The sequence below is a fragment of the Zonotrichia leucophrys genome, chromosome 23 (genome assembly GCF_028769735.1).
Source record: "Zonotrichia leucophrys gambelii isolate GWCS_2022_RI chromosome 23, RI_Zleu_2.0, whole genome shotgun sequence".
In the NCBI taxonomy this organism is placed as follows: domain Eukaryota; kingdom Metazoa; phylum Chordata; class Aves; order Passeriformes; family Passerellidae; genus Zonotrichia; species Zonotrichia leucophrys.
The window spans coordinates 6,565,697-6,708,190 of NC_088192.1; the positions used below are offsets into that span (position 1 = coordinate 6,565,697).

General features: G+C 49.4%; 2 protein-coding genes across 3 annotated transcripts; both read left to right on the plus strand.

Annotated features, from left to right (window-relative positions):
- Positions 1–4,806: 4,806 nt before the first annotated feature.
- LAPTM5 (lysosomal protein transmembrane 5) lies at positions 4,807–32,178 on the plus strand. Of its 2 annotated transcripts, none has more exons than XM_064731509.1 (8): positions 4,807–5,101; positions 10,944–11,037; positions 17,940–18,016; positions 19,325–19,453; positions 22,152–22,274; positions 22,955–23,050; positions 28,004–28,096; positions 30,345–32,178. In XM_064731509.1, the coding sequence occupies exons 1-8, from the start codon at positions 5,015–5,017 to the stop codon at positions 30,417–30,419; spliced, it is 774 nt and encodes a 257-aa protein (XP_064587579.1). In that variant the 5' UTR covers positions 4,807–5,014; the 3' UTR covers positions 30,420–32,178. The 2 variants fall into 2 exon arrangements, with proteins under 2 accessions (XP_064587579.1, XP_064587580.1); XM_064731510.1 differs by having other exon boundaries at positions 4,915–5,101; positions 22,149–22,274; positions 30,345–30,552.
- Positions 32,179–42,069: 9,891 nt separating this feature from the next.
- MATN1 (matrilin 1) lies at positions 42,070–63,834 on the plus strand. The gene is made up of 8 exons (XM_064731626.1): positions 42,070–42,157; positions 45,709–46,055; positions 51,141–51,363; positions 55,085–55,210; positions 55,460–55,873; positions 59,188–59,340; positions 61,559–61,639; positions 63,785–63,834. Exons 1-8 carry the CDS (start codon positions 42,070–42,072, stop codon positions 63,832–63,834), a joined length of 1,482 nt encoding a protein of 493 aa, XP_064587696.1.
- The last annotated feature ends 78,660 nt before the right edge of the window (positions 63,835–142,494 follow it).

The following is a 142,494-nucleotide window of genomic DNA, read 5'->3' on the forward strand; positions in this document are numbered from 1 at the left end:
AAGGAATGTTTGAATATGTATAAACTTTATGAATATGCATGTCGCCCTGAAATGTAACAGCATATAAAGAACATGGATTAAGTTAAGGTGTGCTTCTAGCAAAGAGCCAAGCACCCCAGCGCTAGATTTTGTCCCTTTTACCCCTTAATAAACTTTTATTTATAAAATTTTCAACAGTGAGCTGTGTTTCTCACAGGAAGGACAGAGGAAATGTTTCCCAGGGCTGAGCAGGACTGGGGCTGGTGGGGACTGAAAGCTGGACAGGAGATTTGGGCAGGAGCTGAGCCCAGCTCGGCTCTGGGGCAAACTCAGGAATTTCCTGTGCTCTCTTTGCCCACCTGTGATGGCAGCACAGACCCAAAGCTTTGTGCCCCAACCCCACCTCTCGTCCCTTCCACAGAGCAATGAGTGCCCCAAAACACCTCTGAAATGGGCAGAAAGGGTTCGGCAGGGAAATTTCCTGAGTGCCTGCCAAACCCTGAAATTTCCCCCCAAATCCACCCCCCAAAAATTCCCCAATCCCCCTAAATTTTCCACCAAGCCCACCCAAATCCCATCTAAATATCTCAAATCCCCCTAAACCCCCAATCCCTCCCACATTCCCCCAAACTCCCCAAAACCACCTTAAATCCCCTGTAAACCTCTCAATGCCCCCCAAATCCCCCCTAAATCCCCAATTATTCCCATATCCTCCCCAAATTCCCCAAAATTCCCCCAAAACCCTTTAAATCCCCTCTAAACCTCTCCATGCCCCCCAAATCCCTCCTTAACCCTCCCAGTTTTCCCCAATCCTCCTCAAATCCTCCTAAACCCCCTCAGCCTTCCCAAAACTTCAGAAATCTTCCCAAACTTCCACAAATGCCCCTCAACCCCCGTCGAATCCCCCTGAACCCCCCAATCCACCCCAAATCTCCCTCAAATCTCCCCATGGATTTTATAGTTCTCTACTTTTTTGGCATAGATATTTCTTTGTATTTTTATATTTAGGTATCTTTAAATAATATAATAAATATATCTATCAAAATGCATTATTATGTTGTCTTAGGGTGACTTTATGACACTTGTATCTCCAGTCTGTTCTGTTTATGCTGGACATCAAGTTTAACCTTTAAGCCTGATTCCAAGATCAAAGAGGGGAGAACTAGTTAGAGGAGAGCCAGCTTGAATTTATTTTCTAAAGAAAACCACTTCAAAAGTTTCCTCCTAAATTTGTCCTAAACCAAGACATATATTTATATCTATTTATATTTATTTTATTTGACATATTTATATTTTTATCTATATTTAAATAATATATTTATATATTTATATTATACAAATAGAAAATATTAACATATTTCAATAATATCATATTGCATGTATTATATCTATTATATCCATTATATTTTATTCATTTTTGTATATTTATATAATTATATTGTTATATTGTTATATTTATATAGAAAATATTATATCACATATATTCTCTCATATAATGATATTATATTTATTCTTGTTTATTTTATTTTTATTTATTATTGGCATGTATTTATTTATTTATTTATTTATTTTTGGATTTCTTCCCAATGGTTGCCCCACCCTCCAGCCCAGCTTTCCTTGAAGAGCAGGTAACAGAGGGCTGGAATTCCTCTGTGCTCTGGGGACAAGGGACATGGCCTGGTCCCAGCCTCTCCTGGTGGGAGATGCTCTGATGACCTCTCCAAGGAGAAATTCCAGCTGGAATTGCTTCCAGGAAGGAGTCACAGACAAAGCACCACAAAACACCTCAAATCCATGTCCAGCATTCCATGTCCAGCCAAAGCTGTGTCCCTTTGAGCAGAACAACCTCCTAAAACCTGGAGTCCCCAGAGGTGACACAGGGGTGGGACTGCCAGGCCTCAGTGGCCTCCAGGCTCCAGCAGCACCCCAGGCCCAGCTTTTCACAGTTTTCATCATTCACAAAAACACCTCTGATTCCTGGAGATTGCTCCATGGCCTGAGGAACATCAACGAGATCACAGAGGACATCTCTGCAGCCTGGACTTCCCTCTTTTTCAAAGAGAGATGTGGATGTGACAGGCTGGTCAGAGAGAGAGAAAGCCAGATAAGTTTTCCCAGAATTTGTCTGGGAAGCTTTAGGGAGCTGGAGATAAACAATGATAGCCAAATATTAAAACAACCTGCAAGTGGTGTTTTTCTAATAATCAATTTTCCTGTTATTCTCATAAGATTGTTGACAAATAGGTGTCTTGTTAATTAGCCAATCAGGTGACATGTATTGATTAAATGACCAATCAGATCCACCTGTATCAGACCAGTTTATAAAAGAAGCAGCTTCAGGGAAAACAGCATGCTCATGCAACTCAGCCTTCTGACTAACTCTGTGTCATTCCTGACTTAACAGTGCCAAGAGACTGACCACCTGTTCTCATCAACTTAAAAGATTGTGTTCTCAACATTCCACTGCATCCAGAGGATGCTCCTGGATTTGCCTTTCTGGTCCCAGCCACCAACAGAGGAGAACCGCTGCAAAGGTTTTACCGCGAGGTTTTACCACTGGACAGTTTTGCCACCAGGGATGAAAAATTTGGCTACTATTTGTAAATATTTAATGGCAAAAGCTTTGTCTCCAGCCGGACAAAAACACCCAAGGTCAAGGATTTCACACTACATGGATGACTTGCCCATTGCAGCACCAACTCGAAAAGAAATGGAACAGACTTGTGTCTGTTTGTGTTTGTTTTTCCACAGCCTGAGCTCAGTTTGGGTCTGGAATGCTTGGGCACACAAGGAGAGCTCTGTGTGCCCCTGAGGGACAAGGGGCAGGGTCAGATCATAAACCAGCTTTTCAGATCTGCAGGAAATGCTTCATCCTCCTGCACCTCCTTCCACAAACCGGCTTGGAGGGGAGGCAGCCCCTAAAGAAAACACATTTCATGTGGGGAAGGCAAAGCCAAGCCTGTTATAAAGGAAAGATGCTCAAAATTATCTATTGAAAAAAAAAATGGACCTTATTTTTAGCCCTATTTATCAGGAGTGGAGGCAACCCCTAAAGAAAACACATTTCATGTGGGGAAGGCAAAGCCAAGCCTGTTGTAAAGGAAAGATGCTCAAAATTATCTATTAAAAAAAAATAAACCTTATTTTTAACCATATTTATCATGAGTGGAGGCAGCCTCTAAAGAAAACACATTTCATGTGGGGAAGGCAAAGCCAAGCCCGTGTTTGCATCTGGTTTGTAAAGGAAAGATGTTCAAAATGATCTATTTGTAAAAATAAACCTGATTTTTAAGCCTATTTTTCACAGGTGGATGCAGCTCCAGGAGTGCTGGTGGATGTGGTGCCCTCAGTCTGCACCTGCAGTTTGTGCTTTCCTTGCTGGTGAAGAGATTTCACCTTCCTGCTCCACCAAGGATCCATGCAGGAGCATTTGCAGCTGGATTGTATTTATGAAGCACCCAGGTGGAATCTCTGCATTTAATTCCATAAAAACCACCAAGAAGCCCCTCTGCTGCATCACTGCAGGGATGCTGTGCTGGGAATGCTCCTGGAGGCATCAAACAACAAATCCAGGCAGCGTTTTTGGGATCTGACAACCATAAGAGCTTGTGTGAGCCCAATTCTCATTTATTTACCTGCATTTCCCTCCTGGAGAGCTGTCCCCTGCTGGGACACATCAAACCTTTGTCAGAAAGCCCAAAACTCTGAGCAATCCACTCCACACGGGTCTAAAGAGGGAATTTCTGTCCCATGGGGTGGGGGGAGAGGAAAAGAGAATTAAAAATGGGGTTTTTAGTGAGAACAGTGAAAAAATCTCTGTCAAAGAGCACATTTTGGTTAGTTCAGGCAGGGGGACATCCCAATGTCCTGCACAGTGACAAAGCCACCATGCTCAGATCCTGCTGGTTTCATTTCCAGGAGATGAGGACACAAATCACATCCCCAGGGGCTGGGACCTGAGCTGCAGATTCCCTCAGCCAACACTGATGCCTTAGGATTTTAGCTTTTATATTTTCCATACATTTGTAATCCTGCAGTTCCTTAGTGTGTAACTCTAAACACCATGTACAGTGTGAGCTGCTGCTTCCCCATTTTGGGCAGACACAACAATTCCTCTCCAGGCCTGGCAATCAAGGACACCTCACTGCCTCAGTGAGAGATGGAAACAAAAGTGAGTTGTGGGGAGCATAGCTGAGGTCAATGACTTCATTAGCTGAAGTAATTGGAACAGTTACCCCCAATATGCAAATGGACCAAAATTATTAAAGTATGAAAACCAGTGACCCCTGGTCCCTTTTTGGGTGTAGCCTCTGGGGAGCTTTTTCTGCCCTAAATGTACCTGAAGGCCCTTCAATAAATAGAACTGCTTTTTATTCCCTTAATTTTGTCTGGCCTGTGTTTTTAGGTAGCCCCAAAGAAGCACCAACACCCTCTGCCATCTTCCTCCTTCTCCTCCTTGCCAAGCCTCTGGAGGGCTTTGTCTGCCCAAAAGGTACCTGAAGGCTCTTCCATAAATACAACTGCTTTTATTCCCTTAATTATGTCTGGCCTGTGTTTTTAGGTAGCCCAAAAAGGCACCAACACCCTCTGCCATCCTCCTCCTCCTCGCAGAGCCCAGGGCTGCTCCAGCAGCAGCTCCAGAGAACGGAGCCTTTGCTGGCAGGGAACGCCAGCTCCAAAGGGAGGAACTTGGATGCTTCACTGCAAAAACAGCAGGGTGAGTTTGAGGTGAAATTCCTGGCCCCTGTTTTGTTCCTGAGGATTTCTGTAGGACAAAGCCCAATCCTGCTCCTGATGGTTCTCTCCTGACACCCCGTGCTGGACACAGAGCTGGGGCTCTGATTTCCCAGCTGGATGTGCTGAAAAAGCCCCCCAGTTTTGCTTTCTTTGTGATTGAGAAACCCTCATGTGACTTTGTAGATGACTTCACACATTCAGAGAGCAGGAAGGAAGCCGAGCTGCTCTCACTTCGTGTTCCGTGGGGCAGCTGCAAATCCAACCTCATTATCTCAGGAGCGCCCAGAGGGACCCGAAAATGAGCCCCCAAACCCCCCCTGAGCCCCCCAAATGCTGCTGCTTCAACATCAAGACAGCAACAGTGGCCCTGGGGATCTTCCACATGGTGAGTCCTGCATGGGGGACAGGGAGGCAGGAAAGCAGAGGTGGAACCTCTCCAGGAGGTGCCTTGTTGTGGTTCACAGGGTTCCTGACACTGGATTGTTCTCTGTTCCCAAGAGGAAAACCCAATGAGTTAAGAAGGATGAACAAAAGGTGGTGGGGGAGAGGGAGAAGTGGAATTTGCTGCACTGGGAGGGGTTTTGAACATTTTTTTTCCTGGCTCTGCCAATTGGAGCTCAGGGAAACTCACTCTGCTTCCTGTTTTTCTGCTCAGTGCAGGAGCTCTTACCTGAGCATATCCAGAGCCTGTTGGGTGGGAATGGGCAGCACTGGCAGTGGGAATGTGGGAATGGGGCACTGGAGGGATTTGGGAGCTCGATAAGCAGAGGGTGATGGGCAGAGCTGCCTCCTCTGGGTCTCTTTTGGTTTCCATTGGGATCATGGCCCTGTCTAAAAGCTGTTCAGGGCAGGGATGGCAGAGCAGGACAGCCTGGAGGCCCCTCTCTCCCACGCTCCTGGTGGCACTAAGGAGTTTTAGGTGTTTTCAACCGTCCTGAGGATGTGGTTTCTTGCATGGCTGGGTTATTAAAATAATCCCTGTGCTGCCCTGGTTGTGCACAGTCATGGTTTGGGAGCCCCTGGGGTGGTAACGAGCTGTCACAGGTTCCTGGGACATCTGGGGACCGACAGCCTGCAGGAATCCTGTGGGATCAGCAGCTGTGGCACAGGAAGGACATTCTGTGATCCCCCCACAGCTCTGGCTGTGCACAGTCAGGGTTTTGGGCCCTTGGGGTGATATGGGGCTCTCAGCACTCCTTGCCCAGCACTGGGGAGAGCTGCAGCCTGCAGGAATCCCATGGGAATGGCAGCTGTGGCACAGGAAGGACATTCCAAGGTCCCCCCTCTTCCCTGGAGCAGCAGGAGCTGTGCCATCCCTCTGGCCCTTAGAAAACAGGGCAATTTTTGGATAGATCTTGTTTTGCTTCAAGAGCTGTCACACAATACCCATCATTTCTCCCCCTGCCTCTTCTCTCCCTTTCTGATGGTGCAGCGGGGCAGGGGGGATGGAAAAGGAAAAGGGGATTTATACCTTGGCTGATTTACTCCATCAGCACTGGGGCTCTGGGTCAGGACAAATTCCTGCTGCAGGTGCCAGGGATGAATCCCAGCCATGCTGTGTGACAGCAGTGCCACCAAAGAGCTCTCAGGCTCTGTGGCAAGGTCTTCTCCTCCCGTAAATCAGCTCTGCCTCGCTGCTGATCTCTGCAGAGACAACTGGAATAAATCCTGGGCGTTCTGGAACAGACAGGGAGGGAGAAGGGGAGTGAGGAGAGGATGAGGGTGTGTGATCAGCAAAGCTCCATGGTGTGGGGAGGTGACCGGCAGGTGACTTTCAAAGACAGCACTGGGGAGTTTGTCCTGCTCCTCGGGCCTCGAGGGGTTTGACAGAGATTTGAGGTCAGGGCTGGAAACCTGCTCCAGTGCAGGAACAGAATTCCCTTCCTGCTGCTTCTTGATTGGAGCCAGAGGTGCCTTGGGAAGCAGCATCTGCACCTTGTCTGGCCTCAGCTGCACCCCAGCTCCTCTTTTGGCAGCTCTGCAACTCACAGAGCACAAATTCAGCTCTGGAACCCTCCCAGGCCCTGTCCTCACCTCTGACATGACTCAGCTGAGCTCAGAGGGATTCACTGAGCTCTCACCAGGCTGGGCTGACCCAGGGGCCCCACAGAGCCTGAGCTGCTTCCCCTGGAGCAGCTCAACCAAGGAGGCAGCAGGAGAAGATGAAATGTGAAAGGAAACCAAATGAGAACTCCAAGCTCTCCTCACTTCACCCTCGGCTGCCACAAGAGCCACTCAGAAATTCAAGGGAAAAAAGGAGAAGCTATAACAGGGCAGCATTTTTGGGTGGTGCTCTTTGTGCTGGTGTCCCCAGAACACCCCAGCACCCAGAGCACCCCATCCCTGTCCTTGTCCCTGTCCCTGTCCCTATTCCTGGCCCTGGCCCTGGCCCTGTTCCTTTCCCAAGGGGCTCCTGTTCCTCACAGCTTCAAGCTCCCCTGGCAGAAACCCCTCCTGTGACGCAGCAGAGGAGCAGCCTCGCACCAGGGCCATGTGTACGAAGATAAATCACCTAGAGATCAGTCAAGCTGCAAATATTTCAGAAAAAAGCCTGGCACAAAGTGACCTCTCAGAGCAGTTGAACCCCACTGCAGCTGCAGCAGGATTGTCCCCAGGGAATGGGGGCTCTGTGTGTCAGACTCTGCCTTCAAGACACCCTTATTTATCTCCCTTGATTTAATGACTGGATTTATCTCAATCCTACATTATTTCAGCATATCATGGAATCCCAGAATGTCCTGAGCTGGAAGGAACCCACAGGGATCATCCAGTCCAGCTTCTGTTCCTGTTTTGCCCCCCAACAAACCCATCCTGGGCATCCTGAGCTGGAATATCCACACGGATCACTGATCCAGCTCCTGAACCCAACAACCCCACCCTGGGCATCCCTGGAGCTGTGGCAGCCTCGGGGCCGTGCCCATTGCCTGGGCAGCCTGGGCAGTGCCAGCACCCTCTGGGGGAAGAGCCTTGCCCTGATCTCAGCCTGAGCTGCCCTGGCCCAGCCCCAGCTGTTCACTTCCTGGGGGTTCAAATTTCTTCCACCAAGAAATGTGATGATCCTTTTACAGACAGGCAGCAACACAAGTTCCAGCTCGAGGAGATCAGGGGGGAAGGGTTGGAGAGGAGCTGGGAATGGAGTACCTGGAAGTGAAATCCTCCATTTTAAACCTGAATTTGTCCTGCTGTGGCGTTGCAACGGGAAAGGGAACTGGGTATTTTTTCTGTGTGAAATGAGAAGTTTTTGTTTTCTGCTGAAACTGAGTGGTGGATCTGCAGTGGGAGCAGCTGAGCAAGGAGAGCAGGGCAGGCACCACATCCATCTTTCTCTGCCTTCCCCCAAAAGGCCCCTCTGCACAGGGTTCACCCCTTGGTTGTGCATTCCCTGCAGGAATAAAGAAGGCTCCACATCCCAGCTGCTGGAGAGGTGTCCTGGTCTGACTCTCCATGCCAAGGGAAAGGCCTGGAGGTCTCTGCCTGCTCGCAGCTCAGTGCTTCTTTCTTTCTACACAAAATGGAAAATTTTAAACCAACTCTTGCCTTAAAATTCTCCTGAATCTCTCAGGCTGCACTGGGGTTTCCTGCCATGTCCTTATCTTGTGTGACTGCCTTGGTCTGGGCTGTGTGGCTCACTTCCCCCAGAAAGGAAACCAGGGCCTCGTTTTTCTCTGGCACACATATTAGAGGGTTCCTCACACCCAACTTCAGCCTCCAGATCTGCTGAAGGGGATGGGGGAATTTGGGGTTTGCTGTCCTGCTCTCACTCATTCCTCTTTCAGAGCAAAACTGATATTTAGGGCCCAGCTCATCCCTTTTGCTCAGGCCTCCTTTTAAGTGGAACCTGAAAAAGCAATTTCTGCCCGTATTTCCCAAGCTGGCAATTGAGGGGTTGGACCAACAGCAGAAATAAAGGAAGCAAAATGTGTTTGGGAGCCTGAACACAAAACCTCTCAACCACCTTGCAGTTAGGTGTGATCTCCATGTGTCTTCATTAAGAGATCTCTCTCCTCCCAAGGGGCACCAGCAGCTGCAAAGACACTTTGGATCGATGCAATTTCATCCTTGACAGGGTTCAGAGCTGCCCTGGGAGCTGAAATGCTGTTCCATTAAGCTGAACTCGTGTTAACTTTGTCGTGTCCTCCTGTAATGAGATCTGGATATTCCTCCTTTTCCTGCCAGCTCATGAGCAAATTGCAAAGTTCATTTACTTAATTGGAAAAAAGGGAAGACAGCAGAGTGACTCTTGAACCAGCTGGTATCAGACAGGCCCAGGGAAAGCCTGACACATCCTTCCTTCTCACTCAGACTCTGGACAGGATTTTAAATTGGGAGGGACAGGGTGGACAGAAGCTCCCAGTCCCCTCACAGCCCAGCGTGGCTTGGGGGTGCCACAGCTCTGGGAGCTGCAGCTGGGGGCTCAGAAAGTTGATGAATTCGGTTTGAAATTATTTCTAGGTCTTCTGCATCTGACACAGAGGCAGAGGGAGGGGCTGTGCTCAGCTCCTGTGACCTCCCAGCCTTGCTTCCCCTTTCTGGGCAAGGCAGAGCCTTCCCCCATAGCTCCTTTGCAAGCTCAGCTCCCGAGGCTGGGCATCCAGCTGCCCAAAGTGTGTCTGGATCCCTCTGAACTCCCAGCCCCATCCTCTGCCCAGCCCAGCCCGTGCAGCAGCTGGCTCTGAGCTGCTCCAGCAGTCCCAGTTTGCAAACACAAGCTCAGACCACAGCGGTGCCACTTCCTCCTCGCCCACGGTGCTGCTCAGGCTGTGGTTGAAGCGAAAGGTTGGTGCAGCTCTGGTGGAAAAATTGTTTCATCTCTGCCCGAGCTGGTGCTGATGTGGGTGGCAGATAGGGCCTGGCTCCTGTATCACTGAGGGGCTGAGGGCTTGGGGTCACGGAGAGGGGCAGCTGGAGGGACCCCAGGGTCACTGGTGGCACTCCTTGCTCCAGCAGGGCCATGCCAGAGCTCAGGGCACAGCAGAGTTCCCTGTGCCTCTGCAATGTCCCAGCGAGGAGACTCCAGCCCCTCTCTGGGCTCTGCTCAGGGCGGGCACTGCCCAGGGCAGCTCCTGGGCTCAGGCCCTGCCCGTGGCTCTGGGGGCATCGCTGGGCCTGGAGCAGAGGCTGGGGCTGCTCTGAGCCCTGCACACAGGGACAGACAGGGACAGACAGACAGACAGGGACACACAGGGACAATCAGGGACACACAGGGACAGACAGGGACACACAGGGACACACAGGGACACCTGGCAACACCCATGGGCAGACAGGGATGGACAGAGCAGCTGTGGCTGCCCCTGAGTCCCTGGCAGTGCCCAAGGCCAGGTTGGACAGGCCAAGAGCAGCCTGGACAATGGGAGTTGTCCCTGCCCATGGCAGGGGTGGGATGGGATGAGCTTCCCAATCCCTTCCAACCCAAGGGCAAATCCCTTCCAATGTGGGCAATGGTTCCCAGGTTTCCCATGGAGCAATATTCCCAAATATTCCCATGGATGGGTTGGAGACTGCTCTGCTCAGCTCAGCCCCCAGTGGAGGGTGGAAACCCCTTCCTGCAGAGCTTTCCCAGGAAATGATCCAGCAGGGAATGACCCAGATAGTTCCATCCTTTCTGGGATTCCCTGATTCCAGGGAGATCTCCTAAGCTGGGCTCAGACATCCCTGGCTGAGTGCAGAAGTTGAGGGCCAGGACTGAGCCCACCACTCTGGACCTCCCTCCATTTCCCAGCTCATTAAACTCCACACAGAATGAGGCTGGGGTTTGATGGTCCACTTGCAAAACTTGGGCAAAATCATTCCAGTTCAATGTGAAAAAAGAACATTTGGAGATTTTCCTCAAATAATAAAAGAAGGAAAGTGATGGTTTTGTCAGTGGAGTGGCACAGCTGCACTTACAGGGAGATCTTTCATCTCTTTTGTGTTTCTTTTTACACTTTGGAATACTGGTATTGCATTTTCCTCAACTCTGGAGCAAAAGGCAATTTCAAAACATAAAACCAGGATAAAAACCACTGAAACAAAACTCACTACCTCTGTTATTTCTTCATCTTCCTTCTGCTGGCAGCTAAATTCGAAATATTAACAAACTGATAACTTGTCTCAGAATTTCCTGGGATTTAAACCCTTTGTGTTTGGCTCACTTGGAGACTCATCCATCCAGCACCCCCTGGAAATAAATTCACTGCTGGGAATTTGGGCCAAGGCCCCTGAATTGTGTTTTTTGCTTTGTTCTCCAGGTCATGAGCATCCTGCTGCTGATCGAGTATTCCCTGGAGGTGGCCAACGGGAAGGGCTTCTGCAAAGACCTGGAGAAGGATTACTACAGAATTGGTGGGTCCTGAGAAGCAGCTGTGGGGCAGGGAGGGATCTCTCAGTCCTGCAGTTCTCCCTCTGCCTTTTCCATCAGAGTTTGGAATTCTGGGTCAAAAGCTCAGGAAGGAATTTAGACTCTGTTTGGGATTTGCTTTAGGCCAGGGCTGTGTTAGAGATCAATGTGGAGCCCAGAGAAATTTTTATTTCAGAGCATCAGCCCAAACTCTGTAGCACCCACAGAGTCCTTCAGCTCCCTCTGGAATCTCCTGTGGATTCCCCTGGCAATCCTGGTTTCCCTTCCTCTCCTTTTCCCCCAGCTGTGCATCATTCCAGCCTCACACACACTCCTGACTTCCTTCACATTCTGGACATTTCTAAGGAAACACTGAAGTGTCCCAGAACTCCTCAATGCACAGAGGGGACAAATCCCACCCCACACTGATCCCATGGATGTGTGGGCTGTGGGACAATGCCACCAACACACCAAAACCCCTCTATGCCATGGAGCCATTCCCATAGAGCCATTCCCATGGAACCATTGCCATGGAACCATTCCCATGGGAGCCATTCCCATGGAGCCATTCCCATGGGAGCCATTCCCATGGAGCCATTCCTGTTGAACCATTGCCATGGAATCCTTCCCATAGAGCCATTGCCATGGAACCATTCCTGTAGAACCATTGCCATGGAGCCATTGCCATGGGAGCCATTCCCTTGGAGCCATTGCCATGGAGTCACTCCCATGGAGCCATTCTCATGGAGCCATTGCCATGGGAACATTGCCATGGGAGCCATTGCCATGAAACCATTGCCATGGAACCATTCCCTTGGAGCCATTCCCATGGAAGCCATTGCCATGGAGCCATTGCCATGGAGCTATTCCCGTGGAATCATTCCCGTGGAACCATTGCCATGGGGCCATTGTCATGGGAGGCATTGCCATGGAACCATTCCCATAGAGCCATTCCCATGGAACCATTGCCATGGGAGCCATTGCCATGGAGCCATTCCAATGGAACCATTGCCATGGAGCCATTGCCATGGAGCCATTCCTGTGGAAACATTCCCACTGAGCCATTGCCATGGGAGCCATCCCTCTGGAACCATTGCCACAGAACCAATCCCACAGAACCAATCCCATGGAACCAATCCCATGGAACCAATCCCATGGAGCCATTGCCATGGAGCCATTCCCTTGGAGCTATTTCCGTGGAGCCATTCCCATTGAGCAATTCCCATGGAGCCATTCCTGTGGATCTCCTGCCTCTCAGCTGGACACAGCCCCACCACCCCTCCCTCCTCCTGTGACCCCCATTCCCAGATTTTCCCAGCCCCTGGTGTACTTTTCCTGAACATTGGTGGCTGGAAGAGGCAGCCAAGCTGTCCCATTGCTCACAATTCCTGAAGGATTGAATTCCTCCAGAAGGATCCAGCTCAGATCCTTGCAAAGACCCAGAGCTGCTTCATGAGGTGCCTTCTAAAAAACCAAAGCCCTCAAATATTGCCCAACCAGGATGCTCTGCCGGAGCTGTCTGGAAACAAGTGCAAGAGGGTTTTGCTTTCTTGAGTCATTTTCTGTGAAAAACCACAAGCTGAGGGAACCCTGGGAGCAAAAGCAGGAACCCAGGCCCCCTTCCTGCCCTGTCCATGCCCACGGAGAGAAAACACAACCCCTGGCAGCCAGGAATTGCTGTTCCCTGGTTTTCCAGAGGCTGTTCCGGGGCTGAAAATTCTTTGTACGTGGAGGAAAAGGAGGAATGAGTACAGATCCCTGCACATTCCAAACCTTCCTGTCCACAGGACGGGAGTCAGAAATAGGGAAAAGCGCCACACCAGGAATAGGCACTGCCTGGTGAAGTTATAAAAGCTGGCTTCAGGTTTTTCCAAGGAAAAATGCACCCTGGGATCCCCCAGGGCTGTTTGACATCAGCACTCAAAGGTTTGGTTCAAGAGAATCATGGAGTGTCTGGATTGGAAGGGACAAAAATCACCTCGTTCCAAGGTGAAGGGCATCAGCAGTGAGCAAAAAATGGGAATTTGGGTGAGTCCTGCTGATAGGAACCTGAGCAAGGGGCAGTGCAATGGTTCCCACATTTCCCATGGAGCAATAATCCCAAATATTCCTGTGGATAGGTTGGAGGCTGCTCTGCTCTGCTCAGCCCCCAGTGCAGGGTGGAAATCCCTTCTTGAAGAGCTTTCCCAGGAAATGACCCAGCAAGGAATGACCCAGCAGGCTGCAGAGCTGGGACTGGGAACAGCACAAGGAAACCAGGAGCATCCATCCATCCATCCATCCATCCATCCATCCATCCATCCATCCATCCATCCATCCATCCATCCATCATCCATCCATCATCCATCCGTCCATCCATCATCCATCCGTCCATCCATCATCCATCATCCATCCATCCCTCCATCCATCATCCATCCATCCATCCCTCCATCCATCCATCCATCCATCCATCCATCCATCCATCACATCCATCCATCTCCATCCATCCATCCATCCATCACATCCATCATCCTCCTATCCTCCCATCCATCCATCATCCTCCATCATATCCATTCCATCCATCATCCATCCATCCTCATCCATCCATCCATCCACATCCATCCATCCATCCATCCATCCAATCCCTCATCCATCATCATCATCCATCCATATCCATTCCTATATAATACACATCTTCACCACTCCATATCTTCATCGATGGCATATTGAAGAACTTGATGCAAGTGCAACCTCAAGGGTTTCCTTCCTCTTTCAAGATTTTGTTGTTTTCCTGTTTCATGGGAGGTTTTTGGGTTGGTTTTTGGTTTGGGTTGGTGTTTTCATTTTTTTATGTTTGTGCGCTTGGGAGTTCTGTTTGTTTGGTTGGTTTTCTGGATTTTTTGTTTGTTTTTTTGTTTATTTGGGGTTTTTGTTTGTTTGTGTATTTGAGTTTTTTATTTGCTTGGATTTTTTGTTTCTTGGGGGATTTTTTTGTTTGTTGGTTTGGGGTTTTATTTGTTTACAATTTTTGTTTATTTGGGAATTTTTTTTGCTGTTGTTGTTGGTTTCGATTCTTGTTTGTTTGAGGTTTTTCTTTGTGTTTTTTGTTTGGCTTTTGTTTGTTTGGAGGTTTTTGTTTTGTTTGTTTGGAGGGGGTTGGGGATGTTTTTTTGGTTGCATTTTTTGGGTTTTTGTCCATGGCACCAACTCACCCCTGCTGCCAGCAGGGAGGATGATTCTGTTGCCTGGGAACAAACAGGAGGTAGCCAGCCCATGGAAAGTTGTTTTCCCTTGGTTTTCCTTTTCTTTCCATCCCTTTGTGTTTGTGGGGGTTTTGTTTGGAGGGGTTTGATCCAGGTTCTGCTTGGAAAATCCAGCTGGGCAATTAGCTGGCAATGGCCGCTTCCCAATTAATTAGGGATCCTGCCAGAGAGCTGGAGCAGGAGCCCATGGAGAGAGAGAGAGGCAGGAAAATGTGGCTGTGCTGGACCCCAGAAAATCCTGAGATAAGGAGAGAAATCCTCTCTGGGCAAATTCCTGAGTGCTGGTGCTGGGCAAAACCCAGGGAAAAACCTTGGGAGATTGGGCTTTAATGGGATTGGGATTGGCTCCTTTAGGGAAAAGGCTTTGGGAATTTGGGCTTTAATGGGATTGGGATTGGCTCCTTTAGGGAAAAGGCTTTGGGAGTTTGGGCTTCAATGGGATTGACTCCTTTAGGAAAAGGCTTTTGGAGTTGGTCTTTAATGGGATTGGCTCCTTTAGGGAAAAGGCTTTGGGAGTTTGGGCTTCAATGGGATTGGGATTGGCTTCTTTAAGAAAAAGGCTTTGGCGGATTGGGTTTTAATGGGATTGGGATTAACTCCTTTAGGGAAAAGGCTTTGGGATTTTGGGCTTTAATGGAATTGGGATTGATTCCTTTCGGGAAAAGGCTTTGGGAGCCTGGATTTTAGTGGGATTTGGATTGGCTCCTTTAGGCAAAAGGCTTTGGGAGTTTGGGTTTTAATGGGATTGACTCCTTTAGGGAAAATGTTTTGGCAGATTGGGCTTTAATGGGATTGGTTCCTTTAGGGAAAAGGCTTTGGGAGCCTGGCTCTTAATGGGATTGGAATTGGCTCCTTCAGGGCTGGTCCCACAAAGGCTGAGTCTGGCTCCTTTTTTAAGACCTGTTTTGGGTTTAGGCCGTTCCCTGTTAATCTTTGGCTCTTTGTGCACCACATCCCAGCCTTGGTTCCACTCCCCTGCTCCTCAAAGCTGGGCTTGTTGTTCTGCCTTGGAATTCCAATTGGAATTCTCTTTCCCACACCCGTGGGAGCAGAAGGAAAGCAGCAGTGGCTGCCTTTGGAGGGAGCTGCCCTTTGGGTTCCTGATTTTCTCCAGGACACAGAGCCCTTTCCCCCTCTCCCTCAGGGTTTGCTGGGTTTGGGGTTCTCCCTTCATTGTTTAAGGAGATTTCTTCCTCCTGTGGGTCTCAATTCCCACAGCCTGGTGAGGAGCAGCATCAAAGAGCAGCCATCAAAGCCATGATTTCCTTTCCTACCTGGGCATATTGTGATGTCAGAGGTCTCAATGTTGTGTTTTAATGGATTTTATGTTTAATAATTTTATATTTCTTGGATTGTTCTTCCCAGTCCCATCCCAGCATTGTTCTGAATTCATGAAATTAATCTCTTTATTCAATTTATATTTTTATAAATTTATATTTCTATTAATTAATCACTTTAAATTACTTTTATTTTTCTGAATTCATGGTATCCAGACTTTATAACCTGCTCTGGAAAATGACATCAAGACCACACTTTCCTTTCCTGCTCAGGATATTGTGCTCTCAGAGCTCTCAGCGCTGTGTTTAGTGGGGTTTGTGTTTAATCACTTCATATTTACTGAATTATTGATCCCAGTCCCACCCAGTGCTGTTCTGAATTCATTGGGGTTTTAGCAGGTTACGAGGAAAATCCTTTTCCTTGCTTTGCACCATCGCAGCCCTCCTTTCCTGGTGCAGGGTGGGTGGATAATTTGCATCATTCCCTGTATCCCACCTCTCCAGATGGCTCCATTCCCCCTCCAGAACAGCTTTTTTGGTTCCTGGGGGGTTGCAGCCTCCCCAGAGGGTTTTTCCCCCAAAACTGAGGAAGGAAAAGGCTCCTCGTGCTGGGGGAGGAAGTGCTGGGCAGGGCTTTGCTCACTGAAAGTTTCCCATCAGCAAAGCTCATTTCTGGAGGAGATTTAAAGAGGAGACAGCAGGGGAATTGGAAATCTCTTTGATTGAAATGAATTTAAATTGCATTTAAATGAACTCTGTCAGCAGAGGGAGGATGGGAGGGGTGGCACTGCTGCTGCCACCTGCCCAGATGTGGCTCAGGAAGGTTTTCAACAAACCTGGAATTGTTCCAGAGCTTCTCAGTGACATTTTTAGTCCTTTCTGGAGCTGGGGGTAGATTTGAGTCACTTTACCCTGGGGGGAACCTTTGCATTTCCCCCTAAAGACAGCAAATGTCCAAATTCTGATAAAGATATCTTTGTTAGGGTCACCTGCCTGAAAAACAGGGACAGGTTTCTCTGCCTTGACTTCTTTAAGAATGGTTTTATTGTCTTGGCAAAAAAAACAAAACAAAACAAAACAAAACAAAACAAAACAAAAAAACCAAAAAAATAACCCAAAACAAAACAAAACAAAGAAAAAACTCCCCAAAAAACCAAACAAAACCCCCCAAAAAACAAAAAAAACCCCCAAGCAACCAACAAAAAATAAATATATTTAATTAAGAAATATTCACTGAAATAAAGAATATCCACTTCTAGAAAGGGAATAAAGGATGAATTGGGGTCTGCCTAAGCACTGAAATTTTCCCTCACCAAAGGTCCAGGTGAACACTCAGGGCTGGGGTAGATGGAGATGAATTTTCCTGGGGGAAAAGGGTGACATGGAGCAGTTAAGGATTTCAGAGCAGCTGGAATGTGACAGGGATTCTACAGGCACAATTCCCAGAGTTCTTTATGAAAACAGTGAGGGCATCATGGATAAAACAGAGTTTGGCACTGGATTTATTCATGGTTGTGTGGAATCCTCAGCTGAAAGGGACCCCCAAGAACCATCAGTCCTGTGCACTTATGGGAAGGATCAGCTGCTTTAAAAAAAGACAGAAAAATTAAAAGCTTGGCTCTTTTCTAGCAGAATTAAACCCTTTCTTGAAGCACTTAGGAATTGAAGAACCCAAAACTGGCCAATGCTGATTTAAACTGTAGAATCCCTGTCACATTCCAGCTGCTCTGAAAGGTGAAACAAAAGGAAAGGAGTTGGAGGAACCTCTGGGAATGGTTGTGCAGAGACAGATTTAAAAAAGCAGCAGAGTTTTGCCTCTGGAGAGGTGAATCAGCAGCAGGGCAGGCTGGGATTCCAGGAGGGAAAATTGTTCCCAAGCAAAGGTTGAGCGGGAAATCTGAGGATATAAAACATCACCCTAAACCCCCTCACGTGGCATTTTTGAGGTGTCCCTTGCATCCCAAAGCTGCAGAGTTGGGGGACAGATCCCCCCCAACCCTCTCTGGGGTGAAAATTTCTGTTTTTCTCTGAGAGATCCTTCACTGCTGGTTCCTTTATCTGCCTTTCAGCCTCTAAATAATTTCCAGCTCAGAGCTATGAGCCAAAAGCCCTCTGGGTTTTTTAATTCTTCATTTTGTAGCCTGGGGTATTTAACATTTCAGGCCTTGGTTCCCCCAAGCTCACAACCCACCTGGTGGATACAGGAGCTGCAAAGAGAGATAAAAATGGGTGTAAGAAGGGAAAAGAGAGTTAATTCCAGCTGTGTGCAATAATTCCTGCACAGACACAATTCTTTGTGCCAGGTTGAACCCTCCATTAGGGGTGTGGTGGAGTTGGGACATCTCTTGGTCATGTGGTGATTAATTTTATAATTTTTATCTTTTTCAGCTGATATCACCACCAGTTTCCTGCTGATCCTCATGTTGTTTGTCATCAGCTTCCATCTCCTGTTCGGGGTGCTCAAGGTACGTTCCCCACAAATGACACTCAGGGTTTGGGTGGTGCTCACTGGAATTGTGGTCGAAAAAAGCAGGAAAACCTCCCAGAATCTCAGAATCACACAGGGAAAAAGGCAGATAAAAATACCAGAACCACAGAATCATACAGGGATAAAAGGCAGATAAAAAATTCCAGTATCAAAGAATCACACAGGGAAAAAAAGGTAGATAAAAATCCCAGAATCACACAGGAAAAAAAAAAAGTTGATAGAAATCCCAGAATCACACAGCAAAAAGGGCAGATAAAAATCCCAGAATCACAAAAATCACACAGGGATAAAAGGCAGATAGAAAACTCAGAATCACAGAATCACACAGGAAAAAAAGGCAGATAAAAATTCCAGAATCATATGGGAAAAAAAAGATAAAATTCCCAGAATCACTCAGGGAAAAAAAGGCAGATAAAAATCCCAGAATCACAAAATCACACAGGGAAAAAAGCAGATAAAAATCCCAGAATCATATGGGAAAAAAAGATAAAATTCCCAGAGTCACACAGGGAAAAAAAGACAGATAAAATTCCCAGAATCACACAAGGAATAAGGGCAGATAAAAATCCCAGAATCACAAAATCACACAGGGAAAAAAGCAGATAAAAATTCCAGAACCACACAGGGACAAAAGGCAGATAAAAATATCTCCTTGTTGCAGAGGGGGAGAGGGACTGGTTTGAATCTTCAGGTTCCTGGGAAAAGCTTCGAACACCTAGATTGACCAAATCTGGGCAGCATTTCCATCAGGGCTATGTTTGGTGTCAAATGAAGGAGGTTTTATGATTTAGAAAGGTTTTCTTGCCTCATTTCCTTTCCCTGTTGAAAGTCAGAGAGCACTGTCACTGTGAGAGAGCTGGCACTGCCCTGCTGCAGCAGGGACTCATTTCCCAGGGCAGGACGAGGAATGGCCAGGCCTGGGGCTGGAAACCCCAGGAATCTGATGGCAGAGCTCTAAGCATTAAACAAAACCCAAATAAGCCAGTTCTCCCTCTGCAGAGGTGAATTTCAGGGACAGTGGGATGACAGCTCTGATGGGAAGTGCCAATGCCACAGAATGAGAATTCACAGGAATTTTCCAAAGGGGTGAAGAAAATCAGCTTTGATGATTTTCTCTGAACCAGTTGTCACTGAAATCAGAAATTCCAGGGAAGTGTTAATTCTTGGAGCACCATCTAAGTCCTTCCAGGTGTTGCCAGCTGGTCTCGTTTCCCAGTTGGAATAAAAATAACCATTATATATCATGGTTATATAATAAATAACCAGCACTGCTTTTCCTCCTCAGATGAAGGAGCGGTTCCTGATCCCCTTCCTGGCTCTGCAAGTCATCGATTTCCTCCTGAGCCTCCTGACCATGTTCAGCTCCTACATCCAGGTGCCAGCGATCATCTCCGTGTCCTCCCTGGGCCACACGGTGGGTGACAGCTCCTCCTCCTTGTTGGAGCCCTGGTCAGTGAGAATTCCAGACTTTCCAGGCACTGACCCCCAGAGAACACTGCACTGACCTGAGGCTGTGGAGAAGCTTCCAGAATGGAATGACAGAACTGGGATTGTGGGTGTGGAGTTTGAATAGAAGTGTGTGAGATCACAGGGAGGGAAACTCAGAGTTTGGGGTTTTAGAATATAGTAATAGGTATAGAGAAAGATGGAGGTTTTGGGGGTGGAGGCTGCTCCTGCTCCTTCTCCTTCTCCTTCTCCTTCTCCTTCTCCTTCTCCTTCTCCTTCTCCTTCTCCTTCTCCTTCTCCTTCTCCTTCTCCTTCTCCTTCTCCTTCTCCTTCTCCTTCTCCTTCTCCTTCTCCTTCTCCTTCTCCTTCTCCTTCTCCTTCTTTTTCCTCCTCCTTCTCCTCCTCCTTCTCCATGGGTTTGGGTGGTTTTGTGTAATTGGATAAAAAGTCCCCACTGTGGGCATGGGTGGTTGGTTATTGGGTTAAAGGTAAAAATAATTCAGGTGTCATTTCTTAATTGGACAGTTTATCCTTCAAAGGCCTTGTAGAGAGAGAGATGGGGCCCCATTTTCAGTGTGTCAGAGTGAGGTGCTGCAGAACTCAGGGTTTGCGGGACTGTGACAGAGATAAGAACTAACAAATATTGGAGTCCAAATGAGAAATACCATCTCACAATTTAACCCTGACCTTGTCAGAAAAGAAGCAAAATTTCTTCACCTGCTGGGGACTCCTGGCTTTCCTGAGATGGGGAGTGCATGGAATGGAGGATCCTTCCCTTGGAGGTGGTTCTTCATGGAATCATTGAGGCTAGAATGAAGGATCTTTACCCCAGGCTGTGGTTTGTCATGGAATCCTTTAGTTTGGAAAATACATTAAGGGTCCTGGAAGATTGGAATAAAGGATGGTTACCCTGGGCTGTGGTTCTGCATGGAATCCTTTAGAATGGAAAAGACCTGTGGGATCCTGGAAGGTTGGAATGAAGGATCACCACCCTGTGCTGTGGTTCTTCATGAAATCATTTAGTTCGGAATAAAGGATCGTTATCTTGGGCTGCAATTCTTCATGGAATCATTTAGGGTGGAAAACACCTTAAGGATTCTGGAAGGTTGGAATGAAGGATCATTACCTTGAGCAGTGGTTTGTCATGGAATCTTTTAGGAAGGAAAATACATTTAGGGTCCTGGAAGGCTGGAATAAAGGATGGTTACCCTGGGGCTGTGGCTCTTCATGGAATCCTTTAGGATGGAAAAGACCTTTAGGATCCTGGAAGGTTGGAATGAAGGATTGTTACCTTGAGCAGTGGTTTGTCACGGAATCCTTTAGCTTGGAAAATGCATTTAGGGTCCTGGAAGGCTGGAATAAAGGATGGTTACCCGGGCTGTGGTTCTTCATGGAATCCTTTAGTTTGGAACAAAGGATCATTATCTTGGGCTGCAATTCTTCATGGAATCATTTAGGGTGGAAAAGACCTTTAGGATTCTGGAAGATTGGAATGAAGGATCATTACCTTGGGCAGTGGTTTGTCACAGAATCTTTTAGGAAGGAAAATACATTTAGGGTCCTGGAAGGCTGGAATAAAGGATGGTTACCCTGGGGCTGTGGCTCTTCATGGAATCCTTTAGGATGGAAAAGACCTTTAGGATCCTGGAAGGTTGGAATGAGGGCCATTGCCTTGGGCTGGGGTTCTACATGGAATCCTTTAGGTTGGAATAAAGGATCATTATCTTGGACTGCAATTCTTTATGGAATCATTTATGATGGAAAAGACCTTTAGAATCCTTGAAGGTTGTAATAAAGGTTTGTCATGGAATCCTTTAGTTTGGAAAAGACCTTCAGGATCCTGAATCCAGATGTGAGGTGGTTTCTCCTGGCCAGACAGGATGCAATCCTTGGAGGCTGAAGGAAACCAGTGGCAGCTGGGATATTCATCTTCCCCTGTCTTGAAATGTTGATTTCCTCCTGGCTTTGAGGGAGGTGGCTCTGGGTGTGCCCCTGACAGGAGGAGTTTGCTGGTGATACCTCAGGTTTAGCTTTTCTATTTTCAGGTTTTGTGCTGCTTTAGTGTGTGGGTCTGAGCTTCATATTGGGGGAAGGAGAGGTCTGTGCACAAAGCAGGGAGACAAAACAATTCCTGCTCTAGCTGGGGACCAAGGACAAATGATCCAAATCTCAGCCCAAGAGCACAAACAACGTGGGCTGGAGAGAGAAAAACAAGCAGGATGGGACTGAACAGGCTAACTCCAATTAACTCCAATATGCAAATGGATTAGAACTTATAAAAGTGAGAGACCCTGTGAGCTCATCCATTTTTGTAGCCATTTTGGGTTGTGCTGCCCAAGGTAGATCCATTGAGGCCTTTTAATGAATCCCTGCTTTATTCTTTAGCTCTGTCCAGCCTCTGTTCCAGGTCAGCCTTCACAAGGCATCACTGGAGATAAACTGAAATTGTCACTGCCCTGGCCAGAGGCTTCTGTGGAGCTCAGATGAAGCCCCACAAACAGTTTGCGCACTCTTTGGGCCAGCAGAAGGGGAGGTTTGGGCTGAAATTAAGAGAATTTAGTAGTTTAGACTCCGTGTGAACCAACCACAACTCTGTGTAAAGTGTGAATGATCTGCAGAAGTGACCCAATGCTGTGATTGTAACCCAGCTCCTGTCCCCTCAGCAGGGCCACTCCAGGACTCCCCTGCTGGCGCTGCAGCTGCTGGATTTCTGCCTGAGCATCCTCACCCTGTGCAGCTCCTACATGGAGGTGCCCACCTTCCTCAGCCTCAAGCCTGTGGAGAGTGGGGTAGGTCTGGAGCCAGCTCTGCTCATTTCCCACCCTGGAACTCCTATAAATTCCCATTCCATGGCTGTGCAGCTCCTCTGGAACATCCAGAATGGCTCAGTCTGACAACAAAGAGGATTTTCTGTGTTCTCCCAGCATTGCTCCTGACTGACAGCTCCCATGTTCCTTAAAAATACACCTTGTTTCTTCTTGTAAGAATCTGATGGATGCAAATTGTGGAGCTGCTGGCATGGAAAATGCCTCAAATTTCACCTTTATTAAACAGTCACATTTAATAAGTCCCACCTCAGTGTTGTTATGAACAGATGGAATCATCACATTCCTAGGGAAGGATGGAGATACTGATTTAAGGCTCTGGGATCATGGTCCTGAGATTTTCCCTCCAGAGAAAAGAGCAGGCTGGTGGCAAAAGTGGAAATTAAAATTTTAAAAGTTCATTTAAACAGGGCTTTGCCTAAGGAGTGGAAACAACAGGAGGAAAACAATATCCCTGTGATCCTGCTGCCAGTGAAAATCCCTCATTCCTTGCTCTGCCTGAACCTTGAACCCCTCTCTGTGGGTGCCCCTGGCAGAGGGAACAAATGTTTTGGGCTGAGACCTGAGTGTTTTGGGTTGAGACCTGAGTGTTCTGGGCTGAGACCTGAGTGTTCTGGGCTGAGACCTTCTCTCTTTTCCCCCAGGGCTCTCTGCCAGCCCTGCAGAAGCTGCCAGCAGGGGAATATGTCAAAGTGATGATCACCTTCACCATCGCCTTCGTGGCTGTGCTCGTCCTCAAGGTAAAAGGCTCTGAAGTGAGGCTTCCCCAGGAAATTCAGCTTTTATTCTCTCCCAGATCTGCCCTGTTGGGCTCTCCTTGGATATGGGAAACTTTGAGATAAAAAATGCTGACGTAGAAATGCCATGGAATAGGGCAGACACTGTTGAGTGAGAAATGGAACTGGGAGCAAGTTTCAAAGGATGGCCTTGCAAATAAGGCTGGATACTTTGGAGAAATAGAACTGTGAAAGATGCATTGTAGTGGGACCCACGAGGGGTAATTTTAGATGATTGGCTTTAAGGCATTTACAGCATGGTGTGGCTAAAGCTGATAAGCCAAGAAACACTTATATTTATTAATTAGGAAATAGTTGGCTTCTGATTGTGATGGTGTGAATTATAACATCTGTATTGTCACACCCTTCACATGAGACTGAAAATAGAATAAAATTTTTAAAACACCTCTCAGTTACCCCATCTCTGGGTCAGAAAAAAGTCTAATCCAACACTCAGGCACAGTGGGAGCTGTGTCTCTGTATGGTTTATCCAAATCCCTGCCTTTGCTCCTCTGTGTGAGTTACCAAGGAAAATCCTTCTCATATCCCCAAATTATCCCTGTCCATTCCTGTCTAGAAGGACAAAAAGGGTGAAAAACCCACAGCAAAGTGCTCTGCTGTAAAGTGCCCAAATAAATGAGATTATTGAGCAGCAGGTGAGATCTTTCATGGGGTGAGTGGCTGTGTCCTCTCTGATGGGAGCAGAATTCTCCACCCTGACACTCCCAAAGTTCATTAAAACCGGGGGCTAAACCCTGCTGGCGCCTCAGGAAACTCCACTAGAGAGGGATTTTATTCTTTTATTGCTTCAGTGGCTCAGAGAACTGATTTTTCACCTTCAGCCCCATGAAGAAAACCAGAATCTTGCAGGTACTTGGACAGAAAGTGCTGCTTGTGATCTGGAAACCATTTTATTTTCCAAGCGCTCCAGGTGGGCCAGATAAGCCAGTGGGGAGTGGAGAGTTTTGTGTGGATGCATTTAAAGCTTTAAAATCTCTTTTTAATATTTGCATGGAGTGTGCAGCTGGAGTGAAGACAACCCAGAGCCCCAGCTGGCAGGAATCTCCCTGACCTGGCACATGGATTAATTGGAATTTTCCACAGCTCTACTCACAAAATGCTGGAATTTCAGTGGGTTTTTGTGCTGGGGTTGTAACAGGAGGGATGGAGTAGGATAATAAAACCCTAAAAAGCCATCAGGACCCCCATCCTTTAATCCCAGTGCCACTCCCTCTCCTTTTCCATGGGTAAAATCCCATGGAATTCTCTCCCTGCAGCCTCCCAGCTCAGGGCAGTGTGGGGCTGGCCCTGCATTACCTGTGGGGGCAGAACCAGTTCAAAATTCTATGAAAAATTATTCCAAGGGCGGTGTGTGGCTGGGGCTGTGGGACTCCAGTGGAAACAGGATCAGTTGTTTGAAATTCCTTGGAAAAAATATCCCAAGGGCAGTGTGGGGCTGGGTTTTTGCTCCCTGTAGGGCTCTGACAGGATCTGTTATTCAAAATTCCTTGGGAAAAAATCTTCCAAGGCCAGTGTGGGGCTGGGGCAGGGGGACTCCAGTAGGAACAGGATCAGCTGTTCGAAATTCCTTGGAAAAAATCTTCCAAGGGCAGGGTGATGCTGCCATTGCACCATTAGGGCAATTCCACTCTGCACCCATGAGTGATCCTAAATCCATGGGGTGAGGTGGGCTGGGGGCACCTTTGGGTTCATCTCACTTCCACTGTGCCAGGAGCTCCAGCCTGGCCTTGGACACTGCCAGGGGTGGCAGGTGGGCAAATATTCCAATATTCTTTATTTGACTTTGGAGTCATAAAGGCCTCCAGCACCACAGGGATAAGAAAGCAGAAATTAAGGGGAATAAAATATTCCTTGTGATTTTGATTTATTTCAAAACCAAAATCGGGAAGTGCATTCCTTGTTGTATGATTTTAATTTATTTCAAAATCAAAATGGAGGAATGCTTTCCTTTGTTGTATGATTTTGATGTATTTTAAAACCAAAATCAAGGAATGCAGCCCTTAATTGAATGATTTTTATTTATGTCAAAGCCAAAATTGAGGAATGCATTCCTTTGTTGAATGCTTTAATTTTCAAAACCAAAATCAGGGAATGAAATCCTTTGTATGATTTTATTTCAAAACCAAAATCAAGGAATGCATTCCTTTTTTGAGTGATTTTATTTCAAAACAAAAATCAGAGAATGAAGTCCTTTGTATGATTTTATTTCAAAACTAAAATCAAGGAGTGCATTCCTTCATGAGTGATTTTTATTTATGTCAAAACCAAAACTGAGAAATGCATTCCTCTGTTGTAAGATTTTATTTCAAAACCAAGATCAGGGAATGCATTCCTCAATTTTGCTTTTGAAATAAATTAAAATCACTCAACAAAGGAATGCATTGCTGTGTTGTAAGATTTTATTTCAAAGCCAAAATCAGAGAATAATCAAGTCCTTTGTATGATTTTATTTCAAAACCAAAATTAGAGAGTGCATTATTTTGCTGGGTAGTGTTTATATGAAAACCAAAATCAGGGAGTGCATTCGTTTGTTGTGTAGTTTTCATTTCAAAACTAAAATCAGGGAGTGCATTCCTTTGCTGTGTAGTTTTCATTAATTTCTTAGATTTACTTTTTAGATTTTTCAGATTTCTAGATTTTTTCCCCATGGATGAGTGAAGGTTCTACCCAGTTTCTATGGCGGCTCCAGGTTTGCTCTCAGGATGAAGAGGCTTTGGAAGCAGGAAGGGTTTTGCAACATTCCCAAAAGATGCTCAAAGTTTGGATTTACCTCCGATCTCTGGAATGTTGAGATGGATTTTCTCACCTCAGATATTTCATTCATTTTTTTTTCTCCTCTTTCTCCTGGCTGGGTGCCCACACAAAGAGCCCTCATTGTCCCGGGCATGCTCAGCTGCACAGCCCTGCTCTGGCATCTGTGGCTCCCTGTGTTCCCTGAAAATCCCAACTGCTCCCAGCCCCTTCCCAGGCCAACACAAACACCAGGCACACGACTGGAGCTGCTCAGAGCCGGGAAAATATTGATTTAACAGGGCCAGCCCCACAGACCCCGCTTATTTCCCTGGGCCACAGCCCCTCAATCAGCCCTTTTTCCTCAGCAAATGGATAAATATCCATTTATTGCATGGATAAATATCCATTTATTGCATGGATAAATCCGTGGGGTGCCAGGAGGTCCTGTCAGGGAGGTGCAAAAATGGGATTTTGCTGAATGAAGGGATTTTTGGGGCAGTCCTTGGATCTCTGTGGTGCCACTGATGCTTTCCTGAGGCGTCCAGGCTTCGTAACCTGCTCTGAAAAATGGCATCAACGCCACGATTTCCTTTCCTACCTTGGGATATTGGGATCTCAGAGGTGTCCAGTGTTGAGTTTTTAATGGATTTTATGTTTAATCCCTTTATATTTACTGGATTATTTATCCCAGTCCCATTATTTTATGTTTAATCATTTTATATTTACTGGATTTCCAGTCCCACCTCAGCGCTTTCAATTCACGGAATCCAGACTTCATAATTTGCGCTGAAAAATGACATCAAAGCCACGATTTCCTTTCTTAACCTGGGATATTGTGATCTCAGAGGTCTCAATGTTGTGTTTAATGGGTTTTATGTTTAATCGCTTTTTATTTACTAGATTGTTGATCCCAGTCCCATTCCAACATTGGGATGGGATTATTTTAAGTTTAATAATTTTATATTTTAATATAAAATTAATAATTTTTATATTTTTATTTACTGAATTTCCAGTTCCACCTCAGTGTTTTGAATTCACTGAATCAAGACTTCATAACTTGCTCTGAAAAATCACATCAAGGCCACGATTTCCTTTCCTCTCTGGGGATATTGTGATCTCAGAGGTCCAATGTTGTGTTTTAATGGATTTTATGTTTAATCCCTTTATATTTACTGGATTATTTATCCCAGTCCCATTATTTTATGTTTAATCATTTTATATTTACTGGATTTCCAGTCCCACCTCAGTATTTTGAATTCATGGAATCCAGACTTCATAACCCGCTCTGGAAAATGACATTAAGGCCAAAATTTCCTTTTGTGCCAGGGTATATTGAGATCTCAGAGGTCTCAGTGTGTGTTTTAATGGATTTTATGTTTAATAATTTTATATTTACTGGATTGTTGATCCCAGTCCCATCCCAGCATTGAGAAGGGGTTATGTTATATTTAATAATTTTATATTTAATAATTTTATATTTACTGGATTTCCAGTCCCACCTCAGTGTTTTCAATTCATGGAATCCAGACTTTGTAACCTGCTCTGAAAAATTACATCAAGGCCACAATTTCCTTTCCTACTCAGAATATTGTGATCTCAGAGTTGTCCAATGTTGTGTTTTAATGGCTTTTATGTTTAATCACTTTTCATTTAGTTATTTATTTATTTTATTGATCCCACTCCCATCCCATCATTGTCCTGAATTAATGGAATGGATCACTTTATTAATTTATATTTTTATAAATTTATATTTGTATTAATGAATCACTTTATATTATTTTTATTGTTCTGAATTCATGGAATCCAGACTTCATAACCTGCTCTGGAAAATGACATCAAGGCCACAATTTCCTTTCCTGCTCAGGATATTGTGCTCTCAGAGCTCTCAGCGCTGTGTTTAATGGGGTTTGTGTTTAATCACTTCATATTTACTGAATTATTGATCCCAGTCCCACCCAGTGCTGCTCTGAATCCATGGAATCATCACATTCCCAGGGGAGGATGGAAACTCTGATTTAAGGCCCTGGGATCGTGGTCCCAAATTTCTCCCTCCCCAAAAAAGAGCAGGAAAATCCCAGGCTGGTGGCAAAAGGGGAAATGCCCTTTTTGCCCTGCAGTGCCATGGAAAAATGTCCTTTTCCTTCCTTTTTCCCTCTTTTCCAGGCCTACATGTTCAAGTGTGTCCTGAGCTGCTTCAAGTTCATCAAAGCCAGCAGGAGGGAGGAGGTGAAAGTGGAGCCACACGCAGCGGAAAAGGTGAGGAAAAGTGAATTACCTTACCCTGGAAAAGTGAGGAAGACCCAATAACAAGAGGAAAAGGTGAGGAAAAGTGAATTACCCCAAAAGTGGACCCAAAACAGTGGAAAAGTGAGGAAAAGTGAATTTACTCCTGAAAGTGGAGCCAAAACAGTGGAAAAGGTGAAGAAAATTGAATTTTACCCCTGAAAGTGGAGCCAAAACATTGGAAAAGGTGAGGAAAAGTGAATTACCCCTGAAAGTGGACCCAAAACAGTGGAAAAAGTGAGGAAAAATTAATTTTTTCCTGGAAGTGGAGCCACAGGCAGTGGAAAAGTAAATTTTCTCTGGGATAACCCAGCCCTGCAGCTCTGCCAGCTGAATTCCCACAGCAACGGGATCAGCCAAAAATCCCCCAGGAACTGCACTTCCACTTCCACAAGAAGTGGAAAAGGGGCATAAAAGTGAATTTATTCCTGAAAATGGACTCAAAAGCAGTGGGAGAGGTGAGGAAAAGTGAATTTATTCCATGAGCAGGAATCCTCTAGACTGGTGATCCTTACCTCTGCTTTTTTGGGATCAGAGGGAATTTCCAACCCTTCAAATCCCCAGTAGCAAGTGCTAATAATCAGCTTTTAATTAAAATATATCCATTTAATTTCACTTCTTTATTTTCTGCATAAAATCTTTAAAGTCAATGTACAAGAAAGGTGAAACTCAGGCACAGCAGATAAAAGGGAATGGATTCCCTATGATCCCTGATCCAGGAATCTGGGGGCAATTCCAGCGGGACTATGGTTTTCCATAGCTAAAAGTGTTTAAAATCAGATTTTTCTTCACTTTTCTTCTGAGAGGCTGGGATTTTCAGTGTTGTAAGGATGCGTGGGACATGGAATGCTGAGGGATAGGAAATGCTGAGGGGATAGGGAATGCTGAGGGGATGGAATGGTGAGGATATGGAATGATGGGGGATGTGGAATGCTGAGGGGATATGTGATAGTGTTCACAGATGTTCTTGGGTGAGGGAAGAGATGAGGATCTGACTCCATGTTTCAGAAGGCTGATTTATTATTTTATGATATATATTACATTAAAACTATACTAAAAGAATAGAAGAAAGGATTTCATCAGAAGGCTGGCTAAGAATAGAATAGCAAAGAATAATAACAAAGGTTTGTGGCTCGGCTCTCTGTCTGAGCCAGCTGACTGTGATTGGCCATTAATTAGAAACAACCACATGAGACCAATCTCAGATGCACCTGTTGCATTCCACAGCAGCAGATAATCAATGTTTACATTTTGTTCCTGAAGCCTCTGAGCTTCTCAGGAGGAAAAATCCTAAGGAAAGGATTTTCCATAAAAGATGTCTGTGACAGGTATGGAATGCTGAGGGATGTGGAATGCTGAGGGTATGGAATGCTGAGGGTATGGAATGCTGTGGTTTGGCTTTTATCTCAGCCAACCTGCTGGGCTCTCCCTTGCCAGCAGCAGCGCCCCAGCTGTGCCCCTGTGCAAAATTCCTCAGCTTTCCTTGGGAATGGGGTTGGGATTCTGCACATTCAGGACACTTGGGCCATTCATTGCCCAGGGAATGGGGGTGGCACAAGGTGCATCCAAACCCTGCTGGATTTCTGCCCTTTGTGCCCTAAATCCCAAGCTGTTCTTTGTCCCTGCTTGGAACCAGACAGGGGAACCCTGATTTGTAAAAGACAACTCTACAACATGTAAAATTGTTAAGTTGGTCTGATTTCTTTCAGGGTTGGACACATGTGGAATAGCTCCCCTAAAGGAGACGTGTACCTCTGAGAATTCCTGAGTCTGTTTTATCCCCTAACCTGTTGCATATGCATAGTTATAACCTTATTCATTATAGGTTCATGTATATTTATTTCGTAGCCCCATTTCACGTTAAAACTGTCACATCAGTTTTTATGAGCCTGTGCAACTCTTTAGTAACATCATTGTATCTGCAACTCAGCTTTAGTTTTCTTTTTTAAGGTCAGTGGGGCCCCTCCTTATCTCTCTTTAGATTAGAAACTTGTGGTTTTTTAAGTAACTTTTTTTTGTTGTTTTTTTTTCTGTAGGTTTTTTATGAGCACAGTAAATTAGTAGATGAAATAGGTTTAGCAAGCTATAGACTAAACAAGTTGAAACAGCACTTTTCAGCTAAATCTAAAATTATTTTCTACTTTAAGTTCAATTTCTAACTCTTTGTCTCAACCCTCCAGGATGAAATCCGTGTAATCTTATAACCTCGGATCTCTTCCAGGTCGTGCTGCCATCCTATGAGGAAGCCCTGGAATTGCCTTCCAAGGATTGTCCCCCTCCCTACGTGGCCATCTGAGCCCAGCCTGGGGGAGCTGACCCTGGGTGCTGCTGGTGCCTTTCCCAGCAGAGCCCCAGTGCTCACCCAGAGCAGTTCCCAGCCTTCTCCAGCCACATCCTGCCAGGGAACTGCTGGAGTCTTGCCCTGCTGTGGCACCCCAATTTCCTGACCCTGGCACCCCAAATTCCTGACCCTGGCACCCCAAATTCCCGATCCTGGTACCCCAATTTCCTGACTCTGGCACCTTGATCTCCTGACCCTGGCACCTCAATTTCCTGGTTCTGGCACCCCAAATTCCTGACTCTGTCACCTCCACTTCCCGACTTTGGCGCCTCAATTTCCTGGTTCTGGCACCTTAATTTTCTGACTCTGGCACCCAAATTCATGACTCTGGAACCCCAAGTTCCTGACTCTGGCACCTCAATTTTCTGGTTCTGGCACCTCCATCTCCTGACTCTGGCGCCTGCATTTCCTGACTTTGGCTCCCCAGATTCCTGACTCTGGCATCTGCATTTCCTGGTGCTGGCACCTCAATTTCCCAACCCTGCCACCCCAAGTTCCTGACCCTGGCACCTCCATTTCCTGACTCTGACACCCCAAGTTCCTGACAATGGCACCCCAATTTCCTGGCTCCGGCATCCCAAATTCCTGACTCTGGCACTTCAATTTCATTACTTTGGCACCCCAAGCTCCTGACTCAGGCACCCCAAGTTTCTGATTCTGGTACCTCATTTTCCTGAATCTGCAACTCAAATTTCCTGGCTCTGGCATCCCAAATTCCTGACTCTGGCACTTCAATTTCCTGGTTCTGTCACCTTAATTTCCTGACTCTGGCACTTCAATTTCCATACTCTGGCACCCCAATTTCCTGACTCTGGCTCTGGTTGCCATCCCTGGAATCTGGGTTTTGACTGCTGTGGGTGCAGGGCTGGCCTGAGCCCTGCCAGTTTTGCCCTGTGCCAGGGTGGTTCTCCTCTGGCTCAGCAGGGAGACCTTTAAGAATTGGGATTAAGGGATGGTCCTGGTTTAGGGCAATTTTGGGAGAAAAACTTCTAAAGGGATTTCTTCTAGAAAAACAAATTCATGTGGTTCCTCCCCTAACTGGTTCGGGAAAAAGATTTCCTTGTAGAAAAATGGAAACAACTGTTTATTTAATAGGCAAAGCATTCAACAGCACAAAAAATGAACAATATTAAACAACAAAACCTCTTGCCACTCCAAAAGAGATGACAAACTCAGAAAAGTCCCCTTGGTGGGCTGTAGCTTGGCTCACTCAGCGTCTTAGCAGTCCCTCTGGCCAAAATGGAAAATGGAAATGTTCCATGGAAATGGAAATGTTTCCATGGAACGTGGAAGGAAAATGGAAATGTTTCCATGGAAAAATAAATGTTTCATGGGACATGGGAGGAAAATGGAAATGTTCCATGGAAATAGAAATGTTTCCATGGGACATGGAAGGAAAATGGAAATGTTCCATGGAAATGGAAATGTTCCATGGGACATGGAAATCCCATGTCAAACTGTGACAGGGATGAACAGGGAAGGAATTTTCTCTGGGATAACCCAGCCCTGCAGCTCCTCCAGCAGAATTCCTACAGCAAAGGGATCAGCCAAAAATTCCCCAGGAACTGCAGCCCTCATCCTGTCTGTTTGTGGTGATTGACAAAACCCAGAATATCCAGCTCTGCCGTTTCATACCTGAGTGGGTGCATTTTTCTCTGCTTTTATATCACTTGGAAGATGAGTTTCAATTAAAATAAAAATGTTAATGGCCTCCAAACTGTGAGTCTGGTTTCTGAGGGTGTCTGATTGCTGAGTAAGGAAGAAATAATTTGATTTCTAAAAAAAATTAGTGAGCAAAAATGGTGCTTTGACCTTGGCCTGATCTTTCTCATGCTTGTGCTGCTTGCAAAGGAAAAGCTGATATTTCTGCTTCAATTTCCTCTCAAAACCTGCCTCTCTGCCTTATCAGCAGTGATAAGGATCTGTGGCCTGCTCACCAGTGACGGCACAGCTCAGGCCCTGCAGATGTCACCAATGGCACTGCTGATGTCCCTGGAATTCCACACCTGCTCCCATTTTGGGATAATTTCCTGCTCTTTTCAAACATCACAGCGGGAAAAATGTGGGGTTTTCTCAGTCTTAAATAATGTCTCCATTCCAGCCTCATGCAGAGCTCAGATCACAGCCCAGAGGGGGCTGCTCCACTCTGAACCAGCACAAACCAGGCTTCAATGGAATATTTATCAGCAAACTTCAATGGAATATTTGCAGAGGATGAATAAGAAATGTGCTGCTGCCCCTGCTCTTTTCACTCAATGTGCATTTCTGTAATGGGGATGAAGAGGATAATGTTGGTTGTATATTTTCCAGCTGATTTTCTCATTAAGGGGGGATAATTTCATTCTTCTGTGCTCCATCTCCTTGTTTTGGCTACCAGGATGCTCCACAGCAGACCTGGAGTCTGGAAGGGTGCCCTAGATGACATCTCAGTGGTTCCAGCACTTTTAAACATGCTCAGAAATCCCCCCCAAAAGCTCAAACCACTCCAATCCTCCTAGCAGAAAATCAATTTTCTGCCCCCACATCTGCCAATTGTTTAACTGTAACCAGAGAGCTACTCGAAATTCCACCAGGAAACTTTGCAGGAGAGCCCAGATTATTGCAGCGAGACCCAGGCTGATCTCCTGCTTTATTCTGTGGAGAGATTAAATGTGATCTTTGAATTATTAATTGGTTACTGAGCACCCACACATCTCTTGTTCACAGCCACAGGACCAAGCTGGGTGCTGGAGCTGTTCTCATTTCCCTCCATGACAGGCTCCTTTCCTACTCCAGGACAGGCCTGGAGGAGGCCTCAGGATGGGCCTTCGCTTTGGAAAAGTACTAAATATTCCATATCAGAGCCTGGGATGCTGTGGGACAGAACATTCCACATTTCTGCTCTTGCTCACAGCCATGGGACCGGGCTGGGTGCTGGAACTCTTCTTATTTCTTACCATGGCTGCTCCATGACAGGCCTGGAGGAGGCCTCAGGATGGGGCTTCCCTTTGGAAAAGCACATCCTGCCCTAAATATTCCTTATTAGAGCCTAGGATGCTGTGGAACAGAGCATTCCACACTTCTGCTCTTTCTCACAGCCCGGAGACCAGGCTGGATGCTGGAGCTGTTCTCACTTCCCTCCTTGGCTGCTACAAGCCAAGCCTGGGGGAGGCCTCAGGATGGGCTGCCAGGGTGGAGATTCCCTTTGGAATTCCCACATGCTGCCCTAAGCATTCTTTATCAGAGCTTGGGATGTTGTGGGACAGCTCTGGGATAGAACTTTCCACACTTCTGCTCTTGGTCACAACTACAGGACCAGGCTGGGTGCTGGAGCCATTCTCATTTCCTTCCTCAGCTGCTGCAAGCCGGGCCTGGAGGAGGCCTCAGGGTGGGCCTTCCCTTTGGAAAAGCACTAAATATTCCATATCAGAGCCTGGGGCAGCTCTGGGACAGAACATTCCACACTTCTGCTCTTGGTCACAGCCATGGGACCGGGCTGGGTGCTGGAACTCTTCTTATTTCTTACCATGGCTGCTCCATGACAGGCCTGGAGGAGGCCTCAGGATGGGGCTTCCCTTTGGAAAAGCACATGCTGCCCTAAATATTCCTTATTAGAGCCTGGAATGCTGTGGGAGAGCTCTGGGACATCTGACCAGGCTTCTCCCACCAAAACCCCATTAACTGGGGCTGCCCAAATGTGAAATGTTGGCAATTCTCTTGGTTTCCAAACCAGAGGAGGGCTCCTCAATGTGGTCCTGCTAAATCTTTTTAAAACCCCTCCTCTGCCTCTTTCAGTGGTTCAGATGCTCTCTCTAATTAAATTCCTGCTAATAATGGGGAATGTTCCTGGCTGTTGAGTGGCTGCAGCAGGGTAAATCAGTCCCTGGCCCTCTTGCTTTAATTGGCTTTGATAATAGGGCTGCAGTAGCTGAGATATGGTCAGGACGTGTCTGGCAGAGCTGGGGTTGGTTTCAGTGTGGGTTCACAGCTGGTCTAACTGAGCCTGGCTCTAACCAAGCCAGCCCATCTCCTGCCTGGGCTCTGCTTTCCCTCCAGGGCTCAGCATTCCAGCATTCCAGTTTCCCCAGCCCTGATAAAATGTGTGGATTTATTGTCAGTTCCCAGCCAGGCTGAGCTGCAGACAGGACATGGGGTTGGGTTTGAAATGCCACAGGGCTCGGCCAACACAAACTGAGCCCAGCCTGGCCCAGGCTGCTCCTGAGCCCCACCAGGGCTGGGTTGGAGACTCAGAAAAGACCCTTTTAAATGCCCTTGTTATTTTGGTTTGGCTTCTCCAAACTGATTTATGGATGTGTACCCAGCCCAGGCCCAGCTCACACAAAGATCTCAGTGCTGCTCCAAGCTGGTTTTTGGTCAGGATAGAGGAGAAATGAGCAGCAGTCCTCTGGTGGAGGGGAAGATTGAGCTGATGATTGAGCAGAGGGTCTCAGCACAGATAAATATGAGGGTCTTGACTGAACCAACAACATCATCTGGAGCTTGAGATGTTCCTGGACTCCAGGGATGACCATTAAATTCCCTGTGGCTTTTCCACCCAGCAAAAGCTCCAGTGGAAAAGGGGATTTTGTGGAACATTCCTGACAATGGAAGTATTTTACAGTGATTTTGGATGGGCTTGGAGCAACCTGGGAGAGTGGAAGGTGACCCTACCCGTGGCAGGAGGTGGCTTTAAGATCTCTTCCAGCACAAACTACCCCAGAATTCTGGGATCCTCTGATTCCTGGGGCTTTTGTGTGCCTTGCCTTGATCAATCAGGTGTTTGGGATCATTCGCCTTGGAGAAAAGGAGCTGCCCACACAGTGACAACATTTGCAACTGGTGAATCTTATCCTGCTGCTCGTTCATAGGATCATGAAATTCTGGAATAACCTAAATGGGGTGGGAACCACAGGATCATGAATTCAACTCTGGCCCTGCCCAGAGCCCCCACCAACCCCACCCTGGCCATCCCTGCAGTGCTGCCCAAATTTCTCCCCCATCCTTCATCTCCCCCATCCCTCACTCACACAATCATGGAATGTGCTGAGCTGGAAGGGACCCACAGGGATGATCAATCCCAAAGCCAAACCCTGCCCAGAGCCCCCAGCAAGCCCAGCCTGGGCATCCCTGGAGCTGTGGCAGCCTCGGGGCCGTGCCCATTGCCTGGGCAGCCTGGGCAGTGCCAGCACCCTCTGGGGGAAGAGCCTTGCCCTGATCTCCAGCCTGAGCTGCCCTGGCCCAGCCCCAGCCGTGCCCTGGCTGCTGTCCCTGCCCCAGAGCAGAGATGGGAGCTGCCCCTCGGGAGGAGCTGAAGATCCCTGAGCTCTTTGCTCCAGCTGGACACTCCAAGTGCCCTCGGCTGCTCCTCCAAACCCTTCCCCATCCCCATGTCCCTTCTTGACTGCTCTCTAACACCTTTAGACCTTTTTTCTTAACACCTTTTTTCTATTGTGCCACCCAAAATTGCACAAAGTTCTGGTGCCATCCCTGCTGTTTTTAGCACAGAAACAACCTCAGAGCCTCCCAGTCCAGGCCAGAAGTGAGGAATTGCACAGGTGGAGAAATGCAGGCAGGGATAGAGGAGCAGAGCCCTGCAGGTGGCCAGCAGGAGAGGCAGGAACTGTGCCCAGGAGGCAGCTCAATCCCAGGGGAAGCTGTGGGCATGGGGAACAAACAAAAAGTGATCCCCGTGAAATAAGTGTGACCCATAAAACACACAAACAAGGCCCAGCCATAAACAGCATTTGCTATTTCCAGCAGCAGCCCCAGGGATATTTGCCAGCTCTTTGCAGCTGGAAGGATAAACAGAAATTCCTTTGATCCTGACTCAGTGCAGGGGTTATTTTCAAAGCCACTTCTGCCTCCCCAGCCTTTCCTTTGCATCATTTGTTGGATGCTTTGCTCTGCCCCCACTGCTGTAATTCCACGTTGCCAGGGTGGGAAATGGGGATGCAGGAGGTTGGGAGGGGTCCCTCCATCCCTCAAACCAAAATAGAAACATTATGGGGGTAAAACACAAGAATTGGAGCTTTTGTCATCATTTCTCTGCAGGGTGAAAAGTGGAGCTGGGAATTCAGCTTGGAACACTCACCTGGGACATCAAAGGAAACCAGAAATAGGCAGAAATTACAGAGCATTTGTAAAACCTTGGAGCTTTCTGGAGGCTGGAGGGCAGCAGGGCTATGTTTACTACAAATCCTGGGTTTGTTTAGAATGAAATAAAAACCAACAGCAAACAACTTGGAGTTTGGCTGCTGCTCCCTTCCCAGCCTTTTCATTCTGCCTCATCTGTGGGACTCAGGCACCCTCCAGATCCCTTTGGAGAAGAATTTCTGGTCCAGGGCTACAGAAAATAAAGAAAAACCCAGTGTTTAACTATGGCATTGTTAAGGTTGGAAAAAACCTTTAGGATCCTCATGTCCAGTCATGGTCACCACTAAACCACATCTTAAAATGCCCAATCCACAGATTTTTTGAGCAATTCCAGGGATTTGATTCCACCACTACCCTGGGAAGCCTGTGTCAATTCCTGACCATGATGAAAATTTCATCCTTTCCATGAAGAAGTTTTTCTCAATATCCATTCAAAACCTCTCCTGGCCCAGCCTGAGGTGATTTCCTAATCCTGCCTTCTGCTAGAGCTCCACTGGAAGTTTGGGAACATCTTGAGATCCCTGATTTCCTTTTTCCTCCCCCAGAAAACCTTCCCATTTTTCTGGGTCATTTCCATAATAGTGCCTCAGGGACTGCTGCTGCATTTTGATTTTAACACTTGGGCTCTCTGCAGGGTGAAATTTACAGCAAGATATTAAATGCAATCAGGGGTGTCTACTGGAAATAGGGAAATTCAAAGCTAAAATGCAGTTTTGAAATAAAACCCAAGCAGAACAAATGACATGAGTGCAGTGCTGGTTCTAAACAAGAATTTCCAGTCCCATGGAAAATCCAGTGTTGTTTTTCCTGGCTTTTCCCAGCTGATCAGCATTCTGGAAGGGCTGTGATGGAGGAAGAGCTGCATTTACATAATTCATTCCATCAGTTATTTGTGTGATGACAAATGAGGAATTGCCATCTCTCCCAGCTTTAATTTTGCTCAAATGTTTTCATTTTAGTGCTTTCAGGACTTATCCTTAAGCTGGGCTTTGCTTTCCCTGCTCCAAGACTGGCAGATTTGGCACTTTAAAGGTGAAAGGGTCCAGCAGAGTGGAATTCTGCCATGGGGAATTGGCAAATCAGGGATGTGCAAACCAGGAAATTTGTCTGGAAAACAACAGAGGAGCTGAAGGACAACAAGAACCATGAGGAAACCACGAGGAATTTGGGGAATCTTGCAGAGCTTTGGAAGTGAGGGGAACCCAAAGCTCTCTCCTGCCTGGGTGCAGATGATGATTCCCAGTTGTCTGTGCTGGGGAGGACAAACTGCAGCTCCTGAGCTCATGTTTGCGCCTTGGAATCAAAGAATTCCTCAGGCTGGAAAAGACCTCTGGGATCACCAAGTCCTTCTGTCCCCCAGCACCATCACAGCCACCACTGACCGTGTCCCCAAGGGCCACATCCGCACCCTCTTAGGACATTCCTGGGATGGGGACTCCAGCACTTCCTTGATTCCACCTCAGCCAATGCTTCACAACCCTTCCCTGAGAAAATGTTCCCAAACCCTGCCCTGGCCCAGCCTGAGGCCGTTCCCTCTGCTCCTGTCCCTGTGCCCTGGAGCACAGCCCGACCCCCCCGGCTGTGCCCTCCTGGCAGGAGCTGTGCAGAGCCACAAGGGCCCCCTGAGCCTCCTTTGCTCCAGGCTGAGCCCCTGCCCAGCTCCCTCAGCCCCTCCTGGGGCTCCAGACCCTTCCCCAGCTCTGTTCCCTTCCCTGGACAGGCTCCAGCCCATCCATGTGTTTCTTTTCCAAACCTGCCCCCAAAATTCGAGGTGTGACCTCACCAATGCTCAGCATGGGGGACTCTGAACCTTTTGCCTCCAGCAGGAACAAAGTGGCACCAAAATTTTCTGGTTCTCCATCAGTGGAAGGAAATTGAGGATTTGGTGTTTCAGAGTGTTGGGACAGCAGTTGTGGGTTTCTCTGAGTCTGGATTGAAGGCACTTGAGACTGTAGTTCATATTCAGACTCAGGTGCTTATTATTTCTTATCAGTAAAACAGTCTCACTACTGTGAGTTTGGCAGCTTTTCATTAGAAGGAACAAAACGGTCAACAATCTCTGGTTACAAGGTCTTTTAAGACTAAACTATCAAATAAAGAACTGACACCTAGATTATTTCTCTTTTAACACAATAACTGTTCCCTGGAAGCACTCAATGCAGACTTTTCCACCCAATTACAAAATGCCACCCAAACCCACGGAAAAGAAGGAGGAAGAAGAAGCATGAAGAAGAAACCCAGGACAACACCCTGTGCCTTCCATCTTGCTGCCATCCACAGCATACTAAAAATCCCAAAATCTAAATTTCTCACCAAGTGATGCACCTACACTACTCTCTATAATCTATTTCACACTTTTGTGGATTCCAGTCTGTTCTGGAGTTTAGGAAACTTTCTCCATGAATGAGGGTCAAAGTCAGTGCTCTCCTGGGGGTCAGGGCAGAGCAGACAGAGAAATATTCCTGGTGCTCTGGGTTTCCACATTAGAGCATCACTTCTGGAGTCAGGATCCATGGGTTTGAGGGTGCTGGAGGAGAGGCAAAGCCTCCCCCTGCCAGGACACGTGAAGGCCACAACAGCAGCAAGGCCACGCTGGGGCCAGCACGGGCTGTTCACAGTTTATGTGTTTACCTTGCAGGAGGCTAAGGAAGAGCTCAAAATGCATATTTTCCTCCTGAAATATTGACTCCAGTGTTCTCCTTCTCAGGGGCCTGGGGAGAAATGATGTTTCATATTTTAAAAATAAACACTGCTTTTCCAGAGGCGTCAATGCAGCCCCAGAGCTCCCAGCACACCTTTGCCTCTCGCACTCTTTTCAAAGCTTTAATGCTGCTTGTGTGCCACAAGCTCTGCTGGTGAAAATATCCACCTGAAATGTATTTATCTTTGCTAATTAACAGCAGAATGACACAGAGCAACTTTATATTTTCCCTGCAAGAACAGCCATAGAGGTTTCATTTACAGAGGGCTCTGAATGATCCCCATTCATGGGGAGCAAGTGCTGTCTGCACCAAGAGATCCTTGTGTGCAGGGCAGGAAAACAGGAGAAACCCCAGCCCAGACAGGTCCAGGGCAAAATCTCCCAAATTTCAGGTTTTTATTTCACTGTGGGCCCTGACAGTCATGAATGGATGGGGGCAGTTTTATGAATTTGGGGAGCAAACTCTGTGTGTGTGAACACGGGAGGGGATTGTTGTGTTTGCACTGCCCTAAATCCATGATTTTATAAATATATCCATGAAAGTATCCACAGAGGAAAGGAAGGGGGTGGAAAGGACCTGAAATCCCACCCAGTGCCACCCCTGCCACGGCAGGGACACCTCCCACTGTGCCAGGTGCTCCAGCCTGGCCTTGGGCACTGCCAGGGCTCCAGGGGCAGCCACAGCTGCTCTGGCAATTCCAGCCCAGCCCCTGCCCACCCTGCCAGGGAACAATTCCATCACAATATCCCCTCCAATCCCACTCTTTTTCAGTTTGAGGTCATTCCCTGGCTCCTGTCCCTTCATCCCTTGTCCAAAGTCTTTCTCCATCTTTCCTGCAGCTCCTTCAGGCAGCAGAAAGTCTCAATGAGGTCACCCCAATCCTTGTCTTCTCCAGGCTGAGCAATCCCAATCCTGCCACCCTTTCCTCATGGCACAGCTGCTCCATCCTCACCTGCAGCATTTCCTCCTCCTGGCTGAAAATCTGTCAGCTCCAGAGGTGGCTGAAAGCTTGGAACTGATGCTGTGGCAGACAGTGGGACAATTCCATGCTGATTTTGCATGAGAACATTGCCAGATTTTGATATTTTAATTAAAATCTTTAATGTTAAAGAATTAAGAGGGGCCTGGGAACCTCAGTGAGGACAGGTCCTTCTTTCCCCTCATCAAAGGGCCTTTCTCCCAGGGAGCTCCCAGGCTGCTGAAGAGCTTTTGGAAGAAAGACTCTGGAAAAGGGAAGAGAAAGTGTGCTTTGAGTTAAAGGTACTTTGCATGGCCCTGCGCTCACACAATGCAGATTAAATGGATGAGGGATCCAAGGATGTGCTGCTGAAAAAGGTGAGCAAAACCCAGTCCATGTGAGGAGCAGGGCTTTAATCAAGTGACAGCAGTGTAAAACAGTCGTTAAAAAACCAGAAAAAGATGCACTGCTTTGTGAAAAATCCATCATTAAATCTCTCTTCTCCCGCTCCCAAATCTCCCTGCTGCTCCTCCACAAAGGAAATTTCGCCTCATTTGCAGCACCCTCAGCCTTGGTGGCTGATTGAGACTGCTGGGTTTCTGTCAGGAGCTGCATCTCCCTCGTGTGTGCGGAGCTGAACGCTGCACTGCCAGCTCAGTCAAAGCCCGCAGCTGTCTGTCTGTCTGTCCGTCCCCAGCCTCTCCTGTTTATCTGCTTTGGGCTCTGGAGCCCGCTCTGCTCACAGGGGCTCAGCCACACAGAGCAGCTCCTGTTCCCTGCAGGGAAATTCTTCTGCATCCGGATTGTCACCGTGCTCCCATACCCTCCTCTGCCCTCCTGAGCCTCTCTCCACTGCTCTGAGGGCAGCAAAGGCCCTGGTCCCACAGGATGCTGTCCTTGGCTGGGCACAGCGGGGATTGAGAGGGGACCGTGTGACACTGCCACTGTCCCCTTTCTCTGGGCTCTGCAGGAGGGAGTACATGAGCCTGGTACCCCCATCCTTCTGCTTTGCTGTGCCTCTCTCGGCTGCTGCTCTGAGCCAAGCCCCTGGTCCCACAGGATGCTGTCCTGGGTTTGGCTCCGGTGGGACTGAGAGGGGACCGTGTGACGCCAGCACTGTCCCCTCCCTGAGCTCTGCAGGAGGAATGACACCAGCCTGGCACCCCGAGCCCTCTGCTTTGCTGTGCCCCTCTCTGCTGCTGCTCTGAGCCTTCCCCCAAGGCTCACAGGGATCCCAAAGGGATCTCCAGCCCTGCCCTTGGCACAGGTGGGACTGAGAGGGGACCGTGTGACACTGGCACTGTCCCCTCGCTGGGCTCTGCTAGGCGCCCCGAGCCCTCCTGTGCCTCTCTCGGCTGCTGCTCTGAGCAAAGCCCCTGCTCCCACAGGATGCTGTCCCGGGTTTGGCACAGGCAGGACTGAGAGGGACCGTGTGAGGCTGCCGCTGTCCCCTCGCTGTCCCCCCGGCCCTGTTCCCCAGCCCTGCGGGCGGACAGCCCCTCCCAGGGCTGCTTTCAGTGCTGCCACTGTTCCAGCCCCGCATTCCGCACCTTCCCCCGCTCCCAGAGCTCCCGGTGGCCTCGGCAGCAATGGGGCCATTGTGGGGGGCTGGGGGCCCCGGGGGCAGGGCAGGGCTGGGCATCGCCCCCTCCCCACCCTGCAGCAGCATCTCCTCCTGCTCCTTCTCCCTGCCCCTCTCCCCTCGCTGCCCCCCCGGCCCCGCCGTGTCAGGGGCTGGCTCGGAGCCTCCGCAGAAGGGCAGGTTAATACTCGGGGCCAGCGCTCTGCCCCGCACTCGCAGCCCGGCTCAGCCATGGCCAGGATTTGCTGTGCCCTGCTGCTCTCGCTGCTGCTGCTCCTGCACAGCCCGGCCGCCTGCGGGGCCCCGCCGCAGCCCCGCGGTGAGTGGGGAGCGGGGCTGGGGGGCTTGGGGGGCTGGGGTTCCCTCTGTGCCTCCGGGGCACGGGGAAGGGTAAGGAGTGCCCAGCAACAGCCAGGGAAGGGTAGGAGCTGTGTCCGGTGTGTCCCCAGGGCAGCGGACCTGGGGCTGTGGGGAAAACACGGGTGGCCCCTGTGGGGACAGCACGGGTGGCTCCGTGGGGACAGCACGGGTGGCCCGGTCACCCCTTGGCGCTGGAGGAGGCCCAGGTGGGACAAGGGCTCTGCCTTCCCTCCCCTCTCCAGCTCCACAGGGGCTGGAGCAGGAGCTGGTGCCGGGGACACCTCCCGAGCAGGAGGGCTGGGTCCGGTTGCTGGGAACGGGACTTTCCCTGGATTTCCTTCATCCCATCCTGAGCGAATCCTGCTCTGTTTGGCTTCCCAGGTGGGCAGCCAGGAGCAGGGGAGCTGCCTGCTCTGCAGCTTGCATGGGCTCCAAACCCCAGCCTGGAATGAGTGCCAGCAAGGGCTGGACACCCAGGGAAGGGATGGACACTTGGGGCAAGGATGGATACCCAGGAAGGGATGGACACCCAGGACAGGGATGGACACCGAGGGCAGGGATGGACACACAGGAAGGGATGGACACGCAGGGAAGGGATGGACACCCAGGGAAGGGATGGACACCCAGGGAAGGGATGGACACCTGGGGCAGGGATGGACACCCAGGAAGGGATGGACACTTGGGGCAGGGATGGACACTCAGGGGCAGGGATGGACACCCAGGATACCCAGGGAAGGGATTGACACCCAGGAAGGGATGGACACGCAGGGCAGGGATGGACAACCAGGAAGGGATGGACACCGAGGGCAGGGATGGACACCCAGGGAAGGGATGGACACTGAGGGAAGAGATGGACACTCATGGCAGGGATGGACACCCAGGAAGGGATGGACACCTGGGACAGGGCTGGACACTTAGGGCAGGGATAGGGAGGGACACCTGGGACAGAGATGGTCACCCAGGGAAGGGATGGACATGCATGGAAGGACTGGACACCCAGAATAGGGCTGGATATGCAGGGAAGGGAGGGTCTGGTCCTCAGGAGCATCTCTGCTCTTCCTGGGGCTCCAGACAGCCCAGGGATTCCTGGATTTCTCCAGAAATCACTGCAGGAGAGGCAAACTCAGCTGCAAGGGCAGACTTGAGGGAATTCAAAATGTTTGGAGAGTGTGTTGATGATGGCTCAGCCACAGCCATGGGCAGCCTGAGCTGTGCAGGTGTGACAGTGACTGCAGAGGCACCTGGGGCTGAGGGAGGGGGGATTGCAGATAAACTGAGCCCTTTCTCCACAGGAATTTGGGAAAGGAGGGTTCTCTTTGCTGTGCAAAGAGAAACAGAGCAGTGACTGAGCTGAGCCCTGCTGTGAGCAGTCAGCTCTCTAAAATAAGCCCCTTTTACTCCTGGGTTACTGTGCTATTCTCCCAGTGCTTTAATGGATATGGCAAAGATGCCCTGAGAGGAATTTTCTGCTAAGTCAGGGCATTAATTCAGCTTTTCCTGAATGATTCCTAGTGTGGATATTTGTAAATATAGAGTAAGACTTTATTTCTGGTTTAATTCCAGTTTGAACTAAACTATGCTGAGTCAAGGTGCCAATCAGAGCAAGTGACTGTCACCCCCTGGAGAGAATGGGCCTGTCCTGCAGCCCCTGACTGAGGCTGAAATCCCAAAATTCTCCCACCTGATATCCCTCCTTTACTCTTCCCTTCTCTGAAATAAACTCCACTCTCATAAAAAGAGCTTGAAAATGTTATTTAGGGTCAAATCAAAGAGCAGAAATAAATAAAATAGATAGACTTCAAAATTTCTATTGGCTCCAGCTGTTCTTAGGGAAATAAAATAACTTTTGCTGCTTGGTTTGTCACTAAATCCAGGGATGATTCAGCACAAAGGGGGAGTTGTGTTTTATTTCTGGAGGAATTAATTGAGCCTTTCCCTGGACCTTCATTTCTCACCTGTAAACTGCCCCCCCCCCCCCCCAGAACAGGGATTCATGGATCTCCCTGGGAGTTTTCCTTCCTCTGCAATGAATTATGGGGGGAAAATGAAATTCATCCATATGGGAAAAATGTTAGATTGGATTATTGTGGGAATTAGAGCTCCTGACAAAGTGACCACTGCCTGCTCTGCTCCCACCTTCCCAGACCTTTCTGGAGCAGATTCAGCCTTGATGCCTCTCAGGAAACAAACCTGATTATTTCATTTACAGATCCATCACTGAGTATTTATTTTTATCTGCCTCAAAGACTGAAAGCCCCATTAGATCTCACACTGAGGACCAGCTGTAATATTTATGCCATCATTTGGAGCAGATTTGTTGGCCCAGAAGCTCCTATTTAAAAATCTGTCCACAGAAATCTCCTTTATGACAGGAACTCCCTGGGCCCTGCAGAAATCAAATATTAACAGAGCACTTGACAGAGACAGGCTAAATGAGAAGAAAAAAATTAAAAAGAACAGGATGCCATAGATCTGCTGGGGGAAATGGGGCCATTCATTCAGGAAATCATAAAAAAAACACCAGGCTTTTTTTTATGTCTTGCCACAGCTGAAAATGAAGATGGAAAATGGCATGAAAGCGAGAAATTAAAATAATAATAATAATAATAACAATTTATTCAATTTGTTGCATTGCTGATGCCTCCTGATAGCCTCTCCTTTTCACTGTGGGTATTCATGGGGCTATAGAGATTAATTATCTATTATTAATTATCAATTATGGGTTCCAGATTTCTCTGTTGTTTCCCCCTGACAGATGTGAACCAGCTCTGTGCTGTTACTGGGGTTTATTATTGGTGCCATCACTGGGGAATGGGGCTCTGGCTCCTGCTGTGCTGGGAATGTTATCCCTTAACCTGGGAATGTTGTTCCCAATCCCAGCTGATTGCTGAGTCTTGTGCCTGGTGCTGGTCCCATTCCCATTAACTGATACCTGTGGGGATTGGTTATCCAGGTCTGAGGTGCAGTAATTCCTTTCCAGCCTTTTTTGGATGCAGAAATGCAGCTCAGGTTTCAGCCCACAGTTTTATCCTTCCTTCCCTTCCCTCCTCCCTCCCTCCTTCCTTCAGTGCGGTCACTCAACTCCTTCCTTCCTCCCTTCTGCCACTTCCGCCACTTCTGCCCCTTCCTTCCGCCCCTTCCTTCCTTCCTCCACTTCCTCCCTTCCCTACCTCCCTCCCTCCCTCCCTGCTGTCATTCCCCAAATTTATCCCTCCCTCCTTCTCTCCATGCTGCCCTAGGCGGATGAGGTTTCCTCAGAGACAGCCTGGGGTGACAAGGGACACGCTGCCCATCACAGGTCCATGTCACCCCCCAGGAACTCTTCTTCTTCCCTAGAAAAGCATTAAGAACATTTAAAATATTCTGTAAAACAGAGAAAGGACCAAAACCTGCAGCTCCTCTCCACCCAGTGCTGCTTTACCAGCACCGATCTACCCCTCTTGGGACACTTTTCCTTTGACACTTTCCCTTCTTTCCCTTTGATTTCCCCTCTGTCCCTGCTGTCCCCAGGCACCCTGTGCAGGACCAAGCCCACGGACCTGGTGTTCATCATCGACAGCTCTCGCAGCGTGCGGCCACACGAGTTCGAGAAGATCAAGGTGTTCGTGTCGCGCGTCATCGAGGCGCTGGACGTGGGCCCCAACGCCACCCGCGTGGGCATCATCAACTACGCCAGCGCCGTGCGCAGCGAGCTGGCCCTGCAGGGCCCCCAGAGCAAGGCGGCGCTGCTGCAGGCCGTGCGCAGGATCCAGCCCCTCTCCACGGGCACCATGACCGGCCTGGCCATCCAGTTTGCCATCAGCCGCGCCTTCAGCGCCGCCGAGGGCGCCAGGGCCAGCGCGCCCAACTTCAAAAAGGTAAAATGGGGCTGGTTCCTCCAGCTCCTCGCTTGGGACTCATTGTGGAGTGGTTGGGAAAAGGAGAAAGGTGGTTTTTTATGGGCTTTGGTTGTGCGTGACATCTGGAGGTTGATTGTCACAGGTGGAAACCTTGGGGAGGAGCAAATGGGAGGTTTGAAAACCTCCAGGAAGTTCACACCTCTCAATTCTTCTTGGGAACCTCTGGGAGGTGCAAATCCCTCAATACTTGGAAACCTCTGGGAGGTGCAAACGGGAGGTTTGAAAACCTCCAGGAAGTTCACACCTCTCAATTCTTCTTGGAAACCTCTGGGAGGTGCAAATCCCTCAATTCTTGAAAACCTCTGAGAGGTTCAAACCTCTCAATTCTTGAAGACCTCTGGGAGGTGCAAACATCTCAGCTCTTCTTGGAAACATCTGGGAGGTTCAAACCTCTTAATTCTTCTTGAAAACATCTGGGAAGTTCAGACCTCTCAATTCTTCTTGCAAACCTCTGGGAGGTTGAAACCTCTCTATTCTTGGAAGCCTCTGGGAAGTTCAAGCCTCTCAACTCTTCTTGGAAACCTCTGGGAGGTTGAAACCTCTCAATTCTTGAAGACCTCTCTGGGAGGTTCCAATCTCTCAATCCTTGGAAACCTCCAAGAGGTTCAAACCTCTCAATTCTGCTTGTAATCCTCTGGGAAGTTCAAACTTCTAAATTCTTGAAAACTTCTAGGAGCTTCAAGTCTCTCAATTCTTGCAAATCTCTGGGAGGTTCAAACATCTTAATTCTTCTTGAAACTCATCTTTGGGGCTTAGTGAAAGAAAATACAAAACTCATTATAACACAGTCAGTCTTTGTCTCAGTGTTTGTTCTAAATGCAGTCTGACAATTGCACACAGCATTGGCTGCTCCTGCAGATTGGAGAGACATTTCCACTGAGCTGTCCACGAAGGTGCTGGGTCCTCATCTCTGGAATTTCTTCCACACCATTCAACATCCCTCTCCTCGTGCCCTCTTTTCCTGCTGCCAGACAGCTCCCCCAAGCCTTGCTGTTCCCTGTCACCTCTGGTTGTGTGGAACAAACTCTCCTGAATTTCCAGGGTCTCCCTGAAACCTTTCCTTGACAGCTGGAAGAGCTGGAGCAGTGAGTTTTGGAATGATTTATCTGAGGCATTAAAAAAAAGGGGGGGAAAAGGAAAACACTCCTTGTTTCCCTCTTCCCTTCCACTCTGGAGCTGATCCATGAGGCAGAATCACAGAAGGAGGTTGGGAGGGGTCTCTGGAGCTGCCCCTGATCTCCAGCGGGGCTGCCCAGGACCATGCCCAGGTGGTATTTCAATGTCTGCAAGGTGGAAAACTCCACAACCCTTTGTGTTCTTGGTTCCCTGGTTATTTTTTCACTTTTCCCCTCTGTCTTGAATTCCAGCCATCTTTTCCCTTCTGCTCAGGGTGACCCCATCCCCTGCCTGGGAAGAGGAACAGGTCGTACAGGGATTTAGGGAGGTGAAGCTTCCAGAAACACTGGACACGGTCCTTGCTCCTTCCCACCGCAGAAATCCACCAAATCCTCGTGCAAATCTGGTTGTCAACATCCCCAAACATCACACGGTGCTTTGCTCTTACTTTGTGCAGCAAATGTCACCCCGGGGCAGGGAAAAGCACAATTTGTTTCTGGAGGAGCTCTGAGAAAAACCTGTTCCCACCTTCCTCAAAACCCGCAGGAAGCCCAATTACTTCCACCTTATTTTTTAGGGAAGAACAACAAGTAAATTGGCAAATTGCTGAGCAAATCCAGGGCTTTATGCAGCTTCCTGCCTGATTCTCCTTGGAGCCTGCTGGAACATCACGTTCCCAGGGCATAATGAGCCATCACTCCCTCATTAGCTGGGAAATGCCAGGCCGGGCTGGGGATAGCTGGGAATGCTCAGGAATGCTCAGGAATGCTCGGATGTCTGAGATAACCAGGAATAAATTGTATCAGACCACGTGGGATTTCTGTCTGACAGAAGGATGAGGGATCCAGAATGTCAGGAATTCACAGGGAAAGCTGCTGGTTAAACGAGAAAAAGTTTTGACATTGAAAAGCAAAATTTCAGAGTTTTCCCAGGGTAAAACTGAGGATCAGGGCAAAATCCAGCTGCTGGAGGCAGCAGAAGCTTCACCTTTTCGTAATTCCCCTCACATGGCTGAGCAGTGCCAGCCTCCCCAGGACCCAGAGGCTTCTCCTTCCCTCCAAGCCTTTCCCAAACCAGGCATGCACCAGGACTCAGCTTTTTCAATGGCAGGGAATTACAGAGATACTCAGACTGCAAATAATTTGGAGGTAGGTTTGAAAATAATAATAATAATAGTAGAAATGGACATTTTTTTCACATTGACTCAGGCTGGATGCAGGGAAAATATTTATGGTAGGAATCCTAGGAAAAAAACCCAGGATTTCCAGATGATTGGGTTAACCAAATGTGATATTAAGAGACATTTTTACACCCTTTCTGTCAGGCTGTCACAAACAGGTGCCCTGGCTTCCTCTCACTGTTACATTCATTTTCCCCATGGGTTCTCTGATTAATTCCCAATCCTGACTCTGTATGCAGAAGTTTTGTTTTCTCCAACAGTAGAGCAGAAAGCAACGTGAATTTTGAGTCATTTCTGGCCAATTTCCACACAGAGCCTTTATGAGGATCTTTCCATCACATCCAGGGGTGGACTCTGCAGCCCCACCCCATCTGGGGTTTATCTGGGCTCGGGCTTATCTGGACTTGGGTTTAGCTGGACTCAGGTTTAGCTGAAGATGGAGAGGAGCAGATAAAACCTGGAGAATTTCTTGATTTAGGAATAAAATTGCAGGAGGACACACGGCTGCTGACAGGACCTGCTGGCAGGGTTTGGTCCCTGATTTGATAACTCCTCTGATCCCTGATTTGATAACACCTCTGATCCCCGATTTGATAACTCCTCTGTTCCCTGATTTGATAATGCCTCTGATCCCTGATTTGATGAGTCCTCTCATTCCCTGTATGATAACTCCCCTCATTCCCTGATTTGCTGACTCCTCTGATGCCTGATTTGCTGACTCCTCTCATTGCCTGATATGATGACTCCTCTGATCCCAGATGTGATAGCTCCTCTGATCCCTGATTGGATAACTCCTCATTCCCTGATTTGATAACTCCCCTTATTCCCTGATTTGTTGACTCCTCTGATCCCTGATTTGATGACTCCTCTCATTCCCTGATGTGATAACGCCTCTGATCCCTGATTTGATATCTCCTCATTCCCTGATGTGATAACTCCTCTGATCCTTATTTGATAAGTCCTCATTCCCTGATTTGATAACGCCTCTGATCCTTGATTTGATGACTCCTATGATTCCTGATTTGATCACTCCTCATTCCCTGATTTGATGAGTCCTCTGATTTGATGACTCCTCTCATTCCCCGATTTGATAATCCCTCCAATCCCTGATTTGATAACGCCTCTGATCCTTGATTTGATATCTCTTCCGATCTCTGATTTGATGACTACTCTGATCCCTGATTTGTTATCTCCTCATTCCCTGATTTGTTGACTCCTCTGATCCCTGATTTGATGACTCCTCTCATTCCCTGATGTGATAACGCCTCTGATCCCTGATTTGATGGCTCCCTGCCGCTGCCCGCCGTGCTCTGGGGTCTCTCCCCGGCAGCCCCGGGCGGAGCTCCTGGTGCTGCTCAGGCGGAGCAGCCCGGCTGGAGCTGAGGCTGAGCCGAGGGCTCTCTCTCCTGGCAAAAGGCTCCACTGCACGCACGGATCCAATCCCACCCCAGGAAAAGCCCGGAGCTCCTTGGGCACATCCATTCCCCCACACCTGCAGAATTAATTGTGCAGCCCTTAGGAAGTGCAGATAAACAGCTGAAATTCGATTGCAAAGCTCCACATTTTTCCTGTTTCTCCTGGTTTTTACAGAGGGGAAGCTCTTTCCCCATTCTGCATTCCAGCCCAAGCCATTCATTTGGAGTCAGCAGCGGTGTCACAATAAATTGGTTGTAAGGAAAAGTGGCAGGGGCAGTAGAATTGGCAAAGAGCAAGAATTCAGGTCTTGTGACAAAGTCTCTTTCAGAAGAAAAATAAAGAGGGAAAGGGATAAACCAGGAGCAGGACTCTGGGAGGCTTTTAGCTGGTTCAAGGCACCATTTAATCCAAGCTGAAATCCAGTTCCCACTTAAACCAGCTGCCACTTTAATGCTGAGGCTAGCAGGAGTGGGATTTAATCTCTGCTGTTTATTTGAACAGAGAATCACAAATCCTGGCAGGTCCTGACACACAGCATGATCTCAGGCTTCTTCTCCTCTCTCCCTATGGAGATGGTTCCAGTTCCATCCTTCAGCTCCTCCACCTATAAATGGGATGAACCCTTCATCTCACATTTCCATGGCATTTCCTGAGATGCTGTGAAGCCCCACATTCAGCTGGGCTTGTCCGGAGTGTCCTGAAAAATCTTCAGTTTGGCTTGAGCTCAAGTTTGGCCATGAACAACACAAATTTTAATTTAGTTTCCTTAGAGGGGGATGCACCAGTTGTCCCTTGGTGAAACCATTCAATCTATGGCAGTTGTCCCTTGGTGAAGCCATTGATCCCTGGCAGATGTCCCTCGGTGAAACCATCAGTCTCTGGCTTGTCCCTTGATGAAACCATCAATCCTTGGCATTGTCCCTTGGTGAAACTATTGATCCCTGGCAGTTGTCCCTTGGTGATACCATCAATCCCTGGCATTATCCCTTGGTGAAGTCATTAATCCTTGGCAGTTGTCCCTTGGTGAAGCCATCAATCTTTGGCAGTTTAACTTTTCCAGCTTGGAAAGAAACTAATTCCACCTCAAAAAAACATGGTTGGTGTGATCTCCAAAGAATGGTAAAAGCTGCTGGGATTCACTTTTCCCTTAATTTTAGAAATTCAAACCCTTCCCTCCTACCCCGGCCTGTCCCATCAACACTCTGGGAATGTGGATGAGGATCCCAGTGCCCAGGAAGGCCATCCCATCCCATCCCATCCCATCCCATCCCATCCCATCCCATCCCATCCCATCCCATCCCATCCCATCCCATCCCATCCCTCCCCTGCAGGTGGCCATCGTGGTGACGGACGGGCGGCCCCAGGACGGGGTGCAGGACGTGTCTGCCCGGGCCAGGGCTGCGGGCATCGAGATCTTCGCCATCGGCGTGGGCAGGGTGGACATGGGCACGCTGAGGCAGATGGCCAGCGAGCCTCTGGACGAGCACGTGGACTATGTGGAGAGCTACAGCGTCATCGAGAAGTTGACCCACAAGTTCCAAGAGGCTTTCTGTGGTTAGTGCTGTTGTGCCCAGCCTGGGGCTGTGGGTCTGCCAGCCAGGAATTGGGAATGGCTTGGGTGTGAAGGGCCTTAATGCTCTGCAGAGAATCCTGGAATGCTTAGGGTGGGAAGGGATTGGAAAGTTCATCCATCCCACCTCTGCCCTGTCAGGGACACCTCCCACTGTGCCAGGTGCTCCAGCCTGGCCTTGGGCACTGCCAGGGCTCCAGGGGCAGCCACAGCTGCTCTGGCAATTCCAGCCCAGCCCCTGCCCACCCTGCCAGGGAACAATTCCCAATTGCCAAGATCCCATCCAGCCCTGCCCTCTGGCACTGGCAGCCATTCCCTGGCTCCTGCCCCTCCATCCTTGTCCCCAGTCCCTCTGCAGCTCTCCTGGAGCCCCTTCAGGCCCTGCAAGGGCTCTGAGCTCTCCCTGGAGCCTTCACCTGGTGCCAGGGCCTGCCCAGCCAGGATTCCTTCCCAGTATCCCATCCATCCCTGCCCTCTGCTAGTGGAGAGCCATTGCCTGGGTCCTGTCCCTCCAGAACCTTTTCCAAAGTCCTGCTCCAGCCTTTCCCATGGGAGCTGTACCTGTGCCCATCCTTCACCCCTCTGCTTCCTTGCTTCCCTGCAGGTTCAAAGCCCTGTGGGAATCAGGGGCTCTTTGAAGTTGCCTTTCCAAAACTGCAGGGTTTTGTTCAGGGAATTTCAGGTTTTGGTTAAAGAAATCTCCACATTTCACTGGCACTGGAGAGTTTGTAAGCACGATCCACACACTCCTGGGGGCACTGGAAAACAACCTGGAGAAGAGGGGTTTATCTCACTGAAATCACACCCCTTTTGGGGCAGTGGAGAGAATTTGTTTTGTATTTCCCCCCACCAGCATTGCCACTATAATTACCAGTTCAGCTGGGGTGGTCCCAGTTCCTGTCAGAGGCTGAGCTGCCTTTGCCTAAAGCTGCTTTTGGGGTTGGAAGCCTTGTGGGGCACGAATCTCTCCTGGCTGGAGCAGGATCTAATTCCTGTCTGCACAGCACATCAAAGGAGCCTGAGCATCCTAAAAACACCATCCTAAAACCAAAATCTTATAAAAACAGCATCCTAAAACTGCCATCCTATGAAAACAGCATGCTAAAACCACCATCCTATAAAAACAGCATCCTCCAAACAGCACCCTACAAACACCACACCACAAACAACATTGTACAAATAGCATCCTATAAAGCCACCATCCTATAAAACCACCATCCTCCAAACTCAATCCTCCAAACCCCATCCTACAAACACCATCCTACAAACACCACCCTACAAACACCATCCTACAAATGCAGCTTTGCTCCTACAGGAGCTGCTGAAGGACCGGGCATGTTTTATTGCTTCCAAATGTGTCCCAAGGCAGCAGGAATGGGCCATAAATTCCCCTTTTCTGTCAGCAGGAGAGGCCTAGGGGCCTTTCCCTGGAATGAAAAGCGCGTGGCAACACTTCCTGAAAGGTGTGATCTACCTGGAACTCCAAACACACACGGCTGGTCCTGGAGATCTCCCAGTTTCTGACAGGTGTAAAATCTCCTGGTCCAGCTCCAAGGCTGAAAGTGATGAAGGGGAGCAGCTTTTTGTCATGGAAATTTGGCTCCTCTGTGGAAAGGAGGGAAATTTCAGCTACAGAGTGAGCCGTGGATTATCCTCAGGTGATAGCACAGAATGAGTCAGGCATTACCAGGTGTCACTGCAGCAGCAGCTCATGGCAGAGGGAACAAACATCTCAGGCAAAGGGAGAGAGAGAGACAGAATTTGAGGAATGGAATCCAGGCCATGAGTATTTGTGGAGTTTGTATTGGCTGCCCTGGGACTGAGAGGCAGCAGTGATGCCGAGGCCTCACCCCATGGTTTGAAGTTGTGGGGAAAATCCTTCGTGTGCCTCCCTGTGCAGATGGCAAAGCTCTTCTCATGGGAAAGCACTCAGGATTGCTGCAGGGAGCAGAGGACAGCTCTGGGGGGATGCCCAAGTCCCTGTTACCCTGCTCTGCATGTGCAGCTGCCCTAAACCATGCCAGGGATGGACCCAGACCCCCTGCTCAGGCACAGCACAGGATCTGTGGGACTGACAGCAGGGAAAAGTGCTTCCCACAGTGCCCAGTAAACTCATGGGGACACGGGAAACCCTTGGTGCTCCAGCCTGTGGTGAGATTACCCAGAGCACAGAACTACAGGCAGCTCCAGGGGCACTGAAATTCCCAATGATCTGGGCTGGAACAGTGCTGGCACAGCCACGGGAAGTGGAAAGGCCAAAAAAATGTACAAAAGATGAGTAGAGCAGAACACAAATGGCTCAAAATAACAAACCTGAACTCAGAAAGACTCTGCTCCACCTCCCATCCATTCACTCCAACCCAGTGCCTGGATTTCTGTACATTTTCCCTGGCATTTGTAGCTGAATTTGTCTCCCCAGCCCTGTTTGCTCGGGAGTTTGTTTGCCATCCTCAGTGTGACAGCGCTGTCACCCCCCAGCGCCACTGGCTCCCAGTGCTGCCACTCAGCTGCTGCTTGCTCAGCATCCCAGGAGCCACAGCAGGGCAGGATGGGCAGCAGGAGGGTTTGAAGAGCAGGGATCTGAGAGCTGCACATGCAGAGAGAGCTCTGAGGTGAATCCCAGAAGTGTTCACACATGAGTGCTGTCCAGGAAGGGCAGCTGAGCTCCCTGCTCAGGATTGCGCTGCAGAGCTGCAAAAATTTGGTACTGGCCAGCCTGGGGGGCAGCTGGGACCCAAACCTCACCCTGGAGCTTTGCACAGTGAGCTGTGCTGTAATTTGCCCCACACCCAGCTGGGTTTGCCCTCAGGGAAGATTTCCAGTCCTGGCTGTGCCTTGGAGCATTGAGACTTGTGGGAATTTCTTCCTTGTCTTATGTCTGTCTGGGTTTGAACAGCCAGGTGTCTGCTGAGCAAGGCAGGAGCCTCCCCTGAAATGGAAAATACAAACCCCATCCCTCTGAATTATTATAATTTTGAAATTAAGGGGCTCTCAGGCAAAGATATGGGAATAAGTATAACAGTTCTTTATTAGGGAAAAAATAAATAAAAAAAAAAAAAGCAGTAATACAAAACCCCACTGCCAGAGTGGGAGCAGGCCCTGGCACGCTGTGGCTCAGGCTGTGGCACAGCCCCATCCCATGGGGGCTCAGCCCTCCTGCAGTGCCAGCTGTGGCTCTGCTGCAGCAGGGATCCTGCACAAGGGGGGAGTTTTCCTCTGCAGCTCCAGGGCTGCTGCAGATGGGCCTGGGCTCCCTCTGGCCATGCAGGGCAGCAGAAAGCTGCTCCTCTGGCAATGCAGGGGGCAAAGGCTGCTGTGCTGTGCCAGGCTCAGATTGGATCCAGGTAGGAATGCTTGGCTCCTGCCCTGGGCGCAGCATCTGCCCATGGGATGCTGGAATTGGATCAGCCCTGCAGGGACACTCAGTGGCCATGGAGAGCAGAGATCTCCTGGAGGGAGGATTGGCTGTGGGAGAGATCAAGAAAACTGCCCCAAGAGCAGCAGAGAACTGCCCCAGCTCTGACAGGTGGGCACAGAACACACAGCCCCATTTCCAGCCTCAGACTCTGCCTCAGCACTGTCCAGGCTCAATGAGCTGTGCCCCATTGCAAAGCAGATTTAGTTATGGGGCCAATGTGGGGCTGTGCAGAGCCGGGTGTGGGTGGGGAGGCCCCTGCTTGAAGCCACCCCCTCCTCTCCTTGCAGTGGTGTCTGACCTGTGTGCCACGGGGGACCACGACTGTGAGCAGGTGTGTGTCAGCACCCCAGGGGCCTACAGGTGCGCCTGCAGGGACGGCTTCAGCCTCAACAGCGACGGCAAGACCTGCACCGGTATGTGAGGGGGCCCTGACGGGACAGCGGTGACAGCACTGGGATGTTCTGCTCAGGGAAGGCAGAAAGGGAAACCCTTCTTCTGAAAGAATCACTTTCAAAACAGTGTTGTGCTCTCCTGTTGGGTTTTCATTGATTAACCCCATTTCCTCAGGGAAAACCCATTTCCTTAGGGTTCTATTTTCCTACATGATTTATTGAGGCCTTTGCTGCTGTTTTCTTCTGCCCTCTTCTCCTGTTTTCCCTAAGCTTGCAATGGTGGCTTGGGGTCTGCTCTGGATCTTGTGTTCCTCATCGATGGCTCCAAGAGTGTGAGGCCTGAGAACTTTGAGCTGGTGAAGAAATTCATCAACCAGATCGTGGATTCTCTGGAGGTGTCGGACAAGCAGGCACAGGTGGGGCTGGTGCAGTACTCCAGCTCCGTCCGGCAGGAGTTCCCTCTGGGCCAGTTCAAGAGCAAGAAGGACATCAAAGCAGCAGTGAAGAAAATGTCCTACATGGAGAAGGGCACCATGACAGGCCAGGCTCTCAAGTACCTCGTTGACAGCTCCTTCTCCGTCATCAACGGAGCCCGGCCCGGCGTCCCCAAGGTGGGGATTGTCTTCACTGATGGGCGCTCACAGGATTATATCTCAGATGCTGCCAAAAAAGCCAAGGACTCAGGTAGGGCTCCTGAACATTCTGGGGCTTCTTTCTCCCTTGGCCCAGGCAGGACTTTTTCCCTGGATCTGTCTTGGGATACACACAGGTTATACTGAGTAATTCTGGGGAGATGTTCCCTGACTAGCCTTGCTCACAGAGAACTGGAACACCTCAGTCTGGGTGTCAGGTGCACCTTGGTTTGCTAAGAGCTGGTTTTAGTTCCCCTCTGTGTCTTTGGAGGAGTTTCTGCTGGTCAGGGTGGAGTTTGGGATGGACAGGGTGGAGTTCCATCCCTTAGGATGGGATGGGATGGGATGGGATGGGATGGGATGGGATGGGATGGGATGGGACGGGATGGGATGGGATGGGAGGGGATGGGACGGACAGAGTGAAATTCCAATCCCTGGAATGAGATGGACAGGATGGAATTCCATCCCCTTGGGATGGGATGGGATGGGATGGGATGGGATGGGATGGGATGGGATGGGATGGGACGGGATGGGACGGACAGAGTGAAATTCCAATCCCTGGAATGAGATGGACAGGATGGAATTCCATCCCCTTGGGATGGGATGGACAGGGTGGAGTTTTAACCCTGGAATGGGATGGACAGGATGGAGTTTTGCCCTGTGGAATGGGATGGACAGGATAGAGTTCCACCCCCTTGGAATGGGATGGACAAAATGGAGTTTTACCCTGTGGAATGGGATGAGCAGGGTGGAGTTGCACCCCCTGCAATGGGATGCACCCAGGTCTAATTGCTCCACACAAATGTGGAAGGAAGCTGCAGGGGGAATTTGGAATTTGGAGGTTTCAGCACCATTAGGGTTGGACAGGGCTTGGAGCAATCTGGGACGGTGGAAGATGGTGGAGCAGAGGAGCTTTAAGGTCCCTCTTAACCCAGCCCTTACCCACTCTGGGATTTGTCTGGGGCTGGTCAGGAAGCCCAGCCCAGCACCAGAGGCACACAATGAACCCCAAAGCAAAGACAACCAAGCCCAGGATTTATAGGGCCAAGTGTGGCTCGGTTTCATCAGCCTCAAGGCCTGGAAAAGGCAGAGGAAAAGCAACAAAACAATAAACAAAGCCCAGACATGGGTTAAGGAGGAACCTCAGGCACATTAATAAGGATTTTTCCTCAGCTGCTGTTGTAGGAAAAACACTCAGTGGCCACACACTGATGGATTCCTGAGCCTGAGCCCCATGAAATATTAATGCCTTGAGAGCTGCCCCTCTGCTGACCCTCTGAGCACATTCCCAGGCTCTGACACCCCGTGTTAAATGCATCCAGCCCCTGGGAATTTACTCAGGAATTGCTGAATCCTTCCCTTCCTTTTAACTTCGCTCTCCACCACTAGATGGGACTCAGGGCCAGCACATAACCAGAAAGGTCAGGGAGCTCGTGAAAAACCAATGTTTACAAAGCACTCTGACATCTTGTGGGGCTGTTCAGCTCTTATAAAACAAAAGGTTCTTATAAAGTGTATTTATAGAATTTATTCCTCCCTGGTGATAAAACTTTGTGCCTTGTCTCTCTCTCCTCTCTTGTCCCTGCAAGGAAATCTCTTATCTGTCCATGAGTTATTGCTGTGGGATAAACAAGTGCTTAAAATGAGACTGCAAAATTGTTCAGTGAGCTGAGCCTCAGAAAAACAACACATATTGGATATATCCAGAGAAAGAAAGGCACAAAGGGGATCAGGGAAACATTTCCTGTGCCTGGGCATGGACAAGTAGAGACAAGTATTTCAAATCAGGGCTAATTAATACCACCCAAAATGGGAAAATTGCATTTCAGTTCAATAGAAACAGGTTTAATGCAGCTCAATCTCCTGACAGAGCAGGACAAGTTGTGAACTCCCAGTGGGAGCAATTTTGGACAGAGACTCAGCTCAGTTCTGCTCCACTGCAGGGGGACTTTGCCACTCAGGGTCTCGTTAACAGGGATGATTAACAGTGGCTGAGCTGTTCTGGAAACTCCCACAGGTCCCTTTTGCTACATTATCACTTCCATATCAGAGGGATGGTGTTACCATCACCTGCCCTTTCTTGCATCTCTAAAACCTTGCTCTTGTTGTCATTGGCTGGGAAATTCTACTTAAACTCTGCCTGCAAAAATATTTTGGCCCCTGGTTGACCTGGCTGAAAGGAGCATCTCCAAAACCTTGTTCTTATGGCCACTATGCCCATAGCCTGGTTAATTTTAATAAAATTTCCACCTGCAAAATTATTTTTGGCCTGTTTGACCTGGCTGAAAGGAGTCTGGAGTAGTGGGGGTGGAGGGGGTGTCACGATCCGTCCTTACGAACGGGTTTTGTGATGGTTCATGGATTTGATCTCAGGGTGCAAAAAATCGACACAGCACAGGGTGTAATAATGAAGGTGCAGTAATAATCAAAACAAATGCACCTTTATTGAATGACCACAGCAAAATGCGATAGAGGGATTAAGGGAGAGAAAAGATAGAGAAAGAGAGAGAAAAGAGAGAGAGAAAGAGGGGATAGAGCTACCAAATGTAGAGATGAAGTCCTTTGGTCCAGTCCAGTCGAGGATCCACCTGTTACGAGGGGAGATCTCAAAATCTCTAGCTAACTCAGAGGGTTTTATTATGATAACTTTATTGGAAATTGCGAGGGTGGGGAAACAGATACAATAAGGAACAGATGTAACAGGTAGTCCATGTTCTCAGCAGTAAACAAGAGCCATTGTATTCGTGGTCCAGTGGTCACAACCTGCAGGCAAACATCTCGCTTTGGTCAGCTTGCCTCCCCCACACACCTGCCCCGGGCTGGGGGTTTCAGTCCCAGTCCTTGGAAGGAGCAGAGGGGCCTTTGCACATGGGGGTTCCATGTCTCAGTCCTTGATGGAGAGGCTCCTTCCATCTCAGTCTGTCTGTCACGGTGGTTGTAAAACAGGTGAGGGTCTTCTGTGGGAGACCACCTGAAACTCAGGAGAAGTCCAGCCAGGCCGAGAGGTGGGACAGCTCCCAAGGCTGTTGTTGCAAACAGGGCACGGTGCCCCGTTCTTCTCATTGGGCTCAGTGTAGCATACAGCAAACAACAGTTGTGAAAACAATAATTTAGCACTATGCTTTCAGGTCTCAGGGCCTTGTGGCATGTGACTTTCTCCTACAGAGAAGACAGGGGGGTCTTCTCTTCAGTGGTCCTCAAATGAGATTTGTGAGGTAGATGAGGGAAAATTCAGACAGACTCTCACATGGGGCAATTCTCAGTGAGGATCTGGAGCTGTGTGGGGCTGGGGGCTCAGGGATGCCCAGCCTGGCAGGGTGGCCCCGTGCCAGCCCCGTGGTGCTCACAGGATCCCGTTCCTGGCAGGATTTCGGATGTTTGCCGTGGGAGTGGGCAACGCTGTGGAGGATGAGCTGAGGGAGATCGCCTCAGAACCCGTGGCTGAGCATTATTTCTACACTGCTGACTTCAGGACCATCAGCAAGATCGGGAAGAAGCTGCAGATGAAGATCTGTGTTGGTGAGAGGGGGCTGGGGTGATGCCACAGCATCTGAAGGGTGTAGCAGAGGGGGAAATGCCCCTCCAGAAACCACCAGGTGAAGATCTGTGTGGTGAGAGGGGACTGGGATGGAGCAGCTTTGTCCCAGTGTTTGAAGGCTGGAGTGGAGAGATGAAAATGCCCTTGGAGAAGCTGCAGATCTTCAGTCTGTGTTGGTGAGAGGGAATTGGGATGGAGCAGAGGGATGAAAATGGCCTTGGAGAAACTGCAGATGGAGATCTGTGCTGGTGAGAGGCATTGGGGATGGAGGGGTTCAGTCATTGTGGGAGTGGAGGGATGGAAATGGCCTTGGAGAAGCTGCAGATCCTCGATAAGGATCCTCGGTAAGAGAGGACTGGTGTGAAAAATGATGCTCACTTCCAAAAATGTAAAAGGTTTATTAAAACCTTATCAAATCCACAACAGCAGACTGAATAGAGAAAATATCACAGCACCAGGAGCAGAGGATGTTCCCCACCATGTGCTCACCCACACCATGGAGGTTTCCCCTTTTAACCCTTTGGTCCCCCCAAAGTTCTGTCCATGGACTCCTCCTTCCCTGCCCAGGGTGGAGATCACTGCCTGACACCTGGATTGGGGGGCAGCTGTTGCCATGGGAACGAGTGACCCTCCCAAATGTCCCAAACCCAGGGCACCCTGAGAACAACACAAGGGGGTGAAACACAACTATAAATCTATAAAACTGCTCCTGACACACATACAGGATATTTGCCTTTTAATTGTGAGAGTCAGCCATGGCATTGCTCATCTGTCACAGGGGGATGCAGGGGTTCAGGCAGTGTACAAGGCTGGACTGGAGGGGTGGAAATGCCCCTGGAGAAGCTGCAGCTGAAGGTCTGTGCTGGTGTGAGGGGGACTGGGGAGGGAGGGGTTCAGTGACAGCATTTGCAGCCTGGAAAAAAGGGATGAGAATGCCCTTTTAGGTGGATGTGATAAAAACCTCCAGTTCCCAGTGTGTGGAGCTGGCAGAACACACAGGAGCATCAGGAGACATTGATACTTTGGGTGGTTACCTGAGGCAAAGCAGCCTCCACACCTCAGACGTGTCCCCCTCTCCCAAATCTCCATCGCCTTCCTTTCTCCTCCACCTTTCTGCCCTTCTTTTTCTTCAGAAATTATGAATTTGTCTCCAGGTTCCTTAAGATAGGATTTCCTTTTCTCCTGGAGAAGTTGGAGAGGGATAATCCCTGTGTCTGCAGAGCCAGGATTGCAAGGCAGAGACTCTTAGACAAGTCTCATTAAAAAATTAGGATCAATCCAAGAACAAAGTATGGGATCTATGGGATCTATATGAAACCCCCAACAAATTGTACTTTAAAATCATTCAAATACATTTAAGCTTCAGCCTTAAAAAAAAAAAAAAAGTAAATTTCAGAAAAACTGTTTGTTTGTAAAATATTAATTTGGATAAATATGTTTACATTTGAGTATTAAAATAAAAAGGAAGGCAAGGAGATATTTGCATTTTTTTCATGCCCAGTGCCAGCTTGTATTTCTCAGCAGCTGCCATAAAATCTTCTGGTAATCTCCAGCCTTAGGTTACACCTGGCTAGTTTAGACCTGTTGAGTTTTGGTGTAAGTGATTAATTTCCCTTAAAAATTCTGTCTTTTATTTACTCCTCCTTTGCTCAGCTCAGAGTGGCCTTGTAACCCCTCCCTTTCTTTCCCAGGCATTTTTTTCCTTCTGTTCCAGTCTGAGTTAATTTTCCTTGAAGAACAGATGTAAATTAGTGACATAAATTAGCAAAGTGATTAACGCTCATGGTTCCACCCCCTCAAGGAGTGGAGTTACTGAAGCAAAGCTCAAACCAGTCCTGATGGCAGCAGTGCCTCCAGTTTTAATTGGATCTTGTTGGGGAGACAGAGGTTGGTTTTATTTGGTCCAACTCCAATTTTAGGGCAAACTTGAAGGATCAGGTGCAGAGCTCAGTGAGTTTCCAGAGAGATGGAAAGCCAGGAAAGACTTCCCATGGCTGAAATAACAGAAAAATGTGACATTCTCTGTTCATCTGAGGTTAAATTAGAAGACATCAATCAGAAAATTAGAAATAATTACATTTTGATTTCCTTCCCATTTCTGACATAGAAAAGAAGAATTGTGCTGTTTTACTGTGCTCAGAGATTTTGATTAAATCCATTTTTTTGTGCCACTCATCCTCTTGCTGTTGTGACCCACAGAGGAAGATCCGTGTGAGTGCAAATCCATCATGAAGTTCCAGACCAAAGTAGAAGAGCTCATCAATTCCTTGCAGCAGAAACATATCCTTTGGAAGAGTGGCCAGAACTGGGTGGGCTGGGCTGGGAATCCAGAGGGACCTTCCATGGGGAAGGTTCAGGAAGGTGGGAATGAGGCAAATCTGGGGGTCAAATCTGGCACTCAGAGCTCCGGGCTGGTGACAAGGTAGGGAATGGTTGAAAGTTGGATTCGATGGCCCTGGAGGGCTTTTCCAAGCTTTTCCAGGCTCTGGGATTCTGGGATTGTGGGGAGATGGGTCCTGAGGCACCTGGAATGGGAGGCAGGGAGTGCCTTCAGAGCAAACATCCAACACTGCCCAAATTCTTCATGGACTGCAGGGACAGAGGGACATCAGAGCAACTCAGAGTGTAGGAGGGTGGTGTGGAGAATCCAGAGGGACACATCCACTTGTGACGGTGGTCACAGGGGTCTTAGGATGAGGGAAGAGACGTAGATCTGACTCTATGTTACAGAAGGCTGATTCATTATTTTATTATATATATATTACATTAAAACTATACTAAAAGAATAGAAGAAAAAGTTCTCATCAGAAGGTTGGCTAAGAATAGAAAAGAATGATAACAAAGGTTTGTAGCTTGGAGAGAAAGAGAGACAGCTGTGCAGTGATTGGCCATTAATTCCAAACAACCACATGAGACCAATCACAGATCCACCTGTTGCATTCCACAGCAGCAGATAATCATTGTTTACATTTTGTTCCTGAGGCCTCTCAGCTTCTCAGAAGGAAAAAAATCCTAAAGAAGGATTTTAAATGAAAATACATCTGTGACATCCCCCCACCCCAGGTTCTCCCAGCTGGCCAAAACTCAGTGCTGGGAGATAAATCCTGATGGAACTGTTCCCTGGAAGCATCTCCAGCCAGGTGAGTTGGATCCCATCAGAACCCACCTGGTGGGACTGAGTCCTGCCATGCTGGGCCTTTCACTAAGTGGCAGAAAGAGAAAAAAAAAAAAAAAAAATTTGTGAGTAGGATTAAAACTTCTGAAAAACAGAATTCATGGATCCTCGGGGTGGCTCACAAGGGCAGGGGAGATGTCTCACCACTGAGGATCAGGAGAGGATCTAATTTTAAAAGGAACATTCTGATTTCTTCACACATTTCTGGGCCCTGCTGTGGCACAGCTCTGTTCCTCCTCCCAGGAGCGAGATCCGGGTGAGATCCGTGACCTGTGTGGTGCAGAGGCCACGGGAAGTCACAGCTCCCACCTGGTGGGTGGCTCTCCAGGCACACCATGAACGGGAATTAGTGAGAGGAGCAGAAAATTGCTCTGGCATGCCAGGAAAAGCTCTTGCTGCTCTCCTCAGGGTCAGGGGCTCTGTCAGCCCCTCCTTTCCCTCCTCCTCTGGGAGTGAGCCCGGGCAGTGGGAGGATGTGTGAGCACAGGAGCTCCTTCCTGCAGAGAGGTCCACCAGCCTGGGAGCTCTGGGAAACCAGAGGGGATGGGCACAGATCCCCTCTGCTGCTGCTCCCATCCTTACCCCAGCCTGGGACTGGGGAATTATTGAGTGGTTTGGGTGCAAAGGGCCTTAAAATTCCTCCCATCCCATTCCCATGGCAGGGACACCTCCCACTGTGCCAGGTGCTCCAGCCTGGCCTTGGGCACTGCCAGGGCTCCAGGGGCAGCCACAGCTGCTCTGGGCACCCTGGCACAGCCCAAACCTCTCTAACCAGCCCTTGCCAGGCTACAAACCCCCTGTGGCAAATGGCACTGGGGGCACCTGCAACCAGCCAGGAAATCATTCTTTCCTTTCCTTTCCTTTCCTTTCTCCATTTGCTGCAATGGGTTTTGGTGCTGGTTTCCATCCTTGATTGAGGAATGTGAATGCCAGAGTGGTTTGGGTGGGAAGGGATCTTCAATGGCAGCTGATTGCAGCCCAGGGCCACCTGCCACTGTGCCAGGTGCTGCCAGCCCCAATGCCCAGCCTGGCCTTGGGCACTGCCAGGGCTCCAGGGGCAGCCACAGCTGCTCTGGCAATTCCAGCCCAGCCCTTCCCCACCCTGCCAGGGGCCAATTCTTTCCCCAAATCCCATCTAAATCTCTGCTCTTTTAGTTAAAACCTTGGCCCATCACTCTGTGCCCATATAGAAGTCTCCCTCCCAACATTCCCAGAAAAATTGCTGCTTTTCCTCCTTAATTCCTCCTTACTGGAAGCTGTGGCCAAAAGAATTGAAGCCCTGGAGAACAAGATCATCTAAAACCCCACTCCAGCAGTTTTTCACCTCCTTCCCAAAGTAACAGAACCAGAACTGCTCCATTTTTCAGGGAGGGCAGCTCAGCCCCAGGGCTCTGGGCAGCTTTTATTAAGGTCTAGGCTACCTGCATTTGTTTAAAAGGAAGAATTATTACAGTAGAGCAGACTTTGTATAAAGGGCAGAGCACAGGGTGTGACTGAGAGTTAGACCAGGCTCGAGTTTGCTGCATCCTATAGAGTGCATATATTCAAAGGAAAACCTTGAAAGATTTTTTTATTTAAAGCTTAATATATATACAGTGTGTTACTGAGTACTTGATGATGAGTTCTGTGAATCCTCTGCTGCAGCTTTTGTTCCTATGCATGAAATAATTTAATTTAAAAGTCAGAGTGACTCAGAGTCACCCTCAGCTGCCGGGTGTAAAGGCCAAGGCTGAGCTCCTGGTGGCTGTCAGTGATTAAGGTGAGGTTTAGTCCTGATCTGAGCGTGCTCTGCAGGCAGGCTGGGCCAGGCTGCTCCTGCCTGGGCTCCTCCTGAGCTCTGGAACTGGAAGGGGAAAAGCTTTCCCAGCAGGGAATGGTGGCAGTGTCCCAGTGCCTGGGCTGAGCCTGCTCTGGGTGATGTGCAGGGACCCTCTGTGGCTCTGAGTGCCACCAGCCAGGAGATGTCCCCTGCTCTGGGTGACCCTGACATTGTGCTGGGTCTGTGGCTCTGAGTGCCATGAGGTACAAGATGTCCCCTGCTCTGGGTGACCCTGACCAGGCTCAGGGACCCTCTGTGCCTCTGTCACCAGCCAGGAGATGTCCTCTGTTCTAGGTGGCCCTGACATTGTTTCAGGTCTGTGGCTCTGAGTGCCACCAGGCAGATGTGCCCTGCTCTGGGTGACCCTGACATTGTGCCAGGTCTTTGGCTCTGAATGCCACCAAGCAGGAGATGTCCCCTGCTCTGGGTGATGTACAAGGACCCTCTGTGACCCTGAGTGACACCAGCCAGGAGATGTCCCCTGCTCTGGGTGACCCTGACCAGGCTCAGGAACCCTCTGTGTCTCTGCCACCAGCCAGATGTGCTCTGCTCTGGGTGACCTTGACATTGTGACAGGTCTGTGGTCCTGAGTGACACCAGCCAGGAGATATCCCCTGCTCTGGGTGACCCTGACATTGTGCCAGGTCTGTGACCCTGAGTGACACCAGGCAGATGTGCCCTGCTCTGGGTGACTCTGACATTGTGCCAGGTCTGTGGCTCTGAGCACATCTGACAGGAGATGTGCCCTGCTCTGGGTGACCTTGACATTGTGCCAGGTCTGTGGCCCTAAGTGACACCAGCTAGGAGATGTCCCCTGCTCTGGGTGACCTTGACATTGTGCCAGGTCTGTGGCTCTGAGCACATCTGACAGGAGATGTGCCCTGCTCTGGGTGACCCTGACCAGGCTCAGGGACCCTCTGTGCCTCTGCCACCAACCAGATGTGCCCTGCTGTGTTCCCACACCCTCAGCTGGAACTCCAATCCATCTCCCACCCCAGGAATGATGCTGGAGCTGCCCTGGGATCAGAGCCTTGGTCCCTGCACCCTCCCAGGCTCAGCCCAGACTTCAGAGCACCTCCAACACCTTGGAGCACCTCCCAGGCTCAGCCCAGACCCTGCAGACTCTGCTGCTCCCAGATTTCCTGTCAGTGTGGGCTGGGAGCACCTCAGGCTGCCTGTCCCTGCAGCTGAACCTGGCCATGGATCCCCACGGAGGCCTTGGGGGAGGTTTATGGGGTTTAGGGATTTCTTTATGGGGTTTTATTTTTTGTATCAAAATATTTATACTTGAGACTATGTGAGAAAAGCTTTTCAGGGCGACTTGGCCCGTTCAGAAGCGTCACCAGAGCAGATGTGTTTTGGTTTTGGGGAAATATTAAAAGTTTGCTGGAAATTTGGGAAGCCAGTGTCGTCCTTTGTGTGAGTGCTGAGGAGGTTGCCTGACAACAGCACTTCCCCAAAGGCTCATTAGCAGGAGGGAATCATCTCATGTCACATCCTCTTATCTCTATGAAAGAGAAGAAATGGGTTCAGAGAGAAAGGCAGACCCTTCTCTCCAAACAGAGCCTCTTTTACAATAAAAATAATTTCTTTCACTCCTGGAGATGGGGGATGAGTTGAGCCTTGAGTCAAGGGCTGGAGGCAGCTTCTGATGGCCAAATCTCACCCTGGCAGGCAATTCCTGAATATCCCAGATCCTGGGTAACCCCTCCAGCTCCTGAACTTCTTGGGATGAGTTCCTGTCTATTTTTCCACATAAATTCCAGATGTTTCACATTTGTGTCTCGACAGGAGCAGATCCTGTTATGATCATTTGTGGGATTATTCCAAGTGCACCTTTGGGAGCCCCTGAGCCACTTCTGTTGATAAATTAGAACAAATTCAGATTCAAATTGCTCTGGCAGGCCAGGAAAACTCTCGCAGGTGACTCCTGAACTCCTCTCTCAGGGGAGCAAGTCGCTCCTGCTGCCACCCAAGGAATCCTTTTCCTCATGTGGAATCACTTTCCATCTTAAATATATTTAAAATAGGAGCAGAAAAACCCCTGCAGGACAGTAGGAGTTGTCTCTGCATGTTCTGGCTCTCAGCTTTTTTCTCATCCTTCAGTCTGTTTTCCTCCTCTTCCATTTTCCTCTCTCTTCAATCAGCTGATCAGAATTCATCCCCAACTGATAAGGTTAAAAATTGATTAATTTTCTTTTATTTCCAGTCATAACCCCTTTGCCCATCATGGAAATGAGCTCCCATGGGTAATTTCCTTATGTGCTTATTTATTTATTCTTTAAATGCCCTAAAAGTAAAAATTTAATGTCCTCAGGATCTGGAAGGTGGATTTGATTTTAGTTCTTGCCGTGGCACCATGGAAGTGCCCACATTTGAGATTTTCACTGTTGCCATCCTGCAGCTGAAGCCTTTTCCCTGATTTTGCAGGAAATGGGAAAAATTCCTGGCTGGATCTTTGCCTTCACCACTCAGCCCACTTTCAACACATCAACTTCCATAAAACTCATTTTTTGGGGAAAGAAAACAATTTCCAGCCTTTTCTGGGGAGGCTGAGCAGGCAGGGCCATTCCTGGGGCAGGGGTTGCAATCCCAATTCTTGGGCTGATCCTGAGCTTTGTTCCTTCAAGGCACCTCCAGGCTGGACCTGGGGGATTGGATCCTCCCTAAATCCTGGAGTTCCTTGTTTCAGGAGTGCAGACACAGCAGACCTTCTTCCCTGTGGTTTTTTACAGAGATAAGACCATTCTATCCATGTTTTGCTCTGCATTTTTCCCAGAGTTTCTCTGCCCATCCATCCCCTCCATCAATCAAGGAGCAATCTCCAGATTTCCCTGGTTATTGCTCATTAAAACCCCAATCCCAGCTAAACTCTGGATCACCCCTCACCCAGGAAAATCCCCTTCAAGGAGCCCGCCCTCAGAACTGGCCATAAATAACAAAAACAAAACGAATTTTCCTCCCAGTGCTCCAGGGCCAAGATCATTGTCAGGCCCAGAGCAGTTTCTGTGAGGAATATTGTGATTCAGATAAAGCAGAACTAAACTAATTAATAATCCTTCTTCCTCCCTTCTCCCATCCCCTTAAAACAACAAAAGCCAGCCCAGAAGTCAATTAGTCACTGGGTTCTGATGTCCTAATTAGCGTCATTAATGGATTGCCCAGGGCAGCGGGATGGAGCTGGCAGAGGAGAATCCTCAGCTCGGTGTGGCTGGTTTGGGAAACAAAGGATGGCAAAACCTCACCCTCAAAGTCCTCAAGTCCTGAATATCCCAGATCCAGGGTAACCCCTCCTGCACAGCCAAACACAGCCTGATGTCATGTGGAAAACACTTTCACTGTCCTGTGAAAATTTACAAAGTTTAATGTTTAAAAATTTTAAAAGTTTTTAAGTTAAGACCAAAGTAAGTAAAAGAAAGTTTAAAAGTTTAATAAAGTAGAATAGGAGACAAAGACAATACAGCAAAGATTGTGGCTGGGTGCATCTTGGCACTCAGCCAGGAGCCCCCCTGCTATTTTGGAAACCCTTTATTTACCATTTCTAGTGCATCAGCCTGTTACAAATTCATAAATAATTATGCAAAGTAAGCTGTTCCCCAAACTATTTTACATGTTCCAAGAACTGCTTAGCCTGGCTCCTCCTCAGATCCGCCTTTTTAGAGCATGTGAATTCCTTGGCTGTGGTTTCAGTCCATTCTCATTCCTGCAGCTCTGGGCCCTGGCCCTCACTGCCTTCAGCCGGTGAGTGCTGCTGGTGGCAGATGTGTCCAGGTGTGCTCATCCTGTGTGCATTGGGTGTTATCCCATCCCTGCAGGCATTTTAACACAGCACACTGATAGCAGCTCTTGCACTGAGCTTCATGAACAACAGAAATAATAAAAACCATATAACAAAGTTACTTCAACACCACACAGATAAAATCCATTTTAATATTTGTGAAAAGCCAATATTATAATATGTATCTACAAGATCCCAAATCCTGCAGGGATGGGCTGGGAGAGGTGTGGGTGCAGCAGGGTGAGATGATCCTGCTGCACACAGGGAGCTCCTTTCCCTTCCATTTGCTGCCTCATCCTTGAAGGAGATTTTCCAGAGAAAAATGTGGCTGATGCCACATTCCTGGAAATATTCCAGGCCAGTTTGGTTGGCAATGGAAGCAAACTGATCTCCTTGAGGATGTCCCTGCTCACTGACCAGATGACTTTTAAAAGCCCTTTCCAATCCAAATAATTCCATAATTTCATGACCTTACACATGCCCCACTCCTTTTCACTTTTCCACCATGTGCAAGTTCCTTTAGACTTTCAAGCAAAATGAGTTATAAAATGTTGTCCCCAAAATCCCAAGTTCCTTTAGATTTCCAGGCCAAATTATTTATAAAATATTGTCCCCAAAATCCCAAGTTCCTTTAGATCTCATGGCCAAATTATTTATAAAATGCTGTTCCACCAAAAGTCCCAAGTTCCTTTCAGTGTGCAGGAAAAATAATTTATAAATTATTGGGTTTTGGGCATGGGAAAAATGTTCTTGGCTGCTTTTCCCTTGCCTCCCATTGGTGCTGAAGCCACAGGAAGCCTGAAGCTCCCCAAGGCACAGGGAAGTTGTTTTTCCTCTGGAGAAGCCATTTTCTCCTGTAGGGCACTGATATCATAACACAGGGCCATTAGTAATCAAATTAAAAAGTGCTTTCAATTAAACCCAGGGCTGGGAGCTCGCTGACATCTTTCAGCAGCAATTTGTAACACTCACACCCTGTAATTGCTGCTAATGAACAGGCAGGGAGCACCAGCACTGTTCTGGTTTTCCTCCAGGCGCTGGAATCAGGCTGGGATCCCAATAAATGGAGCAGTTCCCTGTCCCAGGGGTTCCTGGGGAGGACCAGGTTGGTTTCCCCCTTTCCCGGCTGCAGGAAGTGAACTCCAGGAATTCAGAGCATCAGGAGGTGCTGGAGCATCCAGGTTTTTCTCCAGGGCCTGGAATCTGTCTGGGGCTGGAGGAGTTTCCTGTTCTTTGTGAACAGCAATGAAGTTCCTCTCCTCACTCCTGTGAGGTAATTCAGTGATCAGGCAGCTGAAGGTGCTGCTGGATTTATGCTGTGCTGTCTTGGTTTGAACAGCCAGGTGTCTGCTGAGGAAGGCAGGAGGCTCCCCTGAAATGGAAAATGCAAACCCCCTCCCTCTGAATTATTATAATTTTGAAATTAAGGGGCTCTCAGGCAAAGATATGGGAATAGGAATAACAGCTCTTTATTAGGGAAAAAATGAAAATAAAATAAAAAAATCAGTGGTACAAATAAAGCAGTGCCAGAGTAAGAGCCCACCCTGGCACGCTGTGGCTCAGGCTGTGGCACAGCCCCATCCCATGGGGGCTCAGCCCTCCTGCAGTGCCAGCTGTGGCTCTGCTGCAGCAGGGATCCTGCACAAGGGGGGAGTTTTCCTCTGCAGCTCCAGGGCTGCTGCAGATGGGCCTGGGCTCCCTCTGGCCATGCAGGGCAGCAGAAAGCTGCTCCTCTGGCAATGCAGGGGGCAAAGGCTGCTGTGCTGTGCCAGGCTCAGATTGGATCCAGGTAGGAATGCTTGGCTCCTGCCCTGGGCGCAGCATCTGCCCATGGGATGCTGGAATTGGATCAGCCCTGCAGGGACACTCAGTGGCCATGGAGAGCAGAGATCTCCTGGAGGGAGGATTGGCTGTGGGAGAGATCAAGAAAACTGCCCCAAGAGCAGCAGAGAACTGCCCCAGCTCTGACAGGTGGGCACAGAACACACACCCAGACACATCTTGCATTTCCAGCCCAAGCCATGTGCAAATTATTATTTCTCACTTAGACTCAGGGAGAAGCTTCACCAGGGCTGAGAACACTCTCTGGAATTCCTGCAGTGAGGAACCTCCCGAGGATCAGAGCTCTGGCCAGAAATTGGAAGTGGCTCTGTACTGCAAGCAGTCTCTGGGATTTATTGATGTTTTAGTCAACACTCAGGGCAGGAGCTGTTCTGTGGGGTTTGCAGTGTTTCAGGTGTTTGCTTGTTCCCATCATCCTGCACGGATCAGTCTGGATCCCAATAAACAGGAGTGGTTCCCTGCCCTCAGGGCTTCATGGGGAGGATCAGGTTGCTTTACCCCATCCTGGCTGGAGGAAGTGAACCCCAAGAATTCAGAGCGTGTAGGGAAATGCTGGGAGCATCCTCAAAGGGCTGTAGGGATGGGCAGGAAGGAGGAATTCCTGCCCTGGAGACCAAGGGCTGTCCTGAGGCAGCTCCTGAGCAGCCTGATCCCCTCTGGTTCTCCATCCTGCCTGTTGGGACCAGAACATGTGTGATGGTGCTCACAGGGGTCTCAGGTTGAGGGCAGAGACGAGGATCTGACTCCATGTTTCAGAAGGCTGATTTGTTATTTTATGATATATATTGCATAAAAACTATACTAAAAGAATAGAAGAAATTATTTCATCAGAAGGCTGGCTAAGAATAAAATAGCAAAGAATGATAACAAAGGTTTGTGGCTCGGCTCTCTGACCGAGCCAGCTGACTGTGTTTGGCCATTAATTAGAAACAACCACATGACACCAATCACAGATGCACCTGTTGCATTCCACAGCAGCAGATAATCAATGTTTACATTTTGTTCCTGAGGCCTCCCAGCTTCTCAGGAGGAAAAATCCTCAGGAAAGGATTTTTCATAGAAGATGTCTGCGACAAACATGACCCCAGCAGCGGCTCTTGGCACGGTCTGATGTGGCAGGAATGGCCCTGGGGTGGCAGGGATGGCCCTGAGGTCACAGCTGGCATGTCCGTAAGGAGGCAGGAATGTCCCTGGGGTCACAGCAGGGATGGCCCTGGGGTCGCAGCTGGAACATACCTGAGGTGACAGCAGGAATGTCCCTATGGTGGCTGGATTGTCCCTGGGGTCACAGCTGGAATGTCCCTGAGGTGACAGCAGGGATGTCCCCTCCCTGTGCCCCCTGGTGTGACCTTACCCCGGTGAAGCCGTTCCCATTCTGGAGAGAGGGAAAAGCAGAATAAAAGCTGCTCCTGCCTTCCAGACCCAGCTGGTGTCAGGGCTGGAAACTGAGAGCTCCACACTCCTCACAAGCTGGGAACAGGGGATTTGGCACTCAGCACAGCCTGGCAGGGCTCAGGTGGCACAGGGAGCTCCTGGCCCAGAGCTCTGGGGAATCCCAGAGGTTCCCCCTGGGCTCCCTGGAGTCTCGAGGATTCTGTTGTTGGACCTTCCAGAACAGCACAAAATAATTCATTCCCATGGGAAAATCACTCCCTGCCCTTCCCTGCACCTCCAGTGCAATCACCTGGATTTGGGATTTTATCAACATGCCCATAAATTAGCCACTGTCTCAGCAGCTAATTGGAAAAAAAGTTAATTACTGATAGCTAGGTCTGCTTAGGGAAATAAAGGATTAATTTCAGACCTGTATGGGGGAGATCTTGATTGCAGCAGGTGGAAGGGAAAAATTTAAGGTGGATGTAAATTGGGGGAGGGAGATAAAGTGGTAAAGGTGGAAGTGATTTGGGAGCTCAGCGCAGCCCTTAGGGCAGAGATGGAAAATGCTCAGCCCACAGAGCCTTTCCTGCTGGAAATGGGGGAATGAAGTGAGGGCTCCCAGAGGGCAGGGACAGTGACAGGGACATGGGTTTGTCACAGTCCCAGGTGCTGCTCCAGGTGGGCAGTGGGGCTTGGAGAACAGCTCTGGTCCCACCTCTCGCTCTGTTGGGGTCATGGGGGGCACAATCATTTCACCAAACCCTCCTGTCTGTCCATACACCAGCCTGCTCTGGAAAGAGCCATAAACCTATTTCTTATTAGGGATAAGAAGATTTTCACTGTGGCACACTTTGTCCTATTTCTGTGGGCCCTGGCACAGATTCCCAGAGCAGCTGTGGCTGCCCCTGCAGCCCTGGCAGTGCCCAAGGCCAGACTGGACATTGGGGCTGGAAGCACCTGGCACAGTGGCAGGTGTCCCTGCCATGACAGGGTGGGATTTAAAGTCCCTTCCCACCCAAACCATTCTGGGATAAGAGCAGATGCCCAGCACAGGGAGCTGGGCTGTGACAGGAACAGTGACAGATCTAGGTGGAAAAAGCTCCAGGCCTGTAGCATCAAAAAATGCAACAAGAGCTTGTCCTCTACAGGTGATCTGTGTGAGCAGGGGACATTTGTGACAGCAGGGATGGGGGGAGCCCTCCCAGTAGCAGCTGCAGGATCAGAGGTGCCCACAGGACACCCAGCTCCAGGTGACACCCAGGTTCTGGTGACATCCAGCTCCAGGTGACACCTGGCTGTAGGGGACACTGAGCTCCATGTGACACCCAGGTCCAGGTGACATCCAGGTACAGGGGACATCCAGCTCCAGGTGACACCCCGCTCCACGTGACACCCAGCTCCAGGTGATATCTGGCTCCAGGGGACACCCAGCTCCAGGTGACACCAGCTCCAGGTGACACCACAGCCCGGGCCATGCACAGGACGAGGCTCAGTCCTGAGGGAGGCCACAGGAGCAGGAGCCAGGCTGACTCCACCATGGGGATGGGATTTATCCAGAGCTGAGGGGCACTGGGACCTGCAGGAGTTGAACTGGGAGCACTGGGACCCTCCTGTTGCCCGGTGTCACCCCCGGTGTGGTCAGTGGGGGCTCAGGGCTGTCCCCTGTCCCTGTGGCTGCCCCTGGGCACCAGAGGAGCCCAAAGCTGTGCCCGGCTCATCCCTGCCCCATCCCATCCCGCTGGATGGAGCGGGGCAGGGATCCCGCGGGGGTGGCACAGCTTTGGGGGTGCCCTGTCCCATGGCGGGACACCCAAACCAAATCCCATTTGGGGACACGGCCCGAGGGTGCCCTACGGTGACAGGGAGCGGGAGCAGCAGGAATTCCAGAGCTGGAGTGCAGGAGGCCGGATCCAGGCTGGCCACCCGCGGGATGCTCGCACTTGTCGCCGCTGTCACTAGATGTCCCCACGCGAATACAAATCAAGGCTGGCATCCTCCCGAAGCCCGCGCCCGGCTCCCGTCCGTGACACCGACGGTAATTAATGACAGCAGCAATTAGCCGCTCCTCATCGGCGCCGCAGCGCAGAGCTCTGGTTCGTTTAACCCGCCGCAAACAAAGTGGAACGGACAGATAAATAAATAAATAACGAAATAAATAAGGAAATAGGCAGCTCGGCGCGGTGTGCGGCGCCAGGAGGCTGCGGGAGGCTGGGGTCGCTCCCGGGATCCAGGGATGCTCCCCGTCCATCCCGGGCCATGGGAATGCCCTGCCCTGAGCTGCCTCCTCAGCCCTGCCCGGGGAGCTGGGAAACGGCGCTGGATCCTCCCGAGATGAGCCAAAATGGGCTGGATTGGCATGGGAACACTGGGAACACTGGATATTGGAATGGGAACACTGGGAACACTGGGATGGAAACATTGGGAACTGGGATGGGAACACTGGGCACGGGGATGGGAACACTGGGACCACTGGGCAACTGGAGTGGCAGCACTGGGCACTGGAATCGGAACATTGGGATTGGAATTGGAGCACTGGGCATTGGGATGGGAACATTGGGCACTGGAATGGGAACATTGGGCATTGGATTGGAGAGCATTGGGCATTGGGATGGGAATACTGTGCACTGGACTGGGAACATCGGGAACACGGTACAGGAATGGGAATGTTGGGCACTGAAATGGCAACACTGAGCATTGGGATGGGAATACTGGACACTGGAATGGGAATACTGGGAACACTGGAATGGGAACACTGGGTTTTGGGATGGGAACACTGGGCACTGGAATGGGAACATTGGGAACATTGGAATGGCAATATTGGGAACATTGGAATGGGAATATTGGCCACTGGAATGGGAACATTGGGCACTGGAATGGCAACACTGGACATTGGGATGGGGACATTGAGCATTGGTGTGGGAACATTGGGAATTGGAATGGGAACACTGGAAGCTGGAATGGGAGCACTGGGTATTGGGATGGCAACACTGGGAATTGGATCGGGAGCACTGGGCATTGGGATGGGAGGTATGGAGCCCTCATATCTGGAGGTGTTTGAGGAAAGCCTGGATGTGGCACTCGGTGCCCTGGGTCTCAGGTGGGACTCGATGATCCCAAGATCTTTCCCAGCCCTGTTGATTCCATGATCCTGTGCTAACCATGGCTCCCACGGCCCTGCCCATGCCTGGAGCATTCAGGAACCCCGAGGTGATCAGGGCAGGCTGGGCAAGGAAGGGATGTGAATTCCCAGGGTTAGGGGACTGCTCGGGGGCAGGGAATGAGGATGGGCAGAGGGACAGGCTGGGAGGGAGGGAGAGGGACCCAACTGCATGGATTGGGCACAGGTGAGGTCTGGATGTGACAATTCCAGGGCTCAGGGTCCAGCAGTGGGATATTAATATTGGGATATTAATATTAACCCTCAGCTCATTAAAGCTGCATTATTTCCTTGAGGAGAGGACAGTGGAGATTGTGACTGGAGCTGATCAATCCTCAGGCTTTGCATTCCCCATTTCTCTGCTGGGGCTGCTGCTCTCATTTCTCCAGGCTGGGAACTCAGTTTTCCTGGGAAACTGAGGGTGATCCCATGGGAGATACTCCTCCTGCTCCTGCCCTCCTTGGGGTTGCTGGTCTTTGGGGTTGCTGATCTTTGGGTTGCTGATCCTGGGGCTCAGGGTTTATTCCCTCTCCAGTGCCTGATGTTGTCACACTCAATGCCCCCAGGGCATATTTTGCTTCTCCCTCCCTCCAAAGAGAGCTCACAGAGGTGCTTGGGCTGTGTGACAAGGCTGACCCCATAAAATGTCTGGGAACTGCATGACATGGTTTCCCACATCACACAAAAATGGCCCACAGCCATCAGAGGGGAAAATATAGAAATTAAAATCCAAGGTGCTGTAACAGCAGCCCCTTATCCGCTGCCAGTGGTTCTGGTAACCCTTGGGCCCTCTGATCTGCCCAGAAATCCCAGACTCGAGCCCAAGGTGTCAAGGGGATCTCAGTGCTTATGTCCCAATGGAGAACTGGGAAGTGGGATTGGTCCTGCAGGCTCAGAGGAACGGATTGAAACATGCATTTGGAGAGCAGGAATGGCCCCAGCCGTGCTGCAGGTGGGCTCATCTGGGATTCCAGGCAGGCTGGGCAGGATTTCACTTGCCAATCAACATCTGATTTATTTCCTGGGAATGCAAGATCTTCATTCCGTGGCTGCCTCTGCTCTGACATCTCTGGAGATTGCAAAATGAAGCTGTGTGCTCTTTTTTGTTTTGGTTTGGTTTTTGTTGTGTCCAGAGCAGCAGGAGAAGGAGGAAAACAGGGATCCAAGGAGAGCTCCTGGGCTGGGTGGGGTGAGAGCAGAGTCAGCTCCGGGTCACCCCTGTGCCTGCTGGAACTCTGGGATCACCAGGGTGAGGCTGGAGCTCAGATCCCAGGGATTCTTTGCTTGATCCTGTCTTGAAACCTCCACCCAGGAGGAGAAAAAAGGCTGGGAAAGGAAATCCACTTTTCCTGCCTTCCATTCTCTGCCCACATCAAGGGATCCCAGGTGTTCATCCCAATGGCTGCTGGGACAGGAGCAACCCAGGGCTCCTGCAGGGAGCTGCTCTGGAAAAATCCAGAAAAATCCCTTGGGAAGGGCTGGGGCTGTGCAGCCAGAGCCTGGGGGCTGTTTAAAGCCCAGCCTCTGCCCAGTGAGTAGTGGGGTATCCAAGGAAACACGATATCCAAGGAAATATGATGTCCAAGGGATCAAGACATCCAAGGAAACACAAAATCCAAGCAATTGTGGTGTCCACAGGATGGTGGCACCCAAGGGAACACAAAATCCAAGGGATTGTGGTGTCAAAGGGCTGGTGGCACCCAAGGAAACACAAAATCCAAGAGAATGTGGTGTCAAAGGGCTGGTGGCACCCAGAGGAAACCAACATCCAAGGGATTGTGGTGTCCAAGAGATCAAGGTATCCAAGGAAACACAAAAGCCAAGGGATTGTTGTGTCCAAGGGATCATGACGTCCAAGGAAACACAAAATCCAAGCAATTGTGGTGTCCAAGGAATGGTGGCACCCAGGGGAACCCATTATCCAAGGGAATGTGGTGTCCAAGGGATCAAGGTATCCAAGGGAACACAATATCCAAGGGATTGTGGTGTCCAAGGGATGGTGACACCCAAAGGATGCCCCCATCCAGCCCCTGGAGCTGGAATAGCTGTATCCCTTCAGGACCAATTGGATATCCTCATGGAGCATCCCAAGGCCTTCCTGAATGCTCCCAAAAGTCAGAGCCAGCCCTGGTGTGCTGCAAAGGCGAGGGTGGGACGAGGGGAACAGGCTCAGGTTGTGCCAGGGAGGTTTGGGCTGTACATCAGTGGGAATTTCCTCATGGAAAGAGGAGTTCATCACAGGAAGGGACTTCCCAGGGCAGAGCTGGAGCCACATCCCTGGAAGTGCCCAAAATGGGTGGATGTGGCACTTGGAGATTCAGTTCAGTGGGATTCAGTCAAAGTTTGGCCTTGATGCTCCTGAAGGTTTTTCCAGCCGTAACTGCTCTCCAATTCCATGATTTCCCCAGCAGTCTGGGCATCCAGAGGCTGGGGATTGTTTCAGGGAAGAACAAACCAAACCATTTCTAACAGAAACAACTGTTTGAGGTCGTCTCTTCTTTTTGTTTTGTCTTATTTTGGTTTTGTGTTTTTTAAAGCTCCTCCACCAGTCCCAGTGTGCGAGAGAGCATTCAGATCCTCATTTTCATTCTGCTCAAGACAGAAACCTTTTCCTGCAGTTGTTTCATCAGAAAAGAATCGGATTTTTTTTCCCCCACTCACCCTCCCTGAATCAAATAAAGAAAAAAGGTCATTTAAATGAAAGCCGGTGCTCAGAAGGTTTAATACATTAAATTAGATGCAGGGAAATAAAACCACACCGGAGCTGTTTCCTCAATGAAGGATTTGGATAAAAGAGCTCCCTATTAAAAATGTTTAGCCACTGTTTTGCTCTGAAAATATTTGAACTCCAGTACAAAAGAGACAAAAAAAATAAAACACTTTCCAGAAAGAACCATCAGAAAATAACTCAGAATTCAAATTAATGTAGCATGTTTTGGTTGGGATTTGGGGACTGAAAAAATGTTATTTGGGAAAAAGAAGCTGGGCTTGCAGACAATGGGGAAGAAGGGCACATACAGAGACATTTAAAAAATGCTTTTTGCTTAAAACAAAAAATCAAAATGCACAGATTTGGGTGAAAACAAACAACCAGCACCATTCAAGGCTAGTTGGAAGAGCCAAGGGAGTTCTTTGTGTTTGGTTTTCCAAAGCTCCCTGTTCCTCACCCTTTAAAAAAGTGCTATAGGTTAACAAAATATTCCCCTCACCTGGAACTCGCCCAGCCAGAGGTTTTCCTGCCTCATTTTCTTGGGAAGCTCTGGGATGGGCTCTGGGCTCTGCTCCAGACCTTCCACACCCCTACAGAGACCAGCACCAGGAATGGGAATTTCTGCTCCCTGAAGGTCTCTGTGGCAGGAGCTGGGAATTGCTGATTTCCTTCCATTCCCCTCATCCCACCCATCACCATTCCCCACATTCCAGCACCGCTCCAGTGCAGCTCCATCCCCCCTGCACCAGCTCTGCCTCCAGCCCTGCTCTGCTGCAGGGCCCAAAATGCTGGAGGTGCCACCCCAGGGCACCATCCCTTTCTTGGGATTGTGGAATCCCGGGATCACTGAGGCTGGAAAAGATCTCTGAGACCATTGAGTCCAGGCTGTGCCCGAAGCCCACCCTGTCCCCAGCCCAGAGCTCTGAGTGCCACCTCCAGGCTTTCCTTGGGCACCTCCAGGGATGGGAACTCCAACCCTCCCTGGGCAGCCCCTGCCAATCCCTGAGCACCCTTTCCATGGAGAAATTTTGCCCCAATATGCAAAAATGGTACTTTAAGGAATTTCTGTTGTTGGTGTGAGGGGTTTGGAGCTGTGGGGAACAGGAAATGTTCCTGCCAGAAGGGGCTGGGGCAGGGACACCTCTGCTGCTGGGCTTGCATTGGATGGATATTCCCTTGTGGGAAAAGCCTTTGGGATTCTGGTGTTCAGGATCCAGAGATGAGGTGGGAAAAGAGCTCCAAGGACATCGAGTCCCAGCTGATCCCACCTGTCCCCAGCGCAGAGCTCTGAGTGCCACCTCCAGGAATTGCTGGGGCACCTGCAGGGATGGGCACTGCAAAGCTCCCTGGGCAGCCCCTGGCAAGGCCTGAGCCCCCTTTGCATGGGGAAATTCCTGCTGTGCCCACCCTGAGCCTGCCCTGGCCCAGCCTGAGGCCGTTCCCTCTGCTCCTGTCCCTGTGCCCTGGAGCACAGCCCGACCCCCCCGGCTGTGCCCTCCTGGCAGGAGCTGTGCAGAGCCACAAGGGCCCCTGAGCCTCCTTTGCTGCAGAATAAAGGAGGACTGGAGGAGATTTCCTTTTAGCCAGGCCTTGGCAGGGGCTGCCCAGGGAGGTTTGCAGTGCCCATCCCTGGAGATGCCCAAGGAATTCCTGGATGTGGCACTCAGAGCTCTGGGCTGGGGACAAGATGGGCATTGGGCACAGCTTAGACTCAATGATCCCAGAGGTTTTTTCCAACCTCAGTGATCCTGGTATTCTCAAGGCTACTCTCAGCTTGGGGAAGCAATGAAAACCAACTCACAGGAAGTTCTGAAGGGAAAAAACGCTCTGTCCTTTTATTGGGAGCACAAAATCCAGCCCAGACCCACTCCAGCTCCATCTGAGCTCCAGAAGCTGCCTGGCAAACCTTCAGTGGAGCCGGTGTGACCCAGAATTCCCATTCAGTGGGAGCCGGTCCCACCCAGAGCGGCTGCTTTCCCTTTCTTCCCTTTCAGTCCTTCCTTTCATCCTTCTGGGAAGGAACCCAAGATGAAATCTCAGCCCCTTTAGAGCGCGGGGCAGGAGGGAAGGAGCCTCAATGCGGATCGCGAGTGCTGATGAGGAGGAAGCACATCTGCAGAGGAGCCTTCCAATGGAGCATTGTCTGCGGGGTGTCGCCGGCCCATTTCCTCCCATCGGAATTCTGCTGCTGGAAGCACTCCCGGGGAGCGGCCCCGCTCCACATCTGCAGCAGCCCCCGAGCTGCGAGCTCTCAATCCTGCCTTTCAAACGCCAGGCGGGAGGGAGGAGAGCGGGGGAGGCGAAATCGCCGCTTTTATTGATGAGATTCCCCCTCCCTTCCGCAGCCATCCCGCACCCGCAGGGGCCGGGAAGCGCCGGGCATCCTTTGGAGGAGCAGCCCCAGGGACTCAATTTGGCCATGCCAGGGCTCTGGCGGCTCCTGGAGAGCTCTGCCCGGCTGGGATGATCCATGATCCGTGAGCAGGACAGGGATAGGGGAGCGCTGAGCTGTGGAGCATCAGCGATTCCGGGGCCGTCCGCGCTCGCAGCAAAGCGGAGCTGCCCGAGGGCAGCGCGCAGCCCCGGGCGGAGCAGGCTGGAAAAGAGGCAGCTGTCAGGAAGTACAAGGGAAGAGCAAATCAGCCAGGCAGGGGCAAGGTCAGCAATCAAAGATCTCCTAATGCTCCCTGGCAGCGCTGGGAAAGCAGCTGCAGCTCCCTGCCAGGGAATGGATAAAATGAGGATGTCTGTGCAGGAACCAGGGCAGCGATGCCGCTCTCAGAGCTGGGGCAGGATCAGCCTGATCTCAGAGCCTGATCAGCCGTTCCCGGGAACTCAGAGCACCAGGAGCTCCTCGTGAGGTGTAGCTGGCACCAGTAAGGACCAGTCTCAGCCTTGTCCCAGCCTTGTCAGAAGGTCCTGGTCACAGCCAAGGGTGGCAGCTGCAGCACGGCAGGAGGAGGTGACCCGGCTGCTTTGGCACCACCCAAACCCATCAGCACCGAGCTGGGGCTGGGTTTGACCCAGGGCACCCCTGAGCCTGCCCTGTGCTGGCTGCCCAGTGACCCTGGAGGTGACACTGGGGACAGTGTGCCCCCACAACCCCTCAGTGACCCCAGGCCCTGAGCTCATTCCACAGGTGTGAGAGCTGCTCAGCACTGCTGCTGCTCGCTGCTATCCCTCATCATTCCCACCCCTTTTACTTTTTTCCCCGCTTTTTTCCTTTTTTTTTTTTTTTTAGATTCTTTTGACAAGCCAGTGGGCTCAGCTGCAGAGCAGCAGCTTCTCCCAGGCCTGCCAGGGAGGAAATTCCTCCCCTCGGAAAGGAGGCAGCTGGGAGATGATCCAGGGATCAGGATGGGAATTTCTGCACTGCAGGGGGCAGCAGGAGCAGACACAGGAGCACCCAGGATCCAGGGAGGGGACAAGGAGCAGGAGCTCAGGTCCTGCTGCTCCTCGGAGGGTGGAGGTGCTGGAGAGCCCCACACCAGTACCAGGAGCCACTCAAATCATTGAGGGAGCTGATTCTGAAGGGTAAGAAGGAAAAAGGGTCAGGAAAGTGGGTTTGAGCACTTCTACAGGTAAAAAATCTGCAGTTCAAAGGGCCAGACTCACTCTAAGTCCCCCCCAAAGCTCCATGGCACAGATTCCCTCCAGCATCCCTCCAAACTGCTCAGACTGGGGCACATCCACTCTGTTATTGAGGACAGAGCCATTTGCAGCTGGACTCGAGGGTAAAAGGATTTGTGGAGCTCTGTGGTGCCAGCCAGGGCCTGGGATTCCCAGCAGCAGCAGCAGCAGTGATGAACCCGCAGCCCCAGGGGGATAAAACCCAGCACATCCCTGGATAAAAGTGCCCCTGTGTCAGGGATAATGCAGCAAAGCTTTTAATCAATCCCATTAGGGAGAAGTAAAATCAAGCCTGCCCCTGTGCCAGGCTGCCTCAGAGCAGCCTCTGCAGGTGCAGAGATTGCCCTGTGCTGAGGTGAGATTGAATTGAGCCAAAACAAATCCGAGGATGTTTCAGGCATTAAAGTTCCTCGGGAATGTCAGTGGTTATGTGGTACAAGCATCTCCTTTTCAATCTCCCCTCGAGTTTCAATTTAGAGGAAGATGGAGTGCTCTGATTGCTGCCTTCAGAGGGAAGTGGAACAAATGAGCCTGGGCAGGAGGGTTTGGATTCGCTGGAGCAGCTCCTGGGGCTGTGCTTGGAGCTTGGATCTCCAGGCTCAAAGCTCATTCCTGACTGGTGGGAGCTGAAAGAAAACACAAAACCAAAGAAATTTTGCTGCACTTGGGTCCTTAACAGAGAATCTGGTGCTGCTCCTCACCCCTGGGGCCTTGGGAAGACCTGGGGGAAAGGAGAGGGGAGAGAAGGAAGGTAGAGACTGCAGGTGAGGCCTGAGAGACTTCAAACTCTTGCATGAGGTGCTGTAAAAAAGCTCCTACACTGACCCTGACCCCTCTAGGAGCTGCTGGGATGGGCATGTGGCAGGGAATGACCCCTGGTGTGACACAGCCCCAGGGAGCCCAGGCAGAGGCTGGAAATCTCCTGGAGGAGGATGGATGAGAAGGAGGCACTGCAGGGGAACTCAGAGCAGTGCTCTGAGAATTCCATGGGAACAAGGTTTGCCTGGAGAGGGAACAGCTCCTGTCAGAGCAATTGGTGTCACTGGGCGATAAATGAGCAGCTGGGAGCAGCCAGAGCTGTGGGACAGACATGGAGTGAAGGACTGGGGCAGTGGAGGGAGAAGCTGAGGCCAGCAGGGGCTGTTCCCATCACAGCCACAGTCCCCAGACCCCACAGGGATGTCCTTGCCTCGTGTGGGTCTCCCACAGCCACAATGTCCCTGCCCCATGTCACCCAAGGTTGTCCCTGTCCCAGAGTGGCTCACTCATGGCCACAGTCCCCAGGGCTGTCCCCATCCCTATGTGTGTCACCCCCACCCACAATGTCCCTGTCCCAGTGTGCGCTGCCCCCCAGCTGCAGTCCCCAGGGCTGTCCCTGCTCTCTGTGTGTCACCCACAGGCCCACAGGGGTGTCCCTGTCCCTGTCCCAATGTGTGTCACCCACAGCCACAGTCCCCAAGGTTGTCCCTGTCCCAGAGTGGCTCACTCATGGCCACAATATCCCTATCCCTGTGTGTGTCACCCACAGTCCCCAGGGCTGTCCCTGTGTCCCCTCAGGCCACAGCCCTGCCTCCCCTTGTGTTCACCCTGACCCAGAGCAGGGCTGTTCTCCCAAATCCCAGTGAAGGTTTCCTACTCCCTGTGGTATCCTGGGAGGGAATTGCAGCATTCCCACACTCCTGCTGTCACCTCAGTGTGGTGACAATCGGCTGATGGCATTTAGCACCCCTCAGCTCCTCATTAGGCACCTAATTGAAGCCTGTCAGTGATGAGGTTTCCTTTAATTAAGGCAGGATGGTGGGAGCTGGATGTGGAGCAGGAGGCTCTGGATCCCTGCAGGGCTGAGGGCCCTGTTCTGTCCCCTCTGTCCCTGTGGCATTCACATTCTCTGAACATGATTCCTCCACCCAGGGTTTTCCTCCTGGGAAGCTGGGAAGCCTCAGAGAAAAGGAAAACAATTCTTATCACATTTGCTTCTCCTGTGCTGTGCTCATGTGGAATGTGTTTGGAGATTGTTTACCCACAGGTGATTGTTCCATTGGATTCTGCTATGAGTTGTTTTCACTCTTTGGCCAATCAGGGCCAAGCTGTGTCAGGACTCTGCAGAGAGTCACGAGTTTTCATTATTTTCTTTTTAACATTCTCTCTGTATCCTTTCTGTATTCTTTAGTATAGTTTAGTATAGCATTCTTTAATATAATATAGTATAATAAAGTAATAAATTAGCCTTCTGAGAACATGGAGTCAGATTCATCATTCCTGCCTGCCACAGGGCCTGATGTGCATTTACAATATGTCCCCTCTGCTTCCCCCTTTGCAGACAGTCTTAATTAAGAATAGTGTCCAAGGTTCATCAGCCAAGGCTCCTTTTTAATTAGCACAGCCCTGAGCAGTAAAACTGTCCCCCAGACAGGGTGTGACACCTCCCACCCCTCCAGCCTGGCTGGGGACAGGGATGAGCCCAGGCGTGTTCAGCTGAACTGCAGTGAGATTTTTGGGACAGCCCTTCCTGCCTGAGCGTCCCCAGTGTGTGGACGGGGGACATTCCAGGGGTGCCAGAGCCCCTGGGATGGCTGAGGTGGCAATGGACACAAGCTGGGCACGGGGAAAATCCTTTCCAGAGGGGCCCAAAAGCCCAGAGCAGCAGGGAAAAGAAGGAATGCAGTCAGTCAGAGATGGATGTTCTGAGGCTGAAATCTGTGATCTCTGCACCCTTCGCCTTCAGGGGACAGCCAGGACCCTGCTGGGAATCAGCGCACAACATTTGGGTGTTCCAGCAGGGATTTGAGACAGAAATGTGGAATTAGGCTTGGAAAATGCTCTCAGGAATAGGGTGGGATTTTGGGGTGCCTGTGCAGGGCCAGGAGTTGGAGTCCATGATCCCTGTGGGTGCAGCTTGGGATACTCTGATATTCTGGGAAACTCCACCCCACTGTGCAGAGCCAGGGGTTGGATTCCATGATCCCTGTGAGTCCTTTTCCATCTCAGGATCCCTGTGGGTCCCTTTCTATCCAAGGACATTTCACGATTTTCTGATCTCTGCCTCATTGTGCAGGGCCAGGGGTTGGACTGGATGATCCCTGTGGTTCCTTTTCCAGCCTGGAATATTCTGATATCTTCTGACCTCTACCCCACTGTGCAGGGCCAGGGGCTGGATTCCATGATCCCTGTAAATCCATCTTGGGATATTCTGATATTCTGTGATAATCCACCTCACTGTGCAGGGCCAGGAGCTCAACAGGATGATTCCTGTCGTTCCTTTTCCAGCCTGGAATATTTCAATATCCTGTGACCTGTGTGTGTCACCCCCAGACACAGTCCCCAAAGTTGTCCCTGTCCTGTGTGCAGGGCCAGGGATTAGATTCCATGATCCCTGTAAACCCAGTGTGGGATATTCTGGGATACTCCACCCCACTGTGCAGGGCCAGGAGCTGGATTCCATGATCCCTGTGGTCCCTTCCAGCCTGGAATATTCTGCTATCCCATGATCTCCATCCCACTGGGGATGGACTCTGTGTCCTTCCCTGGCTGGGTCCCCCAGGGTGTCCCCAGCATGTCCCCAAGTTGTCCCTGGGATGTCCCCAGGGTGTCCCCAGGATGGTTCCAGGGTGTCCCCAGGGTGTCCCAAGATGTCCTCAAGGTGTCCCCAAGTTGTCCCCAGGATGCCCTGGGATGTCTCCAGGATGTCCCCAGGGTGTCCCCAGCCCTGCAGGCTCCTGTGCTGGCAGCTCCCCCATCCCAGGGCTGAGGATTCCCAGGCAGTGCCTGTGGCTGGGAATGATGGAGAGTGGCAATTCCCGAGTTCTCCAGAGGAATGCAAACCCTGATATGATATTCCAGCACACAGCCACCAAGCCCCTATTAAGAGGCTTCTCTTCATTATTCTTTGATTTGCATGGTGCTGTCTGAAGGCAGCCAAAATGTGATTATTCCTCGGTGCTGCCTGTGTTACAGGGAGCCAATGCCACGGGGCCTTGTTCAAAAACCGCCTGGATAAATATTGTTAAAAATAAATGCATAACATTAATTCTCCATCGTTCATGTCGCTGTTTATTTAATGCTCTAAAAAGCTAATTACCACTAATTTTATTCTACATCTTCTTCAGGTCTCCCAGTCTCGGTGCTGGAAGATAAAAGAATTAATTGTTAATTAGCATCCCTTTCTGGGAGAACACTTTTTTCTTTATCAAAGATTACAAGAGGAGGGAGAGAGGGAGGGAGGAGGGAAGGAATGAAGCTCTCAATATTTCTGCCAGCCACGGTGCCAAAATGGGATTTTTTTTCTTAAACAGCAGTACTGAGCGCTTATCTGGCCCTGGGGAGGAGAGGGCTGAGCTCTGGGGTGTGAAGGCAATAAAATCATCCCTGTCAGAAGAGTTCTGCTGCCCTGGGTGTCTGAACACGCTGCACTGCTGCTGTCTGCAGGGAGTGGAAAAGGACATTCCTGGAACCTGAGACTGCCAGGGGGCCTCAAAAGGGAGCCAGGGCAGCTCAGGCTGAGATCGGGGCAAGGCTCTTCCCCCAGAGGGTGCTGGCACTGCCCAGGCTGCCCAGGCAATGGGCACGGCCCCGAGGCTGCCACAGCTCCAGGGATGCCCAGGCTGGGCTGGCTGGGGGCTCTGGGCAGGGTTTGGCTTTGGGATTGATCATCCCTGTGGGTCCCTTCCCACTCAGGACATTCCAAGGTTCTATGAGGGGCAATGCTGAGCTGGGTTTAACCCTGACAGAAATTTCCTTGTCCTTGTCCCCAAGTTTTCAGCCATCCCTTGGCAGGAATCCCCCATTCCCTTCCCCTGGAGCCTCCTCTGTTGGTGTTACAATGAGAATGCTCCATTTGCTCCAGCCTCACTGGCTTTGGGATGCTTTTAGAGGTGCTGCTCTCTCCAGCTAATTGGAAATGTTGGGGAACTTTTAATTTGTAACAGTGAAATGAAAACTCCGCCGCCTCCGTATTTACATAAATTAGGGAGACTTTGCACACAAACGTTTCCTCCAAGAGAAGACAAAAAGGAAACAATTTCAGGATGAGTTTCCAGCTCAGAATATTCATGAAGTGAGGCATAAAAATATGGAAAGTGACTGGAGAGTGTTGTCAAAACATAAAATTAGGGACAGAGGGGTAGGGATGGTTCATAAAGATGTCCTGGGTAAGGCTGGGAGAGCTGGAGATGCTCTCCTGGAGAGGAGAAGGCTCCAGGGAGAGCTCAGAGCCCTTGCAGGGCCTGAAGGGGCTCCAGGAGAGCTGCAGAGGGACTGGGGACAAGGATGGAGGGACAGGAGCCAGGGAATGGCTCCCAGTGCCAGAGGAATGGCAGGGCTGGATGGGATCTTGGCAATTGGGAATTGTTCCCTGGCAGGGTGGGCAGGGGCTGGGCTGGAATTGCCAGAGCAGCTGTGGCTGCCCCTGGAGCCCTGGCAGTGCCCAAGGCCAGGCTGGGCATTGGGGCTGGCAGCACCTGGCACAGTGGCAGGTGTCCCTGCCATGGAACTGGAGTTTGAATTCCCTCCCAGCCCCAACCATTCCAGGATTGTTTCCCTTCCCACTCCTTTGGGGCAGGCTCTGCCTGCCCAGGGTTCCTGCCCAGCCCCAGGCAGGGCTGAGGGCTGGAGGAGCTGATAGATTTTGGGGCTGGAAAACAGGAATTTGTTCCACAGCAGGAGCTGGTGGATTCTGCTCCTCCTCAGAAGGATGGGACAGCCTCAAATATTCAGTGCTCAGGGCTTGTCCTGGTTTCATCTGCTCACATCTATGCCCTCCAACATATTCCCAGTGAATGCTGAAATCTCTCTGTCTAGGTTTGGAAAGCCAGGTGTCTGCTAAGGAAGGCAGGAGCCTCCCCTGAAACACAGAAAATTAACCCCCCCTTTCAAATTGCTATAAATTTTAAATTTAGGGGCTCTCAGGCAACAAAAATTATGGGAACAGGAAAAAACAGTTCTTTAATAGGGAAGAAAATAAAAAGATAAAATTAACAATGCAGTGAAGTAAACCAACACTGGCAGAGTCAGAACCCAACCTGACACCCTGTGGGTCAGGCTGTTGGCAGCAGTCCCATTGGAATTGTGGCTCAGCCCTCCTGCAGTGTCAGGGCTGGTTCTGCTGGAGCAGGGATCCTGGAGAAAGGTGCAGTCTCTGCCTCTGAAGATCCAGGGCCAGAGGCAGCTGCTGTTCCTCTGGGCAATCCAGTGCAGAAGCCGTGCTGGTGTTCCAGAATCTCCAGATTCTATCCGGGTAGGAATGCTTGGCTCCTCCCTCTGGGCTCCCATCTCCCAATGGGATGCTGTAGTTCTTATCAGCCATGCAGGGACATTCAATAGCTGTTATCAGCAATGTCCCCTCCCGAGGGAGGAGTGATTGTGGTCACTCAGAGAGAGAGATAAGGCAAACTGCCCACTTGACAAAGCCAACTGCCTTACAGATGGTAAGAGAGCACATCTTGCCTTGCAACCTGGAACATCTCCCCAGTTCAATCTCAGCAATTGGGGATGGTTTTGTGGCTCCTGCAGGCAGAGCCCAGCCAGGGCAGGGAGTCCTGGCAGAGCTCACACCAAGTGCTCTCCAGCACCATCCCATGAATCTCCCATCAACCTGAATAATTCCATTAATTCAATATTTATCTCTGCTGCTGTTAATGGAGTGTTTGATTTTACAGTACATGAATATTGCATCCAGCAGGCAGCAGGGAAAGAGGAAAAAAATTTTAAAAAGGTGAAATTAGAATTTATACCCAGAACAGGGTGATTGCCAACCTAACACATTTGCAAAATTGTTAAACACAAATGGTGCCAGGCCTCTCCTCACCAAGGGGCTGACATTTCAATGCAGCTGCAGCAGTTTGGGATTCCTTCAGAGGAAGCCCCCAGACATTCGCATCTGCTCCACATTTCCTGGGATTTGCTGCAGCTCCACCAAAAAAAAAAAAAAAAAAAAAAAAGAATTCAAATCTGAGGCTAAAAAAAAAAAAAAAAGAAATATGTCTTGGAGGAGCAATAGGAGCTTAAGTCAATCTGGAGCCTTTGGTGGCAGGACACGAGGACACAAGGCCTGGCCCCACACGGACTGCCCAGAGGGAGGAACAGGGCTGGGGGAACAACTCTGATACCTTTACTAGATGTTCCTGGTCTGGGGGAACAAATCTCTTCCCTTCTTTAGGTGTTCCTATCTCCAAAATCACTCAGAATTTCCTGCTTGCGTCCCCTGGGAGTTCCCTGCTAGACTTAACTGAAGCAGAAAAATGGGGAGAGAAGAGAGAAAAATGAGGGGGTGGGAAGGGAAAAACAGGGAGGGAAAAGGAAAAATTAAGGAAAACATGAGAAACTGGGGGAAAGGGAAATTAATAAAGGTATAAATGTGGGGTTCTGTGAGTCTGCCTGTAGAACAGTGATTTTGCAGGGATCTGGGGGTTTCTGGGGGGATTTGCAGGATTTTGTGGGAGGAGAGGGGTGAGGGCACAGCCCTGCCATGTGAAGCACAAATATTTATTTACACCCCAGACCTGGAGAGAGCTCTGAGCTCTGTGCAGTTCTGATCTGGGGCAAAAAAATGGGCACCCAGGAGATGTTTGACCAACAACCCCCAGATGTGCCATATTTTTATTGGAAACTGCTAAAAATTGAGCTTTTTACAATGGGTGGAGTGACAGGGTGAGTGGAATGGTTTTAAACTGACCAAAAGTGGATTTGGAGGGGATATTGAGGACAAACTGCTCCCTGTGAGAGTGGGGAGGCCCTGGCACAGGGGATTCCATGGGATTCCATCCCATCCCATCCCATCCCATCCCATCCCATCCCATCCCATCCCATCCCATCCCATCCCATCCCTGGGAGTGTTCAAGGCCAGGGTGAACAGAACTTGGAGCAGCCTGGAGGAGTCTGACATCAGCTCACCTTGAGGTTTTCACCTTTATCACCTGATTAGATCTTAGAACTGGGCTGAAATGTTCGAAGAAAAGAAAAGAAAAGAAAAGAAGAGAAAAAGAACAAAAAGTGGAAGATGCTCCAAGGTGCTGCCCTCTGACCCCTTTGTTCCATGGCTCAGGTCCAAACCCTGCAGAGCCTCAGGGCCACCCCACACTGAGTCTGTTCCAGACTGTGACCCCAAAACCTTCCTGGAACCCCTGTCCTGCCCCAGGGACACAGGAGTAGACCCTTGTCCTGCCCCAGGGACATGGGAGGGGACCCCTGTCCTGCCCCTCTCGCTCCATCCCTGAGGGCCTTGGCCACCTCTGCTCCCTTTTATTGCAAATATTCCTGCAGATTCCTGGCTGGGGTTGACCCAAGGTGTCTGCAGGGGATTCCTGCTGTTTTTTGTCTTCATTCCACACCTGGGGACGGGACCTGGAGCTCTGTGGGCACAGCTGGGTGAGGGAGGCTCATCCACCCCTCACAGCCTGCCCCTGGCTCCAGCCCAGCAGAGAACACCTCAGACAGGTGAGTTTGGGGCAGGAGGGACCTGTCCCTCCCCTCCCTGCTCCGTGCTCGGGATTTGCCCCCAATTAGCGCTGTTAATTACCCGGCTGATGAGGAGCCGGGAGCAGCAATCTCGCTCTTCTGCCGCTTACCAGAATATTCATGAGGAGCTTGTGCCGTGTTCCCGTAGCTGCTCGAGCGTGTAATGAGGCAAGGCTGGGATTTTATTGGTTTTTTTTTTTTTGGTGGGAGTTGAGATTCTCATTCCATCAGAGCCACATTCCTGCATCCCGGGGGAAGAGGAGGAAGGGATGGTTCTGCTCCTGCAGGATGTCCCGAGCTGGGAGGCGTTTCCAGGTGAACATCCCAGAGGAAACACCTCTGAGGGAAGGTCTGATCCCTGGAGCTGAAGGGAAATCTGCCCCAGCTCTCCTCAGTGCCATTTCCTTCTCTCTCCTCCTGCTTTGCTTTTATCACTCCCTAGAAAATCATTAATGAGGTCATCAATTCAGGGGTTTGGGGTATTTGTTATTGGATATGCACTCAGCTCTTCAGTCCTCAGTGATGTTTTCCATATTCCCATGGAAAACCATTCCTGTCTCTTGTTCCCATCCTCACAAGAGACCTGTGAAGGAAATTCTGGTTAACCATTATCTCTGAAGGGAATTAATGGTTCAATTTTCCCTTGAGGTGGAGGGAGCCAGGCTGAACCTGGGAGTCTCCCTGGAGGTGCAGTGAATGCCAACCCCAATTAGAAAAAGTGACAATAATCAAGGGTTTGGCTCCTTGGTCAGCCCTGAGGAATCCTCCCCTCACCCAAAGCACCCCCAGAATTCCAGGTCTGACAATTCCAGGTTTGACAATTCCAGGTTTGACAGTTCCAGGTTTGGTGCTCCCTTCCCAGGATGAGAAAAGCATTGAGACTCAGCTGGGAGATCACAGAGCACTCTGAGTTTAAACTGAGAGGAATCAGGGTTGAGGTTTCTTTCAACCTTTAGAAAAGTTAAATTTAGGTCACTATCAAAGCCAAACCCCCTTGCACCATGCCAAGGCCAAGCACTCATTTTGCCTGGGTAGAAAGGGACTTTTCACATTTTTATGTGATATTGTCTCTCTTTGCCTCTTTCTCTCCTCTCTGCTTGGAAACCTCAGACTCATAAATTGTTATTTATAGTTATATATTTATATAGTTATATATATATTTATATATAGCTATACTTCTATAGTTATATACAACTATATTTATATCGTTAATTATATTTATAGTTATTTATAACCTGGGCAGGAACAGAGAGAGCAGAGCTGCCCTCATTCCCCATCATCCCCTGACTCAGGGCTTGGAGCCACATGGAATTCTTAGCCTTGGAGCAGCAGCAGGATGGACCCAGGGTGGTTCAAAAGGGGGATTTTCCTCCACTCTGCCCCTCTCAGCTGTTTGAGCTCCTGGCAGGTGAAAGGTGATGGTTGAAATGTGGCAGGTGATTCCTCCTGCCTGTTCACTCACCCAGCTGCCCCAGGAGAGCAGCCAGAGCTGATCCCTCCCTCCCTGCAGTGAGGAACGCTCAGAGTATCCCCCTTCCCACCAGGAATTCACCTCCACGTGCTGTGGCTTAATTAGCACAGTAATTAGCACAGTCCTGGCTGGGCCCTGCTCTCCACAGCTTATTTCTCATCCCTCGGATGATTCCCTGCTGCTGGCAGGGGCCATTTTCCACCTCATCAGTGACAGGAGCCTTGTCAGATCCGGGAATGTTCTACATGGAAAAGGAGCCCCCAGGTGTCCCAGACATCTTTTTATGAAAAATCCTTTCCTTAGGATTTTCCCTCCTGAGAAGCTCAGAGGCCTCAGGAACAAAATGTAAACATTGATTATCTGCTGCTGTGGAATGCAACAGGTGCATCTGTGATTGGTCTCATGTGGTTGTTTCTAATTAATGGCCAATCACAGCCCAGCTGGCTTGGAGACAGAGCCTGAGCCACAAAACTTTTGTTATCATTCTTTTCTATTCTTAGCTTAGCTAGCCTTCTGATGAAACCTTTTCTTCTCTTCTTTTAGTATAGTTTTAATGTAATATATATCATAAAATAATAAATCAGCCTTCTGAAACATGGAGTCAGATCCTCATCTCTTCCCTCATCCGAAAACCCCTGTGAACATCATCACACCCAGTGAGCTGGGAACCAGGGAAGGCAGGCACGGTTTGGGTGGGATAATTGTTCCCAAGGATTTTCCCACGTAGATGTGGCCCCACAGGGATGTGGAGAGGTGATAAATCCACTGTCAGACCCAGGAGTCAGGAACATCCTTCTCCTTCAAACAGCACCATCCCAGAATTGTTATTTCTGCAGCACAATCAGCAGCTGGATTTTCCAGGGGCTCAGTGGGATCTGAGGGCTCCCACAGGGACAAACCCTGTCCAGATGTGCAGCTCCAGCAGGATTGAGAATCCTGGGATAACCACTGGAATAACTGGGTATGACAGGGGTCTTAGGATGGGGGAAGAGATGAGGATCTGACTCCAGGTTTCAGAAGGCTGATTTATTATTTTATGATATATAATATATTACAACTATACTAAAAGAATAGAAGAAAGGATTTCATCAGAAGTCTGGCTAAGAATAGAATAGCAAAGAATGATAACAAAGCTTTGTGGCTCAGCTCTCTGTCTGAGCCAGCTGACTGTGATTGGCCATTAATTACAAACGTCCAACATGGGACAATCACAGATGCACCTGTTGCATTCCACAGCAGCAGATATTGTTGTTTACATTTTGTTCCTGAGGTTTCCCATCTTCTCAGGAGGAAAAATCCGAAGGAAAGGATTCTCCATAAAAGATGTCTGTGACAACTGGGGCTGGGGGAATGCATTCCCCATTCCTGAATAATGGATGCTCCTGCAGGGAATGTGTCACAATAGGACACGAAATAAAACAACATGGACACTGGAATTCCAAGGTAAGAAGAAGGGAAGTTTATTTCCTGACTCCAATACTTATAGACTTTCAAAAGTGACAGTGGATTGGAGGATGACAGTGCCACCTCTCCAGTGACACTGGACAAATCAACAGTCCATCACATTTCTTCTCCTCCAGAGAGGAGAAGAAAAACAATAGAACAATAAAAGCAATAATTATTTACATAAACAAATCCCAATAAGTATTTTAAACAACAATTATTTACATAATAAAAATAATAATTATTTACATAGAAGTGTGTGAGAAACTTCATTACAAGAATGTAAATATCAGAAAGCTCCGAAGAACTTGGAAGAACAGGGTGACAGGAATGTTTCCATTTCTCCTGCCCAGGGGTTTTATTGGCTCATCCCTGGCTCTGTCGTGGCCTGGTTATGGACAAACCTTTGGAACACACTGAGGTTTGCTCCTCTCAGTGTCCCCTCAGCCTCACTCCCTCCATGCCTTCGTCTCCATCACCATTCCCACCAGGAAATTCCAGAGCAGGAACCATACCAAAGCTTTGCCAAATGCTGTCCAGGTGTGGATCCTGCAAGGGCAGGAGCTGGGGGGATGAAAAATGTTCCAACTCTGGGAACTCCATGCTGAGCACCCCAGGGAACACATGGAAAGGACATTTCCTGCCTCCTGCATCCCACCCAAATCCCCCTCCCTCCCTCTGACAGAACCCCTGGGTTTACCCTGCCCTCATTTTCGTGAGCACATTTAGCAGCTCCAAGCCCTGAGCTGGTAATTAACACCTGTCTAATTAGCTGGAGAGACACCAGGAGGGTGATCAGCACTTTGTTCTATCCCCCTCCTTCGCTGGGTGAGCAGTGACCCTGTAAAGCCACACAAACAAACAGGAGCAGGGAAAATAAAAGAGAAACCGTTTCAGGTCTTCAAAAAATCAGGTTTTCTGTGGTTCAGAATGGGCTCTGGATCAGCAGCATCACACAGGAAAGATCACAGCTCTGTCCTCTATGATGTGGAAAAAACTGACAAAATATCCCCTTATGCCAGAGTTCCTTCAGTGATGCTCTTGAGTCAGGGATGGAGAGAAGGCTCCAGTCTTGAGGAGGATCAGAAGGCAAAGGCATTTAAATCAAAAGTCGCAGGTTTGTGTTTAATGAAAGTAGTAGGTTTTTGTTTAATGAAAGTAGCACTTTTTTTTATAATGTGACTCACTAAGGTGAGACTTGATTGGTCTCAAAGTAGAAACCTCTCACAGCATTGGTGACTATGAATAGCACACTCTGGAGAACCAGAGCTGTAAACAATGATTACAGAAAGAGAGATAATAATTTTTTTAATTCTTTCATCTAAGTTTCCCACAGCTTCCACACAGCTTCCCAGGATTTTCCTGGGAGAGCCATGTCTCTCTCTGTTCACAGGATCTGTAATTACTGCACTTCAGTTCTTGGGAGAGATGGAGGCAATCACAAGGAGCCCCTGCCCGCATTACCTCTGCCTGCCCCCAGCAGGATCCAGCTCCCCATAAACTGGGGGGATTTGGTGATTTTACACCAAGGTCAAGCTGCCCTCTGCTCCTCCTCACCCACAGCCCATTCCCTGTGTCCAGAGCCTGGGACAGCACTGGGAAAATATCAAAAGGTGTTAAAGCTATGAAACAAAGGCACTGGCAGACTGTCACCTTTGAGAGGAATGTTGGATTTGTCTTTCCAAACCAGCTCTGGGTCTGCTGGGAGATAAAACCAGCACTGGGAGATAAAAGAAACAATGGGAAGGATTCCACTGATTGATGAATGGAAAAAGATATTTGCTTTTACAAATAAACTTTAGGTTTGCTGATAAACAAAATTGGACATTGAAAGATGAAAGAAACAATGGGTAAGAAAAACCCCTAAATTCCATAAGAATTAAAAATTAGAAGGGAGGGTTATACATTACAGGGGAATCTTTGGGATCAGGTGTATTGGGGAGTCTGAACCTCTCAGGTACCTCAGAAATAAGGAAAGAGAGAAGGGAAATGCAGCTGGGAAATTGGGATAAAAAGGAGGCTGCGCCCTCAAAAAATTGGAGAGATCCCAATGGATGTCCCATGGCCTCTTCTTTTATTTGAATAAAGCCAAAAAGGACTCCTCTGTCTCCTTTTTAACCTCTAGTGTTTGTGGATTAATTTTCCTAACACCTTCACCAGGAGGGAAAGCAGAGAAATATTTTTATTCCCGATTTTCCTGCTGGCTGTGCACTTGTCTGAACCCACCAGCCTGATTTAGTGCTCAGTTTTATCCCCCCTCCCCTCCCCTCCTGTTTGAAATGTTACAGGTTTGGAATTGGAGGCAATTTTGGGGAATTGATAGTTGGGAAGTGCTGGAGGAGGGGGCCTGTGCAGGTGCCAGCCAAGGAAACCCTTGGCTGTCCCAGCACGGGGACAATAAACACGGCCATAAATGTCAGTAAAGCCAAAATGCTCCATTTTTCCTGGAGATGGATCCCAGGGAAGAACTTGTGAGGATGGGGGTGATTGGTCCCTCCTGGATATTCCAGACAATTGTAGAAACACATCAGGAGTTGCACTCTGGGTGCGTTCCAGGGAGAGATAAATAAATAAATGCATTTTGATAGGATTTGTTTTGTCCACGGTAAATGCAGGCTAGGAGAGAAAATCTATGGCTCTTCCTTTTATTGCTGTCATTCCCAATAGCTGGGAGATGGGAACGGGGAAATATATCCAGGGAGTGATGGGCTCTGCTCTGCCAGAGGTTTCGGAGGTAAATAAACAAGTTTTATTGGCTGCTCTTACATCTCGATGTAGCATTTAATGGATATATTAAACACTGATCCAGCTGCCAGATATCCCAAGGAAATATTGTGTGCATCCCAGCTCAGCCTCACAGTGCCACAACAAATCTGGATTTTCCTAATGAGAGCAAGCTTTGCTCCCATAAAGCACTCTGAGCTTTCAGAGCTGATTTCCTGCCAGTCATTTCTCCCCACATCACACCAAGATTTTAAAATTCCACCCAAATGACCTTCATTCTCCCCTGGCTGGGGGAAAGCAGGGATTGGGATGGAAATTTGGGGTGGGGAAGGACATGGATGAAGAAATCCAATCAGAAGGACTCTTGAGGGGATGCAGGACCAGCCCTGTATCAAAACCAAGATTTAAGCAACTAAAGCCAGACCCCCGTGGATGCAGAGTCAATGTCTGAACAGAGAAATAAAATAGAAACAGGATGAAAGTGAGGCAGAGTCACCTCATCCCTGTGGTGGCCAGGCCTGAGGAGGAAGAGGCAGCGGTGCTGAATCCTGTCAGGAGCTGAGGAGCAGCCCCAGGCTCGGGCACTGTCCCTATTTATATCCTCTGGCAGGGCAGGAGCAGCTCAGGGGGCTGCTGTGCCTTTGGAACAAACGCTTTCAAACAAGAACAAATCTCCTCTGCTCTTCCTTCCTCTCCTCAGGCAGCTGCCCTGTGCAGGAGGGCTCAGGTCAGGATCCCCAGGGCTCCAGGCTCTGTTCCCTGAGCCTGAATCAGCCCCAGGGGCTGGACCCAGCCTGGTGTGACCTCTGGGGCTGCGCTTGGTCCTGGGCTCCTCTGTTTCCACTGAGCTCTGGGAATGCTGCAGCCTCTTCTGTTGGGGAAGATGGAACAGGAAAGCCTTATTAATATGATTGTCTGGCAAAAGATTTTGAGAATATGGAAACTCTAAGCGAGATTGAAATGAAAGCAAGATTTGAGATCCTTCAGTTACTGAAAAACTGGAAAACAATGGCATGGCCAGCTGAAGGTGATCCCCTTTTGATCAAACAATCCCCTCTGCTTGCAGGCAGGCCCAAGGCTCAGAGCAGACCCTGCCAGCTTGGCAGAAGGGGCCCAAAGAGGAGTTTTTAGGGTTCAAAATGTAACCCTGTGTGGTAATGTAATGATTCTTATAGGCTGTATGGAAATGCTGTAGGATTTGTATCTTGTACTAGATTGGTTAGTGAGAATGAGAATATTCAGCACAGAAGATGATTTATTGTATTGTAATGGGAACCTCGCTCTCTTACCCCTTTTACTCTATTAGGCTTTTACTCTCTTACTCACCCTTTTATCCTCTCTCCCCCTCTCTTCTCTCGGGCCTGCTCTGAGCTGTGTCTGGCAGCTCCCAGCAGGGCCCTGCACCCAGGCCCTTTGCAATAACCCACAAGTTCCCAGCCCAGGCTGCAGAGATCTCTGGTCTCTGTCCATCCCCACCGTGCTACCCCCCAGTGCTCCTACAGTGTCTCATGGAAATGCAGCTCAGGGCAGGTGCACCCTCAGAGTCCCACTGGATTGCTCTGGGAGGAATTCCCTGATGAGGAATTTTCCCTAAAAAAGCCCCCGTGAGACCCCCAAATTCTGGGCACCACAGCCACACAGGAAAACATTGGGAAATAGTGAGAGAGGCAAAGCCCAGTGAAGGCAGAGGATGAAAAATGCATCAAACATTGAGGAAAGATGAACAGATGAGAGAAACAAAATAAAAACAAGGAGCAAAGGGAGGATCTGATGAAAATTCTTTCTGATACAGCGCTCGGTAATAAATAAAATATGTTCCAGCACAATATGCTCCAGCAACTGGCTCTGGGCAGTTCCTTCTGTCTCACACAAAGTTCCCACTGCTGATTAAATTCATCAGAGCCAGGCCTGTGCTGCCTGGAGCTGCTTGCTCTCCTCAAACGCTCGCGCTCCAGAACTGCTGCGGGGATTTCATTTGGAGCTGTTCTCTGCTCGGGTTTATCAGTGCTCAGATCTGATCACCATGCTAATGAAACGCTGTCCTGAGCTCACCACTCTGCTCACAGCCACGGGTTGTTTTCTCCCCCAGAAATACTCCAGGAGAGAAGCTGGCCAGGATGAAGTAAGGAATAAATATTACCAGTACCGAAGCCTGTTGCGTTGTGATTCCATGGTTTACATCAGAACCCCGGGTCCTTCCCCTGAAGATTCCCTCCCAGGTGTGTCAGTCACCTGTCCTTTCCCCTCCCAGCACTGTCTGTCACTCCTGAAATTCCAGAAGGGCGTCAGTGTTTGGCAGATCCAAAGGATGCCCTCTACCCCTGGGGGGCATTGGGCCATCCAGGTGTCCTTTGTCCCTTTGTCCCTCCCCTCCTGTCCCTGCTTGGTGGCTCCCTGCCCCTTCCCTGCCCCTCTCCCCGGGGTTCAAAGGAGCAGCAACCACGGGCTCAGGGAGTTCTGTTGGAGCTGGTGCTGCATTCAGAGGCCTGTGGGCCAGAATAAAGCTCTGCATCCAAACCCTCCATCAGAACCGACTCCTTTCCTTCACCATCGCCTTAAAGCTTCTCTGCCAGAGGGAAACCTGAGGAGCAGCCCCTGTTATGGGGGGAAGCTCCATCCCAGCACCACCAGAGCTCCTGCAGGCCTGGCCTTGTCCCCACGGGCCCAGCTGCAGCACCCAGCCAGGCAAAAGTGTCTGTGGGGTGAAACACCACACACCCAGCCAGCCCAAAGTGTCTGTGGGGTGAAACACCACAGTGCTGCTGTTTGGTTCAGCACCAAGGACCGCAAAAGCTCAGGCACATCCCTTCCGGCTATATTGGTAATATTCCAGTAGAACCCAGCAGGTTTTCCATTGGTGTTGGGTCACTGGGTTTCCCTGAACACTGCCAGTCCCATCCCAGAGGTCAGAATTCCCTGGGGGAGGTTTCCTGCAGGTGAACCTGGGGTGGCTCCAGCCTCACTCACCTGTGTGGCTCAGGGATGCCACACTCAGCTCTGAGCAGCAGAGTAAAATTTTGGTGAATTTTTGGGCTCAGGGGATTCATCCCCATTGTTCCTTGAGCAGCAGGGCAGGGAAGAGGCTGGAGAGCTCCAGAGGGAGCTGGGAAAGGGGCTTAGCCTGGAGAAAGGAGGCTCAGATTGGAGACTGGGGACAATTCCTGCATGGAAAGGTTGATCCTGGCACAGCTGCCCAGGGCAGTGGGGAGTCCCCATCCCTGGCACTGGGGACATGGCCAGAGGTGGCTCTGGCAGTGCTGGGGGTGGCTGCACTCACTGATCTCAGAGGCTTTTCCAACCTGAGTGACTCTGACAGGAGTGCAATCGATCCTTTCCTTTTCCTGGTGGCCTCAGAACCCACCTGGGCCCTCGTGTGGGACCCTCTCTGGTCATCTGATCCCAGCACAATGTCCAGGCTCTGGAATGACCCTTCTGGTCAGTCTGATCCCAGCACAGTGTCCAGGCTCTGGAATGACCCCTCTGGTCAGTCTGATCCCATCCAGGCTCTGGAATGACCCCTCAGGTCAGTCTGATCCCAGCACAGTGTCCAGGGTTCTGGGATGACCCCTCTGGTCAGTCTGATCCCAGAACAGTGTCCAGAGCACTGGAATCACCCCTCAGGTCAGTCTGATCCTAGCACAATGTCCAGGGCTCTGGAATGACCCCTCTGCTCCATCCCCAGCTGGATCCCAGCAGTGTCCAGCATGCCCAGCCTGTGGCACCAGTGTGTCACCAGGAGGGCACAGGAGCAGCCCAGGCCCTGCTGTCCCCTGGCTGGGCTCTCCCCTCTCTGCTCCCAGATGTCCCTCTGGGTGTGGATGAGTAGCAGGAGCTGCAGGAATGGTGGCAGGGCTCGAGAAGGGCCTGGGGACACCAGTGCAGGGCTTGGTGACATTCGGCTCCAGCTGTGCCCAGGGCGGTGGCACAGCTGTGCCAGGGCAGGGACAGCTGCCAGAGCAGCTGCAGAAAAAACCCTGAGAGTGACCTTAAATCAAACGGAAGGCAGAGCTCTGGATCAAACCAGGCTGGGTTTTCTACAGGGGAAAAAAATCCTAATGAGGACGCTGAGTCAGGCCCAGGAATGAGTCATGGGAGGGAATAAAGATGACTTAAATTCCCAGGGACTCCTGGCACCATGAGATCGGAGCTGCAAGGCTCAGATCTGGTTTGAGCTGTCTGATTTTTGGTGTTTCTCAGCCTTCAGATTGGCATGGCCAAAAGGAAACTCCAGGTGCAGAGGGGTGGGAATAGAGGGAAGCAAACCCTGGGTCTGTCACCCCTTGCCAGCCAGGATCAGGGCAAAGGGACCCCCTTGAATCTCTGGTTTTAATTCTTTATTGAGTCTCTAGTTTTAATTCTTTATTGAATCTCTTTTTGTCGTTCTCTACAGAATCTCTTTATTTTGATAAGAATTGCATTTTCATGTAGAGCAGCCATTTTTCTGAAGCACCTTTAGTCCTGAAAAAACCAAACAAAAAACTTTTCTTTCACTACTCCAAACTTTTTTTTTTTTTTAGTAGAAAAGCTGCTTTGAAATGGTAAAATCCATTTTTTCCTTCTGATAAACCCAAACCTTTCTGCCCCAAATTCTGTTTGCAGTTTTCAACAGAGGCTGAAGGCACAAATAGAGAACTTTAACTAACCAAGAAACCCACCTGGGAAATATCTCACCTGTGGGCTCAGGTTCTGCCTCTCAGGTAATCTGGGCTTTAATTTTCCTCTCACGTGCAGAGACAGTTCCAGTGGAGGTGGTGGAGGAGTTCTGATGTAAAAATGATGTCAGACTTGAAGAATCAGGTATTTTCTTGTTGAATCCATTAAAACCAAGACTTTTCTTGTTAAAAATCCTTGAGACGCAGGGTTTTTGCAATATTCAACCACTTCTCCTCCTCCAGATCATTGCAACCACTCAGCCCCTGGTGAGCCCTCCCAGCCTGAGCAAACAGCTCCACCAAGACCTCCAAAGATCAAAAGCAGAAGGGAAAGAATAATTCAAAATAATTTCATCCTCAGAAAAAATGCATGAGGAGCAGAGGCAGAGCAAACTCCACGCTCTCCTGGTGCAGATGCCAGGGGGTGCTGGGATTTGGGGGCGTTCTGGGTGTCCCAGGTGGGAGAGAGAGAACTGCAAACCTCCCCTTGCAGGTGTGTGGGGGGCTCAGGGCTTTGCTCTCAGGTCACGTCCTGGATGAATTTTTAATGCAGGGCAGAATCTCAGAGAGCTCCATCTCCCTTCATGCCCTCCTTGCACTCACATATTTTTACTGTTTCCCTGAGTTTCCTTCTCATTTGCAGCTGAAAGCAGGAATGGGTTTGGTGCTCCCATGGAACTCCTTGAATTCCCACCCAAATTATTCCAGAGCTCGGCTGCTGATGCAGAGGGGCTCTGCTGGTTGCAATTCCATAATTTGGAGTATCATTTCCATTCCCAACAAGTTCAGGATAAAGCTGTGCCAGCTGCAGGGCTGAGGTCAGCACACAACATCCCCAGGTGGCTTCCTGAGGAGTTTCCATGTTTGGAAGCCACTCTCATTCAGACATTCTCATTTTCCTGGTGAAATAAAACAATTTTTTTTAAATTTTCTTCTTCTTTTTTTGAAGTTTTTTTCCCAAATGATTCAGAATTGCCCACAGAATTGGAGTGTGGCTGCAGCTGCAGGATCCTGGTGCTGGTTTTGTTATTTCATTCATGATCACACCTGGAAACGCCAAGGGAACAGGAAAGAGCAGCTCAGTGAGGCAGGAAAGGTTGGATTTGGAGGTCACAGCTCTGGTTCTGCTCTCTGGGCAAGTGCTTGGATATTCCACCCAAAAACCAGCATGACTCACCCAAAAAAGAGTGTATCTCACCCAAACCCAGTGCATCCCACCCAAAAACCAGTGTATCCTACCCAAAACCCAGTGTATCCCACCCAAAACCCAGTGTATCCCACCCCAAACCAGTGCATCCCAAGGAAAACCAGTGCATCCCAAGGAAAACCAGTGCATCCCACCAAAAGACCAGTGCATCCCATCCAAAGCCAGTTTATCCCACCCAAAGAACAGTTCATCCCACCCAAAACCAGTGTATCCCACCTAAAAAACAGTGCATCCCACCCAAAAATCAGTGTGTCCCACTCCAAACTAGTGTATTCCACAGAAAACCCAGTGCATTCCACCCAAAAATCCGTGTATCCCACCCAAAAATCTGTCTATTCCACCCCAAACCAGTGCATCCCACCCAAAAAACAGTGCGTCCCTCTCCAAAAACCAGTGTATCCCACCCCAAATCAGTGTATCCCAACCCAACCCAGTGCTGGTCCCCTCCTTGTGCAGAAAACATTTTCTTCTTTCGGAGCCGGGAAATTCCAGGTTGTTCATTGAGCTCCAGCAGCTCCTCCCAGCAGGTGTTGAACACAAATTCCCCCCAGAGCTGTGGATCAGGAAGGGAAAACTGGGTTGCCATTCCCAGGAGCTCCCACCAGCTGAGCTCAAACCTCCAGAGGGAGGAGAGCTTTCACCTGGAAGGGATTTTGGGTGTGTTCCACAGGAATTCCTGCCTGGGCAGCTCCTCCTTTCCCAGCCCAGAGCAACCCTACACTGAGGATCTCTCCTGGGAATGTGTCCGAGAGTGAAACTGCTCCACCCAAGGGCTGTGGTGCGAAATTCAGGACAATTCAGAGCCTGGGACAGGTTCCCTGGTCAAATCTGTGATTTTAATGGCTTGGGGTCACACAAATCATGGAACCATGGAATGGCTTGGGTTGGGATGTGGCATTCACATGAGAGACATAATTCTCTCTCTCAGGGTTTTTTTCTGGAGAAGCAAAAAGAGAGGAAGAAAAAAAACAATTCTTATCTCTACTTGCTGCTCCTGTTGTTTTGCACATGTGGAATGTGTTATGGAGATTGTTTATCTGAAGGGATTTGTCAATTGGATTCTGTTGAAGATTGTTTTGTTTCCTTGGCCAATCACTCAAAGCTGTGTCCTGAAGACAGTCACGAGTTTTCTTTAGTATCTTTTAGTATTCTTTGTAGTATAGCATCTTGTCATGGTTTGACCCGGAAGGAGTTGGGAATTCTGGGAAGCTGTGGTCAAACCAATGAAGGTTTTGAGTTTCATACTGACACCTGGTGTAGCCAGTGGGGTTTGGACACACCTCCGAGAATACACAGGGGTTAAAAGCAGGGCACTGCCCTGGCATTTCCTCTTTGGGACTCGTCGGGCGAGGAGGTCAGATCTCTCTCCCCCGCCCGGCCCGCTGCTGCTGGGCGGGGGAGGGGACAGCCATGCGGTGAGGCCTGGGGCCAGGGCCTGGACAGAGGGGGCTTCGAGGATGGAAGGGTGGGGGAGCCCCAAGAGATATCGGGCAGCCAGCCCCTTTTCCCCCCCCCCCCCCCCCCCCGGAGAGAGAGAGAGCCGGCGGCACCGAATGTGATGGCAGCCCGCCAGGAGGAGAAAGGGGAGAGAGAGAGAGAGCCCGGCCGGCCGCAGCAGCAGCATGTGTGGGAGTATCATCTCCCAGGACAGACAGAGACTGAAAACTTTTAACCCTTTCTTGCATGATTGGGGCCTTGCGAAAATGCTAATCCTCCTCGAAGCTGAATAAGAAGGGAGATGAGAGATGAAATGAGATAAGACTTTGGCCCGGAGATTGTGGAGATGATTGGATGGGGAGAGATGATTTGGAGTGGCCTTTTAGCTGGACTTTTCTTGTAGCCATGGACTCAGTTGTTCCTGTGACACAGACTGCATTTAGGGGGAGGCAGTGCCTCAAACCCAGGAGGGTTCATTTGTGAGGACCCCCCGGCCCCAGGGGGTTGGAAATATATGGGGGGACAGTTGTCCCAAAAGCAGAGACTGTGCCTTTTTGGAGTGAGACAAGGCATCCTTGAAAGACCACCCTAAAAGCAGCTCTGGCCATGTCTCGGTGGTGAGAGCACTGAGCATGGAAGGAACGTGTCACAAACGGCAAATGGACTTTCCGGGCGGTGCCGGAGTGACAGGGAAGCACACGAGGGTCTCAGTGTGTCTCCACGAGAAGCCTATGGAACAAGAAGGACTCCTTTCCCTCTTCATGAACTGATGTTTGAGTATACTAAAGTGTCGTGCCGGACTGGGCAGTTGGTATTTTTGAGAGAATGTATTGGATTGGGAAAGTCAGGGAGTGGGGAGGAGGAAAAGTGGTTTTTGTAAGGTTTTCAATTTTTTTCTCTTTTCCTTATAGTCTTTCCTATTTTTTTCCTGTAGTTTTAGGTAATAAAGTGTTATTTATGTTTAAGTTGGAGCCTGTTTTGCTTATTCCTGGTCACATCTCACAGCAGACACCAGGGTGGGGCATTTTCATGGGGGCACTGGCTCTGTGCCAGGCTCAAACCATGACATTTTTTGGTTCCCTGACCGGGAAATCGAATCACGGGAGAATGATGAGGTAAAGCTGTGAGATGAGACCAAGAAGAATAAGGAAAGCATGTACTAAGTTAAGGTAGATAAATAGTCATAGTGAATCTAAGGTATTGTTGTATAGAAGTGTTTTGTAATTTTGTTGATAATTTTAGAAAGTGTATTCTCGGAGGTGAAGGGTGGAGTGTCATGGTTTGACCCGGAAGGAGTTGGGAATTCTGGGAAGCTGTGGTCAAACCAATGAAGGTTTTGAGTTTCATACTGACACCTGGTGTAGCCAGTGGGGTTTGGACACACCTCCGAGAATACACAGGGGTTAAAAGCAGGGCACTGCCCTGGCATTTCCTCTTTGGGACTCGTCGGGCGAGGAGGTCAGATCTCTCTCCCCCGCCCGGCCCGCTGCTGCTGGGCGGGGGAGGGGACAGCCATGCGGTGAGGCCTGGGGCCAGGGCCTGGACAGAGGGGGCTTCGAGGATGGAAGGGTGGGGGAGCCCCAAGAGATATCGGGCAGCCAGCCCCTTTTCCCCCCCCCCCCCCCCCCCGGAGAGAGAGAGAGCCGGCGGCACCGAATGTGATGGCAGCCCGCCAGGAGGAGAAAGGGGAGAGAGAGAGAGAGCCCGGCCGGCCGCAGCAGCAGCATGTGTGGGAGTATCATCTCCCAGGACAGACAGAGACTGAAAACTTTTAACCCTTTCTTGCATGATTGGGGCCTTGCGAAAATGCTAATCCTCCTCGAAGCTGAATAAGAAGGGAGATGAGAGATGAAATGAGATAAGACTTTGGCCCGGAGATTGTGGAGATGATTGGATGGGGAGAGATGATTTGGAGTGGCCTTTTAGCTGGACTTTTCTTGTAGCCATGGACTCAGTTGTTCCTGTGACACAGACTGCATTTAGGGGGAGGCAGTGCCTCAAACCCAGGAGGGTTCATTTGTGAGGACCCCCCGGCCCCAGGGGGTTGGAAATATATGGGGGGGACAGTTGTCCCAAAAGCAGAGACTGTGCCTTTTTGGAGTGAGACAAGGCATCCTTGAAAGACCACCCTAAAAGCAGCTCTGGCCATGTCTCGGTGGTGAGAGCACTGAGCATGGAAGGAACGTGTCACAAACGGCAAATGGACTTTCCGGGCGGTGCCGGAGTGACAGGGAAGCACACGAGGGTCTCAGTGTGTCTCCACGAGAAGCCTATGGAACAAGAAGGACTCCTTTCCCTCTTCATGAACTGATGTTTGAGTATACTAAAGTGTCGTGCCGGACTGGGCAGTTGGTATTTTTGAGAGAATGTATTGGATTGGGAAGTCAGGGAGTGGGGAGGAGGAAAAGTGGTTTTTGTAAGGTTTTCAATTTTTTTCTCTTTTCCTTATAGTCTTTCCTATTTTTTCCTGTAGTTTTAGGTAATAAAGTGTTATTTATGTTTAAGTTGGAGCCTGTTTTGCTTATTCCTGGTCACATCTCACAGCAGACACCAGGGTGGGGCATTTTCATGGGGGCACTGGCTCTGTGCCAGGCTCAAACCATGACACATCTCTTTAATATATATAGTATAATGTAATATAGTATAGTTTAATAAAGCAGTTGTTCAGCATTCTGGATCAATGGAGTCAGATGCCAATAATTCCCCAAGTTGGGGGTCACCTGTTTTACTGTATTGGGAGGGACCTCAGAGCCCATCCAGTGCCACCCCCAGGGACAACTCCACTGTGCCAGGTGCTCCAGCCTGGCCTTGGGCACTGCCAGGGCTCCAGGGGCAGCCACAGCTGCTCTGGCAATTCCAGCCCAGCCCCTGCCCACCCTCTCAGGCAGGAATTCCTTCTTGTCCTTGGACCAAAAAAATCCCTGGACTGCCAAGTTCATGGAACCTCACCCTGCTCTGGTGTCCTTCACCACCGTCCCTGCAAGTCCCAGAATTCTTCCAAGATTTTTTCAGCCCCATCTTCTTCCTTTTCTCTCCAGGGAACTTGAAACTTCATTCAGCCCTGGCTGAGATATTGATAAATGTTTGGATTCATTTCCTATTTCAGCTGGGCATATTTTTATTTTTTTTCCCAGTTAATTGCGTGGCAACTTAATTTATCCTTTGTCAATTTGTTTTCCCTCAATAAATGATCTGCCAACAATACGTTGGTTTTAATTAGCCTGCAGCAAGTGTCTCCATGACTGTAAATCAAATGCTTGTTTGAGCCATGAATTGTAAAGAAGAAATCATTGGAATTCATATTGTGCTTTCCTGGGGGTTTTTTGGTGGTTTTTATTCTGAAGGGATTATGACAAAACTGTGTTTGCAGCCAAGAACTGACAGCACACTCAGATAATCAGTAAGAAAGAGAAATGTATAAAAAATTTAAGTAGTTTTTTGGGTTTGGGGGTGTTTTTGCTAGATGAAAAGTGCCAGGCGCATAAAGCAAAAAGAGAACTATAAAAATTCATTTCTTGATAATTTGAGAAAACCACAAACCCTTCTCTCTCTACTCCCCCTCTCATTCTTTTATATATATATAATTTTTAATTAATTAATGATTGAGCTATTTATTTTTATATTTAAAACAGCCATTCTGGATTTAGTCATATGAGGAGGTGCAGATACCCAAACCCCTCCAAATGAAGAGCGCTCAGCTAAGTGGAGAGCAAGGAAATATTCAGTAATAAAGGACTGAGGGATGGGCATCACCTGCTCACTGCCCCAGACTGTTTTCCACCTAAACTTGTGCCTCTCTCCTTGGATTTTGCTTCAAGGCCTTATCATCCCTATGAATATGGTGATATTTCCTTAAATTTCCTCATTGTGGCAAATTCTCTCTTGGCCCCTCTCACTCCTTGGTTCAACAGAACTCCCTCCCCTCCATTTCTTGTGCTCTGCTTTAATTCAGGCTGCAGGAGCTTCAGATCCTACACAAAATCTCTGCAGGGTCTTTGTGTTTGATTCCCTCCGTGTTTAATTACAGCAATTAATTCATCAGGCTCGAGATGTCACCTCCACAAACCCCTCGCTGGCCATTTCCCTCAAAGCTCTTTGGGGTCTTTTGTGCATTTTCCCTGACAATCCCCTCAGAGCATCCATGGCCAGCTGTGCTTTAGGCTGGAAATGGGGCTGTGTGTTCTGTGCCCACCTGTCAGAGCTGGGGCAGTTCTCTGCTGCTCTTGGGGCAGTTTTCTTGATCTCTCCCACAGCCAATCCTCCCTCCAGGAGATCTCTGCTCTCCATGGCCACTGAGTGTCCCTGCAGGGCTGATCCAATTCCAGCATCCCATGGGCAGATGCTGCGCCCAGGGCAGGAGCCAAGCATTCCTACCTGGATCCAATCTGAGCCTGGCACAGCACAGCAGCCTTTGCCCCCTGCATTGCCAGAGGAGCAGCTTTCTGCTGCCCTGCATGGCCAGAGGGAGCCCAGGCCCATCTGCAGCAGCCCTGGAGCTGCAGAGGAAAACTCCCCCCTTGTGCAGGATCCCTGCTGCAGCAGAGCCACAGCTGGCACTGCAGGAGGGCTGAGCCCCCATGGGATGGGGCTGTGCCACAGCCTGAGCCACAGCGGGCCAGGGCCTGCTCCCACTCTGGCAGGGCTTTGTTTTGTATTTCTAATTTTCCTAATAAAGAACCCTTATTCCTACTCCCATAACTTTGCCTGAGAGCCCCTTAAATTTCAAAATAATAACAATTCAGAGGGAGGGGTTTTCCATTCTCCATTTCAAGGGAGGCTCCTGCCTTCCTCAGCAGACACCTGGCTGTCCACACCAAGACACCCAGCTGGGATCAGAAACCAGAGCTCTACAGAAAAGCATGGTCTTCAATAATGAGCAGGAAATGTTTTCACCTTAATGTTCTGGAGGGGGAGAACTTCTCCAGGAGCAGTGTTCTCATGGGGACAGCTATGCTGGGACAGCTTTGGGAAGCTCTGAGCACAATGGGGCCTTGTCCTGATCATCATCCTCTTCAATCTTGTCAGCCTCGGCCAGGTGTCACCTGCTCCACACCTGGAGTGTCCTCAACAACCAGGGTTATTTAGGGGAGGCTTTGCTTAATGGGTTTTCCTAAAGAAATCCAAAGGAATTGTGGGGTTTGGATCACCTCTATTGCTTTCCTGGGCTGCAGCAGCTCTTTGTCACCTCCTGTCACCCTCTGTCACCCTCTGCTTTCTGCAGTGCCACCGTGGTGCTGCAGAATGGGATCTGCTGTGGTCACCCGTGGTTTGATTTGGGATTTTCTGTCACCAACTGAGGTTCCTCATCCCAAAGGGCAGAAAGATGAGGGCCCGGGAAGCAAGAGATGAAAAACAGGAGAAGAAACAGTGAAACTTTGTCTTCTTGGAGAGAAGCTGAGCAAGTTAATTGGGATTGGGGAAGTTTCAGAGTTGCCCTTTGCCATTTCTGTGTCATTTCTGTGCCATCCATTCTTTAACTCCTTCAGAACTGCCTGAGAAGGGCCAAAAGAAGCAAAAAGATGGAAAAGAGCAGGAATATTTTCATGGAAAAAAACAGCTTTTCCCTGTCAGCCTCTGCTGTCAGGAGCCTCAGAGGAATCAGTGGGTGCTGGTGGTGTCAAACTCAGCCAGGTCCTTGGATTTTGGAAAGATATTTCTTCAAGGAATTAATGGAAACACTAATTCCTTGAAGAATTAAAGGCAAGAGCAACTCAAGGTAAGCAAAGGACAGATTCCTACCAGGAGTACAGAAGAAGTTTCCTCTTTCAGTCCAAGGTGAGGGGTAGTTTGGAAATTGCTCTCCTTTCTTCTGCAAGTATAATTTTTAAAAAGAACTAAATTGGATTAAAATTTAATTTTAAGAATGTCCTCTGTTTTCAAATTCTTGATTGAATTACCCTTTAAAAATTAAATTGTAATCCTTTAGGAGTTATTGATTACAAAGGAGGGAAATGCCAATAGGACCATTCGGGCCTGAAATGTTGCCCATCAAATTGACATAATGCTTCAATTTGCCTAAATAATTCCTGGGAGCTGACTGATCCCCGAGGCTCTCCAGCACCCAGCAGGCACTTGGGCAGGCACAGGGATGTGAGGGGCCTCATCCCCAGTCCTGCACAGGGACAGGGACACAGGACAATTCCTGGCCACCCCTGGCTTTGGAAACGCCCTGGCAGCAGTGCAGAAGTGTTTATTTATGGCACTGCACGAGCCTTGGGGTCAGCAGCAGCCCAGGAATCCTTTGGGATGCTCTCTGGGTGTGGAACATCCTTTATTCAGGGTTTCCTGCAGCTGCAGAGGGCACAGGAATTGAAGAAGTGCCTTGGTGCAGCCTGGAGCTGTGGAGAACGTCCAGCCCAGCACCACCAGGAGCTCCTGGTGCTCCTTGACTTCCCTCCCATCCCATGTCTGGGATCTGCCTGTCCCCAAAGCAGCTTCCAAACTCCCCTCTGCCTCCAAACAACCTCCAAACACCCCTCTGCCTCCAAACCAGCTTCCAAACACCCCTCTGCTTTCAAACCAACCTCCAAATTCCCCTCTGCCTCCAAAAGCCCTTCTGCCTCCAAACCAACCTCCAAACACTCCTTTGCCTGCCTCCAAACCTGCCTCCAAACTCCCCTCTGTTTGCCTCCAAACCAGCCTCCAAACTCCCCTCTGTCTTCAAACCAGCCCCCAAACTCCCCTCTGCCTCCAAAGCAGCTCCCAAACTACTCCATGCCTCCAAACCAACCTCCAAACCAGCCTCCAAACTCCCCTCTGCCTCCAAACCAACCTCCAAACTCCCCTCTGCCTCTCTGCCCGGTTAAATTACACTTCCAGCAGCACTGAAGGCAGCACAAAAGAAGAAATAAACCTTCCATTATGTTTTGCAGAAGTCTCGCCTGGGTTTTTTGAGTTAAAACAGCACCAGGACGAAAAAGCCGGAGTGAATAGAGCTCCCAAGATATAAACACGGGCTGGATAATTCCCATTCCCCCCGGGAACAAAAGGTTGCAGCTCCTGAATAGAGGCACTGTTGAGAAAGCACTTGAAAAGGGGGATGAATCAATTAATGCCTTTGATAGTTTGAATGTCCCACTATCTAAAAACAAGCCCGGCTTTAATGGGGAGATAATTCAGTTTACTGAATCCAATTACACGTAATTGGCTTTTTCCCTTCCTTCTCCCCCTTTTAAATTGCTGCTGGAACCAGGGCTCTGCTGCACTCCTGGCTCTGCCAGATGTGGCTGTTCTTTGTGCTGGATCCCACCACACTGAGGGCAGCTCCAGCCTGGACAGCCACAACATCACCCTGGGGGAATTTGTAGCCCTGGAGGAAAAAGTGTTCATGAAACCCAGCCAAAAACCACTCAGCAGAGTTCCCAAGATGCACAATCTCAGCTACACATTTTATTTTTACTCTGGGTAAAACCCTCAGTGCTCTGCTGGTGCTCAGGACGCGGGCTCTCAACCAGCCCAGTCAGGGACGAGCTGGGCCACACAAAGCCGCAGGGCTGGGGGGGACATTATTGGTGACATTTCCATGCTTGCCCAGCACCTCTGCACAGCAGGGTTGTATTTTCCTTCCCAGGATCCCAAATCCAGAGCTCCCACCCGGCCTGAGGCAGCATCAGCACCGGGACAGCTCCAGCCCGGGAGCGCTTCGGGAATCTTCCCTTCCCTTTCCTGCAGCTGGCTGGCGCTAGGAGTGCGAGGATATTCCAGCTTTTCCCCCAAACTTTACCGAATATTTCAGCTTATCTGGGTGCCTCGAAGTGCCATCCTCACATCAAAAACCAGCAGACAGGGAATGTGAATCCCTGAAAGCCGGGGGACACTGGTGCCACCTGACCAGGGAGGGCTGCAGCTCCTCCAGAATAATTTCCAAGATTGGCTGCTGCCTCTTTTATTCCAAACCAGCCCTCCACAACTTGTTGGTTTTCTTTTTTCTTTCTTTTTTAATTGAAACGAGGAACAAATACACAAACCCATTTTCTGAGTAAGAGCACCACGCTAATGAAGAACACATCCCTGTCCCTCCCGGCTGGGGAGCTCCCTCCTCCTCACTCAGGGAGAGGGGATGGAGGGACGGGAGGGAGGAATGGGAGTGAGGGGAGGGAGGGGAGTGAGGAGAGGGCCCGGGAGGGACGGATGGGAATGAGGGGAGGGAGGGAGTGAGGGGAGGCCCTGGGAGGGAGGGATGGGAGTGAGGGGAGGCCCCGGGAGGGAGGGATGGGAGTGAGGGGAGGGAATGAGGAGAGGGAGGGAGGGGAGGCCCCGGGAGGGAGGGATGGTGCTGTCACAGCCTGGCACTTTGTGGCACGGCCACATGGAGCTGTTGGGGATGCCCAGGGAAGGGAGGTGCTCCGGCCGCTGCTCCCCATCAGCATCATGGCAGCGCCCAGGTCATCACTAAATCCTGAATTTCCTCCCAGACAAACCCGGCCCCGGGCCAGAGAAGCGCAGGCTGGAGGCTGGGGCAGGTGCTGCACAGCAAATTAAGCTAATTAAAGCCCTCCCTCTCCTCGGCCCTTTGCTGCTTTTCTCCTCCCTGTCCTGCGCGTTCCCAGCGCGGTCACCCCGGGCTCGCTGCCCCCCGAGGCTGCAGGGGGAGATCTGAGATAATGAGGCACTAAGGGAGCTCAGAACTGCCGATCCCCGCAGTCAATCTGTGCTCGGCTGAACCCTGAACTCCTCAGCGATCCGGGGTAGCAGTGACAGCCATGGACAGGCCCAGCCCTCCCGGGAGGCGCGGATGCTGCTCCAGCCCACCAGAACAGGCCCATCTTTGCCAGGCCTCCTCCACCCTCCTGTGGGATGCACAAGGAAAGGGAGCAGGGGCTCCTCTTCCTCATCCCCGATCCCTTGGCCTGGATTTTCACAGTGATCTGCACCCCTGCCCCGGGGCAGGAGCTCCCCATCTGCTGCAAGATGGGCATGGTGGGGCCTCCCTGCAGCTTCCAGGAACACTTCTCCATATGGGAAAGGGGATCCCCCCTGGCACTGCCAGAACGGGACAATTCCCAGAGAGATGAGGAAGGACCTCTGCTTCCAACCATTTCCTCACTTTCAGGGAGGTTCTCACTCTGATGGGGCTTGGCTGGCACTGTCTGGACACAATTGTCACCTTCTGTGGAGCCTGGTGTGACACAGCCCTGCCCAGCCTGGTGGGACACAGCCCTGCCCAGCCTGGTGGGACACAGCCCTGCCCAGAGATGTGACACAGCCCTCCCAGCCTGGTGTGACACAGCCCTGTCCACTGATGTGACACAGCCCTGCCAGCCTGGTGTGACACCAGGATTCCCTAGCTCAGGGTGATTCCTGACCACCAGGAAGGCAATGAGCCCTCTGGGAGCTGCAGGAACTCCCCAGGGCTGGGTCCTTTGCAGGAGCAGAGCCCTTGTCCTGCTCTTTCCCACCTTTATCCAGGTGTCCATCCATGGCCTGGTTTTTATCCCACCGAGTTTCCCTGTGAGTGTTTCCAGGAGGCCTTGGCAGGACCCTTGGACAGCACAGCAGGTGGATGATGCCTCCTCCCCCCAGGGCTGTTCCTCTCTGAACTGGGGCTGCACTGCCTTCACACAGTCACTGAGATTATCCCCAGCACTTCCCAGGTCTCTCTCTGCCCTGGTCTTTATTTCATCTCCATTCAGCCTGGAGAATTCTCCATTTTCCACCCATGGACTCACATGTTCCTTCCTCTCCAGTTTTCCTTCCAGCCGTGCTCCTCACAGGTGCCTCACATGCAGGAATGTCCTTTTCAAGGTCCCACAGTCCTCTTCACCCTTCAGGTGGGGATTATTCAGCCCTAGGGTGTCAATGCAGAGAGAATTTGGCACAGGCAGCTTTGATCCTGCTGGGTTTTCACGTAATGTCAGTTCTAACCGTGGTACAGCCTAGGACACGGGAATGTGGCTGAACCCTGAGCCCACAGCCTGGATGTGGCTGTGCAGCAGCTCCTGGGGACAGCCCAGTGCTGAGCTGAGCCCCTGAGCTCAGGAATCAGCTCAGGCTGAACGTCCCTGTGCTGGTGCAGGAGCCTCCAGGGCTGGGAGCAGCAGCAGCACAGCCCCAGCAGCCATCAGTCATCCAAAACCTCCTCCTGCATCCCCAGCATCGCTCCCACAGCCCGGCTCTCGCTGCCAGGGAGATGAATCACCGCCCGTCACCTCAGCCATGAGAACAATTAGAGGAGACTGAAACAGGCAGCATTTTAATTGATTGGCTTTTCACTCGTGTCTGACAGCTTCCCTGAGGAGGGTGGAGAGTGCTGGGAGCTCTGCAGAGCCTGGGGTGCAGCAGAGCTCTGAGTGGTGGCAGCAGAGCCCTGGATGGTGGCACAGTCCTGGGTGGCAGCAGAGCCCTGGGTGGCAGTAGGGCCCCTGAGTGGTGGCACAGCCCTGGGTGGCAGCAGGTCCCCTGGCTGGCAGCACAGCCTCTGGGTGGTGGAAGAAAGCCCCCTTGCATGGTGACAGAGCCCTGGGCAGTGGCAGAGCGCTTGGTGGTGGCAGGAGAGCCCCTAGATGGTGACAGAGCCCTGGGTGGCAGCAGGGCCCCCACTCCCAGGGCACAGCAGCCCCTGGGGTTGGTGGCCCTGGACAGGTGTGACTGTGGGGAGCTGTGACCACTCAGACCCTGCCTGGGGATGAGTCCTGCACAGCTCCCTCCTCTTGTCCTCACTCCTGGGACACTTGTGTCACCTCATGCCCTGCTCCCAGGGCTGTTTGGGGTCCCCATGTCCTTCCTCTTGCTCCTGGGACACCTGTGTCACCTCTTGCTGGGCACATGGGGACATTTGGGGTCCCTGGCATCAATCCAGCTCACTGGACAGGTTCACCCTGGGCAGGATATTTGAGCTCAGCCCTGAGCCACCCTCTGTGGGCAGAGGGACCACGGGCACTGCCATGTCAGGGTTGCAGGCTGGAGTCAGAGGTGACCTCAAGCGAAAGGTGGATGGAGCCTTTCTTCCCACTCCTTATGTCAGCAAGAACTCCTGGGAATGGAAAACACCTCAGATGCTCAGGACTGAGAAGACATGAGAGAACATGTGTATTTCATAGAGGCAAAGAGTAAAATATCATAGTTTTACATAGGAAACATTTAAAGAAGTAATAAAAAGTTTCCAACCACTAAAAAACTAGACCCGCCTCTGTGAAAAACACATTAAAGACAAAAAACCCCCGAAAACTTCCTCTTTTTCCTCCCAACCTAAAAACAAATAACAAAACCAACCCAACCCCTGTCTCAGCTGGGCCAAACCAAACAAACTCTGCTGTGGGGCCAAACCCCTCTCCAAAAAACCCACCAAACCCATCCCAACTACACGAGTGACTCTCCTTCTGTTTCTGTTCCAAACCCTCCCCATGCCTGGCACCTGCCCTTGGTTATTTTGGGGCTGCCTGTGAACCCCCCAAATCCCCTGTTCTCCTGGGAAAGCCCAGTCTTGGGTGCCAGGAGCTGACCCAAGTGCTGAGCTGAGCTTTGGGTGCCCTCAGGATGTGGAATTCACATGCTCTGAACAGAGAGAGACATAATTCTCTCTCCCAGGATTTTTCCTGGGGAAAGCAATAGGAAGCTCAGGGAAGAGAAAACAATTCTTATTTCTATTCACTGCTCCTGTTTGGCACATGCCAAAGGTGTTATGGAGATTGTTTACTGAGAGTGATTTGTTAATTAGACTCTACTAATAGTTGTTTAGATTAATTGGCCAATTAAGTCAAACCTATGTTATGACTGTCTCAGACAGTCACAGGTTTTTCTATAGATCTCCTTAGTGTAGTATACTATTATTGTTATATAAAATAGCTTAATAAAGCATTGTTCAACCTTCTGAATTCAGAGTCAGAACCATGATGTCATAATTATTATATATTCCTCCATATTGAATAATCATAATTATTATTTCATTATGATAATGATTATGCCATCATGATAACAATTATGATATCATGGTAAGGATTCCCTAACACAGAAGAGTCATGATAATTGATTATCACATCATGGCAATGATTATGATATCATTATAGCCATTATATCATGATAATGATTCCCTCACATGGAATAATCATGACAATGATTATGACATGATAACAATGATTATTACAACATGGTAACAATTATGATATCATGGTAATGATTCCCTCACATGGAATACTCCTGATAATGATTATGACATCATGGTAACATTTATGAGATCATGACAATGATTATGACACCATGGCATTGACTCCTCCATTTGGAATAATCATGATTATGATCTCATTATGATAACAATTATGCAATCATGATAATTATTATGATACCATAACAATGATTCCCTCACATGGAATATTCATGATAATGATTGTGACATCATGGCAATGATTATGATATCATTGTAGCAATCATGATATCATGACAATGATTCTCTCACTTGCAATATTCATTATAATGAATATGAGATCTTAACAATGATTTTGACACCATGATAACAATTATGATATTATGACAAGGATTCCCTCACATGGAATAATCATGACAATGATTATGACATCATGGCAATGATTCCTCCATGTGGAATAAACATGATTATGATCTCATTATAATGATTATGACATCAAGGTAAGGATTATGAGATCATGGCAATGATTATGACATCATTACAATGATTATGACATAACGGTAATGATTATGATGTCATGGCAATGATTCCTCCATATGGACTAATCATTATTGTGATATCATTATAATGATTATGACATCATGATAATGATGATGATATCATAGTAATGATTCCCTCATATGGAAGAATCTTGATAATGATTATGACATCATGATAACAATTATAACATCATGATGATTATGACATCATGATAATGATTCCTCCATATGGAATAATCACAATTATTATCTCATTATAATAAGTATGACATCATGATAATGATTATGAGATCATGATAACAATTATGATATCATGGTTATGATTCCCTCACATGGAATATTCATGATAATGATTATGACATCATGGCAATGATTCCTCCCTATGTAATAATCACAATTATGATCTAATTAAAATAATTATGATATCATGGTAATGATTATGAGATTATGACAATGGCTATGACATCATGACAATTATTCCTTCACATGGAAAAATCTTGATAATGATTATGACATCATTGAAATTATTATGACATCATGACAATGCTTCATACATATGGAATAATCACGATTATTATCTTATGATAATAATTATGACATTGTGGTAATGATTATGAGATGATGATAATGATTATTATATCACGACAATCATTCCCTCACATGGAATATTCATCATAATGATTATGACATCATAGCAATGATTCCTCCCTATGGAATCATCATGATTATGATCTCATAACAATTATTATGACAGCATTATAATGATTACGAGATCATGACAGTGATTATGAGATCATGGCAACGATTATGATGTCACGGGAATGATTCCTCCATATGGACTATTCATTATTGTGATATCTTGATAATGATCATGACATCATGATATCAATTATGATATAATGATAATGATTCCCTCATATGGAATAAACTTGATAATCATTATGACATCATGGTAGCAATTATGCGATCATGACACTGATTATGACATTATGGCAATGATTCCTCCACATGGAATAATCGTGATTATGATCTCATTATGATAATAATTATGACATTATGGTAATGATTATGACATCATGAAAATGGTTATGACATCATGACAATGATTCCTACTATGGAATAATCACAATTATAATCTCATTATAATAAATATGACATCATAGTAATGATTATGAGATCATTATAATGATTATTATATCATGACAATCATTCCCTGAAATGGATTATTCATTATAATGATTATAACATCATGGTAATGATTATGAGATCGTGACAGTGACTCTGAGATCATTACAATGATTATGACATCATGTGAATGATTCCTCCATATGGAATAATCACAATTATAATCTCATTATAATAATTATGACATCATGGTATTGATTATGAGATCATGATAAATATTATGATATCATGACAATCATTCAATCACATGGAATATTCATTATAATGTTATGACATCATGACAATGATTATGACACCATGATAACAATTATGATATCATGACAATGATTCCCTCACATGGAATAATCATGACAATGATTATGACATCATGGCAATGATTCCTCTAATGGAATAATAATGATTATGATGTTATGATCATGATTATGACATCATGGTAAGGATTATGAGATCATGGCAATTATTATGACACCATGATAACAATTATGATATCATGACAATGATTCTATCACATGGAATAATCACAGTAATTATTATGGCATCATAGTAATGATAATGAGATCATGACAATGATTATGACATCATGACAATGATTATGAGATCATGACGACAATTATGTCACCATGATAACGATTTTCCCCCAAAATGATTCTGGTCCTGACCAGCACTGTGGGAACAATTCTGCTTTTCTGCTTGTGCAACCTGGACCCAACCCTGCCAAGTCTGGGGTTACTGACCGTGGGCAGGCATTCCGTGGGAGCTGGCTCTGGCTCAGGCTGTGCCTGCCTGCCAGTGTGGAGAGAGGCACACGAGGATCCTGCTCTGACTCACGGGGAGCTGGCAGAGCCTGGAGCTCGGGTGGGTGTGAGGGAGGGTTTATGGCTCTGAAAAGTCACCTTCTCTCAATGCTTGTCCCAAACGTGTCCCCACACTTCCTATTTTTAGAGCCCTGCTCTCCAATGATTTTGCCCATGGACAGCCTTGTGGGGATTCAATTAAACTCCAGCATAAAATAAACACTCTCCCTTAGCCAGGGCTGGAATACTAAGCAGAGCCATTATTTGAACAAAACAGGGCTGTGAGTTTGGTGTTTAAATGTCCTTTATTTTCATCAGCTGGGGTCAGAGACCAATGGAGACAGGAAAACCCTTTCATTAACTCAGCCCATCGACTCCCAAAGCTTTTCCCTTGCTGCTCTGAGTGATCCAAACACCTCCAGGGTACATTTCCTTTGTAGATTTGGGGGACTAAAATCACTGGACAAGGCAGTGGCACCCAGAGCTGCCTGCAGTGCCAGGGGTCTCTGCAGCTCATTTAAATCAGCTCAGGTCTTCCTTTATTCCTTAATTAAACACTTGATTAGGGCAGCCTGACCCATGGCCAAATCCCCCAGGTGCTTCTATCCAGATTTGTGGGTTTTCCTTGGAAAAGGGAAATGGTGATCCCAGGAAGCTGGGTGAGCTCTGGCAGTGCAGTGCAGTTCCAGAAGTGGAGGAATCCCAAAATTCCCATCCAAACCCAGAGATTCTCTGTTTGAAGCACCAGATTAGCCTGGGAAAGGAGAATTTCCCTGAGGTGTTGGGCAGGATCTGGTGCAGAGCAGCCACAGTTTGTGTGAGGACTCTTATCAAACTCCTATCAGCAATTCTGCTCTGGCGCCAGTCCTGGACGGTTCTGGCTCTCCAGGACTGGGTTTGGAGCTGGACAGCGCCTGCTGGCACAGCCCAAGAGTTTCAGCCCAGTCTAACTCAGATTTCAGAGTTTCAGTCCAGTCTAACCCAGATTTCAGAGTTTTAGTCCAGTCTAACTCAGATTTCAGAGTTTTACTCTGGTCTAACCCAGATTTCAGAGTTTTAGTCCAGCCTAACCCAGATTTCAGAGTTTCAGTCAAATCTAACCCAGATTTCAGAGTTTCAGCCGAGTCTAACCCAGATTTCAGAGTTTCAGCCCAGTCTAACCTGGATTTCAGCACCCAAGAGGTGCAGGGTCAGCTCAGGGAGACCCCACTCCATCTGGGTCCGGCCTGGGGCACTGAATGATCTTCAGAGTGGTGGAGAGCAGGGAGGGGAGGGATGTGCAGAGGAGGGCTGGGGGCAGGACCAGAGCTCTGCAGAGCTGGAGAGAGGAATAATGGGCCTGCGTAGCTTTGGGAGGAGAAAAGGAAGGGATAAGAGCAGTAATGCCCCAAAGGTGAGTGCAGGAATGGGAATGTGCCTCCTGCTCCTCTGCTGTGGGCAGAAAATCCCAGGCAAAGCCTGCAGCAAAGAAAATCCAAGTGAAACCCATCAAACCCCTGTGGAAAAGGCACTAAAAGGGCTGGGAAAGGAGGAGCAGGTGTTACTAGGTGCTGAGAAAAGGAAGAGATGAAGCACATCTGGTATCTTTATCTTGTGGCTTAGCATCCTAAGCTGCTGCTGAGACATTTGAGATCCATTTCAATATTTCTTCTTTTCAAAGTGTCACATCCAAGAGTCTTATATTTACCTTTGCAAAGCAAGTAATATTATCGTCAACATGTTAATAAGGAAATGCACTTTTGAGTGACTTTTGCCACTGTCATATAACAAACCAGCGTAGGAAATTAGATAGGACCCAATATTGTCTTCATTTTAAGTCTCTCTTTAATATAAAAAATATATCACCAAGGTATTTTTTAAAATTCAATTTGGTAACATTTTACCCATTTGCCAGTGAACAGAAACTTAGGACACTATTTTGTCAACATTGTATTATTTTATAGCGTGCCATGAGTGTTGCAATGGTGCATATTATATGTGGACTTAGAGCTGTTGCAAAATCACGACAAAAACAATTTTGTGCTCCAGTAATACTCGAGGGCTCTGGCTGCTCCTGGCCAGGAGGATTCCCAGGAGGGCTCCATTCCCTCTTCTTTCCACTGCACATGGAATAACCCAGTCTTGGTTTGAACAGCCAGGTGTCTGCTGAGCAAGGCAGGACCCTCCCTTGAAAGGGAGAATGCAAACCCCCTCCCTCTGAATTATTATAAATTTGAAATTAAAAAGCTCCCAGGCAAAGACATGGGAATAGGAATAACAGTTCTTTATTAGGAAAATTAAAAATACAAATGCAATAGTGCAAACAAGCCCTGCCAGAGTGGGAGCAGGCCCTGGCCCGCTGTGGCTCAGGCTGTGGCACAGCCCCATCCCATGGGGGCTCAGCCCTCCTGCAGTGCCAGCTGTGGCTCTGCTGCAGCAGGGATCCTGCACAAGGGGGGAGTTTTCCTCTGCAGCTCCAGGGCTGCTGCAGATGGGCCTGGGCTCCCTCTGGCCATGCAGGGCAGCAGAAAGCTGCTCCTCTGGCAATGCAGGGGGCAAAGGCTGCTGTGCTGTGCCAGGCTCAGATTGGATCCAGGTAGGAATGCTTGGCTCCTGCCCTGGGCGCAGCATCTGCCCATGGGATGCTGGAATTGGATCAGCCCTGCAGGGACACTCAGGGGCCATGGAGAGCAGAGATCTCCTGGAGGGAGGATTGGCTGTGGGAGAGATCAAGAAAACTGCCCAAGAGCAGCAGAGAACTGCCCCAGCTCTGACAGAGGGTGACAGAACACACAGCCCCAGCTGAACCTCAGACACCCCAAGCACAGCTGGCTGCCCACGTGCCTGGCACTTTCCCCATGGATCTGCACACATGGATGCCTCTGGAGCAGGGATCTTTCACTGGATATTTCCTTGTCAGCTTTGCCCTCGTTAATTAATGCTCATTGTAACAGCACAACTGTCTTAGGGCCGATTTTCTAGGAGCCAATTCCCAGTGTGCAGCCATGGGACAGCCTCAGAAGCTCCCTTTTGTTGGGATGCTGCTTTTTATTTCTCTCTCTCCATCTAAAAGGAGCTGAAATCCAAATTGCCAGGATTTTTTAATCCAGCTTTGCTGCCATCGCCGCTCCACAAAACCTTGGGAGCATTCATTCCTTGCTCCAGATGATCCTAATCCCTTTCTCCTCGCTGCTGAGGGAAAAGCAGCTTAGGAGAGTTTGGAGGGGAAGAGTCAGGAGTTGAAGGAGGTGTCCCCAAAATGCCATGGGACCTGTGGAATCCACTCTCTCCTCAGGTAGAGGAACCTGTCCTGTTTATCATCACTGTGTTCAATAAAAATCAGGAGTTCCCAGCAGGAATTTTAGGGAAAGATGCACTGGAGGGATTTCTGGAATCCAGAGCCAGTCTGTCCAAACTGAACTCAGAGCCTGGATTGTCTGATAAATTGTTATTTCACTTTGTTATTTCAGAGCCCCACAAAATCACAGGATCCCAGCTTGGGCTGGGATTTTAAAGCTCCTCCAGTTCCAACCTCACCATGGGGACAAGGGATGCCTTCCCCAGAGCCTCAGCAGTGCCAGGAGTTTGTCCATGTCCATGTCCATGTCCATGTCCATGTCCATGTCCATGTCCATGTCCATGCTGGGCCTCAGGGACTGAACTCCAGCTTAATTTGGGATTTTGGTGTGGCTGTGGAGAAAATCTGAAGCGGGAGAACAGATAAATGGAATATTCAGGAATTGTGCTTGAGGGCCTGTCCTGGAGCTGGTCTGAGCATGGGGTGTGGGGTTCAATTCCCTGCCTCCTCAGTGTCCTCCTCACCCACAGGGGCTGGGCTGGGGGATTTGGACCCCACAGGGGCTGGGTTAGGATGGGGTTTTGGAAGCCACAGGGGGTTTGGGGTTTAACCTCACAGGGGCTGGGCTAGGCTGGGGGGATGTTCCAGATTGCAAGGAAGATGTGTTCTATTACCATCTGGATGGCAGATTATCTTTGTCAAGTGGGCAGTTTGCCTTATCTCTCTCTCTGAGTGACCACATTCACACCTCCCTCGGGAGGGGACATTGCTGATAACAGCTATGGAATGTCCCTGCATGGCTGATAAGAACTACAGCATCCCATTGGGAGATGGGAGCCCAGAGGGAGGAGCCAAGCATTCCTACCCGGATAGAATCTGGAGATTCTGCAACACCAGCACGGCTTCTGCACTGGATTGCCCAGAGGAACAGCAGCTGCCTCTGCCCCTGGATCTTCAGAGGCAGAGACTGCACCTTTCTCCAGGATCCCTGCTCCAGCAGAACCAGCCCTGACACTGCAGGAGGGCTGAGCCACAATTCCAATGGGACTGCTGCCAACAGCCTGACCCACAGGGTGTCAGGTTGGGTTCTGACTCTGGCACTGTTGGTTTAGTTCACTGCATTGTTTATTTTATCCTTTATTTTTTTCCTTCCTTATTAAAGGAAGGAAAGAAATAATGTTATTTTCTGCTCCCATATTTTTGCCTTAGAGCCCCTTAATTTAAAATTTATAGCAATTCGGAGGGGTGGGAAGGGTCTGCATTTCCATTTCAGGCGAGGCTACTGCCTTTCTTAGCAGACACCTGGCTTTCCAAACCAAGACAGGGCATTTGGACCCCACAGGGGCTGGGTTGGGATGGGGCTTTCCCATTCCACAGTGCCCACTGAGGTCTCCACTCCCTGTGGAAAGGTGTAGATCAGGTCCAGCTCTGCCCGAACTGATCCCAGCCCAACCCTAAATCCTTGCCCTGCCTCACCCGTGTCCCTCCAAGGGACACAAGTGGCCTTTCCTCCTCACATAAACACAGAAATAAAGCAAAGCAGAGCAAAGCTCCATCTCTAGTTAAACAGTGTCATTCCCACCCAGTGTCTGATGGATGATTATGGTGTGACCACAACATAAACACTTCCCTGGAGTCTCTGGCCAGGGCTCTTCTCAGATGCTTTTGCAGCTCCAACCTGATTAAAACTGAAATTTTCTTGCTCATCTCTGAAGAGACCCCCCCCATTGAACAGCAACTGCAAGGGGGTCCTGCCCACTGTGAAGCACAAACACACTCAGCTCCAGCCACAAGTGCTTCCAGTTTTATTCTGATTTATTTTTTTTTTCAGGACAAACTTATAAATTAAAGGATGTGCCTCATAAAGAGCCTGGCCAAAAAAATAAAAATAATAAAATAAAAAGCAAGTACTGGATGAAGAAGTTGCAGGGCTGGACTACGAAATTGCCAGAGCATGGAGAAGGAGAAGCTTTTTAAAAATCAATAAGAAATGTCACTGGCAGTGAGTGTGAGATGCAGTGCCAGGGTGGGCAGGCCAGGAGGGGCTGGGGAGGATTGCAGGAGTGCAGGGGGGATGGGGATATGCAAGAATCCCCCCTGGCTGGGGACAGTGTTCTCTGCATGCCACCGCTGCTCAGGCTGAGCCTCAGCTCCCTCACTGCCAGGCTCTGACATTGCCTCAGCCTCAGGAACCCAAATCCATGGGATTCCAGCAGGATCTGGGTGCTTGGCTGTAGATTCCTATTAAAAAAAAAAAACCAAAGTGCCTAAAATCCTGCAGTGCACAATGCACATACAGCACTCTGCATGCCCCAGAGGAGAGAGGAGCTCGGTGCCTTGAGCTCCTTAAAACCTTTTGTCTTGCAAATTAATTGCTATTAATTCATCAGTAGTTCAGTAACCCTCCAAAAGAGAAGATAAAGGGCAGCTGGTAAGACAGAGGGAGGAGGTTGCGCAGGATGGGGGTAGTAAAGCATCACAGCAGAGGGAAGCAAAGGGGAAGCAGAGGAGACAAATTTAAAAACAGGGAAAACAGGTGAGAAAGTATTTCAGTAAATACTTAGTATCATTTCAGTAAATGTTGTCTGGGACCTGCAGTGCTCCTGGATGAATTTATTTCTGTATTTGTGGGAAACCTGGGCAATCCCTGGGTTATGGAGGTGCCAGTGGGGTCAGGTAGGTGCAGTGGGGGAGCTGAAGGGGCCCAGCTGTGACACCTGAGGGCCCAGCCCTGCCAGGATCCTCCTCTCCTCCCTAAACTCCCTGTTTGAATCCCTAATTAGGCTCAGGAGCCTTCCTGGTGAGGGGAATGTTGGATTTGTCTTTCCAAACAAGCTGTGGGTCTGCTGGTAGATGAAACCAGCACTGGGAGATAAAATAAACAATGGGGAAGAAATACCCCTAAATTCCATAAGAATTAAAAATTAAAAGGGAGGGTTGTACATTAGAGGGGAATCTTTGGTATCAGGCCTTCCGGGAAGTCTGAACCTCTCAAGTACTGTATTTGCTGGGAGTGCCTGACAAAGCCAGGAAATATGAATTGACTCCATGCTCTCAGAAGCTAATTTATTATTTTATTATACTATATTATATTAAAGAATACCATACTATACTGTACTAAAGAATACCGAAAGGACACTTACAGAATGCTAAAAGATAATAATGAAAACTCGTGACTCTCTCTGGAGTCCTGACACAGCTTGGCCCTGATTGGCCAAAGAGTGAAAACAACTCACAGCAGAATGCAATGGAACAATCACCTGTGGGTCAACAATCTACAAACTCATTCCACATGAGCACAGCACAGGAGAAGCAAATGCGATAAGAATTGTTTTCCTTTTCTCTGAGGCTTCTCAGCTTCCCAAGAGAAAAACTCTGGGAGAAGGGATTTTTTCAGAGAATGTGAATGCTACATTCAAGGACCTGAGCCAATGTGGAAAGAGAGAAGGGAAATGCAGCTGGGAAATTGGGATAAAAAGGGAGGCTGTGTCCTTCAAAAACTGGAGAGATTCCAGGGGAATGCCCCATGGCCTCTCTCTTCATTGGAATAAAGTAAAAGAACTCTTTTTTGGACATAAACCTCTGGTGTATGTGGATTCATTTTCCTAACACTGGAGAGGGAAGAGCTGTCTGCTCAGGTTGGAGAAGGAGTTCTTCAAATTCCCAGAGCTGGGATCAGACTCCTGATGAGCTCTTGGTGCTTCATGTTCCTTGCCAAGGAAGCCCCAAGATGTTCAAGAGAGGCTTTGGCTGATTTTCTCCGGAAAATTCTCTTCTTTGTGGCTGAAGAGTTAAATATCTAATGAGGTGATTTAAATAGCTCAGATTTTCAGGAAGTTTGGAATTTCCATCTGGGCAGAGATTTAAGTGAAACTTCAGCAGTGCTGGGAAACATTTGGGTATTATTTTTTCCCTTGTCATTTCTCCCCTTTAAGCAGCTCTGTTCTCTCATCAAACCAGGCTCAGGAATGTCAATAAGGAATCAATTCCCCTTGGGATTTCTGCCCCATTTTTACAGATCTGCAATGTCTCCCTGGGTTGATTAAGCAGCCAAATGTTGGTTTGCATCATTACAGACCTGGGGAGACTCAGCAAATGCACAAAGCTGCATTTTCCCCTGTTTGCCATAATTATCTGTTTCTTTAGAAAATTCAGGTCTCTCTTCCTTAATAGACATTTTTACTTACAAATCAGGTGCTCTGGAAGTAGAACTCACACCTTAAATAAATTCCCAGAATATCCTGAACTGCATCTCCATGTGCTGAAAATAATAGAAGAAAACAGAAGAAATCCTGAAATTATAAGAAAAGCCTTTGAAAAATTAAGGGAGAAAGCACACAAAACTTGAACAATGAGCAGCCAGGACAATTTATTTCCATGTAAAGTTTCAGGGAAAATTGGAATTATTCCCTGGAAATCCAAGCAGTGCCTTGCCTTCACAAATTCAACATTTCCTTGGTCAGCAAGGATCTCTCAGATACACCTGCCTGGTTTTTAATGACACTATCCTCATATTCCATGGGAGCAGCAGAAGGATTTGCTTAGGAAGGGACTGGAACCACTGTCTCCATTGGAATGAGGGCTGTGCTTGGTTTGCATTGTGAAAATGTTTTGGGAATGCTCTGGAGGGGAATCCTGGCTCCTGGAAGTCTGTGGGAGACTTGGAATTCCCTTCAGGACTTCCCCACAGGAAATCTGGAATTTTAGGAATGGGGAAGGAAGAATCATCCCTTGAAGTCTGCACAGTGAGGTTTTGAGAGCTCAAGCCAGAAATTGTTGGGGATTTTAATGCTCTTGTTAAGGGCAGCTCACAGAATTTTGGCTGCAGGAAATAAGAAATCCCTGGGGGTTCTGGGAGCACTGAGCTCCCCAGCAGCTCCTTAGTCCTTTCCATCACCACCCCATCCCTTGGTTTTCCCTCCTTGTCCTCCATAATATCATCTCTTTTGTGTAGAATTTGATTGCTAGGAAGCTGCAGAAGGAGGGAAAAGCCTGGCCTGGTGTTGTGGTTTGAACAGCCAGGTGCCTGCTGAGGAAGGCAGGAGCCTCCCATGAAATGAAAAATGCAAACCCCCTCCCTCTGAATTATTACAGTATGAAATTTAAGGGCTCTCAGGAAAGATATGGGAAGGAATAACAGCTCTTTATTAGGAAAATTAAAAATACAAATGCAATAGTACAGACAAAGCCCTGTCAGAGTGGAAGCAGGCCCTGGCACGCTGTGGCTCAGGCTGTGGCACAGCCCATCCCATGGGGGCTCAGCCCTCCTGCAGTGCCAGCTGTGGCTCTGCTGCAGCAGGGATCCTGCACAAGGGGGGAGTTTTCCTCTGCAGCTCCAGGGCTGCTGCAGATGGGCCTGGGCTCCCTCTGGCCATGCAGGGCAGCAGAAAGCTGCTCCTCTGGCAATGCAGGGGGCAAAGGCTGCTGTGCTGTGCCAGGCTCAGATTGGATCCAGGTAGGAATGCTTGGCTCCTGCCCTGGGCGCAGCATCTGCCCATGGGATGCTGGAATTGGATCAGCCCTGCAGGGACACTCAGTGGCCATGGAGAGCAGAGATCTCCTGGAGGGAGGATTGGCTGTGGGAGAGATCAAGAAAACTGCCCCAAGAGCAGCAGAGAACTGCCCCAGCTCTGACAGGTGGGCACAGAACACACACAGCCCCATTTCCAACCTGAGGCACCTGCCTGGGGCAGTCCCGTCAGGCACAGGGTGGGGTTGTTGGGGTTGGATTCCTAATCCTTCCCTCCCATTCAGGATATTCAGGGTTCTGGGATCCTCAGGTCTTCATTCACAGCCACTTCTCAGCCATGGACTCACGGGTGCAGCGAAGTTCTGCTGTGCTGTCTCTGCACTCCTTCTCTGAAGGGGGGACCCCAGAGCTCTGACATTAAATCAGAAACCAGCCCTTGTCCCAGGGAGAGCAGAGCCCGGGTTCCTTATCTGGGGACAGATTTTGATTAAAAGCCCAGCACATGTTCTCACTACTTTCCCTCCCCTTGTTCTCATGGCCGTGCAGCCCATTTGCAATTAAATTGAGTCTCGTTACCCTCCAAAGTGAGAGAAGCTGCTCTGAAAATTATGAGTAGGAGTCTCTCTACCTTTTGACAAATTATTTTCTAATGAAAAACATCTGCTCAGGCTATGAGGGTTCACCCATCTTTATTTCTGCCTGATGCAAATGGGTTTTGTTTCACAAATTGCAAAGCAGAGCTCTGGTCCTGCAGCCAAAAGGGACAAGCAGGGATTGATAAAATGCAGCAAAGCTGGGAGTGCAGTGTCACCCCTCCCTTTAATTATCCTGCTTCCTAACAGGTGTAACAGGCACAGCTCCTGATGGCTGCTGATGATCCAGATGGCCTGGAATTGTCTCTCCATATGCTGCAGGACGGGATGCAGGGAGGCTTAGGTTAACTCTGTGTGGGCTGGAGGAACACAGCCATGGCTTGTTCAGCAAGTTTGGGAAATGAGATAAAAAATGCAAAGAGACACCCAGGGGTGTTTGGGTGACAGGAAGATATGGAAGGCACAGAATCATGAAATATTTGATATGGAAGGCACAGGATCAGTTATTGACTCATTTATTATTATGGAATTATTTAAGCTGGGAAAGAGCTCCAGGATCATTGAGTCCAAGTTGGGACTGATCCAGCCCAGAGCCATGAGTGCCACATCCAGGAATTCCTTGGACACCTGCAGGGATGGGCACTGCAAACCTCCCTGGGCAGCCCCTGCCAAGGCCTGAGCACCCTGTCCATGGAGAAATTTTCCCCCAATATGCAAAAATGAGATTTTAAGGATTTTCAGGGCTCCTTCTCTGTTGTTGGTGTGAGTGGTTTGGAGCTGTGGGGAACAGGAAATGTTCCCTGCCAGAAGGGGCTGGGGCAGGGACACCTCTGCTGCTGGGCTTGCATTGGATGGATATTCCCTTGTGGGAAAAGCCTTTGGGATTCTGGTGTTCAGGATCCAGAGATGAGGTGGGAAAAGAGCTCCAAGGACATCGAGTCCCAGCTGATCCCACCTTGTCCCCAGCGCAGAGCTCTGAGTGCCACCTCCAGGAATTGCTGGGGCACCTGCAGGGATGGGCACTGCAAAGCTCCCTGGGCAGCCCCTGGCAAGGCCTGAGCCCCCTTTGCATGGGGAAATTCCTGCTGTGCCCACCCTGAGCCTGCCCTGGCCCAGCCTGAGGCCATTTCCCCTTGTCCTGGCCCTGTTCTTGGGATCCATTCCCCTCTTCAGCCCAAACCTTGTGAAAGAGGAATGTGCTCCTGCAGGGATCTGCCATCCCCTCCCCAGGGCTGGGTTTGCTCCTGGCAGAGCTGTAACACACCCAAGCCCACATCCCAAGTCCAGGACCATGTGGAGCAGTTTGGTAGTTCCCATTGATTTCCAGGAATGCTGGCTCTGTGTTCTCCCCTCCCTGAGGACAGCTGGGATTTCAGCTGATGGACTCCTGATTGGCACTAAATGGCACCAGCCCTGTGCACAGCATTTTGGGGGTTTGCTCCTCCCAGAGCTTTGAGGGCACCTCCTGTGGTCTCTGGCTGGGGCTGAGGACAGGCTGCCAGGACAGGCAGGGATATCTCTGCAGCTCCACCTTTCCCTTTGAAGCAATCCCAACTGGAGCCAGGCTGGCAGGAATGTTCCATCCTTAGGGAAGGACTGGTCTGGAAGTGCTGAGGATTCCTGGAGCAGGGAGGTGACACTGCTGTCCCCATGCTGAGAGGGGACACTGCAGGAAAAGGGGCTGTGCTGGAGCCCAGCACCAAAACTCCCCAGGACTGGAGCAAGAATTTTGTGTTCTGCCAAACTGAGGCTGTGCAGGGTCACCAGGATCTGCCCAAAGTCACCCGGGGAGCTCCAGGCAGGAACCCGGAGCTCTTTGGACAATGGCCACAGCTCTTCTTGTGTTTCCAGAGGAAAAGAAACATTTTCCTTTGTGAAAAAGGAGCAGAGATGCCTCAGTAAGTGTTGTGGAATTTGGGCAAATAGGATTGGAATCTGTGCTGGAGGGGCAGGAATTGTTCTTTCAGAGCAGCAGCAGGTCCTGGCTGTGGGAAATCTGGGGGAGGTTCCCCTTTAGGGGATTTTGTGCTGCTGGTGTTGGACCCCAGGCCTGGCACAGATAACCTGCTCAGGAAGGATTCCTGGTGCATTCCAAGCAGGGATTCCTCTCTTTCCTAGGACATGCAGGAATTTCTGTGTTGAGAAGGGAAATAAACTCCTGTCCTTCACTGCCACCCACGCTGGGCCGGGGCTGTGACAGGCAGAGCAAACAGTGGGAATGACACATGGCCCAGGATGTGCCAAGGGAAAATGTCAGCCTTGTTTGTGCATTCCTACCCTTCCCCTGCAGCCAGGAGATCCTTGGGAGCAGCCAGGACCATGAATTCCTCACTCACAGCCAATTCCTGCCCTGGAGGATGACCTTGGCATGGAGCATCCTGGGGCTGGACCAGGGAGTGAGGGTGACCTTGGCATGGAGCATCCTGGGGCTGGGACAGGGAATGGCTCCAGGGAAAGCAGCTGCAGATGGAGCAGGAAAATCCACCCTGCAAAAAAAACTTTGTGGGGCCACATCCCTGCCCTTCCACACGTGCCCAGCAGAGCAGGGAGTGCAGCCAGGTTCCCCTGCCCTCCTGAGCAGCTCCTGCCCTTGGCCATGAGGGGATTTCATCTCCATTCAGGGCAGCAGCGATGTCAGGCTGAGCTGGAGGGGAATTTTTAGCTGTCTGTTCCTGTGATTGCCAGGGACTGGTTCAGAAGGTCCTTTCTGGTTATTTTTGTTGAAGGATGGGGGTAATTCACCTCGGGAAAAGGACCCTGCACACATTCTCATTTCACACCTGCCAGGGAGCCAGGCAAGATGAACAACTCCCACCAGTGCTAACAGAGTCAGCACGAGGTGAGAAAGCTTTGGCTCTGTCTCCTGAGCAGCTGATGATGCTGTTAGAGGACAAATGTCTCTCCAGCAGAGGCTTTACACAAAGGATTATGGATTTAAAGCCTCCCCTTGGCTCCAGGGACCACAGGCACTGCAGAGATCAGGAGCTGGGAAAGAGCAAATTCCACATCTGGGTTTGCTGCAGCTCCTGCAGGGCTTGGCTCATCCCCCGGCCCTTGGTGGTGGTGGTGAGGCTCTGCCGAGCTCCAGGGATTTATTCCTGGGGGGATCTGGCCCCTCTCTGCGGCCTGGATGGTGTTACCAGGCCGTTGGTGCCACAGGAAAACCTCCCCTGGAGCCCGGAGGGGCCTCCATCACCAGGACAGGAGAATTCCAAATGTGGCACCCTGGTGATCATCCCCCATGATCTAAAGCCATGGGAAGGAATGAAATGAGGAAAAGGAGTGGTGTTGCTGTAGAAACAAAAATTTTAAAAAGGAAATTATAGATATGTGAGAGCTGTGGCTCATATAGGCAGGAAATGGGACACTCAGGGCCACATTTCCCAGAGCATTTTGGGCATTGAATTCCCACCTGAGGCCTGGCACCGAGCTTCTCTCTGGAGCAGGAAAGTCAAAAAGGTGAGTGGTGAAGGAATCCTCCCCTAAAACTCCTGAGAGGAGCAGCATTCCAGGAGCCGGGACAGGCCTCAGCAGGAGCTGCCCCTGGAGTTTGGGAGGAATGTTTCTGTGGCCTTGTCCTGCCGGGGAGATGAGGGCTGGGAGATGCTTTTGCATCCCCTCACTTGCCAGAGGATGACAGAATCCCTGGGACCGGGAGTGGCTGCAGCCTTGGGGTGGCAGCAGTCAGCTTTGCCTGCACTCTGGGAAACTGCTCCTGCCAGGGGTGCTCTGGAATTCCTGCCTGGAGAGGGCAAACCCCGGGGGAAAGGGAATTCTGAGCGCTCTGAGCAGGCAGAGCATGACCCAGGCAAGGGGAAATGGAGCTGAGCTCGATGGAAACCTCGGGCACCACTCCTGGGTAACCCAGCCGGGCTGTGGGCCTCCTCTCCCTCTCCTCTCTCCTCTCCCTCTCCTCTCCCTCTCCTCTCCCTCTCCTCTCCTCTCCTCTCCCGACTCAGGGCCACATTTCTGTCTGAGCACGAATTAGGGAGGCATTAAATGCTGGCAGGGACACGGGCTGGGCAGAGCCCTCACTGCAGCAGACCCTGGGACAGGAACACTTTGCTCTTCAGGACACTGGGATATAAAAACATCCCAAGGTGTTGGAATTTTCCCCCTTCTGTGGGGTGTTCAGGCTGAGCACCCAGAGTGAGAATGATTCTGAATAATGAGATCATTCCTGTGGAGGAAGCTCTGCTCACCCTGGAGCTGCTGCTGGAGTTTGGGGGGACAGAGCAGAGCCTGTCCCTGCCCTGTCCCCAAAGGCAGAGGGTCCCAGGGCATGTCCACACTGAGGCTGCCTCCTTCACCTCTTGGAGAACTGGGAATTGCTGGGGCTGGGAGGGGAAAGCTCCCAGAATCGTGGAATGTCCTGAGCTGGAGGGATTCAGGAGGGTCACTGAGCCCCACTCCTGGCTTTGCAGAGCCCCAGGAACCCACCCTGTGCATTGTCCAAGCTCCCTGAGCCCGGGGATGGGCCTTGGAGACAGCAGGAGAATCCTGGATATCGTCATCACACCTGGTGGGAGCTGTGGTTCATACAGGGCAAGGGTATGGTCTGCTGTGGTCTGCTCCTGGCAAGGGCCATCCCAAATTCCATCCCGGGCAGGCACAGGGGCTCACAGGCCCATGGAGCTCAGTCTCACTTGCTCCAGGTGAGCAGGAATCCATCCTGGCCTGAAAGGGCATGAGGAATGGGCTCTGTGGGAATAAAGCTCCCCTGGTTCCTCCTGTGTCCCACCTCCATTCCACCCGGGATCAGATCCCAGCCCTTCAGCAGCAGCTCAGCAGCCACAGAGGAATCCTGTGGCCAAACCAGCCCACTTTTACCTTTCTAACACCAAAACAGCTTCAGCTGGCACTTGAAGTATGACTCCCGTCACAGACACATTTTATGAAAATCCTTTCAGTAGGATTTTTCTCCTGAGAAGCCTCAGAAAAGAAATGTAAACAATAATTATCTGATGGCTGTGGGATGTGGTCTGGAGATGGTTTACAACAGGTGCATCTTTGATTGGTCCATGTGGATTGTTTTTACTTAATGACCAATCCCAGTCCAGCTGTGTTGGACTCTCTAGTCAGTCACAAGATTTTATTATCATTCTTTGCTAGCCTTCTGATGTCACCTTTCTCTTTATTTAGTATAGTTTTAGCATATCATTTCCTTTTATATCATAAAATAATGAATCAGCCTTCTGAAACACAGAGTCAAGATTCTCCTCTCTTCCCTCGTCCTGGGGACCCTCAAACACCAGCACAGACTCCAACTCACATTTTGGGGTTATTAAAAAGCTCTTTTTAACCTCTGCACGCAGAGCAGCCGTGCAGCCTCCCCCAGCCCTTGGCTTTTCCTGCTGCTCTGACACCACCAGCACTCACAGATTATTTATCTCGCCTGTGCTTTTCCATTTAACATCTCACCAAGTCCATTACCCGCAGTGCCACTTCCAATTGGCATTGGAATGGAAGGTGAAATCCAGACCTTGTAAGGGAGAGGTGATTTTGTTCCTCTTCAGATGGTTCTGCCTCCCACACGGTGTCACTTGGGCTAATCCGTTTATACAACCTGACAAAAATCTGCCCATTCCCCACGAGCGGCCTCTCTGTGAGTGTCACACTGAATTTGCTCAGTGGAAAAGGGAGGATCAACCAGAGCAAAGGGCTGCAGCTTGCTGGGGAGCCAGCCTCAGACTGTGTCTGCTTTCCTGCTCCTAAAATGATCCTTTCCCCTGTTATTTTTGGGGTTTTTGTCCTGTTTGTAATGTTCTTAGCACCCTCCAGACTGGAACCCCCCTGACCTCCCCTTGGATCTCCTGTCCATCATGTGTCCCCAGCATGAGAAATTGCAATTACACCTTTGCTGCCACGTTAAAAAATATATTTTAAAGGATTAACTCTTCTGGCTGCACTTCTCCACCTCCACCTGCAGCGGGGAAAAGCTCCACACATCTCAAAAGAGCAGAAAAAATCAGGAATCCCAAACTGGGGAGTTCTCAAGGGCTGAGCATTCCCTGAACCCTCCCCAGTCCTGCAATCCTAACCTGACTGGGGAAGGATTGGGTGCAAATATTCCATTTTTGGTGAAAAGAGGCACAGGGAGGGGTTGGATCCATGCTGGGAGCTGTTCTTAGGGTATTTTGAGGATCATCCCACTGCAATTGGAGAATTTTCCCTGCTCTGCCTTCCCCCTGCAGCCTGGGATTATTTATTGTGATACATAATTACACGGGGTGATACTGTAGCCAGCTGTTAATTAATGCTAATTGGATGTAAATTAATTAAGAACACAGTTTGTCACATTCGGTTTGCTCTTCCCCTCACTCCACCCAGCCCTGGAGCAGAATCAGAGGGACTGGCCCCAATCCAGGCTGGGGGATGGTGACACCAAACCAAGGGACCATGAGGGGTTGGGGGGAACTTCACCTCTTTTAACGCTTGAAAAGTTGTGGTTCTTGAGGAGAGATGGGAGAAAATACCTGGGAAATGATGCAGAGAGATGGATTCTGGACTGTTGTGATACGTAATTCCCCTCACTCCACCCAGCCCTGGAGCAGAATCAGAGGAATTGGCCCCAGGATGGGCCATGGTGACCCCCAAACCAAGGGACAATGGGGGTTTGGGAGGAACTTCACCTCTTTTAGCTCTTAGAAAGTTCTGGTTCTTGAGGAGAGATTGTGATTCCTCCTTGGGAGAAAATACCTGGGAAATGATGGAAATGATGCAGAGAGATGGATTCTGTGAGCAGAGAGGGAGCTGAGGGGGCAGGAGGTGAAACAATCACCTTTCATCTCTAATCACCACCAAACCCTGCTCGTGCAGAGGAGCTGAGCCTGGCAGGACTCAGAGGGACCCTGTCAGCTTTGATCCTGCCAGGGATCACCCTGGTGTGAGGGAATCAGAGCACAGCTCGTGGTGTCACTGCTGCCATGGAGCTCAGGGACAGTGACACAGGCTGGATGTAGCTGTCATGGAGCCAGAACCAAACACCCCAAGGGGCTTCAGCAAGGGGGGCTTTGGCCTCTTTTCCCAGGAAATCAACGACAGGACAAGGGGAAAAGGCCTCGAGCTGGGCCAGAGGAGGGTCAGGTCAGGCATCAGGAGGGATTTTTGCATGGATCTCTTTATTTGACTGGATTTTAATGGTTTGTACTCACCTTCCAAAGTGAGCATGCCCTGTCTTGGGGCAGGTGTGCCCTGCAGGGGTTCCTGCCAGCCTTGGAACACCACTGTGGCCTTCCCCCCATGGCAGGAAGGAAATGATGAATCTGACTCCATGTGCTTAGAAGGCTAATTTATTATTTTATGATATCATATTAAATAACACTATACTAAAACTTTACTAAAGAATAGAGACAGTATAGTTACAGAAGGCTTAACAAGATAATTATGAAAAACTTGTGACCTCTTCCAGAGTCCCAACACAGCTGGACAGTGATTGGTCATTAAGTAACAACAATTCACCTGTTGGATAAACAATCTCCAACCACATTCCAAAGCAGCAAAACACAAGGAGAAGCAAACAGATAATTATTGTTTTCATTTTTCTCTGAGGCTTCTCAGCTCCCCAGGAGAAGAAATCCTGGCAAAGGGATTTTTCCCAGAAAATGTGACAGTGACACACCAGTTTGTCCAGTTTGCCCATTCCTGGAAGTGTCCAAGGCCAGGATGGATGGGGCTTGGAGAACCCTGGGACAGTGGAAGGTGTCCCTGCCCATGGCAGAGGTGGAATGGATGAGCTTTATGCTCCCTCCCACCCAAACCAGAGTGGGATTTTATACCCATTTTCAGGCTGGTGTGCCCCAAATTCAATCAAGTCCCAGCTCCCCATCTCGGAAAATTATTAATTATGTGAAGATCCAGACAGCTCCTCCTGTAACAGCTGCAGGGCAAAGCCCAGAGATGGAAAAGGAGAGGTTGGGAGGGGTAAAAGTGGGGCAGAAAGCACCAGGACTGATGGGAGGAGCTGCCAGTTTGGGAGGCAGATCCAGGTGGGATCATTCAGCTCTGGATCCCCTGAGGTCTGACCCTGGGAGCCTGGCAGTGCTCACACATTAAATTTTGGAAGTAAAGCTCCCACATTGCAGGTGGAAAAGGGGAAATCCATCAGTTCAGGGAGTTGGAAATGTCCTTGCTCAGGATTCCTGGGCACCAGCACTGCCTGGGGCAGCATCCCTGAGTGCTGGAGCTGCTCACAAGGGCAATTTCTGAGCCATCGGTTTGTAACAGGCTGGACATGCCTTCAAACACAGCACAGGACTCTGTGAAATAATTTGACATCATTAGATGCCAAAGGACCTTTAAAAATCCAGTGTTCAAGGGAACGCTTGCACTGATTACAGCCCAGCATAAATCTGACCTTTTCTTACTCTTCATCCACGAATCCTCCACAGAGGCTGCTCCTGCAGTGCTTAGGAGGTGTCTGCTCCTGTTTGATCTGTCTCCCAGACAAAAGCTCTTCAAAAGATATTTTCCATGTTAATTGGGAGATGTTAAAACACTAAAACAACCAAAAAAAAAAAACCTCCTCGGGATGTAGATTTTTCAGCCGAGCCTGAAAATCAGCTCCACTTGTGTTCATTTCCAAAGGCAGCGCTGCAGTGCCAATCATCCAAAGATGTCAGCAAAATTCCCTGGATGCACAGAGCTGGTGAATGGATTCATGGGCAGCCTGCTGTAATGGCAACTTTGCAGGGGCTATCAAAACCCTTTAGACATCAAGCTCAAAAATGACAAAGCAGCTGAAAATAATGATTTGTGCTGTGAAGCAGAGGCTGGCAGAGCCCTCTGCACCAGGAGAAGGATGTGAGCCTGGAAAGGAATGTAGTTAACCCCAGATCTCTGTCAGACAGGTGCAGCTACAGGGGAGCCACAAATCACCATTGAAAATTGATTGTGGGCTTGGAATGATGTAAATCTTCCTCATTGAAATCTGCACTGGGAGCTCCAGAGCTGAGGACACTTGGAAGAGGAACAAACCTGCCAAGTGGAGCTGAAACAACAGCAAATGGGCCAGCTCAGGTAGGAGCTGTCAGGTGGGGACAGCCCCAGCCAGGAGCATCCTGGCACATCCCAGCTGGGCTCTGGATGTGCTGGGGATGGGGGAGCTGCAGCTCTGGGGCACTGAGGGTTTGTTTGTGCTGGGAGCAGCAGCAATTCCTGCACAAATCAGGGATGTGCAAAGAGGGGACTGTGGAGGAACGATGGGGGTAGGACAGTGGGGATGGACAGAGAGCAGAGATCTCTGCAGCCAGGGCTGGGAACTTGTGGGTTATTGCAAAGGGCCTGGGTGCAGGGCCCTGCTGGGAGCTGCCAGCCACAGCTCAGAGCAGGCCCCAAAGAGGGAGAAAAAGTGGTAAAGAGAGTGGTAAAGAGAAAGAAGGCAAGAGCACGGTAAAGAGGATGAGAGAGTGAGGTTCCTGTTACAATACCATAAATTCTGTGTCGAATATTCCGGTTCTCACCAACCAATCCAGGACAAGATACAAATCCTACAGCATTTCCATACAGCCTATAAGAATCATTACATTCCCACACTGGGTTACATTTTAAACCCTAAAAACTCCTCTTTGGGCCCCTTCTGCCAAGCTGGCAGGGTCTGCTCTGAGCCTTGGGCCTGTCTGCAAGCAGAGGGGATTGTTTGATCCAAAGGGGATCACCTTCAGCTGGCCATGCCATTGTTTTCCAGTTGTTCAGTAACTGAGGGATCTCAAAGCTTGCTTTCATTTCAATCTTGCCTATAGTTTCCATATTCTCAAAATCTTTTGCCAGGCAATCATATTTATAAGGCTTTCCTGTTTCACCTTCCCCAACAGGACTGCACCTCGAGTCCTTCTCTCGTGGTGGGCACAGCATTTCCTGGGCTGGCTTTGCTCTAGGGCAGCCAAGGTCCTTGTTGTGCTCTGAGAGCTGCCCTCACTCTGCCTTGCCTGAGGGTTTCAGGTGTCCCAGACTGTGACGGTGTTCACAGGGGTCCCAGGATGAGGGAAGAGATGAGGATCTGACTCCATGGTTCAGAAGGCTGATTTAGTATTTTATGATATATATTACAATAAAACTATACTAAAAGAATAGAAGGAAGGATTTCATCAGATGGCTAGCTAAGCTAAGAATAGAAAAGAATGATAACAAAGGTTTGTGTCTCAGACTCTCTGTGTGAGCCAGCTGGGCTGTGATTGGCCATTAATTAGAAACAACCAACATGGGCCAATCACAGATGCACCTGTTGCATTCCACAGCAGCAGATAATCAATGTTTACATTTTGTTCCTGAGGTTTCTCAGCTTCTCAGGAGGAAAAATCCTAAGGAAAGGATTTTCCATAAAAGATGTCTGTGACACCAGACCTGGGGTTTTCCCTTTCTCAGTTATCCAGGACTGTCCCCTCCGCTGTGGCAACACCTCAGGGAAATTATGTGAACTTGCCCTCACTGGGAATTTTGTTAAATTCTGGCAGCTCAAGTGAAACTTCACCTCAAGTTTCTAAATCGAAAACACAGGGAGATAATTCCCAGTGAAAGCTTCCGGGGTTTCTGCTCCAGTCCTACTCTAAAAACAGAGTTTGCAATGGGTGGTTTAGGATAGCACAAAAAACCTGTGCTGGGTCACCTCTCCCTGTGTCCCTCTGTGTCCCCTGGGGGTGCTGGGACACCCAGGATTCTGGATTCCCCCAGCAGCTCTCAGGACTGGTTTATGGACTCAGAAAAAAGAGCATTTTCAGCTGTCAGTTTGGGCCCACTGGCTGTAAATACAGGCCCAGCCTCACAGAGAGGAGATCCAAGCTTTGATAAGCTCTGATCTGCTTCAGAGGGGAACAGCAGAGAGGTTAAAGTGAAAAACCTGATAAGAAGAGAAAAATGGTTCTGAGTTTTAAATCACTAAAGAGATTTTTAAGAGCAAGAAGGGAAGAGAGTGAGAACTAAACCACCGGTATTAAGGACAGGTTGTTCAATGAAGTTCCTCAGCCCTTTGGGGTGACAAAATTTGGAGAGCCCTGAGGCTCTTACATTTAATGCTGTCTCCAAGCACACCTGGAGCATCCTGCTAGGATGGGTTATCAGTGACACAGAGACACGACAAGGATCAGAACAACTGCAGCACTTCCATGATAAATATTCATCCCTTCCTCTGGGCTGCTCCAGCCATGTGCTGCCAGCTCCACGTGTGCCTCAGCTGCTCTCATGTACCACTGGGGCTGTTTGTAATGAAGGGATGGGATTATCATCAGGTTAAGAATGATTTATTGTTCAGATAAAGAGATTTTAGAGGAGTTGGTAGTTGGTTATAGTACAAAGTCGTTACCAATTTTACTAGTTTAGTAGTTTTAGTAGTTTATAGTAGTTTCTTCATTATAAGGTAGTATATAACTTTTTACCTTAATTAATAGATGTTACAAGGTTTATTTTGCTTTTCTAACTTATTACTTTACCTATTTCTGCTGCACTATGGATACTTTTGCCTGATAGGCTTCTGTCTCACATGCACACATATGCTTTTATTATAACTTCTAAACTCTTAGCTTATTTTATATTAATACATTACTATAAACCATTCACCATCTTATCCACACAGTTTCTCATTTACTTAAAGTGTATTCTTACTCAAAACTACAGAAATATAAGTTTGCTATTTTTTATTTTATTATTTTTTTGTTCATTATTTTGTTTTATGATTTTCTGTTTATGATTTTTTGTTTGAAGTCTGTGTATTTTATTTTTACATCAGTCTAAGTTTCTTCTAAGGCTGTAGATCAAACTTTTTAGAGTCTGTAGAATTTTCTGTTTTTCTGATTCTCGCACTCATGGCCAGCTGGGAGCTCAGGGATCACCTCATTTGTAGCCCAAATGATTCATGGCTGGATCTGCAGCTGGGCCTGCCAGGAGCAGGTGATGAGCCTGAGGTGTCACTGCCAGGGCCCTGAGCTCCCAGGGATGGCAGGTGACAGCAGGTGACAGCTCTGTGTGACACACAGCAGCTCCCAGGACTTCTGGAAGGAAAGGAAGGGAAAACCACATTGGAATAATCAACAGAACAGGTACAGGAGGAACTGAACAAACAAATGAGAGTGGGAATATGAACAGGGAATTGTTGAGAGTGACAAAATCCCCCTTTTCTTTTGGCAATGCTGTGGAGGGAGAAGCTGCTCCTTGGCAGCCTGCATCCCACTCTGCTGGTCCTGCAGAACCCCTCAGACCCCAGGGGAGGACACCAACACCCTGGGGAGTCACTGTGGGGACTGACCCTGGGGATTGATCCTAGGGAATCACCCTGGGGACTGACCCTGGGGATAGAGCCTGGATTCATCCTGGGGATTAATCCCTTCATTCATCCAGGAGACTCACCCTGAGGATTCACCCTGGGGATTCATGCTGGGGATTCACCCCAGGGACTGACTGTGGGGATTGACCCTGGAGATCCATCCCAGGGATTGACCCTGGAGATTCAATCCCTGGGATGGATTCAATGGGCACTCACCCTGGGGACTGACCCTGGGGATTCAGGTGCATCCAGGAAGGGCTCAGGGATGAAGAGGATGTGTCTGAGCAGCACAGGACAGGGGTTGAGGTTGCACAAAGGGCCAAAAGAGGGTGACACCAGGTCCCAGCCCCCCCAGGAGCAGGTTTTGTGCCCTCAGGCTGCAATCTTGGTGTCACTGATCCGATCTTTTCGAGTAGCCTCGGGTTTTACCCTTCCTCACCCCTTCCCTCTCATTCCCACCCGGGTGATGCAGAGCAGCCAAGTGGCCGAGGAGCTGATGAGAAAATAACGAGCAGCAAACTCTGCCTGTGGGCAGATGTTTTTTCTGGTCTGGTGTCAGATTGGTCCTTTGACTGTCAAACCAGCACTTTGAGCTGCCAGCCCCTGATGAAATCAGCCCGTGCCTGTGATCCACAGGAAAGGACACCTCTGGCCCAGCTGGGGCAGCCCTGGCAGCGCTCTGGGCTCTGAGCAGCAGCTCCACAGCAGCAGCACCAATGTGGCACCACGGGCCCTGTGCCCAGCCAGGCCCTGCCCAGGCTGCAGGCAATCCCTGCAGGTCCTGCCTGTCACATTCTGTGCCCTGGGGATCTGACAGAGCCAGGAACAAACCGGGCTGAGCCCGGCTCCGGCCGGTGGCACCCGGTGACACAGGGACAGGGACTGCAGTGCCTTTGAGAGGGCACAAATTGCCAGTTCCTGGGATTCAATAACTCCGATTCCTTTGTGCCACACAGGGGCTCATTACCGAGGCAGTGTCACTCTGGAGTCATCTCCTGGATCACCCAAGCTTTGGCTGATGGATATTTGATTTGCTCTGTGCTGATCAGTGCTGGAACAGTAATGAAATTGCTTTCATTGGCACCAGGAGGGGCTCAGGGTGTGAATTGTGCCATGGTTCCAAGGAACCTTTTTCTCATTCTTCCCAGTAATTATGCCCAGGAGGGTGAAAAGCATTTGAATTGCATCAGACATGTGCCATTGCACATGAAAATTCCTATTTTACACAGCAGCTCCCGACCCCTACAGGAAAATAATGCTCAGTCTGTGTTTGTTTAAGTAGGGGAGATCACTGAAGGACCATAAAGGGAGTGAGATATGGAGTTTGGGGGGAAGCTGTGAAGAGAAAAGAGCCAGGATCTTCCTTCCTGCTTCAGAATGTGGAGACAGTCAGATTCAAACCTAGACCTGGGTGTAGGAGCATCGGAGGGTTAGGATGATGGGGATGAACAGAGACAAGAAGTCTCTGAAGCCAGGTTGTAGAACTTGTGGTTTATTGCAAAGGGCCTGGGTGCAGGGCCTGCTGGGAGCTGCCAGCCACAGCTCAGAGCAGGCCTGAGAGAGGGAGAGAGGTAAAGAGAGAGAAGGCAAGAGCTGGTAAAGAGGATGAGAGAGCAAAGTTCCCGTTATAATACAAAAAATTTTATTCTGTGTTGAATATTCTAATTCTCACTAACCAATCTAGTACAAGATACAAATCCTATAGTGTTGGGAAGGATGAAAGTTTGACAAGAAAGTCTCACAGACATGTATGTTTGGCAGAAGAAGGAATAGAGATGGAAGCAAGTTTTAATACAGAAGAAAAGAATTGCTGAGCCAGTCTTACTGGATAACCAGGGAGGTAAAGGGTGTGTTAGTTAGAAGGGGTTTTAAGACTTAGAGCAAAGGATAAACCCACCCCAAACAAGAAGATGCTTTTACCAAGCAGGAAGATTCCACAGGCAAACAAGCCTGCCCATGTTGCAAGTAGAAAAAAGGTCTCAGAATTTTCCACTGCAAGAAAACTGAAAAAAAACTTCTAGCTCAAACTGTAATGTACTGACTTTTAGTGATTGGAGAACAGTAACATGAATATGGTAATTATAGTAGTTATGATAGGCTGTAGGTAAAAGTTAAGGTATAGATTGGTTGTTCTGTATTGAGATGCTCAGCAAAGAAAAGTATATAATGCATTGTAACCAAAAGAAAAGTTAATAATGCAGTGTAACCAAAACCAAAGGGTCTCCAGGCCTGCCCGCAGCTGGAGCTGACAGCTGTAGGCACAGCTCTGTCACCCACGACCCTGGACTGCTGTAACATCTTGGATACAATAAATTGCATTTTGGAGAGCTGCCTGGAGCCCCACATCCCTCATTCAGGCTCTTACGCTACAGCATTTCCATACAGCCTATAAGAATCATTACATTACCACACTGGGTTACATTTTAAACCCTAAAAACTCCTCTTTGGGCCCCTTCTGCCAAGCTGGCAGGGTCTGCTCTGAGCCTTGGGCCTGTCTGCAAGCAGAGGGGATTGTTTGATCCAAAGGGGATCACCTTCAGCTGGCCATGCCATTGTTTTCCAGTTGTTCAGTAACTGAGGGATCTCAAAGCTTGCTTTCATTTCAATCTTGCCTATAGTTTCCATATTCTCAAAATCCTTTGCCAGACAATCATATTAATAAGGCTTTCCTGTTTCATCTTCCCCAACACTGGGAATTAGGGTGTAAGCCTCAGTGTCCAGCAGGTACAGGGACACTGCATCCAGCTCCAGGCACACCTGGGAGCCATTCCAACCTCTTAGAGGAGCCATGTCTGCAATGAAGGATTTGCTGCTGGGGCCAGGAGCTCTGTTGATTCTCATATATCCCAAGGGGGTTCTTCCATGGGGCTTTACTTTGGTGTTTGCTCTGTGCACACCATGGTGCCCTGACAGGCCAGGAGTGAGGAATTCCTGTTGCTTTCCCCAGATTCTCCTGCGGGGAGGTGATGGAGCCACCATCCCTGGGGTATTTAACAAAGCCTGGATGTGGCACTGGGTGCCAGGGTTGAGTTGAGGGGTTGGGGCTGGATTGGACTCGATGGTCTTGAAGGTCTCTTCCAACCCAGTAATTCTGGGAATTCTATGAATTCTGTGAATTTTAATCCCTGTCCTGGCCATGGGATGATTTCAGCCCATCCTGACACAGCACATCTCCTTTGGAGCCTCTGGAAGAGCTCTGTCGTGCCATTCTCCCTCTGGGAGAAACAGAAATGGCAAATGACCCCAAGCAGTCATGGGGGAAGGCCCATTTGTGCCAAAAGGAGCTCCCTGGGTGCCCCTGGCTCGGGGACACTGTCCCTGTCCCCATGGCTGGGATCTGTCCCCTCACTGCCCCAGCACAGCAGCTCCAGCCACATTCCCAGGCACAAACAGCCCCACAGAACCAGGAGCTGCCTCGAGTCAGCCACTTTTAATGGGGCTCCTTTAGGGCTTTATTCTGCCTAATTCTGATTTTTCCCTTTGTCCTGCAGACAGCAGAGCAATAACCCTCAGACTGATCCATCTTTCCCTTCCCTGCTCCCAGCATTGTGTGTTTTCATCTCCTGTCTGGGATGACAGAGAAACTTCCAGGGCTGTGTGTGCTCGGTGTCGGAGGAGAAGAAAGTGTTTTATCATTAGTGAGGTTGATTCTGTGCAATTAGAGGGGGAACAACCATTGTGTCAGGACAAATGCCATAATTCCCGCTGCCTGATCCATGCCCCATCAGGAATCAGGCCTTTTCCTCACACAAATCTCCCATCTTACAGAAATATAAAAGCCATGAAACCCATCAAAAGCAGATTGGCAAAGTTCACTGAATTTCCCCTTATTTCATAATCAAAAGTAATTGGAAATGCTACAGAGACTGTTAAAGTTAAATTTCCCCAATGCTGAAGTGCACATCAAAGAGCAGATGCTCAACACAGTGTCAGAAACAGTGAAAGTACCCCATAAATCACTGCTGATATTCACATTTTGAGAAGGTGCTGCGGGGAGGAGGAGGGTGGATGTGGAATGTGACTCAGGGAGGGAACTTTAATGACATTTGTGATGGCACTTGGGACAAAGCTG

Coding starts and splice junctions, on each gene's coding strand:
- LAPTM5 (XM_064731510.1), top strand. CDS start 5,015: ATGAGCCCCCAAACCCCCCCTGAGCCCCCCAAATGCTGCTGCTTCAAC. Junction 18,017..19,324: donor TCCTGTTCGGGGTGCTCAAG/GTACGTTCCCCA, acceptor TTTCCTCCTCAG/ATGAAGGAGCGGTTCCTGAT. Junction 23,051..28,003: donor TGGCTGTGCTCGTCCTCAAG/GTAAAAGGCTCT, acceptor CCTCTTTTCCAG/GCCTACATGTTCAAGTGTGT.
- MATN1 (XM_064731626.1), top strand. CDS start 42,070: ATGGCCAGGATTTGCTGTGCCCTGCTGCTCTCGCTGCTGCTGCTCCTG. Junction 51,364..55,084: donor GTTCCAAGAGGCTTTCTGTG/GTTAGTGCTGTT, acceptor CTCTCCTTGCAG/TGGTGTCTGACCTGTGTGCC. Junction 55,874..59,187: donor CAAAAAAGCCAAGGACTCAG/GTAGGGCTCCTG, acceptor CGTTCCTGGCAG/GATTTCGGATGTTTGCCGTG.